This window comes from Adiantum capillus-veneris, chromosome 23 (genome assembly GCF_014529385.1).
Source record: "Adiantum capillus-veneris isolate H3 chromosome 23, ASM1452938v2, whole genome shotgun sequence".
NCBI classification, from domain to species: Eukaryota; Viridiplantae; Streptophyta; class Polypodiopsida; order Polypodiales; family Pteridaceae; genus Adiantum; species Adiantum capillus-veneris.
This window is the reverse complement of record NC_140953.1, coordinates 1905873-2050051: the sequence shown is the minus strand read 5'-3', so window position 1 is coordinate 2050051 and position 144179 is coordinate 1905873.

Below are 144179 nucleotides of genomic sequence, written 5' to 3'. Positions count from 1 at the left end.
TGTCTGTCAGACCGTTTAGTGTCGTTGTCCTATTATATAAAACCTGCCACGCCCGAGAAGTTATTTCATGTTTTTGAAGGTTGCCTATTGAGCGTCTTCTTAGCTACATGCAAAAGAGGCGTTTGTAGATGCTTGCAGAGAGGTGAGTAAGGAGTAGCAAGAAATCACTAAGTCTGAGGCTGCAAGGTTTTTCGTTTGGAAGAGGTCGCATCCTTTTAGGCGGCTAGGATGTGGGCGTTAATATATGCAGGCAGATGCAAGCGTTATTAGCATGAAGCTATGAGATTCTACCTCTGTTGTAGGCATGAGTTGGCTGCAAATAAAATAGAGGAAGCGACTGCAGAGACTAGTGTGTGTGCTTGGTGTTGACATGGCAGCAAAGTCTGTAGACTACAGCAATCCAAAAATTGCATATGTAAACATAGACTTGTCTGTAGCTCTATCGTGCTCCATAGCTCTTGTTGAGCGATACAGCTCTGTAGCAGTGAGAAGCGTGCAGTTGCGGCGCTTGCTTCTTATAATAGCTAGGCACTCAGCGTTTGCTTTTTGCGTTGCCCAAATTGCGTTATTTTAAGAACTGCTAAGCGTCTCTTAATTATAGAACTGCCAAGGCTCTGCTAGTGCCAACGAAAATTCTCTGTTAATTATAGGGGGCGCTAATTAACGTGCTGGACTGCTGACGGGTTTTTTTCACCCTTACTAGTGCACCTCTGCAAAAGCGAAGTTCATATTCATGAAAATCTTTTCCTGCACAATTTCATGCTGACTCTGTGGACTCGCTAGGCAGGAGCAATCTAATTCGGCTTTGAATTGCTTTATTTAAAATTCACGTTGGAATGCTTTATTCGACGCGTAGTAGAAATATGCTTAGCGATGGCAGCAACTGCAACGATGTACAGGCCAGTCCCAATCGCATGCCCCAACCTGCAGCAACACATACACACTACGTCTGGCAAGACCAGATAATGAGTCCCAGCGTTGCCTAATTGCAGGGGCCATAATCACTCTATTAATCTTGGCCGATTTGCACTCTTAGATGGGTTCGTTGCAGGACCGAATCAGATCCGGGTCATGAGGGCCACCCCCCTGAGAGGAGGAGGTAGAGTTCGTTCCAGGACCGAATCAGATCCGGGTCATCAGGGCCACCCCCCTGAGAGGAGGTAGCATTGCTTGCAGGAGACGGCAAGTCGATTGGACTGCTTGCATGGCAGCACAAGTTTGCAGCAGCGAGGAGAATATATAGCCAAAAGCAATGGTAGCTGTTATGGCTTGCTAATGGCGGTAGATGGTGACGAGCCGCCATTAAGGTTTCTACCGCGAACTCAGGCCTCCCTGTGGGGCCGTGTTTCTGGTTACGAATCGTACTACATTATGTGAGTGGTAAAGCTGCATGAGCCCCGTCACCCCGAGTTAATCGTCATGCACTTTCCAAGGCTAGTCCACAAAAGATTTTGTTTACTAAGCTTCGTTTATTTCACTGCTTTGGGATGCTCATATTAACTAAGAGGTCATACACTCGGATGCAACAGCTGAGTTATTCACAGTTTGGCATGAGTTTTTGCATCATTTTGATCGTTCTCTATTGCTGATTTATTCATTCAAAAGCTACACACCTTTGAACAAGCTTTGATCAATAGATTGGGCATGTAATTTGTTTCTACCTCAATCATAGCAGGGTCACACCATTTCATGCAAATCATGGCTTTGGTTCTTGATGCATGCTATTGCTCTTGTCACGATTGATTTGTCATAAATATACTTCACGTAATTTGATGATCATTTTATAATGGTATACTAACGTGATGATGGTTTTCATTAGAGTCATCAATGTAGAGATTGTTGGAGCTTTTACAGCCATTATCTACTGACTAGTCATTGTCTTGAGGTTTGGCAGATTTTGCACAAAACTAGCGTCTCTGATGCCATGGTACGTAAGGCCATGATGGTGATTACTATTTTACAATTTTTATTTGATTTGAAGAAAGCGTCTCTGATGCCATGGTACGTAAATCCATGATGATTTCTATTTTCAAAAATTTTCTGAGCGTCTCTAATACCATGGTGAATATCGTGATGCCATGGTACGTAAAGCCATGATGGGTACTGCTTCCTCAATGTTTTTATTCGTTGAAAGCGTCTCTGATGCCATGGTCTATAAATCCATGATGGTTATTCCTATTTCAAAGTTTTTCTAAGCGTCTCTAATGCCATGGTATGTAAAGCCATGATGATGATTGCTGTCAATTAAGATCTTGGGAGCCCCTTTTATATGTTTACTACATGCCGATTTTATATATATATATGTGAACATGTGATTACATTGATATTATGTTTTCTTTCTTTGTCATCTACACATGTGATTGCATCAGCATTATGTTTGTTTCTATGTCGTCTCCACAGCGGAGTCGCGAACCGTCTGTAAGGACAATGTGATGTGGTTATTTCTAACCTTCACGTTTCGATATGTTTCTTGAGCTGATATTGTTTACAGGATGAAAGTCACATCAAGCAATGTGTATAGAGGCTCAAAGGTATTCAAGCTATTCAAAGATTATGAAGGTTTTCAAAGATATTGAAGAGTTTGCATCAATTCAACCGCATATATTGTTAAAGACCCTTGAAAGGGCACATTGTAAAACAGGAGTGATGTAGCTCCTTTCAACATTGTAAATGTATATCTAATATGTTTTAATATAATGGTGGGTATATATAGAGCTGTGGGTTTTTCCCTTGAGCCCCCAAGGGTTTTTTCATCCACAGTTAGGGACCTTCATTTGAGTGGGGGTGTTGAGCGATATATAGTATCTCTATATATAGCACCCTGGTCCCCTCTATATAAACTTATCTCGTGTGATCAGTAGAAATACTTTGGGGTTTGCATATGATGGTGTTGTCTCTCTCTCCTCTCGTCTACCTACGCTCTCTTGCTCCAGTTCAACAATCTGCACATATCTCCAACTGAACATGGCGGACCTTATCTCCAGCTCTAGTGTTCTCATCAGATTATTCTTGAAAGTATGAGGCCATGATCTAGTGGAGAAAATGCAATACTTGTCTGCAAACTGGTGGAGGTAAGGGGGCTATCAGTGAAGGATCTAACAGCAAGTTCTCGTCCTTATGTCAAGCTCATCATTGGGCGCAAAAGAACAACCCAATGAAGGTGGTAGTTCCATGAGGGATTTGGGTCAGTCGGGAATGCATATGCATTGCCAACAAGGGTTGCTATCTATAACCAATTTGGAGGTGGCAAATGCGAGGGGCAAAGTGAAGAGAGTAAATGTTGGGAAGATAGAATAGATTCTAAGGTTTTCAATGGCATCCGCACAAAATTCAACGGCTTTGATTTGTTCATACCATAGTAGCAGGGGACGCCCTTTTTCGGGCTTCCCGTCCCCACTTTCCGTCCCGCCCTCTTTTTTAACTGAAAATCCATTTGAGCACCATCCCCCGTTCCCCGTCTTGGAATGCGTCCCTTGTGACTATGGTTCATACATACTGGTCACTTTGCATTTCACTATACTTGTATCCGCGATCCAAACCCAAGACACGTTTCCCGGGTCCCATACTAGGCGATTATGACCATTGATTTTCTCGCATAACTGAGCTTGAGAATTGATTGTCTCAACTCCGAGACCCCTGCTACCACACGTCAAGTCCCTACTATCATATATCAAAATAGCCCCGCATACATCCACCATCGATGGGTCTCTCTCAGCCCTAATACATGCCCATTCTGTGAGCTTATGCGCAAAAAAGGGAACTGACTCTGGTTTCCATTCGGCATCCCGACAACACTCTATCTTCATACATGCCACAAGAGCTTTAAATTTACTCAAGGTCGAAAAGTGGCTCTTGGCCCGCTAGAGATCTCATTTTTGTCTTGCCAATTCCTCAGGGTCTCAAGTCCCCTAGTATCCAAATGGAGTTTTAACCAAATCTGGTCCTTCACTATGATACAATGGTTCTTCAGATCCTTGACTTCACCTTTAGCCATGCTTCTCGAACGTATCTGGCTCCAACATAGGAAAACAAGCCTTCCCGGGCTCCAAGTTCTATCGACCAAACCCGAAAAAACCATACATTATTAAGAGCTAAACACTACTAAATATCTTGGCACACCTCAACACCCGTTATACCTGCAAAATTACCACAAAAGGGAGTGTGGGGAGATTCATTCAATGCAACTGAAAAGAACATTATCCCTCAATCATTACGAACGAATGTTCAGAAGAGTAAAGAATCTACTTTAAGTACACTTTTTGAACTTTTACCATGAAAGGCCCACCTCTATTATTTGCCATATTTTCTAGAGAGAGAGTGCGAAAAATACATTTTCTTAGAAGGCCCTCCAAATGACCTCCGAAATTTCCTAATATATAGGAATTTATTAGTAATCTAACAATGAAAATGCAAAGAGACTAAATGCAAAAACTATGTTACTAATTGATGATATAATAGAGGAATTAATTAGGTTGAGCTATGAACCATCGCCTCTGATACCACATGAAATGAACTGGCTATGGAAAAAATGCTAGTTAGTCATTCATGATGAGGTTCATCTATTAAACACAACATATATAAAAATACCTGTTCAATTTCCATTTGTAGAGCAAGATTCTTCATCTCCGTAGTGCCTTCGAGTCGATGTAGCATGTGTTTTGATGCATTTATATTAGTTTCCACATATTTTATCTCATCAACATCACAAGGAACATGTCGATGTAGTTCATGGAGGCGTTGCTGGAACAAAAGAATATCCTCCTTAATTTTCTTTGTGACAGCATTCAGGCCCTCAAACCTTAGTAAACTCTCTTTCTTTCGTTGGAGAATTGCCCTCAGCTCAGATAACCTGTTCAACTTCTGCATGGAGCTTGTCGAAACTCTATGAACAATGGCAAATAAAAAATGTAATCTACTGCCACTGTTTCAAATTGCAAAACTTTGTCCTCTTCAATATTAGAAATATTGTTGGCACCCTGTGTGTACTGCCTCTTCTTGTTGGACCCTAATAGACCAGCATGAAATTATCCACTAGCCCTCTTCCAATTTTCCACCTTCCTCTCCAATCCTCTAGGCTTACTACTGCACATGCCAAACACACTCTCCCCAAACCTTGCCCATGCAATTTTATGTCTTGGTGGGTCATTTTTAGCAGCTTGACATTTCTCAAAAGCATAGTACCTAGCAAACTTAGCTATGGTAGTAATCTCCCCACATGATGGGGGGTCCTGGTACACCTTATGAAAAAGAAGTTTGCAATCATCAATGAAAGAAGGCTGCAAATGGTGAAGGTAGACCTTTGCATTCTTCTGATACCGATATTGGAAAAAAGTAAGACATTGATCATATCGCAGATCATAATCAGATAAGTCCTTATCAACCTTTCCTTCTATACTCAAACCATACTCCTCATGTAATTCTTTTGTAGTATAGCAGAATTGATTGAGTATTGGGTACTCATCCATTCTATTTTTCCCTAAAATATGTTGAGCTTATATGTGAAGCTACTCAATATATGGCTTCTCTATATATGGCACCCAGGTCCCCTCTATATAGACATCATCTCATGTGTGTATTCTACAAACTTTGGGGTTCTATTTCTGTGATCTCTCTTTCTCTCAACATGGTATCAGAGCAGTATGTTTTTGTTTTTTGATTTTTCTCCTCATCAAAACCGATTTTGTAGAAACTACCCACAACTTTGCAGAAGGATGTTTTTTCAAATTCTGCACCAATTTTTGAGTTATTGTTCGCGGACAGCGTACATATCTGAAAAGCAACTTCCGCTTTTTGTTTTTGATTTTTCTGCTAATTGAAAACGATTTTGTAGAAACTACCCTTGAAAGAGACGGGAATCGATGTGGTCAAAAACATTGTAAAAGGAAGTTTTTTCAAATTCTGCACCAATTTTGAGTTATCGTTCGCGGACTACGTACATACCTGAAAAGCAACTTTCGCTTTTCGGTTTTGATTTTTTTGCTAATTGAAAACGATTTTGTAGAAACTATTCGCAAGAGGGAGGGACTGGAATCGATGTGGTCTACAACTTTGCAGAAGAAAGTTTTTTCAAATTCTGCATTGATTTTGAGTTATCGTTCGCAGACTGCTTACATGTCCGAAAAGCAAGTTTTGTTTTATGTTTTTTATTTTTATTCTAATTGAAAACGATTTTGCAAAAACTACCCGTTGAAGGGACCAGAATCAATATGGTCTACAACTTTGCAGAAGAAAGTTTTTTCAAATTATGCACTGATTTTGAGTTATCGTTCGCGGACTGCGTACATGTCTGAAAAGCAAGTTTTGTTTTACGTGTTTTATTTTTCTGCTAATTGAAAACAATTTTGCAGAAACTACCTACATAAGGGACCACAATCGATGTGGTCTACAACTTTGCAACAGAAAGTTTTTTTTCAAATTCTTCAACCGATTTTGAGTTATCGTTCGCGGACGGCATACATACCTGAAAAGCAAGTTTCGTTTTATGTTTTTTATTTTTCTGCTAATTGAAAACGATTTTGCAAAAACTAGCCGCTGCAGGCATCGGAATCGATGAGAAACTATTCGCTTGAGCCATCAGAATCGATGTGGTCTATAACTTTGGAGAAGAAAGTTTCTTTAAATTCTGCACCGATTTGGGTTATCGTACGAGACTGCGAATATGTTTGAAAAGAAAAATTTTACTTTTGGCTTTTGATTTTTCTCATAATTGAAAACTTCTCAATTATATTTTTTCTTCATCAATCATATAGTTGTTACTGACGTAATTTTGCTGCAGAAGCCAGTTACATATCGTTCCGATTCAGTCGAGCCGTTGATGATCGTCCAAATTCTATCGAGCTGCTGTTGGTACATGATCTTTTGTTATATGATATACTCATTCATTGATTTTCGTATAATTATTCTTTTAGAGATATAGTTTACGTGGTTTTATTGATAATTTCTCGTCGCGATACCATAGTGATTTTGATGGTACCATGATGATGTTTTGTTAGTACTTTGGTCATGGTGATTTTCGTTGATACCATGATGATATTTCATTGATATCATGGTTATTCTCAGTGATGCCATGATGATATTTCGTTGATACTATGGTAATTCTCGGTGATTCCATGATGATATTTCGTTGAATATTCTATGGTGATTTTTGTTGATACCATGATGATGTGTCGTTGATACCATGGTTATTCTCGGTGATACCATGATTTTGTTTCGTTGATACCATGGTTATTCTCGGTGATACCATGATGTTGTTTCGTTGATACCATGGCTATTCTCAGTGATGCCATGATGTTGTTTCGTTGATACCATGATATCAATGGGTCTCTCTCAGCCCTAATACATGCCCATTCTGTGAGCTTATGCGCAAAAAAGGGAACTGACTCTGGTTTCCATTCGGCATCCCAACAACACTCTATCTTCATACATGCCACAAGAGCTTTAAATTTACTCAAGGTCGAAAAGTGGCTCTTGGCCCGCTAGAGATCTCATTTTTGTCTTGCCAATTCCTCGGGGTCTCAAGTCCCCTAGTATCCAAATGGAGTTTTAACCAAATCTGGTCCTTCACTATGATACAATGGTTCTTCAGATCCTTGACTTCACCTTTAGCCATGCTTCTCGAACGTATCTGGCTCCAACATAGGAAAACAAGCCTTTCCCGGGCTCCAAGTTCTATCGACCAAACCCGAAAAAACCATACATTATTAAGAGCTAAACACTACTAAATATCTTGGCACACCTCAACACCCGTTATACCTGCAAAATTACCACAAAAGGGAGTGTGGGGAGATTCATTCAATGCAACTGAAAAGAACATTATCCCTCAATCATTACGAACGAATGTTCAGAAGAGTAAAGAATCTACTTTAAGTACACTTTTTGAACTTTTACCATGAAAGGCCCACCTCTATTATTTGCCATATTTTCTAGAGAGAGAGTGCGAAAAATACATTTTCTTAGAAGGCCCTCCAAATGACCTCCGAAATTTCCTAATATATAGGAATTTATTAGTAATCTAACAATGAAAATGCAAAGAGACTAAATGCAAAAACTATGTTACTAATTGATGATATAATAGAGGAATTAATTAGGTTGAGCTATGAACCATCGCCTCTGATACCACATGAAATGAACTGGCTATGGCAAAAATGCTAGTTAGTCATTCATGATGAGGTTCATCTATTAAACACAACAGATGTGTGTGTGTGTGTGTGTGTGTGTGTGTGAGAGAGAGAGAGAGAGAGAGAGAGAGAGAGAGAGAGAGAGAGAGAGAGAGAGATTAACAATAATGAAAGTATAAGAATGTAAATTAAATTGATCTAACTAAATGAAAAAGATGAGCAAAAAATGGGTTCAAATGGTAGGAAAATGCTTGGATAAAAAGTGTTAGATTGGTCTTCTTTTGTAGAAATAGAGAGAAAGCATCTAGTGACATAAGTGATGATGTGAGATTTAGGCTTCCAAAGTAGAGAGGGTTTCCACATTGGTGGTGTAAATATCTCACACACCCCAACATAGTCATTGTCACTTGCAATTTTTTCTTCCTTTGTATCCTCAAATTACAGTGTGGAATTGCACACATTCCCTTTCAATAATATTTTTGATAGGACATCTATTGAATGTATTCATTGTTTTTAATGTGTTTTCAGATTTCAATCGTAGATATCTAGAACAAAAAATTGCTATTTTTGAAGGGGAAACTTCTATAGAGGGTAGAATGGAATGAATGACAAGAAATACTATACGAGTAAATATATATAGATAAAGGGTAAGTCCTGCCATACTAATAAAGAAAATTGGGTGGATAGAAGGTGGGAGCAAGAGAAAGAAAATATAGTGTGATATGAAATGTTAAAAAGAAATTAGTTTTAAGAAAAGAGAAGAACTACCATGATAGGTAAGAAAGAACTTCGAAACTCATAGAGGGAGGGGAGGAGAACCATACTTTAGAAAGGATGTCACCAAACTAGAGGTAGCCACTATAATATCAATCTGCCATTGACAAGGTGACTACTCAAATGAGAGGCACACGATGACAAGCCTGTTGATTCTTTCTTTAAGGTTTGTAATCTGGCGGTTTCAAGACTCTTTCTTTTGGCATTATAGGAAAAAGGTTTCAAAACCTACTAAGGATATGATTCTCATTCATAGCATGAAAGCACGGAGTCCTCTTTTAAAATCGATAGCCGTTATTTAGCAAACCTATGGTCCATTAATGGTACAATCATGTACGAGTCCAAGAATCTTTATTACAAGATAAGCAATTAAACATTTCAAGTGCATCAAAACATGTGTAGATAGCTCTTGAAACGCCTAGTTGGGTAAAATAATGATAAGGTGGTACAACAACTAAGTTATTTAGTCAGGTCCTAAAAAAAATAAAGCGTATGGTGAAATTATTTCCAAACTATGTTTAGATTCTGTAGAGGCTATCTTTTTAGATTCTACTCATCAAGATCTTTCAAATAGTATATAGCATGATAGGGCATACCATGTGATGAACTCGAAACTAGACGCTATGAAGGAGTTAAGCTAGCTATGTCCAAGACAATAATCTTTTTGTTCTCCCCTTAAATCATGGCTGAGATACGGTCTACTACTCTCCTCACACATTAAAAGTACTTTTTCTAACAAATTACAGCGGTAAATCACAAGAATTTGATCATGAACTAGGAAAATTTTGGCACTTCTTAATGTGCAATAAAAGGATTAAAAACGTATGGCCACATATTTATGAACATTCGTAGCTGGACATGATTGACATAAAAGGGTTCGAAACCATTCGTAGCTGGACATGATTGACAACGACGACGGCCCAAGTTGAAGAAGAGACGGGTTGGGCATATAATCAGGGACTGACTCCAAGAGTATGGAGGCTGCTTGTGGGGAAACAAGCTGCAGGAAAGCAGCGGGTTTGGACGCCGTGCAGCAATAGCGGCAGAGGGACATCAGATCCTCGCCGAAGACTTCGAGGACGGCAGGCTGCAAGGCGCTTAAATGGGTGAGAATTTGAGCGAGAATGGGAGGCGAGCCTTGCAGCGAGCGCAGGGTGTCAACAAGGGTCCTGCGCAGGACATCCTGCAGATCGCCGATGCAGAGGAAGTGAGCGGCATGCAGGAGGGAGAAGGCGGTGGGGAGGTCGAGCGAGGTACTGCCGGCGATGGCGCCTGTGTAGATGAACTCCAGGACGGGAAGCAGAATAGGAGAAGGGATGAAACGAAGCTGGACGGAGCCTTGCTGCGTTTCTGCCATGCCATTGGAGAGCAAAGCGCGGAAGAAGCTGGAGCGAGTGCTGAGCAGGGATCGAAGCGTGCATGCACACACAACGCCGTCATCGCAGAAGAGCTGCAGGTCGCTGCAGTCAGGATTGTTGAGAGTCGCACGCAGCGCCACGCGCAGCTCCGCCATCAGCTTTGAACTTGCACACCTGCTCTTGCACTCCGGCTCCTCATAGCCCACTCGCAGTTGCAACGAATGTCTTCCATTCTCCAACCGTTATCGCTGATCCTTCGCTAGCTAGACCATCGCCTGCCTTTCCCATGTCCATAGTTTGAGTCAAGTAAACAAATTATGTCGTGAATGGTTAAAAAAACATATTCATTGCTACAAATGTACTCTATTTGGAGCTAGAGGAACAAAACTTTTTTTTTCCCATAAAGGGCGAGAGCAGGTTTATATTAAAGGAGCGTAATTACAAAAAGCTACCGCAAAAGGTATTGTTCGGTCAATAGTTACAAAACAAACTTGGTGTTCAAAATCCCTTTCTACGCTGTCAAATTTTTCAGAAAATCATGCAGACAGTCAACTAGCCGGATTCCATTGCTATGTAGCCTTCTTAGTCTTTCAACATCTGCTCTGCATTCGTCCAACATCCTCTGTACAGGTGTGTATAGGAGCATCGAGAAGCACCTATTGCTGTTTGTTGATGTTGGCACTGTTGTAGTAGCTCATACAGTCCGTGAGTACCTTGAAGCTGGCTTCATACACTCAACATTGATCAAGCTTTAGCTGATTCACCTGTAGGGAAAAGCACTGAAAAAGTTCTCTCAGACTTTTAGTCTGGTAAGCTATGTTAAACAACCTTGTCATTTCGGTCAGACCAAATGATCCAGAAAAATTCCGCTCTTATTCTATTCCAAACCACTGAAAATAACGACACTGAATCCCCTAACGGTAGTTGTTTCCAATTTAACGTGCATCCTAGCCCATCATTCAGAGGTGACAGAATCTCTATACTTTTAGGGCAGTTCATGAATAGATGAGGGATGCTCTCCTCAACACTGTTGTATCACATGCAGAGCCCAATTCCTAACCTTGCAGTGCTCATTCTATGACCAGTCCAAACTGCTTTGTGCATGATTAACCAAAGTAGAATGGAATGTTTAACTGGGATTTCTCTATTCCAAATTGCCTAAAATTTGAATGCCCATTGCCAGCGATCTAGTGTAGTTTTCCATTTTCTGTTGAGTGAAGTGTGAAGTGGTTCCAATAGTTTTGGGGCTAGAGTGGGGGGGTTAGGCAGAGCACTTCCACTTGACCAATAAAAAGCCTTGGAGGAGGGGTCAAGGTCGCTTGAGAGAGTCCACTCTAGCTCTTTTGGGAAGAGGGACTTCCTGCTTTCAATCAATGATATTTCCCAAGGTTGTAGGTTGTATTGACTTGTGAGCTAGGTTAGGGAGAGCCACCTGTGCTCGAACTTGTGCCATAGATTTCTCCACGTTGCGAGGCATTTGTTGTGAATGCGCTTGTCTATCCTAATCTGTATCTGATTGAGGGGGGGAATCGGAGGCATTGACCACCATATAGATTCATGGACTCTTAGGTTAAGGCAGTTCTTGGAGTCCCAATTCACTCTTAAGTGATCTCTACATCTGTTCCAAGCTCCCCACAACGATTTAAGGAGGGGGGAGCCAATGGGAGTTATCTCGATAGGTCCAAAGAAGATTGAAATCCATGGAAGAGGGAGCATCCCATTGCTTCCTTTGATTTTGAATTTGTTGATGCTCCTGAACAACAATGAGGCCCACTCCTCTTTAGGATTTTCCAAAGCTCTGAGGATGAGTTTAACTGCAAGTTTGTCCGCCCATTTACTCAAGTTGGGAATTCCAAGTTCCCCTTGTGTCTTGGGGAGGCAGCATACTTCCCAACTGACCTAAGCTAGGCCTTTCCTCATAGGATCTCCTGACCAAAGGAAGTTTCTACAAGCCCTGGTTATGTCTTTCAGTTGGGAGTCGGGGGGTCTCCAACAAGAGAGAAAAAACAAGACGTAGCATGAGATAAAGTGCTTGATGACCAGTGTATGCCGTGCAATATTGTCCTGGAAACCCTTCGAGCGGTTTAGTTTGGAGGAAAAACGCTCTAGTACCCATTGCCACCTCTGTGCCATGGATACCCTAAATCCAAAAGGGATACCTAAGAGTCTGAAGATGACCCCGTCTTGAAGGCAAGTTGGGAATTCCAAGTTCCCCTTGTGTCTTGGGGAGGCAGCATACTTCCCAACTGACCTTGGCTAGGCCTTTCCTCATAGGATCTCCTGACCAAAGGAAGTTTCTACAAGCCCTGGTTATGTCTTTCAGTTGGGAGTCGGGGGGTCTCCAACAAGAGAGAAAAAACAAGACGTAGCATGAGATAAAGTGCTTGATGACCAGTGTATGCCGTGCAATATTGTCCTGGAAACCCTTCGAGCGGTTTAGTTTGGAGGAAAAACGCTCTAGTACCCATTGCCACCTCTGTGCCATGGATACCCTAAATCCAAAAGGGATACCTAAGAGTCTGAAGATGACCCCGTCTTGAAGAATTGTGCAACCTTGCTCTGCAATCCACCTTGGGAGTGGAGAGAGGGAAGCTCTGATTCCAGTCTTGGAATGGTTGATCCGAGATCCCTATGCTACGTAGAATGTCTTCAGACAGTTCTAGAAGCATTGAAGTGATTGTTCGTCATTGTTGAGAAGGCCATTGGTGTCATCAGCGAGTTGAGATAGGCATTGTTGTCTGCCATCTCGTAACAATATTCCTTTGAGAGTCCCTTCCTGCATTTTGGCTTTGACCGGCCAATTGAGAGAGTCTGCCGAGCTGGCAAAGAGTACGGGGGCAAGGGGGCATCCTTGCCGAACCGAGTGATTGAGAGGGAATGGCTCTGAGATGCCATTGTTGAGTGCTACTCTTTCCTGAGCATTCCCCTAAAGAGTCTTTACAAACGTGATCATACCAGGTCCGAACCCCATCATGGTCAGATAGTCGAGGATGAACATCCACTCCAATCTGTCATAGGCTTTGTCGAAGTTGACTTTGACAAAGACGAAGTCCTGGCATGAGTCTTCGGCATGTTCTATTCCCTCCCACATTGCAATGATAGCTTCCATGATTCTCCTTCATTTGATGAAGCCTTCTTGCTCTGTGCACAGCCACTCTGATAGAGCGGGGGAAATTCTAAGAGCTATGGCTTTGGCAAAGATTTTGTAGGGTGAATTTAACATGGTGCGTGGTCTCCAGTTTGAAATGATTTCTTTGGGCACTTTCTTATATAGAAATTTAATGACTCCCGTATTGAGTTGAACTGGTAAGGCTCCATGTTTGACTGATTCCTCCCATACTTTAAGGAGGATAGGAGCCAGCACTTCCTTGAAGGTCTGGTAAAATTCAGCCAGGAGCCCATCTATGCCAGGAGTCTTCTTCGGCTTTAAGGAATCAATTGCCCTTTTAATTTCCCATATTGTGAGGCCTGAATCAAGCTGGACTGTTATGTGGGAGGGGATCACCTTAGTCCTGCATTGTCTGATTTGTTCACGGGCTGCATTCACCTCCTCATTCAGTAGATCCTTAGGACTTAATAGCAAAGAGAAGTGTTTCCTCACTATTTCCAGATTTTCACATTCGTCACAGGCCTTGCCCTTAGGTCCCTTTAAGAATGCGATGGCCTCTCTCATGTGTTTCTTCCTTAGATTTTGAAACATTTCTTTTGTAGGTTTATCTACTTGGCCTACCCACCATTCTCTAAAGAAGACTACAACATGTTTGAGGGTGAGGTCCTCCTTGACCCGAAGTTGTGACCTTAGAGTGGCTATCTTGTCCTGAGTGTCAGAATTAGGGCTTTTGCTATACTCCATCTCTCATAGTTCACTTCAAAGTTTGTCCTTGCGCTTCCTCCTGATTTGTTTTAATTTTTTCCTGAACATTATAAGAGTTTTTTGAGTGTTTGCTATTGCCAATGACCATGCCTTAGATGGAGTGAGTCCCTTTGAAAAAGATTGCACCCATATTGCCTTAATGCTACTCTGTACTTCTTCTAATTGAAACAATGAGGTGTCCGTGTGAAACCAATGGTTCCTAATTTTCCTACATTTATTATCCAGGGTTATCACTAGAGGATAGTGGTCCAAGATACAAAACGTGATTCTGGGTTTGGCTTTAATTCTATTGAAGCTTCTGGCTATAGAAGTGCTTATGTAGCATCTATCTACTCTAGCTTTTCTAGCATTGAGGCCTTTTGAGTAGTTCTGCCATGTGAACTCTCTAGGAGATCCAACATCCCAAAGATCAAGGTGGTCCTTCAGCTGGTTCCATTCATGCAGCCCTGCTCTAGCGATTAAATTGCCTCGGTGAAGAAAACGGTCTTCTATGGTTTCTACCATATTGAAATCCCCAAGGAGAATGGTGGGCTCTTTTCGGGTTGTAGGTTGTTGTTGGGAGAAAAGGGGGAGACCAGTTGCTTAAAACATTCTACCTTGCTCACAGACATCACCATCAACCTGTCAACCTCTTTTCGCAATTTCCAAGCACACACACACTTAGACTATGACACACACACACACACAAAGCATGGAAATGGACATAGACAAAACTGTAAGAGTGTGTAAGAGAATTGTAAGAGATAATGACTTGATTAGAGAGTACACAGGAAATTAAGCATAGCATAAGAGTGTAAAGAAGAGAATTTGCAAGAGAAAGGCCTAAATCTAGCCCCAAAATCCATGGCAGCTGTCTTGTACAGTTGGTATTTAATATACTATTTTGAGTTTAAGGTGCCAAAAATTGAGGCCCCTCTTTTTACAACCACTTTACTTTTGCAAATGAGTGAAGCTCATTAGTTCTTGCATGACCCATAAGGGGAGTTCCCACTACAACTATTTACAGAGCCATAGTGGCTTATTTAAATGATGTTCTAAGATACTTTGCAAATATAAAATGGCCAAGAGTAATTGCCATCACCTCTTCATCAACTCCCCGCATTCCACTCTACAAAATCATCATCAACTCAATTAGTAAAATAAATAGATAGCACATAATTAACCATTACGCCCAGCTATCCCAATTGCAGCTAACCACTACAACAGGAGGGTGCCCAGTCTTGTAACATCCCTCCCACCAGGGATAGCAACTGTCCGCAGTTGCTCAATAGAGAAATCAATTGAACCGTGAGTGATGGAAAGTGTGGAGAAGGTCGGGAAGTTGCGAAAAAACTTTATAGGCATCCATTTGGCATCCTCTCTAGGGTGGCCCTTGAAAGTCAAAAGGTAACGGTTATAAACCATTCCACTGCGTGAAGTGGTGGTCTCATGGTCAACTATTTTATCAGGGATGAGTTGCTCTTCTTGGTCTACAAGTGAAGGTGGGTCTTCATAAATATGGTGTGTAGGTAGGGGTCCTCAGAATGGGCATAAAAGACTAATGTGAAAGGCATTGTGAATGTGCCAATGTGCAGGTAGTTCTAAACAAAAAGAAACATCATTAATGACAGCTGAAAGTTTGAAAGGTCCATAAAAACAAGGAGCAAGCTTAACAAAGACATTAGTATCAACGGTTTTGATCCCGCGTTTTTCGATGCGAAGTAAAACATGATCACCTTCTTTGAATTGGTGTGCCTTGCGGTGCTTTTTAACATGCTTGGTGTAAAGTTCTTGTGAGTGTTTAATGGCAGAATGCACACTTGCATAAATATCATGAAAGTCAGTAGTGAAATCATCAGCGGCGGCAGGCACAACATTAGAAAGACGTGAAGCACGAGTAGGGAGTGAGTGACCATAGACAATTTCAAATGGAGACTTACCCATGGCAGTGTGAGTGGTATTGTTGTAGGCAAATTGCAAAATATGAAGGTAATCATCCCATTTCTTAGGTTGAGAAGAAACATAAGCCTTTAACAAGTCAATAATAGTGCGGTTGGTGACTTCGGTTTGATCATTAGATTCAGGATGAAATGCAAAAGTGAAGTCAAGTGTAGTGCCAAGATTTTCAAACATAGTAGTCCAAAAAGCACTACAAAATTTTGAGTCTCGATCAGAAATAATCACTTTAGGGAACCATGATGTGGGAAAACAGTCTTAAGAAACAAAAGTGCAGCTTGATGTGTTGTGAGTGTTTTCTTACACGGAACAAAATACACTTGTTTAGAGAAACAATCAATAATAGTCCATATCATGTCATGTTTGTGCGTTGTGAGTGGAAAACCAGTAACAAAATCCATTGAAATATGTTCCCAAGGTCTTTCAAGAATGGGGAGAGGGTGTAAAAGTCTCAATTTTTTACCTGTATAGGTGCTTTGATTTTTTGACAAATCAAACAACTTGAAACATACTGTTTAACATCCATTCTCATAGTAGGCCAATAGAAATCACGAGATAAATTTTGAAAAGTTGCAGCAAATCCTCTATGTCCAGCATAAGGTGGTTTGTGCAATTCTTCAATAATTAATGTACGGAAAGGTTGAGTCACACACAATTTTTGTTTGAAATAAAGGAAGTTTTTGTGTATTTGAGAAATGTGTGTACTGAATTATCAAGCATGTGCAACCATGTCGTTTTTAAATCATCATCATGTGCATAAGTGTCAGGCATAGTGTCAAATGAAGTTCTCGTAATGGTTGATAGATGATTAAGTGAGGGTCTTCTAGTCAATGCATCAGCTACAACGTTTTCTTTACCAGGTTGGTATTGAATGTTGGGCTGAAAACTTTGAATAAAAGCGGCCCACTTAATATGTCTATCATCTATTAAGGGCTGAGAAAGTAAACATTTGATACTTTGTTGATCAGTTTTACTGATCAAGTCAGTACCCATTACATAGTGTTTTCAAATTTTCAATGCATGTACCACATGCAGCAGTCAACTCTTTATCATAAGTACTGAACTTTGTTTCAGACGGTTTGAATTTACAACTTTCGAAAGCAATTGGATGGTTATCTTGCATGAGGAATGCACCGATACCTTTTCCACTAGCATCCGTGACTACCACAAAGAATGGTCTTTCAAAATCAGGCAAATGCAATACAGGTGCATTAGTCAAAGCATGTTTAAGTACATTAAATGAGCTTTCTTGCAAAGCAGTCCATTCATAAGGCGTGTTTTTCTTCAACAAGAGAGTCAAATACTGTGCTTTGTAAGCAAAATTACGAACAAATTTCCTGTAATAGCTACAAATACCAATAAAAGATCGTAGTTCATGCAAGTTTTTGGGTCTAGGCCATGATTGAATGGCTTCAATTTTCTTTGGATCAGCATGTATTCCCTTACCCGATACAATGTGTCCCAAATATTCAATTTCAGATTAGAAAAATAAACTCTTATTAGGATTCAAATACAAGTGATTTTGTGCAAGCAGATCAAATACACGTGTTAAATGTTGCCTATGCTCTTCTTCAGATTTACTGAATACCAAAATGTCATCAAAAAATACAATTACAAAATCTTGATGGTCAATGAAAATTCGATTCATCATGCGTGTGAATGTAGCTGGTGCAAACCAAATGGCATGACAAGAAATTCATAGTGTCCAGTTTGTGTTCTGAAAGCAGTTTTGTAGACACCATGTTCAAACATTATGACTTGGTGATACCGTGATTTAAGGTCAATTTTGCTAAGGATGTGTGTCCCTTTTAGTTTGTCAAGTAGATCATCCACTCTAGGAATAGGAAACCTATTCTTAATGGTGATCTTGTTTAAATCCCTGTAGTCGATACACATACGAAAGGTTCCATTTTTCTTCTTGACAAGAAGTACTGGAGCTCCGTATGGTGAACTACTAGGTCGGATTAGGCATCAGTCAAGTAAATCAATGATTTGAATTTGTGTTTCCCTGTGTGCGGTAGGATTTACACGATAAGGTGCTCTACAAGGAGGTTCACTATCCGGTATGATGTCAATTTTGTGGTCTTCTGGGTGTGATGGTGGAATTCCAGGTGGCAGATCATGCATGAAAAAATCTTTAAATTGTGAGAGAAATTCATCGTGGGTGGAGTTACGTGAAGTTTCCGTTTCAGCGGAAATTTGATTTACCAACACTAGATATGTTTTCCCCTATTTTCGTATTGCACGTTTGGCTTGAGTGTGAGAGAGGAGTGGAAATTTTTTATGTGCCAGTGTTACTTGGATGGAGAATTTTTTATTATTATGAGTGAGAGACATTGTACGTGTTTTATAATTAATCAACGGGTCAAATTCATGACGAAATGGAATTCCCAAAATCATATCAAGACCATGCAATGGTGCTACCAAAAATGTATGTGCTTGAGTGAACTCACCAATGCAAACTTCAACAGTGACTTGAGTTTTACAATTAAAACGTTGATTATTAAAAACAGTTTTGACCTTGTGAGGTGATGAGATTTCAGAGAGTGATAGTTGTTGTGCCAATCGTGTGGAAATGAAATCATGGCTACTACCATCATCTAATAGAACGGTGACATTTTCACCCTTAACAGTGCCTTGCACTTTAAACAAAGTGTGAGGAGATATAGGAGTACCTGAGGATGGGTTGTCATCGTTATCATAACAAGGATCGTATCCCTCACCGTAGTCAACTCCCACTTCATTGTTGTCGGGTATAGCATCTTCGATGAGGTTAAGAGTAGCTACGTTGGGGCAGTTGTTGTTGAAGGGTTTCTAATTTGAATTCCTGTTGACTCCATTTGAATGGCCATTGGATTGACCATTGCCCTTAGCATGACCATTTGGGCACTTATCTGCATAGTGACCATACTCAAAGCATTTAAAAGACTTCACCTTTTTGTTACCATTAGAATTTGGAGGAGGACGCTGGTTGAAAGAATTTTTGGGACCTCGTTGCTGGGTGTTGTTGTTGTTGTTGCTCGTATGAGGTTGAGCAGTTGTAGGAGAATTGTCGAATCTACGTCTTTTGAAAAAAGTATGGCTTTGGTGTTTGTTTCTATCAAAGTTAGTAGAGAAAGGAGGTCTCTTGTTGCGGTTAGTGTTAGCAGGTTGATCAGTGTGAGAGGAATGTCCACCTTTCTTCTTTTCTACGTTGAGAGCCAAATTAATAGCCTTTGACAGAGAATCTGGTTCGAACATATCTACCTCAGTACTAATTTGTAGTGTCAAGCTTGATATGTACTTTTGCTTCAATTTCCTGCGACTAACATGTTCAATGGCTTGCAATTGAATTAAACAATTCCAAAAACGGTTAGTGTAACCCTATACATCTTCATTTCTACCCTGTCGGATTAAATCCCACTAACGTCGTGCTTTAGCTTTGTATTGTGTGGGTAAAAATTGGGGTAAAATCACTTTTTTAAATGCATGACAGGTGCGTGGTCTTCTTCCATGTTGTTTGGTGGTGTTCCACCACAATGCAGCACTGCTAGTGAGATGATTTGATGCACATTTTACCATTTCACGCTCGGGAAAGTCTTCATCATGAAAATAGTCATCTAGTTGACTAACCCATGCTATAACCGTGCTAGCATCTTTAGTGCCATCAAAATCCTTGAAAGTGAAGGCTTTTCTGCTAATTTTGTTTTTCTTGGGTGTCGGTGCAGATCCGGTACGTGCAAAATGCAATAATTTATCTTCAAGTTCTTGCCTTCGCATGCATTCATATGTGAGGGACTGTTGTAGATTTTGAAGTTGTTCCACAATCGCGGGTGCCTGAGGAAGATGTGCCATGATTGCGTGCTTTTTTTTTTCTTCTCGTTTTTTTTTTTATAGATAATAATGTTTAAAAGGGCTATTTGATGATATTTACAAATGCATTATGCGGAATAAATAAAAGAGAGTAAAATAAATAGCAAAAATGAAATGTACTTAGCTTAAAAATCGCGTTGGCGTCCAGTCCAGAATGGCGATGCGCCAGAAAATTGCCGAAAAAAGTAGACGGTCGGACGGCCGGTCTGCGAGTAGGTTGAGTCCGCGACGTCCAGTCTCCCGTATCCCCAAAGCAGATAGCAGTGGCGGTCGGAAGAGAATTCCACAAATTATATTGGTAATTGACAATTCGTTGATTTTTTCTTTTAATTAATACGACGATGACATGATCCTTGGTAGGTGTGGCTCAAGCTTGTTAATCGGTTTCAAATAGGGATTGATGACGTCGAGGAAAAAAAAAATCTGCCAATGCCAGCCAATTGATGGGATAAGAGGCAAATTGATACCTTTTTAAGTTTCGTGGAGACTTAGACCTGCAGTCGGCAATTGAAAGAGGGTGACCAGAGTTGTCGAGGGCCAAGGTTACGGAGAAAAGGAGTGGGCGAGTAGGCTCTTAACAAAAGTAGGCTTTTAAGCTTCAAAAGGAAAAGGGTATTTTAAGCTTCAAGAATGTAGACGACCGAATTCAAAGGCTCAAAAAGAAGTTGAAGCTAACTTTACTTTATGCTAACTTTTATGCATGACAAAAACAAAAACACTGGTAGCTTGCAGTTTTGGAGAGTTCACAGTGCCATTGGAATTGAGGTGATGGCAATCTTGAGAGTTTGAAATTGGCCTTGAAGCAGTAGACAAAAATGATCAGCAATGTATGGCGCTCCCTTTGATGCAATTCATATTGAATTTGAAGCAAGTTGATTATGAAGCTTAGTGTGTGTGTAACTAGAGGTTCCCGCCGTGAATTGCCGACAAGGTCAATGAGCTCTATTTTTTTGTATTGATCACGCTCTGATCCATTATGAGGTTGTTGGAGAGGGTCGAACTTCACAAGCCTCGAGAATTTTCCTCAGAACTTCGAAGCCTTTGAATCGAATCTCATCGATTAATCCAATTAAGTGCTGTTGCTAATTCCAATTGAAATCTTTCGTTGCTTTTCCTATGCCAAAATTGACCTTCTCGGCCTCGTACGAATCCGCTACTTCTTATCTTCTTGGCCGATAATTTGCCAATTCCCGATAAAATTTAACCGGTGCTTGAAATTAAGAGATGCACATACCGATTCTGATGCTGATGATCGACAATTTGTTGAATAATTTGCCGCTTAAGCTTCCCAATAACGACCAAGTAGATTTGACTTGCAAATTCGATTTTTTGCAGAATCGGGTGTGTCGAATCGAGAAGTTCCCTCCTTGAAATTGAAATCTAATGCCGATTCAATCGAACCTGTTGGCTCTGATACCACTTTTGGGAGAAAAGGGGGAGACCGGTTGCTTAAAACATTCTACCTTTCTCACAGAAATCACCATCAACCTGTCAATCTCTTTTCCCAATTTCCAAGCACACACACACACACCTAGACTATGACACACACACACACACACACACACACACAAATAATGGAAATGGACATAGACAAAACTGTAAGAGTGTGTAAGAGAATTGTAAGAGATAATGACTTGATTAGAGAGTACACAGGAAATTAAGCATAGCATAAGAGTGTAGAGAAGAGAATCTGCAAGAGAAAGGCCTAAATCTAGCCCCAAACTCCACAGCACCTCTCTTGTGGAGTTGGTATTTAATATATTATTTTGAGTTTAAGGTGCCAAAAATTGAGGCGCCTCTTTTTACAACCAATTTACTTTTGCAAATGAGTGAAGCTCATTAGTTCTTGCATGACCTATAAGGGGAGTTCCCACTACAACTATTTACAGAGCCATAGTGGCTTATTGAAATGATGTTCTAAGATACTGTGCAAATATAAAATGGCCAAGAGTAATTGCCGTCACCTCTTCATCAACTCCCCGCATTCCACTCTACAAAATCATCATCAACTCAATTAGTAAAATAAATAGACAACACATAATTAACCATTACGCCCAACTATCCCAATTGCAGCTAACCACTACAACAAGAGGGTGCCCAGTCTCGTAACAGTTGTTTCCACAGTTGAGTTCTGTCTCTGACAAAGCCTCTTGCATAAACAGACAAAACCATGGATTGGAGAGGGAACTCTACAGCTAACCCCACCCAGTAGGTTCCTTTGCCATATTTAGATGGATTCACCTTCCATGTTTGGGGTATGCCGATAGCAGTACCGCCCAATCTCTTTTCATGTGGGGAGCAGTGCCAGAGGTTCTCTTTAGAGATAACAGAAAGCCTTTGGGAGAGCTCATCTCCAAGAGGTTTTATCTCTTGTAGTCCAATGATATCAACAGGAAAATCATTGATCCAGACCCTTATTTTCTTTGCTTTGAGAGGGTTTGAAAGACCCTTGATATTCCAAGAAACTACTTTCATCAAGGAGTGCATCTATCCTTGCGATTTTTTGACTGGGATCGAGGAGAGGCTTGTGACACTGACGTGTGCCCCTCTTGTTGTCCTTCTGAACTTCCATTGGGGCTGGCCCTACCTCAACGTTGACCTCTAGCTTGAGGCTACGTTTTCTTTGTTCGGGTCATTGCCTGTAGTCGCCTTGTTTTGGCTTGCTGCTACCGAATGGTCCACCTGATTCACTTGCCTTTTCAATCTTGTGTCAGCATCTTCTTCTTCCTCTGAGTCTGGTTCAATGGACTTTGCCACATCAAATTCCTCCCACTCTGGTAATGCAGTTAGAAGGGCGAATCTATTGGGACCCCTTGTTTTGCCCTTATCCATCTGAGTTTTGTGGGCCATTACTTTCTCTGGCTTGGGGGTTGCGGTGGGGAGACACTAGGCAGAGATGAATGCGAGCTGCTTTTGTTCGGGGTAGCGTTAGGAGGGGCTTGGTCTGGTTTAGGGTTTTTCTTTGGGCATCCCCTAACGAAGTTCCCCTTCGTTCCGCAGTGGAAACAAGCATTCGGTAGGTATTTGTAGCTTATGGGTTGTTAGAAACACTCTCCGTCATCTAATGCAATAAGCATAGATTGGGGGAGCTCAACTGAAATGTCCATATCAATGAGAGCCTGTGGGCTCCATGCAGAGATGTAATCCCCTCTAGATCTACCTCCTAGTACTTTGCCTAACTGCACTCCTATGACTCTGAGGTGATTGTGATAGTGAAGGGGGAGGTTTGGCAACTCCACCCAAACAGGGAAGTGATTGAGGGCATCACTCTCCACTTTATAATCCTTGTTCCATTTGAACAAGCAAAGGGGGGTCGCTCGGAACAGTCATTGCCCAATGCTTAGCACTCGGAATGCCATATTTGCAATTTTGAACACGAAGACGTATTGGTTGGTAACGCTTGTATAGTCTCAACTTCATCCTCTATTGCCCCCCACTGGTTTCAAATCCACCCGCGTAGCACGTCTGCTGGTGGGCGAGGGCCGGCGAGGATCCCTATCAGGGCCCTGTTTTCCAAATCACTCTGGGTTTTTCTAACATGAATAGCAGACAAAATAACATAGGGCTTACCGGTTCCATGCGGTTGATTGCCTCCTGCAGCAGTCTTGCCCCTTCCTCCCTGTTGAATGCCGTGGGCAAAGCCATGGGTGGCTGGAGAGGTAGGGCCCTTAGCAGGATCCGTAGGTCCACTTGCATGATGAGAGTGATCCGCAGGTCCACTTGCATGATGAGGGTGAGCTGATTGCTGAGAGAAGAAGCAGAAATCATGGCAAAGGATCCTCGCAGCTTGAAGCTTTTTTTCACTCCCAAGCAGAAGACTATGGTGATCGATGCCGTTGAGCAGTGCTACAGCTAGGGGGTTGTGAGGGGAGAATGAACTCGGGTCAAAGTCATTGAGTCCACCGCCATGCAGGAGAGGGCAGTTATTTTGCACAAGCGCTTGATGGGGGCGTGTGCCAGTAGCCCAGATATTGGGCGGTCTCGCGCCAAAGCTTTGATGTGGTGAGATGATGGGAGATGTCATCTCTTGCATGGAGCTTGAGGGGAGCCGCCACCGAGATAGAGGCTAGAGCCTGGCTAGGGTTCCATCGCTAGAATCTGATTAAAGCCTAGGAACAAAAGTTTTAAGTTGTGCTTGTTGCGTCCAGTTGTCTTTTTTTATTAGACTCGCAACGAAACAGAGAGGGTGGTATTGGTGCCTGTAGGTCAGCATGAAAGAACCAACCATATGGGTGGATCACAAGCACTCCCCACAAGCAACAGAAGATCCTAAAGCATAGATTGTGTTGTCTTCATCCTTGATATGGGGCCTTCGAAATAATGTGAATCTTCTTCCTTCGTTGATTTCTGCAATCATCATTCTGACAAATTCACTCTGGACCTGATCCTCTTCACACTCAGTCTCAACATCACATTCCCTCTGCAGGTCACATATGGAAATGTCATGACAGTGAATATTAACAAAGTAATGTCCTAGAGAAAAGTAAACAGTAGCAAATGTAAATGTCAGAACAGTTACTAGTACTAAATAGCACACAGTAGCAAATGTAACAAATAGTAAACTGTACCAAATGTTCAGAGTACCTAAAGGACCAACTAGTACCAAAGAACAATAATCTAATAAGCACTGAATAGTACCAAATAGAAACGATAACCAATATGGTAAGTAGAAAAAATAGCAAGAAATACCTAAAGTACCTGCTAAGTATATCATGCTCCTACTAGAGCACAATAGTCTAGTACACAGTAAATAGTACCAAATGTTAAGTACCAAACAATAAATAGTACCAAAAAATCAATATGATAAGTTTCAAACAATAAGACGACCAGCCAAACAATAAATAGTACGAAAAAATCAATATGAAAATTTCCAAATAATAAAACGACCAGATGCTAAGTACCCAAAGCACGACACTAAAAATCTAAAGTACCAAAAAGTACAAAAGGAGGTCTCCAAAGTTCCCAAAAATATTGAAGTACCAAAAGTAAAGTACCTCAGGTCAAATCATGGTACTTAAAAGTATCCATAAATATCGAACTTTTCAAGAAGTATCAAATGAAAGTACTCGTGGTCATACCAAGGTACTTAAAAGCACCTAATATGAACATCTCCATACACAGATATAAATATTATGTTCCAACAGAAGCACCAAACCTAAAGTACCAAATGTTCCTAAAAGAAGTACCAAAAGCTCTTACAAGATGTACCAAATGTCCATAAGAAATATTCAAGATGTACCAAAGGACACTTGTAGAACTAGCTATATACCAAAAGTACCAAAACAGTTCAAATAGTACCCAAGTTTTTTCATGACATTGTACAAGAAGTATGAAATGTAAATCAAGACAAGTAGCAAAAGTTCCTATCAAGCATATGGCACTACATACAGTTGCATACAGCTACATGCAAGAATATGGCACTACATACAAGAACAATTAGAAAAAAATACCATATGTAAAAATACCTGTTCAATTTCCATTTGTAGAGCAAGATTCTTCATCTCCGTAGTGCCTTCGAGTCGATGTAGCATGTGTTTTGATGCATTTATATCAGTTTCCACATATTTTATCTCATCAAAATCACAAGCAACTTGTCGATGTAGTTCATGGAGGCGTTGCTAGAACAAAAGAATATCCTCCTTAATTTTCTTTGTGACAGCATTCAGGCCCTCAAACCTTAGTAAACTCTCTTTCTTTTGTTGGAGAATTGCCCTCAGCTCAGATAACCTGTTCAACTTCTGCATAGAGCTTTTCGAAACTATATGAACAATGGAAAATAAAAAATGTAATCTACTGCCACTGTTTCAAATTGCAAAACTTTGTCCTCTTCAATATTAGAAATATTGTTGGCACCCTGTGTGTACTGCCTCTTCTTGTTGGACCCTAATAGACCAGCATGAAATTATCCACTAGCCCTCTTCCAATTTTCCACCTTCCTCTCCAATCCTCTAGGTTTACTACTGCACATGCCAAACACACTCTCCCAAAACCTTGCCCATGCAATTTTATGTCTTGGTGGGTCATTTTTAGCAGCTTGACATTTCTCAAAAGCATAGCACCTAGCAAACTTAGCTATGGTAGTAATGTCCCCACATGATGGGGGGTCCTGGTACACCTTATGAAAAAGAAGTTTGCAATCATCAATGAAAGAAGGCTGCAAATGGTGAAGGTAGACCTTTGCATTCTTCTAATACTGATATTGGAAAAAAGTAAGACATTGATCATCTCGCGCGCAGATCATAATCAGATAAGTCCTTATCAACCTTTCCTTCTATACTCAAACCATACTCCTCATGTAATTCTTTTGTAGTATAGCAGAATTGATTGAGTATTGGGTACTCATCCATTCTATTTTTCCCTAAAATATGTTGAGCTTATATGTGAAGTTACTCAATATATGGCTTCTCTATATATGGCACCCAGGTCCCCTCTATATAGACATCATCTCATGTGTGTATTCTACAAACTTTGGGGTTCTATTTCTGTGATCTCTCTTTCTCTCAACATGGTATCAGAGCAGTATGTTTTTGTTTTTTGATTTTTCTCCTCATCAAAACCGATTTTGCAGAAACTACCCACAACTTTGCAGAAGGATGTTTTTTCAAATTCTGCACCAATTTTTGAGTTATTGTTCGCGGACTGCGTACATATCTGAAAAGCAACTTCCGCTTTTTGTTTTTGATTTTTCTGCTAATTGAAAACGATTTTGCAGAAACTACCCTTGAAAGAGACGGGAATCGATGTGGTCGACAACTTTGTAAACGGAAGTTTTTTCAAATTCTGCACCAATTTTGAGTTATCGTTCGCGGACTGCGTACATACCTGAAAAGCAACTTTCGCTTTTCGGTTTTTAGTTTTTTGCTAATTGAAAACGATTTTGCAAAAACTACTCGCGAGAGGGAGGGACTGGAATCGATGTGGTCTACAACTTTGCAGAAGAAAGTTTTTTCAAATTCTGCAACGATTTTGAGTTATCGTTCGCAGACTGTGTACATGTCCGAAAAGCAAGTTTTGTTTTATGTTTTTTATTTTTCTTCTAATTGAAAACGATTTTGCAAAAACTACCTGCTGAAGGGACTAGAATCAATATGGTCTACAACTTTGCAGAAGAAAGTTTTTTCAAATTATGCACTGATTTTGAGTTATCGTTCGCGGACTGCGTACATGTCCGAAAAGCAAGTTTTGTTTTACGTTTTTTATTTTTCTGCTGATTGAAAACAATTTTGCAGAAACTACCCACGTGAGGGACCACAATCGATGTGGTCTACAACTTTGCAGCAAAAGTTTTTTTTCAAATTCTTCAACCGATTTTGAGTTATCGTTCACGGACGGCGTACATACCTGAAAAGAAAGTTTCGTTTTATGTTTTTTATTTTTCTGCTAATTGAAAACGATTTTGCAGAAACTAGCCACTGCAGGCATCGGAATCGATGAGAAACTATTCGCTTGAGCCATCAGAATCGATGTGGTCTATAACTTTGGAGAAGAAAGTTTCTTTAAATTCTGCACCGATTTTGGGTTATCGTCCGAGACTGCGAATATGTTTGAAAAGCAAAATTTTACTTTTTGCTTTTGATTTTTCTCATAATTGAAAACTTCTCAATTATATTTTTTCTTCATCAATCATATAGTTGTTACTGACGTAATTTTGTTGCAGAAGCCAGTTACATATCGTTCCGATTCAGTCGAGCCGTTGATGATCGTCCAAATTCTATCGAGCTGCTGTTGGTACATGATCTTTTGTTATATGATATACTCATTCATTGATTTTCGTATAATTATTCTTTTAGAGATATAGTTTACGTGGTTTTATTGATAATTTCTCGTCACGATACCATAGTGATTTTGATGGTACCATGATGATGTTTTGTTAGTACTTTGGTCATGGTGATTTTCGTTGATACCATGATGATATTTCATTGATATCATGGTTATTCTCAGTGATGCCATGATGATATTTCGTTGATACTATGGTTATTCTCGGTGATTCCATGATGATATTTCGTTGAATATTCTATGGTGATTTTTGTTGATACCATGATGATGTTTCGTTGATACCATGGTTATTCTCTGTGATACCATGATGTTGTTTCGTTGATACCATGGTTATTCTCGGTGATACCATGATGTTGTTTCGTTGATACCATGGCTATTCTCAGTGATGCCATGATGTTGTTTCGTTGATACCATGATGATTTATTCATTTTTATTGATACAATGATGATGTTTTGTTAATACTTTGATGATATCCATCGATCACTACGTTGATAAATGTTGTTTTATGTAGTATATACACATATCATTTGCATCACGTAATCACGCAACTTGTACTTTTACGTTCATACTTTATATACCATATGTTTTCGTGCATATATATGTCCTCAAAAGAGTGGCGTCGCGAACCATCTCTTATGGCATTGTGAACGTAATTATTTCAATAACGATGCTAATAATTTTCATGACTATGTTTTTTTGAGTGATGATCTATGTAGGATTGATCAAAGCATTGGTTTTATGAAGACAAACTTGGTGACAATAAAAGATTTATGAAGATATGTTTGGTGATGCCATATTGATGACAACATGAAGACATGTTAGGTGATGCAATATTAATGACAAGCTACATAGCAGATTCACGGAGACACGTTTGATTACAAGCTAATCAATAGCCTTTACACCTCTTTATTGAACCTTTGTATTCATTGTTGTATTTGATAGGATAGGAGTAATGTAACTCCTCATAAAACATTCATTGTAAAAGGAGTGATGTATCTCCTCATAAAATATTCATTGTAAAAGGAGTGATGTAGCTCCTCATAAAATATTCATTGTAAAAGGAGTGATGTAGCTCCTCGTTTATAATATAACGGTGGGTGTATATAGAGCTGTGGGTTTCTCCCTTGATCCCCCAAGGGTGGTTTTTTCATCCACAGTTAGGGACCCTTATTTGAGCGGGGGTGTTGAGCTTATATGTGAAGCTACTCAATATATGGCTTCTCTATATATGGCACCCAGGTCCCCTCTATATAGACATCATCTCATGTGTGTATTCTACACACTTTGGGGTTCTATTTATGTGCTCTCTCTTTCTCTCTCAACAAAATACAGCAAGAAAACACAGTTAGAAATGCCACTATAGTGCCAAATGATTAAAGTACTTAGCATTCAACCATCATGTAGATAATGTCTTACAATACCTTAATTAACATGCAACCAAACCAAATGGTACAATGCCAACCATGTAAATTAGCATTGCTTACCCCTCTTTCTTTATTGTGGATCTGTTCACTTGTGCAACGGAGGATTTTCCCATGCTCTCTGTCCCCTCTGATGGATCCATGTTTTCCTCTCTTTGAGGGTTGTATTACCACTGTTGTTGCGGTGCTCGTTCTTGCTAGTATGAGGCTCATTGCGGCTGCTACTAGGAGTTTTAAATGAGCACTCTTTCATCCTAGACTGCTTCTTGTTTAGAAGAATTGAGTTTGGCTCTAGGTGCACATTTGCTGGCTGGTGTCCTCATGTTGGCAGAGGGCAATGTAGGAAGGAAAGGTCACAAGGGGATCTATGGAAAAGGTGTTTGTGAATAACGTGTAGAGTGCTCTCGCATGCAGTAGGGGGAGAGAGAGAGAGAGAGAGAGAGAGAGAGAGAGAGAGAGAGAGAGAGAGAGGGAGGGAGAGAGAGTTCAAATCAGTCCCAAACGTGTGACCACGATCACATACTATACCTTGCTAAAGCATGATTGCGCTCGATCTTATAGTGTTTGAATTGTACTTTTTAAAATGTAACCTTTAAAAAGTCCAAATGCAAGCTCCCTCCTCCAAGAACCCTACAACAACCAAAGTGTCAAACAACCAAATAGGTACAATTTTCGTACCACCAAACCCTGCTTTCAGCCAGGATGCTAGCAAGATATTTTCAAAGGCATAACAAGACAACCTAGGCTATAAGGATTTAGGGTTTTAGAATGCACTAATTGTAGGATTCCGTGACCGTGGGTTAGCCTAAAAAGTACTCTAGCTGTTAGACCTAAATTCTAGTGCAATGTGAAGGCTTTTTTCCAAATGAAGTGACCTTCACTTGTACTCTAAAATCTTGTGGAAGCTTAGTACTTCTATTACAAGGACATCAAATACATTAAGGAACCGCCCACCAAAGGCTACCTTGAATGGATGATGGGATTGGACATTCTAGGTTAGATGATATATATCCAAAGTGTGGAGAAGTTGCAACCACAGAACAATCTTTTGAGAGGCTTTTGTTTTTCATATAATTTCATGGAATGTATCAGTACCAAATTATGCTCACTTGTATCATTTTGACCCATTAGGCCAACCATAAAATTTGGCTTGATGTATAAAGTACATAACCTTTTTAGTTCTTTGACACTATGAATATGTTTTGGTCGGTGATTTTTGTTTCATCACAATGCTATGGTTTAGAATGAATGCTCAGACTGGGGGTTGGGAAATGATGATATAGTCAGGTTTGTCTGCATCTAAGGGTGTTTCCAAGTATAGCAATGTGATGTCAAAAATGTAGTGTGTCAGTAAAATGCGAGGATAACTCACCTGTTTTGATTGTGTAAGGAGTATGCATCCAATAGATAGTGCACTCAATATGTTGTTTGTAGTTGGATCCAGGAAATGGTATGCTTTGCTCTCATGCAAACATCAATGATACAAGTGGGCATGAATGGTGAGGAGCTACGTCAAAAATTTTCCGTGACATTTCGTAAGAGCACTACTAACATAGTATGTGTAGAGCAGTCAGACACCTGAAGGGAACCGTAAGAGAAGCTAGCTCTATGGAGCCGATTGCCTACACCCATGGATTACCCTTGGCGGTCTCACTGAAGGGGTTATTAATAGAAACACAATATAAAGAGAAATAACGGGAGGCATCTATACTCCCATCCAGGGATAGAAACAGGATATTTGAGAAGCAAAAAAGCATGACAAGGCTGAGTGCTTCAAAAAGGTATGCCTATGTTCTATGAATGGGGGGCGCAACAAGGAAGCTTCAAAGGAAGTCGAGAGAGGGCAACTCTTTGCAAGCTATGGGTGCCAAGGGGATTAGCACCATGGATCAGCTTGAAAGTGAATTGCAAAAGGGAGATCATTGGAGGATCCTTTGCTGCATAGAACAAAAGAGCCCGGTTCGAGCTCATTTGAGGGCTCCGTTTATGTAGAAGTGGTTCGAGAAAGAGAAAGGGGGTCCGGGTTCTTGACTAGACCTTGAAGTGTCTCCTTGAATGGGTGAGTGGAGAAGAAAGAGAGCAATCAAAGAATGAATGAGGCCCCTCATTGCGATTACAAAAAGGTGGAGTGATTCTCCTCAAAATTGAGTATGCATGTAGGTATGGTCACGCTTGAAGGTTGTCGGTGCTAAAACAAGAGCTTATGGGACTCAGAAAGAGTGAGCTCCCTTATTGCTTAGGGCCAAAAGGGTCAAGTTTTTATCGTAGTTGTGTTTGCTTATTGCGAAAGACCATGAGAGAAGTGCTTACGGTGGTGTCAAATGTGGATGCTAAAGTGTATGCTTATGGGACTCATAAAGAGTGAGCTCCCTTATTGCTTAGGGCCAAAAGGGTCAAGTTTTTATCGTAGTTGTGTTTGCTTATTGCGAAAGACCATGAGAGAAGTGCTTACGGTGGTGTCAAATGTGGATGCTAAAGTGTATGCATCTAGCCTCCCTTTCCCCCGTCTCACTGCCCCGGCCAATCCATCAAAAGGACTCAACCATTTATCCAAGGTGCCCAAAGCCCTTTGTGTGATGAGGCTTTCAAAAATAGATATTTATGAGATGTAGAGAATAGGTCACTTAGTGTACCTAAGTTGTAGGTACAATAAGTGTGGAGCCTCAAAGGTCTTGGGCGGCAGACATTACACATTTGGGACCTTGACTAAGGTATAAAATCCAACTTTGTAAAAAATTTAGTAAGTTTTGGAATACACAGTATGAGCTAGCGGCCCGCACTCCTCTCCTTCTCGCGCTTCCTACTCCCTCCCCGGTTGTTGGCACATTGCAGTCGCGTTTGTTGCATTGCAACCGCAGGTAAGATCTCTATGCATTGACATAAACACACCACAGTAATTCGTAGTTTTTGGCGTCGTCGACGTGCGGCCTAATTTCATCATAACTATGAATTTACACTTTCAAATCAAAAACTAAGCATAGGTGGGTATTGGGGCATCATTGCTAAGCATTTAGATGCATTCTGGATCCAAAACGACTAGGTCAAAAAATCATTGTTGTTAATAGTTGCGATATTGGAACTTGACCTAAAGTGGGGTTTGAGACCATAAGCATGTGTGCTTAGGTCTTATAAACAGGTCCTAGAAGTTTGTTACATTTGGATGTCATTTGATGCTGTAACGGATGTGATTTGTTTGCCGATTAGCGATTAGCTTTTGGTGATTTTAGTCACTTGAGTGTAACTTGAGCTAGATGGGAGTTATTAGTTGTTTTTCGAGAGATTGAGAACCTCTTGTAGCCTCTATGCACTAGTCGAGTCAGCTTCGTTTCATGGATTGATAATTTAATAGTGGTTATCGCTAATCCTACAATAAGATAGGATGGTGAGGTTATACATGCGTCTCATATTTGGTGCCGCTGCCAGGGACGAATAGACCTAAACTAGGGAAAACACGAGCGTGTTGTGTAGTTTTCCATTAACACTAGGTTGGTAACCTAATAGGACATAAAACTGTCCTTTGCAAGGTCCAAGAAAAACTTAACAACTCCTAGAAGAGGTGTTTATTCACAAAACCCTTCATTGAGAGTATTCACAAGACCCATGTGCTTTAGGAAAAATTATAAGAATATTGAAATGTGTAATCCAATGGAAGAACTAAGCCCTCAAAGTAAGTGCTTTTTTACAAATAGAAAAAAATGGGAAGTCCATTAGTGCGTAGCTTAGTGCTCCTAAAAAAAAATTGTTCTAGTCATTCCAACAATTTTACAGGAATCTATAATAGTATAGATTTCAATTGGAAGAGTACCTATGACCTCAAAAAATCTATTAGAAGTCTCACATTTTACTTGAAATTAGCATGTTTTTAGACAGTTTCAGGTGTAAGTGCATTTACGGTTACAAATGGCTAATTGATCATTCAATTTAGTATACGAAGCACTTTATGAGCACTATGACTCTTGCTAGGTATCACTCACACAAAAAAGTCACTTATTTTCATCCTCCATTGATAATGACAAGGAGATTATGAATGAGAAGTTCTTCCCAGCTATAGAACACTGTAATACTAGTAAGTTATATTGTAGAGGAACAAATTTGCAAGCTTGAATCAAGGTCCTCCATGATAATTTTCCATGTGCACCATGAATAGGGATGACCAAAAAACATTATGCACATTAGAAATTAGAAACCATTTTATAACAATGTATTTTTTTCTAAAATATAAAGCTTATTAGAGCCATTCTAGAAGGACAAAAGATAACATGTCAAAGCACTAACTTTACAACAAGAACAAATTCTTTCAACCTAATATGCATACCACATTGGTCATCATCACCACATTTGAAAAGACTTGCATATACTACTGTTCAATGAATATAAGTTACAATGACCATAGCCTCCCACAATGATAGATAGACCTAATGAGAAAAACCATACAACCATGTGAAAGAGATCCATATGTACATTGGCCAAAAGGATAGCCATAAAACTATAAGCATTTGGACGTCTTTAAAATCACAAGTGCTATTCTAGCATAGTTATAACCATAACAAGGCAATAATGCCATCATAATCATATCATGGCACATGTTTCTATTCCATGTTTCAAGAGAAACATATTCTAAAACCCATTAGTGACACCATAAGATTCATGAGACAGGAGCTACCACATGTTCACAAGACCATAAGCCATCCACAACATCATGTCAAAAATACTTGGCAAGATGTAAAATGCTTGGCGCGATTAAAAACACCAAGAAGACCGAGAAGGATCACAAAATTTTGGTAAGATAGAGAAGACTAAGCAAACAGACTTGGTACCTAATAAAACCACTTTAGTGCGTACATAAATCATAAGACCACAAACCCTAGAAAGCATTTGGCAAAGGGCTCATGCACACCCTTCCGAGACTAAGCAAACAGACTTGGTACCTAATAAAACCACTTTAGTGCGTACATAAATCATAAGACCACAAACCCTAGAAAGCATTTGGCAAAGGGCTCATGCACACCCTTCCGTACATGAACCACATCAAGTCCCTCCAGTGGAGTATTATCAACAAGCAACACAAACCCTAACAAAGTTGGGCATGAACATTAACTTCATCAACTCGCTCCACCTAACCATCATACACAAGATCACAAACCTTGGCGTACATAAACCACAAATACTTGCTCCAAATGAACATTACACACTCATGAACTTTGAGACGATGAGAGGAGGACAAGAAAAGAAAGAGCAAGCCATCTACAATGGGAGAGCAAGCATCTATTGTCTCCATATTTTTCCTTACCAAAACATAATCTTCCAAAATTTGTTCCTACAGTTGTTACCATAAACAAGTGTAAAAACACTCCGAGTGAACCTTGGCAAGAGAGAACTGGACAACAAACCAACAAGATAAATCATGAGACCCTGGCGAGATAAATCATAAAACCTTGGTAAGAACTCATAAAACCCCTGGCGAGAAAGGAAAATCATAATTTCAAGAGGGAAACACTGGATCAGATGTAGGCTATTTTAGAACCGCTATTATAAGTGACAAAACGCAGACACAACCCATAACCTGGCAATTCACAACCCATAATCTGGAGACAAAAACCCTGGCGAGATTTCAAACCCTGGCCTGGCGAGACAACAAACCTTGGCCAGCCAAAACCCTGACAAGATTGCAAATTGTAACAAGACAAAACCCTGGCGAGACACTACCATGAAGTATAAAACCATAACCATCAAAAAACAAGAATGGACCTCACAACTTGTGCAATTGCCATAATCATAATTGGGCCCTTGCCATAACCATAAGCAACAAATAAAACCATAAACATAACCTAGCAAAAACCATAAACATAAATTGGCACAAGAACATCTCTATCCATAATTGCCACAAACACATATGCCATAAAAAGACCAAGATATAAAGATTTCCATATCCATAATTGAGCACTTTGTCACCAGCAAAAAACCAGTAAACCAGCAAAAAGAACCAGCCATCGGGTAGAATCCATCAGCCAAACCCTGCATGTCCTGCAAAAACAGAAGTAAGAGAGTATGAGAAACTAGGCCTAAGCCATGCAAGTATGACAACAGTCACTAGAACATGAAGAATGCTAAAAGACTTACATAAGATGGAGTCTCGTCGTCTAGTGACTCTCGAGTGACCATCAAAGAGAAAATCAACTACTACCCTTGCATGGTAGTCCTTGAAGCAAGGATCAGAACACATTACCTTCTTACACTTACCACATCCCCAAATAGTGCGGGACGGTTTCGAGCCCTACACTTCTTTGTGCTCAGACAAAAGCTTCTTCCATTTTGCTGAGCATACCACACAATACCTATTTGTTGTATCATGCAAACGAATGGGAAAATGGCCATTGTATGCATCTTCTATCACCGGTCGCTTACACACATACGGCCTAAAAGCATTATTTACCAGCTGCTCATGCATATGTAGCATAAACTCAAACCTGAATACATCCCTCTTGCCATAGAGGTCTTTCCAAATGATCCAACAATTTGTGAAGACGGAATCCATGAGACCCCAAAAACATGCATGCCACCACTTAAAACCATGCATTGTACTTTGCAAGCTATAACCACTCCCAAGAACCATACTATCAAATGTGTCACAGCTAGCCTTACATGCATTGTATTGCACCGCAACATCAGGACATACAACCTCCCTCCTCTTTCCATCACTCATCAAGTGCTTTACCTCACCTTATGCATTCCATAACAATTAGAAGCAAACAAAATTCTTTCTTGTCCATCCCTGTGCAAGCAAAAATACCTATTGTTGTATCATGCAAACGAATGGGAAAATGGCCATTGTATGCATCTTCTATCACCGGTCGCTTACACACATACGGCCTAAAAGCATTATTTACCAGCTGCTCATGCATATGTAGCATAAACTCAAACCTGAATACATCCCTCTTGCCATAGAGGTCTTTCCAAATGATCCAACAATTTGTGAAGACGGAATCCATGAGACCCCAAAAACATGCATGCCACCACTTAAAACCATGCATTGTACTTTGCAAGCTATAACCACTCCCAAGAACCATACTATCAAATGTGTCACAGCCAGCCTTACATGCATTGTATTGCACCGCAACATCAGGACATACAACCTCCCTCCTCTTTCCATCACTCATCAAGCGCTTTACCTCACCTTTATGCATTCCATAACAATTAGAAGCAAACAAAATTTCTTTCTTGTCCATCCATGTGCAAGCAAGGACACCTTGCTTCTTGCAATATGCAAACCGGCAAGCACCTCGTGCTTGCTTACCCAAATGTAGCATCTTTGCATGTGGGAAGTACTTTCTATTTGCTACTTAAGTACATGTACCACCTTGGACTTCATGAAGCAAGTGCTCAAGAAGCTTAACGGAGGTAAAAAACCTGTCAAAAAACACATGATGACCCTTCCTTGGAAGGGATTCTACCAAATTTGCAACTGCATGAAAAGACAATTCTGGGCATGGCAATTTATCATAGATTTGAAATGCATGATTATACCCCGTTGATGAATCACATAGGTTCCATACCTGTATGCCAAACTTATGAGGCTTCTTTGGATTGTAAACCCTACATGGGTTCAATTTGCATTTAGAGGGAATTCTGCGCTCATCAACAGTGACACACTTGCCTACATTGTAATGCTTTTGAAAAGTGTAATTCAGCCTCTCCTCCAAATCAATTAATTGCCACAACTTGTGCTCTCTACATCTACGAGGTGGCCTTTGTGCATTGTCTCGTAAGTGGAGGAACCGTTTAATTTGCTGAAATGTGGTTTGGCTCATCTTCTCACCAAAGTTAGGAAACAAGAGTGAGCCTACCACATCATCCTTTTAATAGTGTTTCTTGGAAGGCATGTAGTGAAGTGCCATGCCCAATGCTATGCCCATGAAACGCATAAAAGAGTGACGATCAATAGGAACCCACCTACGCATGGAGTCATGCAAGCTCCCACACCTTCTCCTCTCTTTTTCCGCACACGCGTTTGTTTCACTTACAATGTGATCAATGAGATCTAGTGGAAACAACATCAAAAACAAATGAAATTCACAAAACTCACGAGGTAAATGACCCAAATCGGGTCCGTGGACTCCATTGAAGGGAGGGAGAGTCCTAAATGTTCCATGGGGCTCTTGCTCAAGGCCATCACCACTATGCCATTCCGGAGGAATAACATCAACAAAGTCATTATCCGCTTCAGGAGAGTCATCAAGTACCGGCCCTTCTGCCTCCAAGGCCTCATCATCACCACCTTCAACCCCCTCACCCTCCGATGCATGCTCATCATTGCTTTCCTCGTCATCAACTACATCAAATGGGCTAGGTGAGGGACTAGCTCTACCTCCTGCATGCGGTAGTTTATGTCTACGAGGTCGGCCACCATTTCGGCCACTATATTTGCTAAATTCGGGTGATGGTCCTGAGGCATCATCACTTGTAAGCGTGCTACAGCCCTTGGGTCTACCCCGGTTTCGTGGTTTGGGTGGCCTTCCACGCTACTTTGCAATCGGTGTGGCCTCCACCGGAGTGCTTTCAAAATGAGGACTGCTAAGAGGAGTATCCTCTTCAAGATGGTAGGAATGGCTTCCCTCCCTCAATGCATCCTCAGCAAGTTTCCTCCACATTTCAACCATAGGTGCATGACTAGATTGACCAATTTCATATGTGGAAGAAACAGGGGTACTTGCATGGCTTACCTTGCTTATTTTCCGAGGAGAAGTGAGATTCAGGGAGCTTTGAACAAGGTACTCGCAGATGCCATTCCAATTTGCAGCATAGGACTTTGGATCCCCCTCAAACTGACATGCAAATTTTTGAGTTTTTGCATGGTACTTGTGTATCACCCCAAAGAAGAACACCTCAGCATGATTATCCCCAAATTCTTGTTGTGCCCAAGAAGCCCCAAGACAAGCCGCGGGTACTTGTAGCAGGGCACCTTCTTAGGCCGCGAGAAACTCAGAGGAGCGTCCAGCACGGTTGCAGCCTACCTCTGCAGGTGAGTAGCGCCTTCGATTGAGCTCCATGGGCACATAAAAATTTGATCCCTGCACCCGTTCCTCGGCCTCTATTTCTTGGATTTTTGGCTCTCCTCACGCTGCCCTACCCCAATTGCTTGAGTTGGGGCTTTCATTTGGAGTCCTTGGATCTAGGCAAGATCCTACGGGCCTCAATTCTCCCCGATATGGAGCCCCCATGCATGAATTTGAGCTTTTGGGGAGGCACGACACTCAATTGGAAGGTGGCTGTTGCATGCAACTTTCCATGCTTGGATTGGATAGTTGCTTAATTACTCAAATTAGAAGGCATGCAACAATGTTGAAAAAAATTCCAAGTTTTTTTCAAGTTTGTCCTCACCTACCCCAATTGGTCAATCTATGTTATCTAACTTGAATTTCTAGAATTAATTTGTCGAACTTCTCCAGTTAAAAGGACATAAAACTGTCCTATGACATAAAACTGTCCGGTTACCAACCTAGTGTTAACTTCCTCTAGGTTCGTTTAGAGTAAACAAACTTTCCTTTTAGAAACCGCGCAGCTTAAGATTGTCGTCTTTTGTTGTATAGAGGTAGCTTGGAGGTAAGTTGTACTTGTCGAATGCTTTTAAGATTGTAGGATTGTAGAGATAGAATAGAATTTTGAGAATGATTGATAGACAAAACAAGTCTTAAGATCAATGCTCAGGAAATCATAAAAAACAAGAAAACTAGTGTTTGTGGACACTTTTCACAATCCCTTTGCATGAGAATCTAGGAGTAGGGTAAGTAGGATCCGAGGTGGATTTCAAAACATTGCTCTCTCTGAAAGAATCAAGTGTGAGTTGTTATTGGAAGCTGCAGAATTTTCAGGTCTATGGCTAGAAATAGCACGAAAAGACTCCAAACCACTCAATCAGACTGGAGAGTAAGCTTAAGAGTTGTATGAACCAGTGGGTAAGCTCAAGGACACTTTGAGGTTAAATTTTCAAGAGTTGTCCAAAACTCAGATTATTTACTTTTTCTTGATATTGTAGGCCATCATAGGCTCAAAATAGATCATGAAAAGACTGTCGAGTGAAAAAGTTCAAAAAAGTGTCAGTTTTGGGCCTAAAGTTAATAGTCACGATTATTAACTTTCAGCTCATATTTGACTAAGGTTCATACCATTGACTCATTACATGAGTACAAACAAATTTTGTAAAGGCACAAAAGATTTGGATCACCAAACTGGTAAAAAACTGGGTAAAAACTAAAGTTTGTACTGACTTTTTGAAACTTGAGTGTAAATTGGGAAACAATTTTTCTAAACTTGTTGAAATTTGATTCATAGGCTTACATTGATGTGATAAACATGTGTACATAATCACTTGACCCAAAAGATGCAAAAAGTTGCCAGTTGTAAATAATCGCGATTATTTACATATGCTCCATTTTTCAACTTTTTTGACCAAGTTGACGTACCACTAGTTTTACCATGTTGTAATAAGTCCACAAACCAAATTTTGTAAGATTTGAATCATTGGATTAAAAATTGTGACCAAATTTGCAAAGTTAGTCTGTGGGTGGACAGAAAATTGATGAGCATTTGACCAAAAATAGTCCAAACTTGATGAAACTTCGCTAGAGACCTTAAGCTGAGGTGCTTAACAGATCTGTGTCAAGATTGGGAAAAAAACTTGCAAAAAATTAGCTAGAGTAAATAATCGTGATTATTTACATCTGCTCCAAAAGTTGACAATCTTGCATATTTGAGCATACCACAAGGTCAAGCATAGCAAGTAGACCTCACAAATCAATTTTGGTGAAATTTGGATCACAGAAGTGAGACTTAACCCAGATTCTTAAAATCAGAGTCTAGGGACATGAAACAGTTGATAATATAAACTAGGATAAATCTTGTCCAAATTAAGTTTTGACTTAACTCACAGGCTTAAAACAGGTCATAAAAAGACTGTCCATTGAAAAATTTGAAAAAATTGATCATTTTAGGATTATTTATTTTGGCTTAAAACTGATCAAGGTTGATACTAGAGACTCTATGCATGATTACAAACATCTTTTGTGAAGGCTCATAGAGTGTGGATCACAAAATAGGCCAAAAACTTGACAAAAAAATGAAATCTGTACTGATTGTTGAGGAATTGTGTCTGACTTGATGAATCTTGTTGAAATTAAGTTTTAACTTGACTCAGAGGCTCAAAATAGATTATAAAAAGACTATCTAGTGAAAAAGTTTAAAAAATTATCCATTTTAGGTCAAAAGTAAATAATCGTGATTATTTACTTTTGGCTCAAAACTGATCAAGGTTGATACCAGAGACTCTATGCATGATTACAAACATCTTTTGTGAAAGCTCATAGAGTTTGGATCACAAAATAGGCCAAACACTTGACAAAAACTGAAATCTGTACTTATTGTCGAGAAATTGTGTGTGACTTAGTAAATCTTGTTCAAATTCGGTGAAACTTGACTCATAGGCTTATATTGATGTGTTAAACAAGTGTACATGCTCAGTTGATCAAAATTATGCAAAAAATTACCAAAAGTAAATAATAGCGATTATTTACTTTTGAGGAGAAAAAAACCTTGTAGTAAATAATCGCGATTATTTACATTTGCTCCAGAATTTGAGAAATGTTGCACAACTAAATATACCACAGGATCAAGCACATCAAGTAGACTCCACAAATCAAATTTGGTGAAATTTGGGTCACAAAATTGAGACTTAAGCCAGATTCTTGGAATTAGAGTCTACGGACACTAAACAATTGATAACTTGGACAAATCTTGATCAAACTCAACCAAACTTGTCCAGAGACCACAACTAGATAATTACTTGGCAAAACAAGCCTAAAAAGTGTTGAAACTGAGAAAAGTAAATAATCAGGATTCTTTCCTTTTGAGCCCCAGAAACAAGATTTTGGACTTGTGAGCTTGTACAATGCTAGAACAACATAATACAAGGCCACTCATGAATTTTGGGTTCCATTGGATGCAATTTGGTACCTGTTAACTCAGTTTCAAGTTGCAGATTAGTCCTTTAGCTCCTTGGAAGGATAGAATTTGGCAATCTCATTTGCTGACTCACTTAGCTGAGATTGAAGAACCAGGTTGCATGCAAAGAATTGGGAGCTTGACAAGAGCTAAATTCAAGTCAAGTGGAAAAAACGGATAACAATCTAATCTGCAGGTTAGGTTATTCAAGGCCTAGATTTTCATCATTTCAAAGGCTGCAATCAATTCTGACACTTTCGAGCTAGAGTTAATAAACTCTTGTGAGTCCAAGAGAAATCAACTGCCAAAAGTAATTTGGCAAAAGCAGTCTTATCAAACCCGAGCAAAAAATTTCTTACTAATCAATACCAAAATCTTCTAGGAGACTATTTTTACAGAACCACTCGACATGGACTCATCTCAAGCTGAGAGTTCAAGTATAGTAGAGCAAGCCAGTAGTCGTGGTAACACATGTACAAGTGAAACTGAGCAGATTTTACAACTATATGGCCACAATTGAGATAAAGTCTTATATGCAGATTCAGAAGGCCATCAATATTTAATGAGCAACAAAAGCAACACAGGAGCCAAGATCTTATTGATCAAAGTAAAGCCAGATTTAGACAACTCCCAGATGTTCACAGACTTCAGTGGAGCCAAGTATTGCAAGCTTAAAGATGAAGTGCAGACAGAAGCCAGGTATTGCAAGCTTAAAGATGAAGTGCAGACAGAAGCCAGGTATTGCAAGCTTAAAGATGAAGTGCAGACAACCCACAGTTAGTGCGTATGCAATCAGGGTCATTATACATGGACTACAGTGTCAGATCTATAATTTAGAACCAAAAATGAAAGATCCAACAGATCAACCAATTGAAGCCAGTCTAATTGGAGAACCGAGCCAAAGATGGTACAAAGGTCAAGATGGAGCATTCTACAACTTGATGCTTAGTGTTTTAAAAGAAGATGCCGACAACTTGGCCAACATACAAATAGAAACTTCTCAACTAGAGCTTGACATGACAAAACCAAATGAAATACCACCAGTCATGGCATACTGCCCAGATTGTGGACGAAAAGGTGGACATGTTTTTGAATATTGTCCAAGAAACCCAAACAACAAGGACACATCAACCACCAAGGAAGGTACATAGCAAATTGGAAATGCAAATCTCGATGTAAGTGCATTTAACTTGTCACTTTTAATGCAATCAAATGATTCCGCATTACCATTAAAAGCACAATTCAAAACACTACAAGCTCAAAATCAGCATAAAGATGCACAAGCACACGAAAAGCTTAAAATTAATGATTCTTTGAACAACAAATTCTTGCATGAATTTAGTAAAGGTGTCAAAATATCATCAAAGGGTGAAAAGACATTTAGGTTTGCAAATGATTCTGCATCCATTGCCACAAGTGTGCAATCATTCACGAGTCTAAGGGACACATCTCACAGAATGATGTTAGCTTTGTATGGTGTACATAATTCATATGCACACTATCTAGACCAAAAAGGAAAATTGTACAAAAAGGATCAACCTGTGTTTGAAAGACCCATATACCAGCTCATAGAAGTGCGTCCAGTGATAGATTAGAAAGGATGGCTCATTTCAAAGGAAAGAATATATTATAGCCCATCCTCTCTCGAGCTGAAGGATATTACCCGAGTGAACCCAAAAATCTGTTCAAAGCCAAATCCTCCTCGTTAGAAATCAAGCTTCGATGTTGTGGCCAAACGGGCATATACTTTGATCACCATAGTCATCGATATAGACGAAAGTCTAGCATCTATGATGCCTTGGGTCTTGAAACCATAGAAGCTCGTATCATAGGAGACCCATGGGATAGACAATATCAGGGTAAAGATAATGCTATCTACAACTTGACTTGGGGAATAATTTGTCATGTTTTACGGAGATACATAGGAAACTATGCAGAAGGTTTACAAATGCCAAACATCAACAGTGCTACCCAACGTGTACCTTCACAATCCCAAAAGGCGAGACTTAACTAGAGCCAAGCAGTTTTGAGCTCTCATAATTAAGTAGGCTATAGTGATCACCCTAGGAAGGGGGGAGCTGCAAATTCATCAAGCTCATCTCTAGTACCAAAAAATGCTACACCAGTTATAAGCCCAAGAACTTCTAGCCAACAAACCCCTTCAAATCAAAAACCATTGGAAGACCATATGGAAGATTTCCATTGACCCAGAAACCATCAAAATCTGTAGAAAAATTCTTCTATGAAGATCATCAGGGACAAAAGTTTCAGTTGATCTCCACAATCAAAGTCAAAAGCCGAGAAATTTCCATATTGTTCAAACAGTTGCATGATACCAAGCTCACATATGCATATCAAGATGCACATGGTAACGAATATCAGCAAGATCCTGACCTTGTACAAACCCATGTGGATGGTACGACTGAAGTCAAAGACTATCTGAAGATGATGCAAACACTTAAGTTGCCAGAACAGGTGACAAAAAAATCAAGATCCACAAAAACTAAAGTCCAAAAAGGTACACAAAGGTCACCACCAAAATCTCCTCCAAAGAGGTAGATTATGCCAGAAAGTACAGTGGATCTTCTAAGATCAAAAGTTACTCAAATGCAAACACACAATGCTCAACAATTACAAGAAAAAGGTGCAGTATTACAACAAAACAAGCCAGCATCAATTGAAGCAGGTGATCAAAGCAAAGAAAATGCAGATAAAATTCAACCAAAGGACACTGCCACAACAGAAACAGTCAATAAAGAAAGAAATCCTAAGACGATAAAGTGCAACAATGTTGGTGAGAGAAGAAAAGATTTCAAAAGAAGTAAAGCTAGATTTTCAGCTAGATAAGAACCTCATGTCCTTTTGCACTTGGAAAAGATGTGGTCAACCACAACTGAAAGATGCTCCTACATTTGTGAGCATATCAAGAAACAAACGAGCAAAATGCTGGGGAATCATCTCCACTACCATTGAAGTAGGTTCACAGATCATCATAGCTCAATTCTATGTGATTATAGCAAAAGATATACCAGACGACATCATAATGAGAATGCCAATGGCCTAGAAGATCTTAGAGATACCAGATGTAAACAGGATGCAGTCTTCAGAGAGAGTCCAAAGAATGAAAACCAAGACTGGTCACCCGCGGTGTTGTGCAGCTCCGATCACATGCTAAGAAAGATACAAAAAAATGCACGTCAAGCTTATTTGAAGCTTACTCAATTAATGGTCAATGATCAATGCTTGTTAACAGACCAAGTTTAATAATTAATGTATGCCAGATGCGACTTAAAAGGGCCAAGTAATGTCTTAATGATTCTAAAAATTACTATTCTTGAAGTGAGTACAAATGGGATAATATGATCTAAAACTCATGTACTTGAAGTGCTCTACTCGCCTGTCTTTACGGCTCGTCGATTGGAGCTATAGTGAGAAAGTTATGTCAATTTGAAGTTTGGGTCGATTGCAGATTCGTACCAGGTTGGGCAACTACAGCTGAGGGAAAAAAAATGAAGTGAATGCACGGGCCTGAAGTGCTCACTTTGTGGAGCACGTCGGTCTTTTTAGATCAGCGATCGGAGTTTCAGATACCAGGTTATTGGCCGTTAAAGATGCACCATGGGACGATTTCGTACTAGTCCGGTTCGCTCGATCGGAGTGCTATTTGGGCGTTTTGAGTTACAGCTCGGGTTTTGGATGCACTAAAATAAGTGATTGAGGTAGCAGTGCTTTGGTTGAGATGTATGCCGAATGTGATGCACTTCAGAGAGCACGATAAGTGCTTGAGTGGATTTTTTAAAAATGTGGCCTCTTGCGGTACATTTTACATAGCTACGGTGTGGAACTTTTGAGCTTCTTTAGCAGAATGCGAAATGAAGGACTTTCTCCAATGGATTTGCATGTGCTTGCACCTTGCCAGCTCGGGGCTATTGGAGAAAGTGGTGCTATGTAAATCCAGGGTCGAAGTGTATGCCAAATGGGGTGTCCTTGAGGGAAACCGGAGCAGACATGCTTGGCAATGCTTTGGTCAACATGAAGTTACACATGCCAAATGTGGTGCCATTACAAAGTGGCTAGGCTACTCAATTAAGCTAATGGCCCGAAGGGCTAGCGGCCGCCCACCAAATCAAAGACCATTCAACAGATAGGTTGGCCGCCCGCCCAAGAGGAAGAACTTTGGCCGCCCATTTTAATGCAAGACACACATTGTGTGTGAAGGGGGCCCAAGAAAAACAAGGCATGGCACAACAGGCAGCAAATGCCGACGAGGGAAGAGGGTAAGGAGTTTGTGCAGGCCGCAGGGTTGCTCGGATGGCAATGGCCAGGAGACAAAAAATTATGGTCGTCCGGGCTGTTGTGGTATAGGCGCTTGTGCCTTGTCCGACCGCCCAGAGTCTAGGTGCCACTGACTTGTATACCTTATACACAACATAAGTGTATAGGGGGTTGCTCACTCTTTTGAGTCTCCCCACCCATATCTATGTGTCATGTGTCTCCTTCTCTCTCTCACTCTCTGTGTGTGGTGCTCTCCAATCTCCTTCAATTGGTATCAGAGCGACAGGTGTGGGAGCGTAGATGGACGGCTTCGCGATCAACTCGTCGGCTATAGCGGAGAGGTCACATATCTGAGCAAAGAAATAGAGGAGGCTTGTGGACAGCCATGAAGAGGCTTACGGGAGAGCTCCCAGGAGCTTCCTAGTGCTTACAGATCAGTCCACAGTTCCTCTACAGATCAGCCCACTGTGTACAGTATTTTCCCTCTTCTCGGCAAGCTTTGCAACGGGGGCTAAATCGGCGACAGGTTGGAGCTTGGAGCTTCCATAGGCATGGAATCATTGTGAGATTGATGCATTCAGCTCACGCATCGAGGTGGGAAGTGAGTTTGAGCCTTTCTATGAGCTCAAAGAAGCAAAGAAGAATGTCGTTCAGTTTTTGGCAGTTTGACAGCAGTCTACTGTTTTGCTCATAACTTGAGCTACAAAGCTTCGATTCCAAAACTTTTTAGTTCAAAACTGAGCTGGCTTCAAGCCCTATCACTTTGTAGAAGGAATAGTTTTCTGATTCGGAGTGCAGGTGGGTCTGAAATTAAAAACACAGAGACTTTTTTTCAGGACAGTTTTGGGCTCTATTGTTTTCTTTGCTGCAGACAACTTACCCGTGCACACTGCAGGAAGCACGCACATATGAGGTGTTACAAGATCGGGTTTGACTCCCAGGTACACGTTGAGTCTAGTACTCCCACAGGTGTTGCCAGTTGCAGTTGAGTGGTTCTTCTACAGTTTTGTGGCTTGCATGCATGGTCTTTGAGCGGGCAATGCTCTATGTATGCTTATGTCGTGAGCAGTAGATCTTGTGAGCAAGTGCAGAGTAGTGAGCTCGTTGTGCACACAGTTGGGGCACGACTTGAGCAGTCACACAAACACATGACAGATTCAAACATGCATGCTTTGCTAGTGACTGAGCAAAGCAAAGAGTCAGTTGTGCGAGATACTTCTATGGAGGATAGACAAGTAGAGCGGTCTTGCTCTAGTGAGTCACGACAGGAGTAAGTTGTGCAAGAGTCTATGCATAAGGAGTTCGAGCATGAGAGCTCTAGTGAGTCACAACAGATTGAGTGGTCATGTTTGCAATGGATGATTGCAGAGGAGGTTGAGATGTCAGCGATTATGCAGTCGTTCCTTTCTATACTGGACAGTGAGCATGGGGATATAGTTGTGCAGGATATGTCTTTCAACAGACACCTAGAGCAGCTGGTTTTCTCTGAGGTTGCACGACAAGTTGATACGTCTTTTGCGGACAGTCAGGAGATGCATGTGGCTAATACGCCTTGTCAGTCAGAGATGCCGATTGCCAGGGATATATATGTTGATGCATGCTCCGTAGAGCTAGCAGGGCCCGCTAGCATTGCATCAGCATTCGGTGGTCTCATGTATGAGATGTTGATCTTGAGACCGGATATCGCAGCTACAGTGGGAGCATTTGCAGTTGGGATTGCAGTCGTTTGTTGACTGATGATGGCATAGTGCACGAGGGAGATATGCAGGTATTGCGTACATACTTGCAGTACGTGTGCGGTACGTCTGGTGGTGTATGGACTGACATGGGAGAAGGATAGCCGGATGCACACGATTGCAGCCAGCCAGTGGGTATCAGTTGAGAGAGATTTTCTCTCGCCTTTTGTAGTCTTTACACTAGGTTCCCTTGCTTAAAGGCACATTCGCCTTTAAGTGGGAGGTTGTTGGGTTATAGGCGCCTGTGCCTTGCCCGATCACCCAAAGTCTGGGTGCCCACTAACTTGTATACCTTATACATAGCATAAGTGTATAGGGGGATGCTCACTCTTTTGAGTCTCTCCACCCATATCTGTGTGTCGTGTGTCTCCTTCTCTCTTTCACTCTCTGTCTCTGGTGCTCTCCGATCCACTTCAGTTGGTTGTGGATGACATGTATGGTCACCTGTGGTACTCTTTGTGAGCATTTGTCGGACACAGGTTTGCAGAGCTTATGCATGTATGTTGAGTGTAGTTTGATGCGCATTGATTGCTCATTGTATTAAGCTTGCAGGACGATGGTTATATTGTGTTGATAGCCATTGTGCGTCGAAACTCTGGCGAAATTTTCCCAGGAGTTTTATGCGCATCATTTATGCGATCTAGATAGAGATTGCGGGTTGCACTCAGTATTTGCATGCGGTGTTCTCTGCACGTGGGAGATTTGTGCGTGTGTATGCATCGATACCGGATAGTGTGGGCTTGGTGATTAGCTCACGGTTTGACAGGCGTATAGTTATCTTGGCATACTGAGAGGAGTGAATATTGTGATGTATGCTTGTGTGGCTACGAGCTAGGTAGCTGGATTCTAGTCAAATTGACTTGTGATTTTGTGTAAGGTTTTGCATGGTTATTGGTGCAATTTTGCATTAGGTTTTGAGCCATATTTGCAGACTTTTGTTGATGCGATTCGAGCCAGTTTAGGGTTGATTTGGTTGACATTTGCTACTCATTGTTGGTTGCTCTTTTGCGAGCATTATGGCTGATTTTTCATTTGACTTCCAGCGTTATGCTTTGACACAGTTTGATGGTGCAGATTTTGTTGCTTGGAAGGAGCATATGCTTGTTGCATTGGCGGATTTGGGGCAAGATAAATCCTTACGTGGTTTATCGGTGAAGCCCAAGTCTATGCATGATGATGATTGGGACGATCTTGATGAGTTAGCCATGTCTACGATTCGTTTGCATCTGATTGAGTCTGTTTTCTGGCAGGTCTCAAGGGAGACTACAACTCATGCTTTATGGAAGAGTTTACATGCTATGTACGCGACATCCATGTCTACAAGGGAGTCTAGTCCCACTTCTATGTCCATGGGAGAGATTGGTCCCACACGCAAGTCTCGACGGCATAGAGACTTGACATGTTGGCCTTGTGGACATAGAGGGCAAATTAGGCGTCGATGTTTCATGCGTTTGACACAACGGAGGTGACAGATGCGTGATGCAGATTTGTGCATGACAGATGCTAGTGGGATCAGTACGGTGGTTACTGAGTATTCTTGTGATGATGATGTCCCATTTACATCTAGCTTGTCTTCAGACGATCTTATGTCTATGGAGTGCATATCGGATTGCACGTTGTCTTCGCATTGGTTACTAGATTCAGATACTACTTTCCATGTCACGTCGCATCGTGAGTGGTTTGGCATGTTTTCTAGTGGGAGACTTGGTTGTGTGCACATGGCTGATGGTGTTGTGTATGACATTGAGGGTGCACGAGACGTATGTTTGTCCTTGCCAAGTGGTATGAGATTTACCCTGCGTCATGTGCATAATGTGCCAGATCTAAGACGAGATTTGATCTCAGTTAGACAATTACGAGATAGTGGATGTCGGGTATCGCTGCTTGAGCGATCTTTTGTGTTGCATTTGGGTTCGCTAGTGATTGCGAGAGGTGCTAGAGTTGGCACATGGTACCCATTGTACGTAGTACTTGTGCGAGATGGTCGAGTCTCAATCTTATTACAGCCATGCAGAGAGCAAGAGACCCGGAAAGTCTCTTTTGCTCATGGGTTGCAGGCTGCTTTGCATGGAGTGCAGAGTAGTGAGCTCGTTGTGCACACAGTTGGGGCATGACTTGAGCAGTCACATAGAGAGGTGACAGAGTCAGACATGCATGCTTTGCTAGTGACTGAGCAAAGCAGAGAGTCCATTGTGCGAGATACTTCTATGAAGGATAGACAGGTAGAGCGGTCTTGCTCTAGTGAGTCACGATAGGAGGAAGTTGTGCAAGAGTCTAAGCATAAGGAGTTAGAGCATGAGAGCTCTAGTGAGTCATAGCACATTGAGTGGTCATGTTTGTAGTGGATGGTTGCACAGGAGGCTGAGATGTCAACGATTATGCAGTCGTTCCTTTTTATGCTAGATAGTGAGCATGGGGATATAGTTGTGCAGGATATGTCTTCCAGCAGACACCTAGAGCAGCTGGTTTGCTCTGAGGTTGCACGAGAGGTTGATGCATCTTTTGCGGACAGCCAGGAGATGCATGTGGCTGACACGCCTTGTCAATCAGAGATGCCAGGGATATATATGTTGATGCATGCTCCGTAGAGCTAGCAGGGCCCGCTAGCATTGCATCGGCATTCGGTGGTCTCATGTATGAGATGCTGATCTTAAGACTGGATATCGCAGCTGCAGTGGGAGCATTTGCAGTTGGGGTTGTCAGTCATTTGTTTATTGATGATGGCATAGTGCACGAGGGAGACATGCAGGTATTGCGTACATACTTGCAGTACGTGTGCAGTACGTCTGGTGGTGTATGGACTTACATGGGAGTAGGATAGCCGGATGCACACGATCACAACCAGCCAGTGGGCATCGGTTGAGAGCGATTTTCTCTCGCCTTTTGTAGTCTTTAGACTAGGTTACCTTGCTTAAAGGCACATTCTCCTTTACGTGGGAGGTTGTTGGGGTATAGGCGCCTGTGCCTTGCCCGACCGCCCAGAGTCTGGGCGCCCACTGACTTGTATACCTTATAGATAGCATAAGTGTATACGGGGTGAGCCGCTTACTCTTTTGAGTCTCCCGACCCATATCTATGTGTCGTGTGTCTCCTTCTCTCTCCCACTCTCCGTCTGTGGTGCTCTCCGATCCCCTTCAGGGGCGAACCCATTCGGTCTAAGCTACAGTGAATTCCGCTCAGGTCCGTTCGTCAGCTGCCACGTCATTTGCGGCGGTTTATGCAACGACGACGTCGTTGCTGCATAAGAAATATATAGTGGGCTCAACAATAAGGAAAAAACGAGTTGCTTAGGGAAGGGAATAATAGGGTAACGAGGAAAAAGCAAGAACGAGGCCAAGGAGAAGAAAAAGAAGGGGGGAGGGCTCGGAGCAAGGACCAGAGCTCCCTCTCTCGCCCTCTCATGCTCTAAAAGCAAGCTCTCTCTCTCTCTCTCTCTCTCTATCTCTCTCTCTCTCTCTCTCTCTCTCTCTCTCTCTCTCTCTCTCTCTCTCTCTCTCTCTCTCTCTTTGAAGCTTTCTTGTGTTCTCGGATATTCTTGGGTAAGCAAAGCAAGCAAAGGAAGGGAGAAGAGGAGAACAGAACGAGGTGGAACCAGGGAAGGCAAGGAGGGGAGGGAAGGGAGAACTTCGGCAAGCAAACAAAGTGAGGGATCTCATGTTGAAGGGCAAAGAGAACCTCTCTCTCGTGCCTAAGAATCAGGGCAAAGCAGAAAGGAAGTCTCTCGCTCTCGTGCTTGAGACAAAAAATCAAGGGGCTCTCTCTCAACATAAGCAAAGGAATCAACCTAACTAAAGAAGCAAGAGGAAAGCAAAAGGCAGGCCAAGCAAGGGTTAAGGGAATCAGAGCAAGTTGAGTAAAGGAGAATTTGAGGCTTGTGAATGGTAGATAAGGTAGTGCAAAGCGCACAAAGCAGGATAATTGACAACTATTGAAACTTGATGATCGAGGCAGTGAGCTCGATTGAAGCTTGCAAAATCCATGAGGCAATTGAAGCAGTTAAAGTGGTAGAAGAGAACTTTCATCACCGACATCAGTCCGAAGGTTGATTAAGCATTTTGTTAAGTCCGGTGTCGTTAACAGCTCGATTAATCCTATATTAAATGGGAGCTTAAACTTCTAGTTAGCAGATGATCCAAGTGACGGTGTTGTTAACAGCTTGCCTTGGCTAAATATTAATCTCTACTCAAAGCGTTAATCAATTAATTGATGTTTACGGTGATTGCTAGAGTCAGTTGCATCTGTTGTTCTTGTTCTCTCTCTTTCACACCTCCCACAGCGAGAGGCCCCCGACGCCTGCCCGGCTCACCTTTTGAACACATATCCCTCGACATCTTTGGTGAACCCGATGCAAAACGAGCCAGGGTGAGAGGTAAAGATGGAGAATTTAGAGCAGATGATGAAAATGATTGCAAAGCTAAGTGCAAACGGTTTTGATGATAGTTCAATGGTTCCAGATTTTTTGAAGATGCTTCAATTGGTTCAAGGATCTCTGCTTGAAATGGAGACTGTAAAGAAGAAAAATCAAATTAATGAAGCTTTGAATGCAGCTTTAGATGCAGTATACGACGAGAGACGACTCTTTGATAGATACGATCCAGAGGGCTACCTAGAGTGCTATGAGCTGGAGACCAAGGTAAGAGGGATACCAGAAGAGTTGATGATCAAATCTTTTGAGCAGTTAGTGAGTTCAGATGTGAAGGAGAAGATTCAAGAGGTTACCAAATCCTACAACGACGACTGGGAGTATTTCAAAGAAGCTATTGTACATGTAAGTTATGAGCAGTATGAAAGCTATCAAGAACAGATTTTAAGTCTACCAAACTACACAGATATTTGAGGACAAGTACGATCAAGGTTAGAAGCTATGATTGATGAGTTTATTGTGCAGGATGCTACCTTCTTATAGGCTAATGATGAAGACATAGTCAAAGCTGTGTATGAAAAGTTGGGATTTGCAGATGCCTTGCATGAAGTAGAAGTCTTTGAGGGTGAGTCTCTACAGCCTCAAACTAGTATGGGGCAGTTAGCTAATGGTTGAGTGTGAAGTTGTTGTGTAGGGTTAGATTTAATGTGAAATGTATACATTTTTGCAATAGATAATGTCTATAATGTATTTTTTTGAATAAAATTTTCTAAAATCAACACTTTATGTTTATTAGAAGTATTTTGGTTATGTATCTTTAGTGTAGCTCTTAGAGTACTTGAGAGAGAGAGAGAGAGAGAGAGAGAGAGAGAGAGATAACAACCCTTTAAATTAAATAAGGTCTCTTTTCTTTAGGTAATAGTATTTGTTAAAAGAAGAAGGATTTCCGGAAAAAACATTGTATCCATTTGGAGTAATCGATCTAAATTTCTTAATATAAAGTGTTTCTAAGTAATCTTCTTTGTCCTTTATTGTTGTTGAATCTATAATTCTGATCGTGAAATTTTTGTTGAACGACTTGTATCTGCTAATATCAGTTATCCTCAATTTAGTAGGTTGTTGTTCATGTTGTAAAATCCTTCTTTTTACATTATTCGTTTGTCCACTATATATATTTTTATTTATTTTACATTGTAATTTATAAATAAAAATCTCACTTTTATTTTTTGGAGTTGTTGATTTTTGGGGAGATTTTTTTTCTTAAAAAAAACAATTAGACTCTTTTAAATATTTTAAAATATAGATTGTTATTTTAAAGTAAACAATGGATTTACATTTGGGTGGAGAGAGAGAGAGAGAGAGAGAGAGAGAGAGAGAGAGAGAGAGAGAGAGAGAGAGATGTGAGAATGCATTTTTTTACTATGTTGATAAATGCTTTAAAATGTTTGAATAAAATGTGAATTTTTGGAGTGATAATTCATTTAAACATAACATTGTGATCCATATGAATTACATAACATGTTATGTAATCCATATCTATAAACAATTTTATAGATATGGATATGGATTACATAACATTCCAAACATTGTTTATAGATATGGATTACATAACATTCCAAAAATTACATAACATTGTTTAAACAATGTGAATCTATAAACAATGTTATGTAAAAAAAAATTAGTTTGAAGAATATAATCATTTATAAATAGAGAAGAAATTATGATTCTATACCATTGCTTTGATTCATAGTAATGAAAAATTTGCAAGTAGTGTCGTATTGCCTTCGTGCAAATTCTATATCTAGTGATGTTGTAATGCTCTCCAAAGTGATTGGATCTTGTTTTTTTTTTACGTTGTATAGTTGCTCATACTCTTTTAGAATGATTGAAGCTAGTCTATTATCAAGAGTTTTCAAAGAGTCTAATGGAATGTTGTATCCAAAATGCAATAAGTTGATAGCATATGCGAAAATTCCATTTGTGTGTTTATCTAGTAAAGCTTGAGCTTCGTATCGCGCAAGCATTATATCCTCATTTGGTAAATCTTCTTTGAATATCTTAAGAATTCGTATTGTTAGACCTGCAAAGTAATTGTATTTGAATTAATTATATTTGAAATTATGAATAATATAAGTAAATTTTTAAAATATGAGTTGAATTATTTACCATCTGTAGGGAGTTATTTAGTAGTATGTGTTTTTTTCCATGTTTGAAACATGTTGTCGGTTGCGTCCATATATTGTTTTAGCTCATAAGATGGCCAACCATAAATGTAATTTATTGGATCACGTCTTGAGATATTTGCATATTTAAGTTGTTTGATTCTTAAGAAGAAGTTTTCTTTGTGTTGCCTTCTTTATTTTTGTTGCTCTTCTTGTTCTTTTTCTTGTAGGTCTATTGTGGCTTTTGCTTTAGCTTTGATAGAATTGAAGACCTAATATATTTTAACACAATCTATACATTTAAGGTTATAAATATTGAAGTATGTGATTAGAGATATAAGCTTACATCCATATTGTTTAGCTTTCAATCTAAAAAAAATAAAAATGAATTTATTAATAGTTTCTTTTATATCAATCTAGTAATAAATTATAGCACCTTATGTTTGATATAAAATAATTAAGCATACGTTACCTTTGTTTTAATCTTTGGAGTATACTTTTGTAAGTCAATAATCTTCATATATATAATGATTTATTACTTGTATTTTGAAATCGTCGATTGTAATTGAATTCAATATTTTTATGTTCTTTTGGTTAGTCGATCGAGACAACATGACATATAATAGTCCAGGAAAAAAACATTTTCAAACTATTAACAATGACTTACCAAACATAGTACATCCTTGGGATTTATTTCCAGTCATTGCAGATGCTAGTGTTAGTGGAAAATATGTTTTATGATACCATGTTCCATTGTATGTTTTTTTTTATATTTAGATCTTCTAATAGTGACATTTTGTTGTGTATGATTTACACATATTATAAGTTTTGTTATAATAGATGTCATATTGTTATATTTAATATCTACGACTGTTCCAAAACTTTCATTAGCTATACCTATTGCTAGATCTATGTTTTGTGTAAACATTACTAATGCCCCTATTGCTACTTTGGATAGGGTATGAAATTATGTATCATTTATCCAATGTTGTAGTTCTGGTATATGATGTGTTGTTGCAGCAATATCTATATTGAATATATTGGAATGGTTGAATATCTTTAATAAGATGAGGTCATTATAGTATATGAAATCTTTATTATGTGCCAGAAGATCCTATAGAGCATGTAGCATGCATTAACTGCCGTTGTGCACTCGTTGTTGAGTCGCTTGACCAAGTATCCACTTAAGGGAAAGTCTTTTCTTAATAGTAGTTTTCTAGTGTTAAATATTTCTAGCATAGATAAATTACAAGCTTCTAAAATTTGGAGTATAATTGTATATAATATTTTTGCTATCATCATTGAGAATTCATCAATTATAATTACATCAGAAGATCTTATTTTAATTGAATGGATATCATTTGTTCTAAATTAGAACCAAATTATTGATTTTTATTAGGTAAACAAAAAAAATAATGTGAAGTACTTGCTAATCAACTAAGTCTTGTAGCTGCTACTCTTGTGGTTGCTGTAAGGAGGACTCCTATGTTTTTGGCTATATATTTAAATGTGATATATTGAATTAGAAACGTTTTCCTAGATCCAGGTGTTCCATTTATTATATGTAACCCACCCAATTTTTTGAAAATTTTATTGTATATTAGTTCTTGCTCTTTAGTCAAAGCTATATTTTCTATGTGTTTAAGCTCTTGTAGATGTATTATTGGATCATATTGATTCTCTTCTATGGTTATAATATTGGTTTGTTTTTTATAAAATCATTTGATGTTAAATGTTCTTCTAAATTATGTATGGGATGCATTTGCAGTATTTGATTTGTAATTTGTTGTCTAGATTCATCGATTAATAGATGTAATTGAGAATAATTTCCAATTAGATTCTCTATGTCTTCTTTATTCTTTATTATTTGTCGTATTTGACATTTTAAAAAGTAAGAATTTTCTATGTTGTTAATTGAGATTAATTCTTTTTCATTGCAAAAATGTATATGTTTTAATAGAATAGTAAAAGAAAAAACCTTCCATTTGATGGACAGGGTGAAAATCGTAAATCTTACTAATTGTTTATACTCTTCTATTTCATTTCCAAATAAATCATGCTTTTTAGATATCTTCTTTGTTGTATGCTTGAGTATTTTGTTAATTCTATAGTGAAAAAAGTTGTTGGAATTAGGGTTGCAGAGAAACACACACAGCTTGGAGAAAACGAAGGAAGCTCAAGGTACACAATAGAGAGTGTATTCCTTAGTGTGCAATGGAAAGATGGATAGCCCTAGAGTGATGGGCGTATATACAATGCACGGGGGAAAAAACCTCCTAAAGAGGGAAAAAATGCCCCGGCGGTCCTAGTGTGTTCACACACATCACTACCACATGTATATGGTAACAAATCCCCCCTGGAGTGATGCGGTGAACGAGAGCTGGCACATGAGTAAAGGGAAGTGCCATGCCCTGAGGACAGGATCAGTCCACAAAGGGGAGTAAGCCCAAAGCTTTGCGAAAAGCTTCAAGCTTCTCACGAGACAATGCCTTTGTGAAAAGATCTGCAAGGTTGTCCTGTGTTGGCACATAAGCCAAGCTGATCTCTCCTGCTGAGAGCCTCTCCCTGACATAGTGGTAATGCACCTCAATGTGCTTTGTGCGAGCATGAAAAACTGGGTTCCTCGCAACTGCCAATGCGCTCTGACTGTCAGTGTAGATAGTGTTGGCAGTGTCCTGTCCAACACCCAAGTCAGCCATAAGGCGTCTGAGCCATACACACTCAACCGTAGCTGTGAAGACTACCCTGTACTCAGCCTCACAACTCGAAGTGGCCACAGTAGGTTGCTTCTTGCTCAACCATGATATACATGAACTGCCAAGCATGAAACAAAAACCACTTGTGGACACTCGCGTGTCAAAACAACCAGCCCAATCTGAGTCCGAAAAAGCATGTAAGTCTGGCGGCAATGATCCCCCCTTGGGATAAAACAAGCCAAGATGTAAAGTGCCACTAAGGTAGCGGAAAATCCTCTTGACAGCCTGCCAATGCTTAGACCCTGGGCTATGCATAAATCTGCTGACCTGCGAGACTGCAAACTGAATATCTGGCCTCGTGTTGCATACATAAATGAGGCAGCCAACAGTAGTTTGGTAAAGAGTGACATCAGCAGGATCGCCAGCATCATGTAGACTCAACTTCAAACCTGTTTCCATGGGAGTGGCAATAGGTTTGCAATCCTCAAGTCCAAACTTACATAGCAATGTCTCTATGTAACTTTTCTGACACAAGGCAATACCACCATCACACTGCTTAAACTGTATACCCAAGTAATGATGCAACAGCCCCAAATCTTTCATCTTGAAAGTAGCATTCAAATCAGCCTTAAATTCAGCAATATGTCTCTCATTTGGTCCAGTGATCAGCAAATCATCAACATAAAGAACCACAATGAGAAATACATCATCCTCACGCTTTACATACAATGTGCTTTCTGTTGGACTGTTACGAAAGCCTCGTTTAACCAAATGAGTGTCAGCTTTCTCATACCAAGCACGAGGAGATTGCTTCAACCCATACAAAGCCTTCTTACATTTGCACACTTTGTCCTCTTGTCCTTTTATGACAAAACCGCGAGGCTGCGTTACATAAACTTCCTCAAATATGTCACCATTCAAGAAAGCAGTAACAATGTCTGATTGATGTACATCCCAACCAAAATGAGCTGCCAATGCACATAGAAAACGCACAGTAGTCATACGACAAGTGGGAGCAAAAGTCTCTTCATAATCTATGCCTTTTTGTTGTGCATAACCCTTTGCAACAAGTCGAGCCTTATGGCGATCGATCTCACCATCCGGCTTGCGTTTCAACTTGTAAACCCACTTTGTACCAATGGCCTTTTTGCCAGGAGGCAAATCACATAAAGTCCATGTGTCATTCTCTATAAGTGCATCATATTCTGATTTCATGGCAGCAATCCAATTTTCTGAATTCTGTGCTTCATCAAAAGACAGAGGCTCCTCAACATCATGTAAACTAGACACAGCCAAAGCATAACAATCTGATGCATAAGATGCATGGCGAGAGCCTGAACGAGTACGACTAGATAAAGGTGCATCCAATTTACTGTCACGCAAAGTGTGCACCAGCCATTTTGGCATACCTCTAGCCTGCTCATTTTCAGCCCTTTCCTCATCAAGTACATCATGTACATCTGCATCAGTAATAGGCTGTTCTAAAACATTTTCAGAAACCCCCATAGGCTGTACATTTGCCTCATTGGAACTTACATTCGTATTTCCACCACTGAAAAGAGGCAACAAAGTGTCATAAATGTCCTGTGAGCTTACATTACGTTCTCTAGTACATGACAGCAAGGGTTGAACAGAATCTTCCACAAACACTACATCCCGTGAAACCAAAATACGTTTTGTTTGCGGATGATACAACCTGTAACCTTTGCTTTCAGCACTATAACCAACAAAAATACATTTGACAGCCTTATCATCCAATTTTCTGCGCTGCACTTGTGCACCAAAGCATATGCCAAACAGCCAAAAACACGCATGTGCTCAATAGAAGGTTTTCTATCATGCCATGCTTCATATGGAGTAATAGACTGCAAAGCTTTCGTAGGACACCTGTTAAGTACATAAGTGGCACACATGATGGCCTCAAGCCAAAAAGAATGCGGCAAAGCTTGACTTTTGACCATACATCGTGCCATTTCCGTTAGTGACCTGTTTTTCCTCTCAGCAACACCATTTTGCTGAGGTGTATAAGGCACTGTACATTGGTGTTTTATCCCACGACTAGCCAGAAATGCATTAAATTCATGAGACATATACTCCCCCCCTCGATCGGAACGGAGGGTGCCCATAGGACATTTTGAGACATTTTCAGCCATAGCCAAAAATTGTTTGAAGCACATAAAAACTTCGGACTTTGCTTTAAGCGGAAATACCCATGCATGCCTGGAGTAATCATCAATGAAAGTCACGAAGTACAGGTAATTGCCCAAGGACGGAGTTTGCATGGGCCCACAAACGTCACTATGCACAAGCTGCAACCTGCATGTGGCCCTAACTGAACCATCCTTTGGAAACTTAGAACGCTGCATTTTACCCAGAATACAGCCTTCACAAACATGTTTGATAGGTGCTTCAAGAGGCGGCAAAGAAGCAACCATATCAGATTTCTGCAAACGCAGCAAACTAGCAAAATTCAGATGACCAAAACGTGCATGCCAAAGTTTTGCATCTGAAATAGCCCTTGAATCTGCAACAGCATTTGCAAAATTTTGTCCACACTTGTCATACAAAGTGAGCTTATACAGCCCACGGCACAAAAGCCCAGATGCAACAATTTCATCACCAAAACTGAGATCATGAACTGTACATCTGTCATCCACAAATTTGACTACAAGTCCAAGTCTAGCAAGTGCGGATACAGACAATAGATTCTTCTTGATCCCAGGTACATAAAGTGCATCAACAAGTGTGAAGGAACTGCCATTAGCAGCAGTGAGCACAATCTTTCCAACTCCCTGAACTGGATAAGAGGCGTTGTTGGCACAAGTGACTGAATTCCCATGAGGGACAGACTCGAGACAGGTAAACAATTCACGATGTGAGGTAATGTGTTTTGTAGCACCACTGTCGAAATACCACACATGTGAATCTGCACCAACTGACAAGCATGCATCATGGACAGCAGGATTGTAAGTGCACTCTGCGCTAAAAGCCCATTCTGCATCAACATCAGCATCACAATCTCCTTTCACAGAAGACTCAACAATGGCTGCATTTGTAGTGGAACCAGCATTTGCAGTGGAACCACCCTCTTTCTTCTTAGCCTCTTTGGCCTTCAACTTAGGACACGACTTGATCAAGTGATCATTGGCTTTACAATAATGGCAACGCATCTTCTTTTTGCCCTTATCACCAGAATTGCCAGACGAAGTGCTGCCAGCAGATTCAGCATTAGGAACAGAATTTTTGCCACTCGCAGCAGAACCATAAGAAGTGGCTGCATTACTGTTACCACCCTTTCTTTGAGAAGCAATAAAAGCCTGTTCAACTGCACGCTGCCTAGTCCTGTTTTTTCTAGAAAGTGACTCTTGCAACAGCAATGTGCATAATGCATCAAACTTGACAACTTCAGGATTTCCTTGGGTCATCAGTCTCCAAGTACTAGCAAAAGTCTGGTAGGAATCTGGTAAGGCATCAAGAACAGTCTGCACAAGGGAACTGTCAGAAATGACTTCACCTGCAGAAATGAGTTGCTCATTGATATCCTTGACACTAGCAAGGAAAGTGTCCATATCATCTTCCTCATGCATAATCTTCGACTCTAGCTCTTTACGCAGCAAAGCAATTTTAGCCTCATTGCGGCTTGCATAAAGACCTGCTAGAATATCCCAAGCCTGTTTTGCAGATTTTGCTGAACAGATGTGAGGAATAATGGTGCGCTTCACAGACAACGCAATCAATGCATGAGCCTGCGCATCCTTAACATCCCAACGAGCTTGTTCTGCTGTAGGCAAAACAACTCTAACAGCTGCAATCCTTGCAGCAAGACCTGCAACATCCTCAACATCGCCTACATCTTCAGAACCAGGACGTACATCAATGCCCTGCACAATGTTCCAGACACCTTTTGACACAAGAACGTGTTGCATCATATAAGCCCACATAGGGTAGTTGTCCCCATCCAACCTGTCCTCAGCAGCAAACATCTTGAACACATCTGTGTTGTTGTTGTCAGCCATGGTAAATGCTGCACCTGATGTGAAAACTGCCCGAAAATAGGAGAAATGGAGCGGGAACAACTTGTGCTATATAGCACAAACCGTAGAAGACTATAAGGCACCTGTTATGCAGAAAACGGCACTGACAGAAAATCTGCACAAAATGACGAAATAACCTGTGCAGTACTGCCCGTAGTGGAAACGGAGGCCGAAATGAGCCCAAATCAAAATTCTGAGCAGACGGAGCTCTTTGATCTCTCCCAAAATATTTGTCGACCTGCGAACGCTCGCCAAAGCTCACTGAAATCGGAGAAAGTGAGCAGGCGTGTGCTGGAGCAGCTGGCGACTAAGCCCGGGAGGACGTGACCTGCTCTGATACCAATTGTTGGAATTAGGGTTGCAGAGAAACACACACAGCTTGGAGAAAACGAAGGAAGCTCAAGGTACACAATAGAGAGTGTATTCCTTAGTGTGCAATGGAAAGATGGATAGCCCTAGAGTGATGGGCGTATATACAATGCACGGGGGAAAAAACCTCCTAAAGAGGGAAAAAATGCCCCGGCGGTCCTAGTGTGTTCACACACATCACTACCACATGTATATGGTAACAAAAGTATGAATAAAATGTTAAGCTCTCCAATTCTTACGGTCTTACTGTATATAGATCAATTGGATGTAGTATAGAGGTTAAAAAAATGGATATAGTATAGAGGTTTTAAACAAAATTATATATTTTTGTCTTCTTTTAGGAGATGAACAATCTATATAAGCTACCTTTTCTGATTTTTTTATGATTGGTATCTCTAAACACATCATGGCTGCTTCGGTTGCTGATATTAGTTTTGTTAATACATAAGAAGATATTAATTTGAGTTTTGTATCATCAATATTATGTAGTCCTAATATTTTTTCTATTTAAATTGATATCTATTTTTCCTATAGGTTCTTATTTTAGTAAGTAATATGATAATCCTGCATTGGTTACTTTTTGAATATTCATATGGGCTTGCCAGAACAATAATACTCTTGCATGATAAGGGACCACATTTCTGTGTTCTAATGTTGGTCTATAATAAAGCCATCGTTGAGTTTGTTCATGAATAATTGGCTTAGGATTACTTTGAATATCGTATGGAAATACATATTTACATTTGATTTTTTTTATTTTGTAATTCTATTTTACAAGATTCTCTACAATTATGTATTTGTTTTTTGATAACTAAGTTATGCAATTTATATTAAATTGATGTTGGATCAAATTTATTTATTGTATGTAAATAAGGTATATGTCTATCTATCTCTAAAGATATTCGATCGATATCGTTTGAATCTACCCATAGCATTATATGTGCATGTGGTAAACCTCTATTTTGTATCTCATATCATATTAGATAGTGGTTGATGGTACCTAATAATCCATTAGGAATAAATATGTATTTGTTTAAAAATGTATGTAATCATTTGTGAAAAATCATCATGCACTCGGAAATCTATCCAATTGAGTTTTAAGTCTATCGTTTGGATAATTTTTTCTAAATCTTCTATTTCTACCCATCTATTAGAGGATACTAAAAAATTAATAAAAATACTAAAGATACTACTTTTGAATTTAATAAAAATTAAAATTCAATAGAATTTTAAGTTTTGTGATTCAAATACATGAATTTGTTTTGAAAAACTTAGTAAATAGTTGAAAATTTGTATTTTGTGAAGAGTTTAATCTCTCACCTGATACAAACTGTAATTATAAGAATCCCTTGTCAATGTGTTCAATTAATTGACACTTGAAATTGACTAATAAAAAAAATTAAGATATTATCGTTGTGTGTAGAGTGTACTCTCACATGAGATAATTAGTTTAAAAATATAATTACATAAAAATTAATTTTATTGTAATTTAAAGTTCGATTTTGATGTGTAGAGATTTTCTCTCACTTCAAAATGAATATAATGAAACAAAATTATATTTTTACGTTTTGTGTAGAGCTATTCACACTGCTATGCTCTCACTAGAGTAAAACTTTAGGAAAAACATGTCCAAAAATATTGATATTCTCTTATCTTTATTTGGACTACAAAATCTATCGTACTGTGTGAGAGCATGTTGAGTTTATATGTGAAGCTACTCAATATATGGCTTCTCTATATATGGCACCCAGGTCCCCTCTATATATACATCATCTCATGTGTGTATTCTACACACTTTGGGGTTCTACTTCTGTGCTCTCTCCTTCTCTCTCAACATGGTATCAGAGCAGTACGTTTTTGTTTTCAATTTTTCTCCTGATCAAAATCGATTTTGCAAAAACTACCCGCTAGCGGGATCGGAATCGATGTGGTCTACAACTTTGCAGAAGGAAGTGTTTTCAAATTCGGCACAGATTTTGAGTTATCGTTCGCGGACTGCGTACATACCTGAAAAATAGCTTCTGCGTTTTGTTTTTGATTTTTCTGCTAATTGGAAACGATTTTGCAGAAACTACTTGCTAGAGAGAGACCGGAATCGATGTGGTCTACAACTTTGCAGAAGGAAGTTTTTTCAAATTCTGCACCGATTTTGAGTTATCGTTCGCGACTGCGTACATACATGAAAAGCAACTTCCGCTTTTTGTTTTTGATTTTTCTGCTAATTGAAAACGATTTTGCAGAAACTACCCGCAAAAGAGACCGGAATCGATGTGGTCTACAACTTTGCAGAAGGAAGTGTTTTCAAATTCTGCACCGATTTTGAGTTATCGTTCGCAGACTGCATACATACTTGAAAAGCAATTTTTGTTTTTTGTTTTTGATTTTTCTGCTTATTGAAAACGATTTTGCAGAAACTACTCGTGCAAGAGACCGGAATCGATGTGGTCTACAACTTTGCAGAAGAAAGTTTTTTCAAATTCTGCACCGATTTTGAGTTATCGTTTGCAGACTGCGTACATACATAAAAAGCAATTTCCGTTTTTTGTTTTTTATTTTTCTGCTTATTGAAAACGATTTTGCTACCCGCGTGAGAGACTGGAATCGATGTGTTCTAGAACTTTGCAGAAGAAAATACCCGCTATGGGGATTGGAATCGATGTGGTTTATAACTTTGCAGAAGAAAGTTTCTCTAAATTCTGCACCGATTTTGGGTTATCGTCTCGGACTGCGAATATGTTTAAAAATCAAAATTTTACTTTTTGCTTTTGATTTTTCTCATAATTGAAAACTTCTCAATTATATTTTTCTTCATCAATCATATATTTGTTACAAACGTAACTTTGCTACAAAAGCCAGTTACACATCGTTCCGATTCAGTCGAGCCGTTGATGATCGTCCAAATTCTATCGAGCTACTGTTGGTACATGATCTTTTGTTATATGATATACTCGTTCATTGATTCTCGTATAATTATTCTTTTAGAGATATAGTTTACGTCGTTTTATTGATAATTTCTCATTGATACCATAGTGATTTTGATGGTACCATGATGATGTTTTGTTAATACTTTGGTCATGGTGATTTTCCTTGATACCATGATGATATGTCATTGATACCATGGTTATTCTCGGTGGTGCCATGATGATATTTCGTTGATACCATGGTTATTCTCGGTGATTCCATGATGATATTTCGTTGATTCCATGGTGATTTTTGTTGATACCATGATGATGTTTTGTTGATACCATGGTTATTCTCGGTGATACCATGATATTGTTTCGTTGATACCATGGTTATTCTCGGTGATGCCATGATGATGTTTCGTTGATACCATGGTTATTCTCGGTGATGCCATGATGTTGTTTCGTTGATACAATGATTATTCTCGGTGATATCATGATGCTTTTCGTTGATACCATGATCATTTATTCATTTTTATTGATATAATGATGATATTTTGTTAATACATTGATCGTATTCATTGATCACTACATTGAAAAATGTTGTTTTATGTAGTATATACAAATATCATTTGTATCACGTAATCACACATTTTGTACTTTTACGTTTATACTTTATGTACCATATGTTGTCGTGCGTATATATGTCGTCAAAAGAGTGGCATCGCGAACCATCTCTTATGACATTGTGAACGTAATTATTTCATTAACGATGCTAATAATTTTCATGACATGTTTTTTTTTTGGAGTCTATGATCTATGTAGGATTGATCAAAGAATTGATTTTATGAAGACAAACTTGGTGACAATAAAAGATTTATGAAGATATGTTTGGTGATGCCATATTGATGACAACATGAAGACATGTTTGGTGATGCGATATTGATGACAAGCTACACAGCAGATTCACGAAGACACTTTTGATTACAAGCTAATCGATAGCTTTTACACCTCTTTATTGAACCTTTGTATTCATTATTGTATTTGATAGGAGTAATGTAACTCCTCATAAAACATTCATTGTAAAAGGAGTGATGTAGCTCCTCGTAAACATTTGTATATTCAATGATTTTTATAATATAACGGTGGGTGTATATAGAGCTGTGGGTTTTTCCCTTGATCCCCCAAGGGTTTTTTCATCCACAGTTAGGGACCCTTATTTGAGCGGGGGTGTTGAGCTTATATGTGAAGCTACTCAATATATGGCTTCTCTATATATGGCACCCAGGTCCCCTCTATATATACATCATCTCATGTGTGTATTCTACACACTTTGGGGTTCTACTTCTGTGCTCTCTCCTTCTCTCTCAACAGAGCACACACATGCTCGCATTGTAGATAGATAATCTCTTAAAAATCTATGGTAAAGGGTAAGAACTTTTTGTTCGCACTTTACATAGATACGATAATTATCAAGTATTGTAAGTGATTATCGTTTTGACATTTAAATAAGTCACTTATAGCTCTTGTATGTATAGCAATTTATAATGATAATCATTTTAATACTTTGTTTAATCGTAATTATTGATTATCGTAATGTGTTAAAGCTACAAGCTTGCACTTCAGATAAATCGATGCAATTTATATGTAATCTAATGGTATTGTTTTTTATTATTGTATTTTTGTTCAATCATTGTTTTTAATTATTTTAATTTCGTTCAATCATTGTTAGTTAAATTAATTTAATGTTTTAATTGATTTTGATTATGAAAATGATCATTGACTTTGTTTTTACTAGCAAATTACTTTTGTGCATCATGGTGAAAGGACAAGAGTGGAGTTATGTGCATGAGTTGAAAGCTGGGAGAAATACATATCGACTTAAATGTAAATCCTATGGCCACGAGTTCAGTGGTAATGCAACAAAAATTAAAGAGCATTTATTTGAAGTCACCGGCACTGTTGAAAAGTGCGGGGCACCACCAAAATATATTCATGAAAAATTTTCCATGTATTCTCGCAAAGTAAAGTTGATTCTTGCAGCTAAACATAAAGGTGATGTTTCTAAAGATATTCATGCAAATATTTAACCATCTGTATGCAATGAGGCAACAGAAGAGGTGTGTACCACTCAAGTAAATGCTCAAAGTTCTCAATTGAACCCTCTTCATGGACATGCTTCTACATCAGGAGGAGTTCCTAGCACAAGCAAACCCGGCAGAGCGTCATCCAATGGACAGACAATGCCTGAAGCATTAGGTAAACAATGGTTGCTTGAGTTGCATTTAAAATGGACACAAGCATTTGTTGCGTGTAGCATATCATTCAATGCTATGCGCAATCCAATATTTCAAGATGCTTTGATGAGTACATCCAAAAAAGGATTTGTGGTTCCTTTATGTTGCAAATCAGAGAGCTTTAACGGACCTGTATCTTTTGCATTGCCACTTATTTGAAATAGTTGATGGCGTACAAAGTGATTAGGGCAAAGCTTTTTGCACTCTTTAAGGGTTAATGGTTCGCCCTGCAGCTCAGATTCATCTTCTTCAATGTTGGCAATAGTAGAAAGATCTGCTTGTCCACATCTAACTTGTTCTTCTTTAAAAATTTGCTGAGCTTTAGCGTGGTTGAGTTCTTTTTCCATATCGGCATATCAGGTGAACATGTCACTACTTTTAAATATCCATTCAATTAATTTGACATTGGACAGTATATCAAATGACAAACATAGATATTTTGTTCAATTAAACATACAATTAAATCTGACACCAAAAGTAAAACAATGATGAAATCATGAGACTGTGTTTTCATTAATCATCAGTTGGTCGTAAGCCAGATGTCATTACAATGTTGTAACTCACTCTATGGGAACCATTTAAACATAAGGAGAGATCAAAAGCATTAGGCTGGGTTTTGGGGTTTTGGCGCTTGTCGGCTTCAAGATGAGCAAGTACATTAATCAAAAAATGTCTCTTGCTTTGTTCTTGGGACTCTAGTAAGCACTTCAAAATGCGTTTACATGTATGACACATGGAATAAATATCCATAGCTTTGGTCCAGGAGGGAGGATTACTAGATATACATTCGGGGGCTGCCCATGGATAATCTCTCTCATATTGTTTTCTAGTTTCTATCTGCATATCGCGTAGAGGAGGAAAATTGGCTATCGTATTTATTTTGGTGCATGAACCCCAATCCACAATGCCGGCGTAAACACCTTTTTCGCCAAAATGCAGCATCATATTCCGAGAGTGTAGATCATTGTGGAGGTAGTTATGCGTATGTATATACTTTAGAGTTTGGAGGAGAGCATTGATGATCTTCAAAATATTCTCCTGGAATATCTCTACTATTCTTGCAGTGAGTACGTAATCATGAATGACAGGCTGGCTGCCTTCTGCAATGCATTCTTTGATCCATTGCTCCACATGGCGGCCATTCCAAAAATCGTGAAATGAGCATTGGTCACTCCACGTGGCACACCATGGCAAGAGGGTAGATAATACCTCGATGTGAAATATCCAAAATTGTTGCTTCGTCTTTGACCTGGTCCTCCATGGTTGGCCCATGTAAGTATACTTTGAACACTTTTGCAGCATACACTTGATCTTTGAAAGCAGGATGTGTGACACCCACACGCTTCACATGTGCCCATCTTCCCTCTCCCAGCTGTGGAGCTTGGATATTGAAGACGGCTGTGTCGGGTAAAAGGTGTAAAATAGGTGGTAGCTGAGAGAGGTCTAATGTAGCAACGGATGATGTTGTAGGCTCTGTTCTAAGAATGATTACTGGTTCAATAGCAGCTTCAGAAGAGGTGGCTTCCACTCTTTCACACTTTTCTGCTCTTTCTAACTTTCCTTGCTCTTGAACTCCGTGTAAAGCTGTTGCACAAGATGTATGCGCTCAGCTATGTTTGGCAAGGAAGTAGTTACAGGATTTTTCAGTTCTTGAAAGGTTTTCATGATCTGTCCAATGGTGTGTTTGACCATGTTTACTAAAGAACCTGATGTCAGGAGGGCTGTGTCAAAAATAGCTGGTGCAAACTCTGCCTGCAGCTGCTCAAACACAGACTTGGTTAGAGTCTCTGTAAGCTGATAAAAATGCTCCGGAGTGATAGGGTTTAAACAATGCCTAATCTCTGCCTCTGACGTGTAATGGAAGTGTCTCACAATCACTTTGGAGACGAACTTTCGTTGATGTTTCGCTAGCTTCATGTCTCCCATATCTGTATGACAAAATTATAAATTAAGAATCTTACGAAAAGATTGTACACCATAGGAACATAGTTATTATATAATGAGTGTTAACCCTATATATATTAAATGATGATTCAAATTTATTAAAAATATTAAATTATTGCAAATTAAAGAGAAAATCTTATGATTACAAAAAACATTGTGCGAATCGACCATGAAAATTAAATTAGAGAGATAGATAGATAGATAGATAGTTCTATTATCGTCCTGGGAGGTCAAATATGACCTATGGGACCAAATGAACATGTCACGTGGTGTGAGTGGAGTTCATAAGTGACTCTCGATGCTCAAAAATGGCTGAAATGAGCGTCGCAATAGAGAGTCCACATCGTGGTTGGGAGAGGAAGGTATGTAGGGAGAGCTCATGGCTGAATATATGGGGAAAAGAGGACCTAATGTGGTCAAAAGCTGAGCACTCAAGTAGTGTGTGGTACTCACTCTCTCGCACTTGACGAGGGCATAAGGTGCAAAGTCGATGACACTCCTCGCCAGTGCCCCAACGTCCTGTCTCGCAGCGTAGAGAAGGGGAGCTAAGACGAATGGAGGCAATGGTGCAGAGAGAGAGAGAGAGAGAGAGAGAGAGAGAGAGAGAGAGAGAGAGAGAGAGAGAGAGAGAGAGAGAGAGAGAGAGAGAGAGAGAGTGTCCATAGCAAACCACAAGTCACTACTTCCTCTAGAGTGCATAAGCGGCGAATGATGGTGGGAATGAATGGATTTCCCCAATGACAAAGATATTGTGTACTACAACAGTCAATAAGAGACCAAACGGACCACTACGAGATGATGTCCTAGTTGGAGGTAACTTCATTCTATGTAAAAAACAGAAGCAAAAAGGCTGTTTTCCACCCAAAAATGCGATTTTCAGGTGATAAAAACATTTGTATCCATTGATTTTCAACGTGCTCGTACGCTCCCGTTAGGGTCTAGAACAGTGTAGAGGGTGTAGGGATAGTGGGGAATCAGTGTTAGAGCTCCTAGTGGGCTGACAACAGAGACATAGCAGTGGAAGTATGGCTGAAATTTGATGATCTAAAGAGGAACAGGATCGGCAAGGCGAGCCGGTGTCAAGTGGTAAGTGTCTGTCCACCCAATATGGAGGTTTTTTCTCTGGAAGTGTCAGAATCCCATATGCCATGAGTATGTCTATAACTTATGTGAACTCCTTTGATGAGTGCATAGGTGTGTCCATAGCAAAGTGCAAGTCACCACCTCCTCTCGAGTGCGCAACTGCCGAATTGTGGCTTGAATGAATGGATCTCCCCAATGACAAAGATAATGTGTACTGCAACAATCACTGAGAGACCAAATGGACCACTTTGACATGATGTCATGGCTGAAGGTAACTTCATCATATGTAAAAAACACAAGAAAAAAGGCTGTGGTCCACCCAAAAACGCGATTGCGAGGTGATAAAAACGCTTCTGTCCATTGATATTCAGCGTGCTCGTACGCTCCCAGCAGGGTCCGGAACAGTGTAGAGGGTGTAGGGATGGTGGGGAATTAATGTTAGAGCCCCTTGTTTGCTAAAAATAGAGAAAGTAGCAATGGGAGTATAGCTGAAATCTGATGCTCTAAAGAGCAACAGAATCGGCAAGGCGAGCTGGTGTGGAAGGCAAGATTTAGGGTTGAAAAGCTGAGCGTTGCCTTCTTGTTGAGAAAACAATACAGTTGTCCAAAAACGCAGCTCCCTAAGTCCATGTAGATGCTCTTGTGTAAGCAAGTGATCTGATGTGTCAAGGTCAAGACTTAGTGGTAAGTGTCTGTCCACCCAAGATGGTGGTGTTTTCTCTGAGAATGTCAGAATCCTATATGCCATGAGCATGGTTATATCTCGTGTGCACTCCTTTGCTGAGTGCATAGGTGTGTCCATAGCAAACCACAAGTCACGACTTTCTTTGGAGTGTGCAACCGTCGAATGATGGTTGAAATGAATGACCCGAGGACTCTACGCCCATAGATGATCAAGCCAATGTCGAACATACTGTGTATTGCAACAGTCACTTAGAAAATGCACGAAGCACCACGAGACGGTGTCTTGGTAGAAGGTAAATTCATCCATTGTATAAGAAACTCTCAAGGTAGGAATCCAACTGATTAGGAGTGTAGAAGAACAATTGCACTACTATCTAAGCAAAAAGCTCTGGATGACTCCGAATGTAGTCATGAGATGCTTCATCTCCTGTATCTGGTAGGTAAACTCTTCTAGAGATTCCAAGCCATGAACTTTTCTAGGAAGAGATCAAAGATCCCCCCCCTATGTCCATGTAGATAATTCTATGTAAGCAAGTGATTTGACGTCTTGACGTAAAGTGGTAGGTGTCTGTCCACCCAATATGGAGGTGTTTTCTCTGGGAGCCAGAATCCCATATGCCATGAGCATGGCTATATCTTATGTCAACTCCTTTAATGAGTTCATAGGTGTGTCCATAGAAAATCACAAGTCACCACCTTCTCTGGAGTGCGCAACGGTTGAATTATGGCTGAAATGAATTGATCTCTCCAATGACAAAGATACTGTGTACTGAAACAGTTACTGAGGGCCCGAACGGCAGACCACTACGAGATGGTGTCCTAGTTGGAGTTAACTTCATCCTATGTGAAAAAGACAAGCAAAAAGGCTGTTGTCCACCCAAAAACGCGATTGCGAGGTGATAAAAATACTTCTGTCCATTGATTTTCAGTGTGCTCGTTCGCTCCTGGCAGGGTCTGGAACGGTTTAGAGGGTCTAGGGATGGTGGGGAATCAATGTCAGAATCCCTAGAGGACTGAAAACAAAGAAAGTGGTAGTGGAAGTAATCTGATGATCTAAAGAGGAACAAGATCGGCAAGGCGAGCTGGAGTGGAAGGCAAGATTTAGGGTTGAAAAGATGAGCGTTGCCTTCTTGTTGCGAAAACGATGCAGTTGTCCAAAAATGCAGCTCCGTAAGTGCATGTAAATGCTCTTGTGTAAGCAAGTGATCTGACGTGTAAGTGTCTGTCCTTCCAAGACGGTGGTGTTTTCTCTTGGAATGTCGGAGTCCCATATGCCATGAGCATGGCCATATCTCGTGTGCATTCCTTTGCTGCGTGCATAGGTGTGTCAATAGCAACCCACAAGTCACACTTCCTTTCGAGTGTGCAACCGTTGAATGATGGCTGGAATGAATGGATCTCCCAAGGACTCTACGCCCATAGATGATGAAGCTGATGTCGAACATACGTTGTACTACAACAGTCACTTAGAAAATGCACGGACCACCACAAGATGGTCTCCTAGCAGGAAGTAACTTCATTCTTTGTGTAAAAAACTCTGAAGGTAGGAATTCAAATGATCAGGAGTGTAGAAGAGTAACTACACTACCATCTAAGCCAAGCTCTGGATGACTCCGGATGCAGTCGTGGGATGCTTCATCTCCTGTAATAACTGGCGCGTAAACTCTTCAAGAGATTCCAAAGCACTAAAGTTCCACTATAGTCTCTAGATTCCCTTGTCTCTCCCTCTGTCGCCACAGCAACACCGCACCAAGTGCAGGGTGGCACCTAGCTGGGCGGTTAGCCTCAGCCCCATCTCTCTCCCCGTAACTATAAACCTAGATGTAAAAGTAACCCTATCCTGCAAATCTTCCCCTGTGGCAAGGGGCAGCCCTCTGGGGGAGCAATTTGCATCCCTCACCACTGTTTCGCAATTGCCAACAAAAGCAATGGAGCTCGGCCATCAGTGCCCCGCCATCACCGTCAGTAGCCATGGAGCCCGGCTCTGTTTCAACATGCACTCCATCCCCAGCAACAATAACTTGATAGCTCCATTTCGGTGATTTGCATATCATGCTTCAATTTAAGCTTCATCAAACTATTTTCATTTTTGTTGAGCTACAATAGACCCGTTTCCCTGCTCATTTCTTTAAGCACCATCAAACAAGTTTGATCTTGGTTCCCATAGTCGGGCCCGCCCACACAACACAGTCAAGAAGTTCTGAAGATTTAATGTCCTCCTTCAACAAACCAATGGCCAGCACACGCAAGAGATTCCTTGTGGTGGCAGTGTTACCATATACATGTTGTAGTGATGTGTGTGAACACACTAGGACCGTCGCGGCATTTTCTCCCTCTTTAGGAGGTTTTTTCCCCCGAGCATTGTATATACGCCCATCACTCTAGGGCTATCTATCTTTCCATTGCACACTAAGTAACACACTCTCTATTGTGTGCCTTGAGCTTCCTTCATCTTCTCCAAGCTGTGTGCATTTCTTTGCAACCCTAATTCCAACAATTGGTATCAAAGTAGGTTACGTCCTCCCGGGATTAGTTACCAGCTTATCCAGCACACGCCTGCTCACTTTCTCCGATTACAGTGAGGTTTGGCAAGTGTTCACAGGCTGACAAATATTTTGGGAGAACTCGAAGAGCCGAGTCTGCTCAGATTTTTGATTCGGCCTCATTTCGGCCTTCGTTTCCAGTACAGGCAGTACTACACAGGCTATTTTGTCATTTTGTGCACTTTTTTTTGTTAGTGCCGATTTTTGCACAACAGGTGTCTTACAGTCTTCTATGGTTTTTTCTATATAGCACGCGTTGTTCCTGCTCCAGTTCTCCTATTTTCGGGCAGTTTTCACATCAGGTGCAGCATTTACCATGGCTGACAACAGCACAGATGTGTTCAAGATGTGTGCTGCTGAGGACAAGTTGGATGGGGACAACTACCCTATGTGGTCTTATATAATGCAACATGTTCTTGTGCCAAAGGGCGTCTAGAACATTGTGCATGGCATTGATGTACGTCCTGGTTCTGAGAATGTAGGCGATGTTGAGGATGTTGCAGGTCTTGCTGCAAGGATTGCTGCTAATAGAGTTGTTTTGCCTACGGCAGAACAAGCTCGTTGGGATGTAAAGGATGCGTAGGCTCATGCATTGATTGTGTTGTCTATGAAGCGCACCATTGTTCCTCACATTTATTAAGCAAAAACTGCAAAACAAGCTTGGGATATATTGGCTGGTCTTTATGAAAGTCGTAATGAGGCTAAAATTGCTTTGTTGCGTAAAGAGTTGGAGTCGAAGATTATGCATGAGGAAGATGATATGGACACTTTCCTTTCTAGTGTCAAGGATATCAATGAGCACCTTATTTCTGCAGGTGAAGTCATTTCAGACAGTTTCCTTGTGCAGACTGTTCTTGATGCCTTACCAGATTCTTACCAGACTTTTGCTAGTACTTGGAGACTTATGACCCAAGGAAATCCAGAAGTTGTCAAGTTTGATGCATTATGCACATTGTTGTTGCAGGAGTCACATTCCATTAAAAATAGGACTAGACAGCGTGTAGTTGAACAGGCTTTTATTGCTTCTCAAAGAAAGGGTAGTAACAACAATGCAGCCACTTCTTATGGTTTTGCTGCGAGTAGCAAAACTTCTATTCCCAATGCTTCCACTGGCAGCACTTTGTCTGGCAATTTTGGTGATAAGGGCAAAATAATATGCATTGCCATTATTGTAAAGCTAATGATCACTTGATCAAGTCGTGTCCTAAGTTGAAGTCCAAAGAGTCTAAGAAGAAAGAGGGTGGTTCCACTGCAAACGTTAGTTCCACTACAAATGCATCCATTCTTGAGTCTTATGTGAAAGGAGATTGTGTTGCAGATGTTGATGCAGAATGGGCTTTTAGCACAGAGTGCACTTACAATCCTGCTATCCATTATGCATGCTTGTCAGTTGCTGCAGATTCACATGTGTGGTATTTCGATACTGGTGCTACAAAGCACATTACCTCACATCGTGAATTGTTCACCTCTCTCGAGTCTGTCCCTCATGGGAATTCTGTCACTTCTGCCAACAATGCCTCTTATCCAGTTCAAGGAGTTGGAAAGATTGTGCTTACTGCTGCTAATGGCAGTACCTTCACACTTTTTGATGCACTTTATGTACCTAGGATCAAGAAGAATCTCTTGTCTATATCCGCACTTTCTAGACTTGGACTTGTAGTTAAATTTGTGGATGACAGATGTACAGTTCATGATCTCAGTTTTGGTGATAAAATTATTGCATCTGGCCTTTTGTGCCGTGGGCTATATAATCTCACTTTGTATGACAAGTGTGGACAAAATTTTGCAAATGCTGTTGAAGATTCAAGGGCTATTTCAGATGCAAAGCTTTGGCATGCACGTTTTGGTCATCTGATTTTTTCCAGTTTGCTGCGTTTGCAGAAATCTGATATGGTTGCTTCTTTACCACCTCTTGAAGAACCTGTCAAACATGTTTGTGAAGGCTATATTTTAGGTAAGATGCAGAGTACTAAGTTTCCAAAGGATGGTTCAGTTTCGGGCCACGTGCAGGTTGCAGCTTGTGTATAGTGATCTTTGTGGGCCCATGCAAACTCCGTCTTTGGGCAATTACCTATACTTCGTGACTTTCATTGATGATTACTCCAGGCATGCATGGGTATTTCCTCTTAAAGCGAAGTGTGAAGTTTTTATGTGCTTCAAACAATTTCTGGCTATGGCTAAAAATGTCTTAAACTGTACTATGGGCACCCTCTGTTCCAATCGAGGGGGGGAGTATATGTCTCATGAATTTAATGCATTTTTGGCTAGTCGTGGGATAAAACACCAATGTACAACGCCTTATACACCTCAGCAAAATGGTGTTGTTGAGAGGAAAAACAGGTCACTAACGGAAATGGCACGATGTATGGTCAAAAGTCAAGCTTTGCCGCATTCTTTTTGGCTTGAGACCATCATTTGTGCCACTTATGTACTAAACAGGTGTCCTACAAAAGCTTTGCAATCTATTACTCCATATGAAGCATGGCATGATAGAAAGCCTTCTATTGAGCACCTGCGTGTTTTTGGTTGTTTGGCATATGCTTTGGTGCCACAAACACAACGCAGAAAATTGGATGATAATGCTGTCAAATGTATTTTTGTTCGTTATAGTGTTGAAAGCAAAGGTTACAGGTTATATCATCCGCAAACAAAGCGTATTCTGGTTTCACAGGATGTAGTGTTTGTGGAAGATTTTGTTCAGCCCTTGTTGTCATGTACTAGAGACAGTAATGTAAGCTCACAGGATATTTATGACACTTTATTACCTCTTTTCAGTGGTGGAAATACAAATGTAATTTCCAATGACGCAAATGTTCAGCCTATGGGAGTTTCTGAAAATGCTGCAAATCAGCCTATTACTAATGCAGATGTACATGATATACTTGATGAGGAAAGGGCTAAAAATGAGCAGGCTAGAGGTATGCCAAAATGTCTGGTGCACACTTTACGTGACAGTAAATTGGATGCACCTTTGTCTAGTTGTACTCGTTCAGGCTCTCACCATGCATCTTATGCATCAATTTGTTATGCTTTGGCTGTGACTAGCTTACATGATGTTGAGGAGCCTCTATCTTTTGATGAAGCACAGAATTCAAAAAACTGGATGGTTGCCAGGCAATCAGAATGTGATGCACTTATAGAAAATGACACATGGACTTTATGTGATTTGTCTCTTGGCAAAAAGTCCATTGGTACAAAGTGGGTTTACAAGTTGAAATGCAAGTCAGATGGTGAGATCGATCGCCACAAGGCTCGACTTGTTGCAAAGGGTTATGCAAGCAAAAAGGCATAGATTATGAAGAGACTTTTGCTCCCACTTGTCGTATGACTACTGTGCATTTCTATGTGCATTGGTAGCTCATTTTGGTTGGGATGTACATCAATCAGGCTTTCTTGAATGGTGACATACTTGAGGAAGTTTATGTAACGCAGCCTTGCGGTTTTGTCATAAAAGGACAAGAGGACAAAGTGTGCAGATGTAAGAAGGCTTTGTATGGGTTGAAGCAATCTCCTCGTGCTAGGTATGAGAAAGCTGACACTCATTTGGTTAAACGAGGCTTTCGTAACAGTCCAACAGAAAGCACATTGTATGTAAAGTGTGAGGGTGATGTACTTCTTATTGGGATTCTTTATGTTGATGATTTGCTGATCACTGGACCAAATCAGAGACATATTGCTGAATTTAAGGCTGATTTGAATGCTACTTTCAAGATGAAAGATTTGGGGCTGTTGCATTTTTACTTGGGTATACAGTTTAAGAAGTGTGATGGTGATATTGCCTTGTGTCAGAAAAGCTACATAGAGACATTGCTATGTAAGTTTGGACTTGAGGATTGCAAACCTATTGGCACTCCCATGAAAACAGGTTGAAGTTGAGTCTACATGATGCTGGAGATCCTACTGATGTCACTCTTTACCAAACTGCTGTTCGCTGCCTCATTTATGTATGCAAAACGAGGCCGGATATTCAGTTTGAAGTCTCAAAGGTCAGTAGATTTATGCATATCCCAGGGTCTAAGCATTGATAGGATGTCAAGAGGATTTCCTCTACCTTAGTGGCACTTTACATCTTGGCTTGTTTTATCCCAAGGGGGGATCATTGCCGCAAGACTTACATGATTTTACGAACTCAGATTGGGTTGGTTGTTTTGACAAGTGCATGTCCAGAAGTGGTTTTTGTTTCATGGTTGGCATTTCATGTATATCATGGTTCAGCAAGAAGCAACCTACTGTGGCCACTTCGAGTTGTGAGGCTGAGTACAGGGCAGTCTTCACAGCTACGATTGAGTGTGTATGTCTTAGATGCCTTATGGCTGATTTGGGTGTCGGACAGGAAATTGCCAACACTATCAACACTGACAGTCAGAGCGCATTGGCAGTTGCGAGGAACCCAGTTTTTCATGCTCGCACAAAGCACATTGAGGTGCATTACCACTATGTCAGGGAGAGACTCTCAGCAGGAGAGATCAGCTTGGCTTATGTGCCAACACAGGACAACCTTGCAGATCTTTTCACAAAGTCATTGTCTCCTGAGAAGCTTGAAGCTTTCCGCAAAGCTTTGGGATTACTCCCCTTTTTGGACTGATCATGTCCTCAAGGCATGGCACTTTCCTTTACTCATGTGCCAGCTCTCGATCACCACATCACTCCATGGGGGGATTTGTTACCATATACATGTGGTAGTGATGTGTGTGAACACACTATGACCGCTGGGGCATTTTTTATCTCTTCAAGAGGTTCTTTCCCCCGCCCATCACTCTAGGGCTATCTATCTTTCCATTTCACACTAAGTAACACACTCTCTATTGTGTGCCTTGAGCTTCCTTCATCTTCTCCAATCTGTGTGCCTTTCTCTGCAACCCTAATTCCAACAGGCAGCTACGCCTAAGAAGGATTCTGCCACTCGTCAAGAAGCAAGGATTATTTGTCTTGAAGCCCAAATTCAGGAACTTATTGGAGAGAATGAGTGACTCAAACAACGCTTGCTCAAGTGAGAGGAGACAAAGATAAAGAGCCAAGCCCTACTTGCAAAATCCCAAGGTGTTGAAGCGTGCCTTATTGAAACCGTCAAAGAAGTGAAGGAAGCCCATGAAGCGACACACAAGAAGATTTACACCAAGATACAAGTAGTTTTAAAAGAATGCACACTACAAGAATCCCTTGGCATTAAGGTCACGATTGGAGGACTTCACACACCATGATGCACAAGAAAGGACACTCTCGACGAGGAAATTGCCAAACTAAGTGACATTCTTCAACCTGTCAACATCAAACCTAAAATTTTTTCTTGGATCAATGACACACGCAGGCATGTGCCACTCGAGCATTCTATTCTCACCTTCAAGAACAAAGAAGAACGGAAAAAGCTACTATGACAATCCCATCTCCCAAGGGAAGAATGTTTTGGATCACCAAAGAATTAACCACAAGCCAACTCAAAGCCAAAGCAAGTGAGCTCAAGAAGGTACATGAAGCCCGCAAACAAGATAAATGGGCAATCTACTGAGGTGGTAAAGCCATCATCCAATAAATTCAAAACCCCAAATTAGATCTCTCCATAGCTGACCCTCCCTAGGTTTTTGCTTTCCCCATTTCCCTTTCTTTTTACCCTCCCGATGGACCCTCAATCCTTAACTGATATGTATCATCATCTTTTGCTTAGATAGAACCGTTGCGATGTTTTTTTGGTCCATGGTCATAATGACCTCCGTGGATGATAATTCAATCTGTCTATCTATCTCTCTCTGCAACACTAGGGTTTCTCCCTTGTTCCCCCTCTGTAGCCACAACAACGCTGCATCAAGTGCAAGGTGGAACCTAGCTGGGAGTTAGGTTCAGCCCTATCCTCCCCCATGCCAGCCATGCCATCATGAGAAAATCTACCTATGACATTGTCTGCAACTCACTGCCTGCAAAGATTCAAGCATAGTAAGACGGCATTGCCTCATTCGACAAGTGTCTGGACCACACTGCGATCGCCAACAACTGACCGGCCACCACGAGCCTATGCACTTTGGAAACTAGGGGTGGTCCATAAGTCCCATGACTAAGGCTGATGGCCACATCCAACCTCTCAAGTCTACAAAGGGAAGTTAGAGTTTGTTCTCGGGTGTTGGACAAGCCATGACTACTCGAGCCTCTTCTTGAGGCAAGCCTACTTTTGCACGGGTTGTGGCAACACCCCCAATGCTCGACAACCACACTCGCCTCAGCATGAGGTCAAGAGACTCCGCAAGGAGAATCAAGACCTGAAACAGCTCGCAAAAATCGAGGTCCATGTTGTTGCAGTGGAGAAATGCAAAGATGAAGAAATAGACAATATAGAAGCCATGCTCACTAAAACCAAAGCAGAAGTGGAGATCACTCTCACAAAGGAGGTCAAGGCTCAAGTGTAGGAAGTTGTTTCTCACAATATCGACGATCGTGTAGCATTCATGTTACACAAATGACAACGATAGGAGGACATTGCCCTCAATGTTTGCATTGGTGGTCTCCCAATTGATTGGAAAGGGGAGGGAGACATCAAATTCAAGAAGGCCCTCCCTCAAATTCAAGCAGTGCTTCCCATGGAAAAATGGGATGAAGAGGCAGTCACCACTACTACACATTAACATTGAACCAACCATGCCATCCTCAAGATCAAATCAAACTCCTACAACAATCAAGGCTTCTCAGAGACACTAAGCTTTGTCTTGTAAAATATCTTACACCCTCTCAACGCAAACAAAAGAAGAAAAAACTTCAAAAGATGCGTGAAGCACAAGCAGTAGAAAGATGGGTGATTTATCGAGAAGGTAAAGCCGTCATCCAGGAGTTTCAAACTCCCAAAATGACTTCCCTCTCACCGGACCCTTATTATGTTGTCCTTTTTGTTGGACCCTCAGTCCTTAACTGAGATGTATATATACCCCACTTAGCATACTCATTGTAAGGTTTTGCTTCTGGTCCCATAGGTCATATTTGACCTCCGTGGACAATAATTCAATCTCTCTCTCTCTCTCTCTCTCTCTCTCTCTCTCTCTCTCTCTCTCTCTCTCTCTCTCTCTCTCTCTCTCTCTCTCTCTCTCTCTCTCTCTCTCTCTCTCTCTCTCTCTCTCTCTCTCTCTCTCTCTCTCTCTCTCTCTCTCTCTCTCTCTCTCTACCCTAGCTACCTCTTTCTTGCATTTCCATTGTCCCCCCTAGGCGAAGGGCAGCCCTGTGGGGGGGTTAGCACTAAGCTTTGCCTTGCTCCAAATCAATTCACAACTGGGTGAGAGAGAGAGAGAGAGAGAGAGAGAGAGAGAGGCGTGCCTTCCTCAAGCAAATAAGAGAGCCCTTTCCCCTTCTTTGTTCTCCCTTTGCCCTACTCTTTTTTTTCCTCCACTAACTCTCCCTTGTTTTTTATGCTTCCCCCAAAAGCTACTCTATATTTAGGCTTCTAAGAAAAAGTCCCCATTTGCTTGTCACGGTGGCGTGACAACCCGCCTGGTGATGTGGTAGGCCGGGGTGTTGATCTGCACCAAATCTTGCGAGAGTGGTGCAGCAAAGATGCACGCGAGTGGTGCCACAAAGATGCACAAGGAGACCCTCAGCGTTTTCCCCTTCAGCCACATGTTTGTCTGAGCTCACCTCTGGCCACTACGAGCCCTTCTCCTTCCTTCCACACTTCCACTCACTACCTTCTTCAGCATGGTGTTTCATTTCCTTTTTCCATTCACATTAAAGCCCTTATTAAAGCCCCTTGGGTGTCCGGGCTCCCCTTCGGCACCACATTTGGTATACATATCGGGAAAAGCATTGTTAAGCACAACATTCAATAGGCATTCCCTTTGCACTCAGTGAAAATATCCCAGAGCTCCTTTTCGTAGCCGTGTTGGGAATTCCTCGCAACCATTGCATTCCAAGAGATGACATTTTGGACACGAAGCTCTTCAAAACCTTATGCGCTTCCGCACGACACCAAATATTGCATATAATTCACCCAAGGCATATCCTTGCAAACCATGGGATTGTGTATCAATTAGCATTATAAGTTCATATCAAAGCATTTCCAAGCACAGTGGATGACATAGATATTGACTAAAGTAGTGTCAAGTTCAAATATTCTCACATATAATATTAACAGTGCACCGTAGAAGATAAGGTTCCAAAACTTGGTCGAAGTAAAAAATTCTCAGATGGCACACCAAGCGAGGCGACCGACTTGGCATGGAACTAGCCCCCGTGGAAACTTAAACTGGTAATAACTTGGCAACCAAAAATCTAATCACTAATCTGAAAAGACCGACGAAATCCACAAAGTGAGCAATTCAGGCCCATGCATTCACTCCATCTCAAACCTCTCAGCTATAGTTGCCCAACCCAGTATAAATCTGCAATTGACTCAAACTTCAAACTACCATAACTTTTTCACCATAGCTCCAATCAATGAGCCGTAAAGACAGGCCAGTAGAGCACTTCAAGAACTACATTTCTAGATCATAAACTTTCATCTGTGTTCACTTCAAGAATACTCATTTTTAGCATCAGCAAGGCATCTATTGGCCCTTTTAAGCCGCATCTAGCATACATTACTCAAGGTAGCTTGTTTCCAAGCCCTGAACACTTATCAAAAAATCAAGTAAGCTTCAAATAAGCTCAACGTGCATGTTCTTGGTATCTTTCTTAGCACGAGAGCGGAGCTACACGACATCCATCCCCTCTAAACTGCACAGTCTCTAGCCTGTGCCAATTTCACTTCAATGTGCATCTACTATATGTACTTTAAGCTCTTTGCCATCATCAGACTCACATAATTGATAAAAATATGGAAATAATATAAGGCTTAAGACTCACGTAACTGATAAACATGTCAATTGCCCTGGACTATGCATATATCTGTCACCTCTTGGGTCAAAAGCTAGCTCAAAATCTCCTACATCATAGGGTAACATCAAATCCCATATAGCATCAGGTATCATTAGATACTACCATATCTCTTGTGCAACTGGCTCATCCAATTATCGATCATTAATCACAGGTAAAAACATTGATAGTGCACCTTCACTCTCATTAGTATTGGAATCCAATCATGCATATCTAAATACATCATGTCTCTGGAAAAACTCTCTTCATTAGGCTTGCCATATGCATCAGAAAAGAATTCTCTATCCTGTAGAGGCTCAAAATTAAGTAGATCATCATCCAACAATTGCATAAGGTCATCATCAACTACATCTGAACAAAATTTATCATGCATGAATCTAGATTGATTGGTATCATTAGCATCTGTATTTGAGAATCCTTACAAAGCTTCATCCAATAAGCACACAAGATCTAGGTCCACCGCTTCAGAAGGATCCTCCTTCTTGCACATCTCAAGCTGCTGTAAACTAAAATTTCCACGTATGACATGCATACTAAACACATCTTCTATAAACTGCACTTCAAGTCTTTCACCCTCATCCAAATATCTTTGCACTTTTGTAGCAAAAAGTTCAGCATGCACATTGAAAATTTCATCTACTGCCCTGTCTATATCATTGGCACAATGAAACCAATCATATTCCATACCAAGAGATTGCACTTCATTATGCACCCCCTTTGAATCAACATCATCAAGTTCTTCATCATTCTGCCATAGTGTGAGACCTGTATCACAAAATCTTGATAAAGAAGAAGTCTACACCCCCTCTAAATCATCACCAAATTTAGGATCAGTATCTGTAGGTTTGGGTCACGAAAACTTGTCAAAGAAGGAGTTTGCACCCCCTCGGAATCATTATCATCACATTCAAGATCAATTTTCCACTTTGGTAGCTCGATGCACCCCCTCTGAATCAACATTTTGCAGATTTTCAAACACATACGCTTGCTTAACCAATTCCTCAATCTCTGGTACATCAAAATTTGGCAAATCTGGTAAACCCAAATCGATGGTCCTGCTACTCTCAACATTAGCTTTACTTTGACCTCTAACATTTGTATCATCAATCAACTCTATTGTAGAATTTGTACCATTATCATCAATCAACTCTATGGTAATATTGGTACCAAAAAACAATTGCTCTAATTCTGAGTCAGTAGCAAAAGTATCAGTTGTAACTAAATCTTCATCCATGTCTACTTGGATATGGTTGCACTCATTCACCTGCACAATTTCTTCTTGAGCTTTAGCCACTTCATTGTTTTGATCCCCTAATATATTTTCCTTTTTGGTACTGCATCTTGAGGTTGTAGAGCCTCACCCTCAAAGACTTTCTACTTCATGCATGGCATCTACAAAACCCAACTTTTCATACATAGCTTTAACTATGTCTTCATCATTAGCTTGTAATAAGGTAGAAGCATGTACAATACACTCATCAATCATAGCTTCTAATTTCAATCGTACTTGTCCTTGAACATTTGTGTAGTCTGGTAGACATGGACTTTATTCTTTATGGCTTGCATAATGCTCATAACTTACTTGTACAATAGCTTCTTTGAAGTATTCCTAGTCATCATTGCAGGCTTTGGTAATCTCCTTAATTTTCTCCTTCAAATATGAACTCACTAACTTCTCAAAGGATCTGATCATTAACTCTTCTAGTATCCCTCTTAACACTAGAATGGTAACCTATCAGGACATAAAAGTGTCCTTTCAGGGTTTTGGAAAAATTTTCCAAAACCATAGCAGATCCACTCATTTTGAAAAATCCTTTCATGAGCTTATAGTTCAATAACTACTACATATGGAAAAAATGAGAAACTTGTAATTTTTCTCATCCCTCGGTCACTACAAGCCTCCAAAGTTGATGGACCAATGAATTTTGCCCAAAACAGCAATTTCTTACGGTTGATTGCATATAAATAAGAGTGGAGATTTTTGTAGGACATGAGATAAAATGCCCCGTTAACTTCAATGGGTTGGTGACCAAAACATATGGTTGCTTTTACCTCACTAACTTTTTTTTGGGCAAAAAAAATAGGTACCAAAAAGTTGCATTTTTGCCATTCTGCGGACCTATCATCAAAGTTTCTATAGTCACGCTCAATATAGATACTATATACATGTTTTCTTAGTTCCCTTTGGGCCTCTGGATTCAAAAGGAGCCATGGATCATGTCAAAAGGATAATGGATCTCTTACAATTGGAACCTTGGGGGCAATGATAAAGTGCTTAATACAGAAAACATGAAAAAACTGGGTTTAGCATTATGACCTCTAGAAACCCATAGAAACTACTCAATATCTAGACAACTTTGTAGTCTATGATTAGATATGGTCACTACCTACAAAATAGACACAATTGGCCTAATAAATAGCAATATTGAGAAAGCTATACTTGCTACTCTAAAATGTATCTTATTCTTCAGCAATCAAAAAACTCAACCATCATCATATACTATGCTATATAGCATATTAGGTCCCCCAAAACTCAAGGAAGATTAGCTTTATCTTATACATTACACTTACACAATCAAAATTGAATTTGGATATCAAGAAAGCCACCAAAAAAATCATAAAAGTGCTAATTTTGGCTAAAAAACACGATTATGCAATTCTTGTAAATTGGTCATAACTTTCAATTTTAACACTTAGCTCTCCCTACAAGCATCAAAACATGTTGAGAACTATGAAGGCCTAACCTCTAGCCATCTAAACCTCACAAACATGAAGTTTAGAGTGGTATAGTTGCCAAAAATTGAAAAAAAAAGCCAAAAACAGGACCCGTTTTTTCACACAGTTTAGGTTCAAAAATGTTGTGCAAGAGTAAGGTTAATGGTAGGATCGATACTTTAAAAAAAATGCTAAGTTTTTTTCAACTCATAAGGCAACTTTGTGGATATATAGCACCTAGAAATTCATTTTCATACTCTTCAAATAATTCAAGCAAAATGGTCACTTAACAGGACACAAAAGTGTCCTGTTACCATTCTAGTGTTAACTTGGTTTCCAACTCATAGCACTCTAGGTAGCCCTGTGGATCATAACCATCAAAGACTCACCTCTTGTCATATACCGCATCTAAAGCTACATCCAAAGCTTCATCCATTTGATTCTTCTTCTTCATGACCTCCATTTCAAGCAGAACCAATTGAAACATCTTCAACAAATTTGGAATTGTTGACTTATCATCAAAACCATTTGCACTTAACTCTTCAATCAACCTCATCATCTGCTCTAAATTCTCCATCTTTATCTCCCACCCTAGATCCGTTTCACTTCAGGTTCACCAAGTTGTCGGGGGATATGTGTTTGAAATGTGAGCCGAGAAGGAGTCGGGCCTCTGGCTGTGAGAGGTGTGAGAGAGAACAAGAAAAATAGATGCGTATGGCTTTGGCAATCATCGTAATATTCAATTAATCAATTCAAGCTCTAAGTATATTTTAAATGATAGACAAGGTGGGTTGTTAGCAGCACCATCACTTGGGTCATGTAATAGGAGTTTAAGCTCCATTTACATGATTACGTAGGCTATTAACAGCTCAAAAATCGATCAACATGATAAACAAGCTTGAGCTAATGATTATGATGAAGAAATACTCTGTGTTGGTCTTTGTCATTTCCTCTTGCTTATGATCCATGAGAGAGAGCGAGATCCTCTTGCTTGGTGTTATATTCCTCCTTCCTCTCTTGGTCGTCAAAAGTACTCCTTTCTCTCCCTTTTCCAAGAGCCTCTTCTTGCCTTCGTCATCAAATCCCTCTCAAGTACTTGCTTTGAGTCCTTCAACTCTTCGAGAGCTTTGAGAGCCTTCATTTTCTTGTCCAAACTCCTTCTCTTGTTTGCTTGTGCCTCCTCTCTCTATGAGAGGGAGAGAGTCGTGCCTTTCTTAAGCAAGCAAAAGAGCCCTTCTTCGTTCTCCCTTTGCCCTACTCTTTTCTTGCCTCCACTAACTCTCCCTTGTTTTATATGCTTCCATAAAAACCTACTCTATATTTAGTATTCTTAAAAAAATTCCCTGTTTGCTTGTCACAGCAGCATGACAACCCCACTTGGTGATGTGGCAGGTCAGGGTGTTGAGCTGCACCAAATCTTGCCAGAGTGGTGCTGATGGTCCATTTTCGAAACTGTGACCATGAGAACCACACCCTAAGGAAGGGAAGGCTTGTTACCAAAAGAAGAAAAAAAAAAACAAAAAGAAAAGCTCTTTACCATTCACCATACCCCCCCCCCTCTAAGGTTAACCACTAGCGGGGCGCCGCCAGTTTGGCCACACATCTCTCCATTATCGCCAGAAGACAAATCCCTCTCTCTCCTACTGCTCAGCTCTGCCAATATTCTCTTTGTCTCCTACTCTACTGCTGCATCACATGGCCCGATAGGCCCGCATCGGTGCCTCTGTCGCACCCTCTGGCGGGCTGCCACAAATGTTGTATATCCTCCCTATCTCTCTTGCAAATATTCTCCCTCTCTATCTCTCTCTCTCTCTCTCTACTTGTCCATACCCCCGCCCCGGTGGGCCGCTAACTCAATTCTCTTGCTCTCTCTCATTCGCTCCTTTAGGAGTGGCCCCGCGGGCCTTAGGACAAGCCACACCCTCCCTCCCTCTATATCTCTCACTCTCTCTCTCTATTCTCTACCCTCCTCCCTCCCTTATCACCTTGCTACCTCACCCCTTGCTCTCCCTCTCTCTTACTCCCATGGTGGTACCCCCCCCCCCCCCCCCCCCGAATTTTGGCAGAGGCGGCCCCGCCTTCTCCCTCTCACGCCCGCACCCTAACCCCGGCCCTCGCGGGCGCTTGGAGCCACACACACCGCACATACCACTCTCCCCCCCCCCCCCCTCTCTCTCTCTCCTCGCCCTCGTCTGCAGACACACACCCCCGCCTCTGCGCTCTCTCTCTTATCCACACACACACACACACCCGCTCTCCACACCCTCTCCCCTCTGCACACAGCACCGGCCAACCCCATATCTCTCTCTCTCTCTTTCGTTCTTAAGCCTATACAGGCGCTGTAAACAGATGACACACACTCTCTCTCTCTCTATCACACACACACACACACACACAGGACCTCGCAGGCGCACTCACACAAACACACACACACACACACACAGCACACACACCCCCGCCTTTGCGTCGCCAAACAGGAAAAAATAAATAATAATAATAAATTTATTTATTTATTTATTTATTTATTTACATAATATTACCCCCGTTCCCACACACGCTCGCACACACACACACAAATACAAATACACTCACACATCCATACATACACACACACGTATATACGCACCACACATAAAATACCAAAAACCAAAAGAGTTCTACGACTACGACGAAAACAAAAAAGAAGGAGGAATTGGCCTACCACAATTTTCATAGATGGATGGAGCTGGCGTGATGCCAATAGAGGAGGAACACTTAGATCCACAACCCACCCGAAGCACGCGCCGCCGACAACAAAAAGAACAAAGGTGCCGAAGGCATGCCTCGGCCGACCCCAAAAAGACGTACGCGCTACATCGACGCACCGGCAAACCACCATTCGTCGGCATCACGCAACCACAACACCGTTTTCAGTAAACCATAGGTTATCATCATCATTTTTTTAGTTTTCACCCAAGCCTTGTAAATTCCCAATTTGTAATTTCCCTCTCTGTAGGTGATGGTCACAAAGGCCCACCTAGAGATTTTCATTTTTAATAACCCCCAAGACAAAGCAAGGGTCAACCACACCGGGCCTACCGCCTTGTTTTGTCTCCCCAATTAGCTTACCCTAATCAAACCGGGATTACCCTAATCCAAGCAGCCAACACCTATAAAAGGGCACTAAAAGTTCACTATAGGGGGGGGGGCGGGGGCAGTTCATGAGAGGTCAGCACTTGGTAGAGTTTTAGTGGAAAGAATTGACACTATTGGAACTACGGGGAGGGGACTTGTGTGATGGTTTGTTGTGGGAATTGCACCATGTGAAGGGAGCTACGTCCACTTCTCAAATCCAATGGTCGATGCACACACACATACACGTTCTTGGTAGCAAGTTTCACAATCATCGAGTCACCTTTAGAGAACACACCAAGTAGGTTCACCATCTCTTCTCCCTATCTCTCTATCACCACGGTGTGCCACCTCGACGGAAGGAAGGTCATTGTAAATACTGCAAGAAATAATTCTCCCTCACACCCCCGAGGGTTTTCATCATTTGTCAATCTCTCTCTCTCTCTCTCTCTCTCTCTCTCTCTCTCTCTCTCTCTCTCTCTCTCTCTCTCTCTCTTTCTCTCTCTCTCTCTCTTTGTGTGTGTGTGTGTGTCTGTGGGTGTGTAAGTTTCCGGTGTTCACATCACCCTTGTCTGTGTCCTAGCAGCACAAAGTTATGCGGTGCCCCCCTTCCAAACCAATGGACTGCCAGGTCCCGATCCATCTGCCCAACCTCCCTTTAATAGGCTCCTAGCCACTTTCGGACCCCTTCCCACTAGCAGCTGGCCCTTGGCCGAGTCCGTGACCCCTTGGTTGGCCCTTGGCCTGACATTACTCCCCCCTTGGAGAAGAGTTTTCGTCCTCGAAAACAAAAGTGGGGAATTTCTTCTTAAGAACACTAATGTTTTCCCAAGTGGCACCCTCTTCAGGGCGATCTTTCCACTTGACTAAAGCTTGACTACGTACATGATGACGATTACGGAGTTCATGAAAATCTAAAATGCGTTCAGGTTCATGCGGTGGAATGGGAGGTTCAGTGAAATCAACCAATATCTGCTAGCCGATAACATTGTCGTCCCCATGCAAGCGTTTACGTAAACGACTTACATGAAATACGGGATGAACACGAGAGTGCGCAGGTAACTCAAGTTTGTAGGCCCTATCTCCAACTCGCTTGAGTATTGGAATGGTCCACAATAACGTGGAGATAATTTGGGTGTAGGCCCAGTCTTCAGACTTTCTGAGTGCTCTGGCACACGCAAAAATACATCTTCCCCTTCCGTGAAGGTAACTTGCCGACGTTTCTCATCAGCATATTTCTTATACCGATCCTGTGCCTGTCGAACATTTTGACGAGCAAGTCTCAGCATTTCCATATGATCTTGGAGGAACTCCTTGACCTGTTGGAGCTTCTCAGTTGCCAACCCCACCGTCACTGGTGATCTAGGTTGAAAACCATACATAAGCATGAATGGACTAAAACCAGTTGTAACATGCTTAGCAGTATTATATGCAAACTCAAGAATAGGAAGATAATCTTCCCAATCGGATTGCTTCTTGCTAACATATGCTCGTAGCATATCCTCTAGCACTTGGTTGACTCGTTCAGTCTGACCATCTGTTTCAGGGTGATCAGCCGTACTTAAATTAAGTTGTGTACCCAATCGTTTAAAAACAGCCCTCCAAAAATGACTGTTAAACTTGGGATCACGATCACTCACAATGTTACTTGGCAATCCGTACAACCTGTAAATATTGTCCACAAATAGCTTAGCTAATTCTAGAGTCTTAATGGTTGACTTGGTTGGAATAAACCTACAAAGTTTAGTCAACAGGTCTACGACCACCCATTCGAGTCATGTCCTCGAATAGTGGTTGGTAAACCCACAATAAAATCCATGGAGATACTTTCCCATTTACCATTGGGAATCTCTAAAGTATGTAAGAGTCCTCCTGCTTTCAGGCGCTCTACTTTATTAACTTGACATTTTTGGCAATGCAAGACATAGTCTTGAACATACACCCATGCAAACCTGGCTAGTAAAACTGTCGTCTTACGAGTGCATAAGTTTTATTAACTCCCGAGTGCCCTGCACTTGGACTATCGTGACATTCATAAAGAATTTGGCGCCAAATGTCCGCGTCCGTCTGTCATAATAATCAATATCTAATTCTCCTAAATGATTTTCTCATATTAAACTGATCATTTAATGTGGGGAAGTGCCAAGGGAGAAAAAGCTAGAATATTGGTTAAGTTAGCAGACCGGCCACAGTAGGGATCCAAAGGAGGGAAAATAGGGATCCAAAGGGGGGGCCATCTGCAAAAGAGCCATGTGAAACAACGGGCTAAAAAGACCCTAAGGTTCAGCCCATTAAGACTTCCAAAATGCTAAGGTTCCAAAATTCAAAGGTTGTGTCCAAAGGTCAACCTTAGGGAAAATTGGATGCTTAGTGTGTGTGCCCAAAAAGTCTTTCTGCATCCCTACATGGGAGGGGGCGAGCCCCAAAGCTAGGGGATGAGAGAGAAAACCACACACACACACACAGGCTCCCTTTACACAAAGGGAATGAGGGACACATGTCAGCTCCCTAGGCCAGATGCCCACAAGGTGTGCCCAATTCCTATTGGAAGACCCTTGAAGTGGACCAATGAGAATTAAGCTAGAGTAAATCTAGTTTAATTAATTTAAAAACATTTAATAAAAGAAACCAATAAGAATTAAGTGTCCTAGAAGACTATTGGGCAGTCTCCCAAGGGGTCCAATGAGCATTCAGGAGCCCCATGGCTTGCCTGATTCCTATTGGCCAGGAGGCAAAGGGGTCCAATGAGAGTTTAGTTTAATTATTTAATTACCTAAAGCTCTCACAAAAGGGGAAAGGGAGACACATGTCAGAAGGCTATCACTTATGCTGCTTAATCCCTATTGGCTTGACCTGGGGAGGTCCAATGAGGCAAAAGCCAGCCTAACTTAGCAGCTAGGGCTCGCCCAAGAGAGAGGGGGGGCTGATTTTTGCTTGGCATTGACACACACACTCTCACACTTGACCATGTGTGAAGGAAAAACACTCTATCTCCTCCCAAGCTTTAATGGAGAGCTCATCACCTACTCCAAGCTTGTGAGATAGAAGCCTACATCAACACTCTCTTGGCATGTGGATGCAAATCCAACCAAGAGCCAAGCTTCAATGCATGCTCATCTTCTCTACCAAGCTAATTACTAAGCTAAGCTATGCTAATATGAGTGATTATGTGAGGAGATGTACTTCTTTCTCGTAAGATACTTCTTTTTCCTCTCAATCTACTCTCATACCCTGCTAGCTCTCACCATCTTCGAAGGTGTGTGAGGTCTTGGGTCTGAGAACGGGGATAATTCAAGTTGTGTTTGATTAAGTGTTTTGCTTGGTGTATGAAGCTTCCATCTTCATTGCACTAGCTAGTCTTGAAGGAACACAAAGAATTGTATTGTACAATGTCTCTCTTGATGGGAGAAACCATAATACAAAGCCTTTTGGAGGGGGGACCGGCTCCATGCAAATCCGGTCCTCAACTGTTGTCAATAGTTTAATTGCTCTCTCTTTTGAAAGTATTGTCGATGCTATCTAACTAGGTGTTATGCTTTTTGTTGCTCTCTCCACCCAAGCACTCTTGTAATTCTCATTAGGAATCTATTCTAATGAAATGCCCACTATGTTCATGCTAATTTCCGCTACAAATAAGATTTTAGGCCATTAAATGTTACATTGGTATCAGAGCTCAAGGTTTCTCTTTTCTTGCTCAAGAAGGGAGGTCCTCAAGCTAGCTACAAATGGTTGGTATTATTAATTGCCTGTGAGTAAGTAGAATAGGGATTTTTCAGCCTTGCAGTGCGCCTGCCTTTGTGCAGTTAACGGGGCATCACCGTCGAGAGCTATGGTCTTAATAGTGGAGTCCTACGGGGCTTGCCTACGGCTTAACCACTATTGAGCTATTAGAAGCTTGACAGGAGCCGGTGCTGTTTTGGTGTCGAAAGACCCTCTCTTCTATTCCTTGCAATTAATGGTATTCGAGCCGCGGGTACAGTAGCTTGAGTGCTTTTTCTAAAGGGGTAAAGAGGAGTAGCAACTAGGGCTTGAAGTGCCAAAGTACACCTAAAAAGTTTACACCTAAAAATTGTTAGAATGGCTGACAATATTAAAGAGAGTGAAGTTAATGTTGATAACTTTGATTTTGCTCATGAGCAAGCTACTAATGATGCTTCAATGCTTGTTAATTATCTTGTTTCTAGGCTTCAACAAGCCATGGGCAATCCATCTCTCCAAAGTGAAGTGCAACGGCAGCTCCGTGCTCACGGGATTCTCCAAGCTCATCACCATGACGAGAGAACACCTAGGAAGCCTCCTTGTGAGACTACCAAAAGAGGTCTCTCTCCGATTCGGGAAGAAGAAGAGAATCCATATGAAGGGCTCAAGAACTTACTTCTTGATGATGCATCTCCTTCCCAAAGGAGAACTCAAGAGCCTCCACCGAAGGAACGAGAAAGAAGCGAGTCTCCCGCCACCTCGGCGGAGATGGCTCCACGAAGACGGCGGGCTAAACGCTCTCCATCACCACCAAAGCGGAGAAGACCATCACACTCTTCTCCACGCCATAATTCAAAGAGGGATGATAAAAAGCAAGAGAAGAAAAAGGCGAGAAAGAGGACACCCTCTTCTCCATCTTCTTTATCCTCTTCCTCTTATGAAAGCTATGGTGAAGACGACAAAGATCAAGACAAGAAAAAGGCGAGAAAGAGGTCACCCTCTTCTCCACCTTCTTCAAATTCTTCATCTTCTGAAGAAAGTGATGGTGCAACTTTTGAACCATCAAAAAGAAGAGGCCATAGGAAATCCTATGCCGCATGGAAGAGGTCGTCCAAGCTGAAGAAATTCAAAGAGGGAGGGAAGAGCATCTCTTTCCTTACCTATGATGGCACCTTCGGTGCTACAGACAAAGTTTTGGCCTTTATCCAGCAATTCGATGCGGCGTTTGGAGATGAGGGCTTCACGGAGTCCTCTAAGCTACGCCATGTAGCTATGCACTTTCAAAAGTCCGCCAGACAATGGTGGTCTAGCCTACGAGCCAACGGTGAAGCTCCACGAACATGGAAGGCTTTAAGAGCTTCCATTATGAAGCAGTTTTTGGCCACCGATGCCAAAGACAAAGTACTCACCGAATGGCGAAGCTTAAAGCTCTCTCCCAATGAATCCATCCACAAATATGTAGACAAGTTTTGGGACCTACAACTCAAAGCCACTGTCTTCAAAAAGTTGGATTTTGGAGAGCAAAAGCAACAATTTTATGCTGGCTTAACCGAAGAAATGGCGGAGTATGTCAACTCCCAAAGGCCACGTACCATATCGGCGGTAATACACCATACTATGGTGGCCTCGCGAATCAATTTCCAAACGGGGGGTAAAAGAAATAATAAGCCCCCGGAAAACAAAGGTACCAATGAGCCTAAGGGGAAGGACAATGTCCAAAAGTCTCCTAAGGGCAATTCCAACAAAGCTAAAGAGAAGGGAGTTTACAAAGGAAAGAATAAACTCTCTCCTGAAGAGCTTGAGCGTTATCGTAAAGATAACCGGTGTTTCAAGTGCGGCGAACAAGGGCATGCGTACCGCGCTTGTCCCCAAAAGAACAACCGCCAAGATCCTCCTAGAGCTTCTTTGGTTGAAATCCAAGAGGAGGAGATTCACCAAACTTACCACAAAGGATCTCCTCTATGCCATGCTTGGGGAAAGGTAAGAGAACATGATGCTTTTATTCTCTTTGACCCTGGTTCTACTCACAATTTCATATCTATGGAGTTAGCCACCAAGCTAGGCATACAATCCTACGAGATGGGAGATATCCTACCCGCAGACAGTGCCTTCAAGGGGCAAGAAGCTTCAGTCACTCCCTTAATCGGGAAATTGAGGCTTCATGTCCAAGGCTATGTGGACAAAGAGGATTTCTTTATCTCTCCTCTCAAGCATGAGGATGTAATCCTAGGGGCACCATGGTTTGACCGTTTGGCTGCCCATGTTAAATTTCCTGAAAGGAGAATCTCCTTTAAGTTCAGGGAAAAGGACATGTATATAGATGCTAGGGAGATGGGTAACACCATCCCCATTGTACATACACCAGCTTTCAACAAGTCAATAAAGAGCTCTATTTCCGTGTACATGATTTTTGTTAAAGATTCTCAAAATGAACCTAATGCTTTAGCAAAAGAAAATAAAAGCAACCAAAAGGAATTAGAGTTATCCAATTTTCTCAAGGGGTTTCAAGATGTCTTTATTGACGACATCCCTTGTGAGCTACCTCCTAAACGAGGTAATGACGACCATGCAATTGAACTTCTTCCAGGAAGTTCACCGCCTAATAAACCTCCTTATAGAGTTTCTCAAGCTCAACAAGAGGAGATTATGCGGCAAGTGCATGAGTTAATTGAGAAGGGCATGGTTAGGCCTAGCTCATCTCCATTTTGCTCACCTGTGCTATTAGTGCAAAAGAAAGACGGCACATATCGTATGTGTGTCGACTATAGAGCACTAAATAGGATCACTATCAAGAATAGGTTTCCCGTTCCACGGGTAGAAGACCTATTTGATAAGCTACAAGGATCGACCTACTTCAGTAGGATTGACCTAAAAAGTGGCTATCATCAAATAAGGATAGTTGATCAAGACATTGTAAAGACCGCATTTCGTACTACATTTGGTCTTTACGAATACATTGTCATGCCTTTTGGCTTGACTAATGCACCAGCCACATTTAACCGCTTGATGGAGAAGCTGTTCAGACCTCATCGAACCTTCACTGGAGTGTTCTTTGATGATATTATCATCTACTCTAATTCATTAGAGGAACATAAGCAACACCTCCAGGTAATATTTCAAGTTTTAAGAGAGAATAAACTTTATGTTAATCGAAAGAAAAGTGAATTTTTCTTGCAAGAGATTCAATATTTAGGTCACATTATCTCTCAAGATGGAATCCAAATGGATCCATCCAAGTTAGAGGTAATAAAAGGATGGCCTAAACCAAGGAATCTTCATGAACTAAGAAGCTTTATAGGTATGTGTGCATACTATAGACGCTTCATAGAAAAGTTCTCACAAATTGCGGGACCATTACATGACCTAACAAAGAAAAATGTTAGGTATACGTGGTCTGCTAAGGAGAACAATGCTTTCGAAAAGCTTAAAGAAAAGCTTATCTCTCAACCTGTGCTTACACTACCGGATCTCTCAAAACCATTTGAGGTCCAATGTGATGCTTGTGGTGATTGCCTTGGGGCTGTTTTGCTCCAAGAAGGGCACGCCATAGGCTATGAGAGTCGAAGGCTCGACCCTGTTGAGCAAGCTCTAGGCATATACGAAAAAGAACTCCTTGCAGTTCTACATGCCTTAGACTCATGGAAGCACTATTTATTGGGGACTCCTTTCATTCTGCGAACGGATCACCAAAGTCTTAAGTACTTCATGACGCAGACCAAGCTCTCCGACAAACAAATGAGGTGGGCAAATTTCCTTTCGCAATTTCATTTTCATATTGCTCACATTGCTGGCAAGCATAATCAAGTAGCCGATGCACTCTCAAGACGACCGAGAGTGAATGCGGTTTCCATAGCAACTCACAATGATCTATCTTTAATGATAGATGAGTATGCTATTGATCCCGATTTTAGAGATGTGATTTCAGCCCTTGCCTTAGGGAAGAAAGAAGAACCATTTACTTTACAAGATGGCTATCTTCTCTATGGCAATAGACTATGCGTTACTAACTCACTACGTGAGAAAGTAATGTATGAATCTCATGCTCCCCCATATGCGGGGCATAGAGGGATTCAGTCTACCCTAAAGGGAATTGAAACATATTTCTATTGGCCTACCATGAAAGTGAACATACATGAGTATGTTTCCAAATGTGTGGTATGTCAAAAGACAAAATTTGATAGAGGGAAGCAACTTGGATTGCTTCAACCCTTGCCAATCCCTAATTCACCGTGGGAGAGCATATCCATGGATTTTATCTTTGGATTGCCTAAGTCTATCCATGGGAATACGGGAATATGGACGATAGTAGACAGGTTCAGTAAACAAGCTCATTTTATACCTGTCAAAAAGACTATCAAAGCCCATCAAATGGCAACCCTCTTCATTTCACAAATTTTCAAGTACCATGGCTTGCCAATGTCCATAGTGTCGGATAGAGATCCTAGAATGACCAGTAATTTCTGGAAGGGTCTCTTTGAGAATTTAGGAACAAGGCTAAACTTCTCTTCGGCCTATCATCCACAAACTGATGGCCAAAGTGAAATAGCTAACCTAACTATTCTCGATCTACTAAAAGCCTATGTAACGGAAGTAGATCAAAGATCCCAATGGGAGAAGTACTTACCCTTAGTAGAGTATGCTTACAATAACACTGTACATACTTCTACAGGAAAAGCACCTTTCGAGGTAATTGAGGGAAGATCAAAAAGTCCCTTGCTACTTAAGGTACATGGGAAGATCTTCGCTGCAGATGAGTATAGCTGAGACCTACAAGAATCTTTCCAAAAGATTAAGGATGCTATCTCTATCTCACAGCAAAGGTAAAAGGCTGCTGCTGACAAGCACAGAAGAGCCCAAGCCTTTAAAGAAAACGATTGGGTCTTGTTAAAGTTTCCCAAGGCTCGATTAAGGCACACGACGGGCAAGAATCCTACGGGCCACCAAAAGTACTATGCTAAACTAGCAAAAAGGTACTATGGTCCCTTCCAGATTCTTAGGCCAATCAATGAGATGGCCTATCAACTTAAGTTGCCCAATCATTGGCTCATACACAATGCTTTTCATGTGAGCCTTTTAAAGCCTTACAAAGGAGAGCCACCTCAAGAACCAACTATTGAAGACCCACCGGAGATCGAGGACCACGAGGAGGTGCTGCAGCCCGAGTCCATTCTCCGACATGAAGACAAGGTATTAAGAGGCGGTAAGACTATCAGACGATATCTTATTAAGTTTAAGAATTATCCTTTTGAAGATGCTAGATGGATGCAAGGCATACAATTAAAGGATAACCTAAACCTTGTCAATGCTTACAATGCTTCCCAAGAGTAAGCAAATGTACAAAATGTTAAAAATGAACAAAAATTTTTGTCTTATAAGACTCTCTTTTTCTTTATTTGTGCACAAAAATAAAGTAGTATGCATGCTTAGATCAAGTTTGTGGAGACGACGTCTCCCAAACACCAAGTAGAGCTTGTCACTCTACTATGGAAGACTGATAGGACTAATGTGCAGACATGCTTGCGGCAGCCTCAGGCTCTCAAGCGCCAAATGGACTAGTCATCCATTATGGAATGATGTCGTAGGGTAACATAGGGATCCTCTACCCGCTAAGAAAAGGACTCATGCATATGCTTTATCTTCTCTACACCATAGTCGAGGACGACTATGATTTCAAGAGAGAGGTAATGTCATAATAATCAATATCTAATTCTCCTAAATGATTTTCTCATATTAAACTGATCATTTAATGTGGGGAAGTGCCAAGGGAGAAAAAGCTAGAATATTGGTTAAGTTAGCAGACCGGCCACAGTAGGGATCCAAAGGAGGGAAAATAGGGATCCAAAGGGGGGGCCATCTGCAAAAGAGCCATGTGAAACAACGGGCTAAAAAGACCCTAAGGTTCAGCCCATTAAGACTTCCAAAATGCTAAGGTTCCAAAATTCAAAGGTTGTGTCCAAAGGTCAACCTTAGGGAAAATTGGATGCTTAGTGTGTGTGCCCAAAAAGTCTTTCTGCATCCCTACATGGGAGGGGGCGAGCCCCAAAGCTAGGGGATGAGAGAGAAAACCACACACACACACACAGGCTCCCTTTACACAAAGGGAATGAGGGACACATGTCAGCTCCCTAGGCCAGATGCCCACAAGGTGTGCCCAATTCCTATTGGAAGACCCTTGAAGTGGACCAATGAGAATTAAGCTAGAGTAAATCTAGTTTAATTAATTTAAAAACATTTAATAAAAGAAACCAATAAGAATTAAGTGTCCTAGAAGACTATTGGGTAGTCTCCCAAGGGGTCCAATGAGCATTCAGGAGCCCCATGGCTTGCCTGATTCCTATTGGCCAGGAGGCAAAGGGGTCCAATGAGAGTTTAGTTTAATTATTTAATTACCTAAAGCTCTCACAAAAGGGGAAAGGGGGACACATGTCAGAAGGCTATCACTTATGCTGCTTAATCCCTATTGGCTTGACCTGGGGAGGTCCAATGAGGCAAAAGCCAGCCTAACTTAGCAGCTAGGGCTCGCCCAAGAGAGAGGGGGGGCTGATTTTTGCTTGGCATTGACACACACACTCTCACACTTGACCATGTGTGAAGGAAAAACACTCTAGATTCTCCTCCCAAGCTTTAATGGAGAGCTCATCACCTACTCCAAGCTTGTGAGATAGAAGCCTACATCAACACTCTCTTGGCATGTGGATGCAAATCCAACCAAGAGCCAAGCTTCAATGCATGCTCATCTTCTCTACCAAGCTAATTACTAAGCTAAGCTATGCTAATATGAGTGATTATGTGAGGAGATGTACTTCTTTCTCGTAAGATACTTCTTTTTCCTCTCAATCTACTCTCATACCCTGCTAGCTCTCACCATCTTCGAAGGTGTGTGAGGTCTTGGGTCTGAGAACGGGGATAATTCAAGTTGTGTTTGATTAAGTGTTTTGCTTGGTGTATGAAGCTTCCATCTTCATTGCACTAGCTAGTCTTGAAGGAACACAAAGAATTGTATTGTACAATGTCTCTCTTGATGGGAGAAACCATAATACAAAGCCTTTTGGAGGGGGGACCGGCTCCATGCAAATCCGGTCCTCAACTGTTGTCAATAGTTTAATTGCTCTCTCTTTTGAAAGTATTGTCGATGCTATCTAACTAGGTGTTATGCTTTTTGTTGCTCTCTCCACCCAAGCACTCTTGTAATTCTCATTAGGAATCTATTCTAATGAAATGCCCACTATGTTCATGCTAATTTCCGCTACAAATAAGATTTTAGGCCATTAAATGTTACACCGTCGGTATACACACTCTTCCCTTGTGGAGTAGGTACCCATCATCTATGGAAAAATTCTTCCATCTCTGTAGTTCATCACTCGAAAGCGGAGAACTGGGTGTGGAGGAAACAAAACCACTACCAACATTGGAGTGAGAAGGATCCCTCTTTCTAGCATAGCTCCACACCTTGGAGTATGCAGTATCATGCTCGCACTTACCTTTGAGAGATTTCAAAAACTCACTCCGCAATTCCGTGAAAAGGAGAGAGTTGATCTCTGGCATTCGGCTGAGAGCATCAGCCACTACATTCTACCGCCCTTTGCGATAACGTAGCTTGGCATCATACTCCTGAAGAATCTCAGCCCACCTGGCTTTGCGACCCTTCAAATCACTTTGTTGTGTAAACCACTTGATGCTTTCATGGTCAAACACAATCTTGAACTGTGCACCATACAAATAATGTCGCTGTGTCTTTAAAGCAGACACTATTGCATAGAGCTCTCGTTCGTAAGCAAAGTAATTTTGTTGTGCTGAATCCAGCTTCTTTCTTTCAAATGCAATTGGCCTTCCCTCCTGCAGAAGGACTGGTCCAATCACACGATTACTAGCATCCGTTTCTAAAACGAATGGCTTTAAGGGATTGACAATAGCCAAAACAGGAGCTCTGGCTAATGCATGTGTCCTTAAGTTTGTCAAATATTTGCTATTGTGCTAATCCCCACTGAAATGTCTTGCCCTTGGCTTTCAGTTGATCTGTCATGGGAATAGCAATATGGGCATATTTTCTAACGAATCGACGATAAAAACCTGCAAAACCCAAAAAAAATTGGAGCTCTTCCAAATTTTTGGGAGAGGGCCACCTCTGAATGGCATCCACCTTGGATTGATCCATGTGTAACCCTGCAGCTGAAATAACATGCCCCAAGTAGTGAATTTCCTCCTTGAGGAAATCACATTTGGATTCCTTGGCATATAACTGATTTTCGCGTAACAAATGAAACACTTGTTTCAAATGTGCTAAATGCTCTTCCTCAGAGGCACTATATACAAGAATGTCATCGAGGAAAACGATAACAAACTTTTCCAAGTATGGTCTCAAGACACTATCCATGAGTGTCATGAACATAGCTGGAGCATTGGTTAATCCAAAGGGCATCACCAAAAACTCATAATGTCCAAACCTTGTTCGGAACGCTGTTTTGGGTATATCTGCAAGCCTGATGCGTACTTGATGATACCTAGATCTTAAATCAATCTTCAAAAATATACGAGCGTGGGTGAGCTTATCAAACAGCTCATCTGCTCGTGGCAATGGGTACTTGTTCTTAACAGTAACAGCATTTAATCCACGGTAATCTACTGAGATAGTCAGCAAGCTGACGTTCCACCTCAGCAGCCTCAGAATGACTCATTCTGTAAGGCGGTTTACTCACTGGCTTACTGCCTGCAACCACGTCTATGCCATGTTGCACAGAACGTGTCGGCGGTAGTCCTGGTGGTAAATCATCTAGGAAAACATCCTTGAATTCCCTTAAAAGTTCCTTTAATTCATTAGCAACATTTGCTTGTTTTGAATTAGTAGGCATAGCTGGAAGAGGAGGGAGAGAAGAATGCGGCGTTGAGGAAGTTTCATCATTAAAAACATCATCCACATTGGAAATAAAATGGCACAGAGAGTAACACAAAAATATTTCTTCTATTGCATCATCAGAAGCGAGCTTCATAAGTTCAACTGTACAAATAAGTGGTGAGGAAGGTACATCTTTCTCCCCCAACAACAGCACGTGCACACCATTGGATTCGAACATTAGACTATTATGCTCATAGCTATGTCTAAGTGATGATCCTAAACTATGCAACCATTCACGACTCAGAACCACATCCGTCCTCTCCATATTCATGACTTGGAAATCCAAAGAGGTACGGTATCCTTGAATTTCCAGAGGTACATCTTTAACCTGAGTTTCCCATATCTCAGCATCATGGCCGTTAATCATTGCTACCTTGTAGAAATGGGAACTCGGGGTTTGGGGCGATTTGAGTCGTTTCACCAATTTATAATTGATGAAATTGTGCGACGCACCATCGTCTACTAAGATCCGCACCCTCTGCCCTTGGATAGAGCCATGCATATGCACCAACTCATGTGGTCCGAAAGTCTGCTGCCACATGGAGGCCGTGATACAGCACTCATGCACTGCCTCGGTGTGTGTTACTTCCACATTAGCAAATTGGGAAAAGGATTCAAGAGGTAAAAGCTGCACCATGTGCACTGCTTTTTCCTTCCCCTTGTCTTGAGCAACAGATTTCCCCTTGGGACAATCCTTTTTGCTATGTCCAGTTCCCAAACATTTAAAGCACAACTTTTCTTTTTTGGCTTTCTCAAACTCTTCCGTTGAGAGAGGACCTCGTGACCCCTTGGGATTTTTGGAGATCTCTGATGCAGCAGATGCAAATTTTCTTTTATGATGCACATGTTGTCGACGTGTTGAAACAAGTGTAGTGTCATGCACATGCGAACTATGCAATGCCCGATCATCAGGATCATCATGGATGTGAGCTTGCACTATTGCGTCCTCAAGCGTTTGTGGATCCTGGGTTTTAACGTACTTCTTAAGCTCGGGTTTTAACCCACAGATGAACCCACGTACCTGTTGAAAGGTGTCCATCCCTTCCAGCTTGAGGATCACATCCCGATAATGGGAAATATATTCCAATAATTTTTTATGTTGGCGTATAGAACATTCAGCCCAGGCAGTCCAATTTCTATCCTTCTCATTAGTAGGTAGAAATTCCTTCTTGAATACAGTCTCAAAAGCTACCCAAGTTTGTGGTAGGATGCCCTTCTGCTTGAGAGACATCCACCATTTGTAGGCCTTGCCGTCCAAAGTCATACTTGTCTGCAGCGCCTTGGCTGCATCTGGGGTACGTCGAAGGTCATGAATACCATCCCACTTGCTGAGAAAAATATTCACGGTGTCCTTGTTTCGCTCACGCTCTTCTCCCCGAAAAATTGGTGGCTTTGTATTTTTCAACAAATCGTCCACCTCTTTTTGGGTCAGAGAGTGCAGCGGTCGCGGAGGAGGGCCTTGCCCGGCACCCGGCCCTTGGCCTGGTGTGGAGCCATGCTCCTGATTTTACTGACCAGCAGGACCCGTGGCCTGCTGCCGCATATGCAACTTAATCAAATCGGATAATGCTGTGACATTCTGATTTAATTGTGCAAAATTCGTTTCAAGCACAGCCATGCGTGTTTGCAATGCACGGAAATCTTGCATGTCCAGCAACTCATACGCATCGTCTGTCTCCGTTGTGGCACGATTACCCTCCATGAGAGGAACCGTCCGCGTGGAATCGACAGATGAAACGTGTGCGGACTGCTCGAAATCAAATGCATGATGCCTATCTATGTCCGAATCCATGCTGTGGACGTACTGTGCGAGAAACGAGAGGAGAATAACTGCATTCCAACGAGCTCATAGCAGGTTGAGATAATTAATCGTAGAATTACACCTTTGATGGGAAATAACATTGAATTCGAAAGCGAACTTCAATCCAAAACGAAGAGTAGCTTAATTTGCAGGCGCGTCCGATGCGGCTTGCATCGTATGCAACCACCAAATCGGTTGAAACTGGGTGACCAAATTTCAGTTTGTCAAAGCTTCAAATGCCGAGCTGCAGCAATTTTCAGACTGCTGAATTTGCACGAAGCAAGAATAATGGTACTTGATTGTACCAAGAAAAACGGAGAGCCGAAGAAAGTATCAAAGAGAACGTAGTTGAGGTTTTCCGATGCTTTTCACCCCAACTGCGTGGGAGCCTCCCTTTGGCAAGGCCACTAAGTTTGTCTAGGGATTTTTTTTTAAAAAAAATTGTCAAAAATTCTCTGCAACAGAGCCGTCGACTAGCGCATGGCAAAGATGATGATGGAGCTTGCTATGCAGCAGTTCTTTGAGGGCGGGCCAAGCACGAAAAGTCCCTGCTTTTGCCTTGCGCTCCAACTGAGCCTAACCCCAGCCAATTTGGTGCAGGTCGAAACACGCCTGGTCCTCAACTTAGAGCTTCTGCACGCGCTCGGCCCGACCTTCTTCTTCCTCCTCAACTTTTTGTTGCATGCAACATGCATCCCCAAAAAAGAAAAACGTGCCTAAGTTCTATCTTTAGCTCTGATACCAATTTCAAACCAATGGACTGCCAGGTCCCGATACATCCGCCCAACCTCCCTTTAATAGGCTCCTAGCCACTTTCGGACCCCTTTCCACTGGCAGCCGTCCCTTGGCTCAGTCCATGACCCCTTGGTTGGCCCTTGGCCTGACACCCCCGTTCGCTTTACCATGACCGGCTCGAGGCGTGCCATTGGCTCCTCGCATTTTAGAGTTCGTCAGGGTCGGGTGTCGCTTTTCTCCCGTCATTTGGTGCCCTCACTGAGGAGAGCCTCTAAGAAACCTTCAGTTTACAATGCTGAAAGTGACGCACACCATCAATCATGGACGAATGGCTGAAGGAATTCTCTAACTTGAGGATGGAAGAGGAGGAGACTAAGGAGGCACTACCTGTCACGGGAACCGAATAATAGAGATCGATAGAAAAAGATAGAGAAAGAGATCTTTGTATTGATGAATCTTTGTAGAGTTTAGATACAACAGAGGAGAAAAATATATGGACGCACTCCGTTGTACGGAGCTCGAACCTCCCGACCACCCCCGAGCTTCAGTTCGCTTGCATGCAGCGTCTCACTCGCACTCGCACTCGCACTCGCACTCGCACTCTCACTCTCACTCTCACTCGCACTCGCACTCGCACTCGTAGAAGAAGAGATCGGTGAATGATCCCCAAACGCACCACCCGTCGTGCTTTTATCCTTCTTTTCCTCGAAAAGCCTACACGATTTTCGTACCGAGTATACCTGCGAGAATAATATAAGAACGTGATCGCTAAGCGATCCGTAAAGGTTAGATTTTTATCATGACACTTTGCACAGATCCTGTTTCACACATTGATTTCTGCATCGCCTACAAAATAGCCAAAAGAACATACTCGTGCAACCAATTCAACATGATAATCAAAGTAAAAAAACATAATTATATACCTTCATAATCTCAATTTTCATACTCTATCATGAAGAAACAATCCACTTCTTGGTTGATAGCAGGGAGAACTGTATGAGGTTGTATGTCTGTCTGTCCCTGTGTACACTACACTGCTGCTGCCTTCTGTTTGTTTTCATCATAACTTTTGCAAACGAACTCAGAACAGAGCAATCCAGGTACTCAAAACGACGGGAATAGGTCTGGTCTACAAGGCAACGCGGACAGAATTGTGAAAAACGTCTCTGTTTGGCTAAAAACGCAACTTTTAGGTCGCGACTCATAAAACCTCTATTTTTGGATTTCCACTACTTTTACAACTTATTTTAAGCCTACCCATGCATTTTAAGCTAAAACACATAAATATAAAACATTGATATTAATAAAAATCTCAATTTTACTCTTCATAAACAGACTATCTGTTATTCATTAATCTTTATCAAATCCATCTTTAGTGTATTATTTTTTTTAAAAAAAAAGAATATATGTTCTCTCTTAATATCTCAACTCATTCGTATAAGCTCTATTTAATAGACTATTCAACAATCTTTCAAATCGTACTAACGAAAGATATGCCCTGCTACATTCTTTTCGACTTTAAGAACTTTAAAGACTAGTCCTATTACATTCTCCCCTTATCAAAATTAACTCTGTCCTCAGAGTTGGTTTAAAGAGAGAAAAATTCTGTTTGCAAAACACTAAGATCAATCCATGATGCATCCTCTACTGGATAGTTCTGCCACTTAACCAAAACTTCCACAATGTCTCTATTTCTCAGATGTTTAAAACGCCTATCTAGTACTAAGTCTGGTTCTATAGTCAATGGTCCGTCATCTTTCAACTTAGAGTTGTCCTCTAAAACATGATGCACATTAGGAACATACTTTTTCAATAAACTCACATAGAATACATGATGCACTTTAACATGAGAAGGCAATTCCAATTTGTAACCTAATGAACCAATGCGCTTCAAAATTTTAAATGGACCAACAAATCGTGGAGACAATCTTCTATCATTTCCAAGAATCAAACGAGACTTCTCAGGAATAACCTTTAAAAAACCATATCACCAGTTTCATACTCCACAACACGATGTTTCTTGTCATAATACAGTTTATGTCTCTTTTGAGATTCTCTAATATTCCCCCTGATTTTGGCCAACTCGCTATCCATTTTCTCAAGCATCTCACATGTCAGTTCTACCTTATTCCTCGAATTAAGAAAATGAATAGGTGTAGGATAGTTATAGCCATACATTGTCTCAAACGGAGTCATCCTAATAGATGAATGATATGAACTGTTATATGCAAATTCAACCACCAAAGGCAGATATTCATTCCAATTAGATTGGTTTTCATTGACATACATTCGTAACATATCTTCTAAAATACGATTCACCCTCTCCGTTTCCGCATCGTTTTGAGGATGGAAAGCATTAGACATGCATAACTGGGTACCTATAGAGTCAAAAGTCGCTCTCCAGAAATGAGAAGTGAACTTAGAATCTCTGTTAGACACTATGCTCTTGGGCATGCCATGCAAACGAAATATCTCTTTCATAAACAAGTATGCAATGGTCAATGCAGTATAAATTATTTTTACAGGAAAGAAGTGAGCTTGTGTTGTGAGTCTATCTACCACCAGAAAGATCGAATCATACCCTCCACGAGTAGTAGGAAGTCTAATGATAAAGTCCATGGATATACACTCCCACTTCTGTAAAGGAATGTCTAAGGGTTGAAGGTCACCAGGCATCCTCTTATGCTCAATCTTAACTTGTTGACATTGAAAGCACTCACACACATAATTCTTAACATCCAATTTCATACGTGGCCAAAAGAATAAGGTTTTTTATTATTTTCATATGTCTTATTTAATCCAGGATGACCAGAAAAAAGGTGAATTATGACACTCATGCAGAATTTGACTCTTAAAAGAAGAATTTGCAGGAATACACAAGCGGTCATAACAATACAGATTTCCCTTATACAAGTGATATCTATTTTCATACATCTCACCAATATTCTCACGCAAGAATTTCAAAATAGGCATATAAAAGGAATCATTTTTAACTTCAGTATGTATCTCATCAATCAAATTGGATCGCACAACAGTAAACAAATTACACATGGGCCTACGACTCAATGCATGTGCAACTTTATTTTCTTTTTCACACAAATACTTCAAATCAAAGTCATACTCAGCCCGCAATTCAATCCATCTTCTTTGTCTGTTGTTTAACAATGGCTGCGTGAAAATATACTTCAAACTTTGATGATCAGTACGCAATTAAAATTTGACACCAAGCAAAAGATGACGCCAATGTTTCAATGCATGAACAACAGCAAGCAATTCTAGATCATGTGTTGCATAGTTCAATTCATGTCGTCTTAATTTCCTAGACTCATATGCAACCACTCTTCCTTCTTGTGTCAAAACACACCCTAGTTGTTCACCACTAGCATCACATGACACAATAAACGGTTTGCCCATCTCAGGAACTTTCAAAACACAATTTTCTGCTATTTTAGCCTTCAAGGTCTCAAAAGCAGTCTCACAGGTAGAAGTCCACACAAAACCCTTGTCTTTCTTGGTCAATTCGGTCAAAGGACTTGCTATCTTAGAGAAATCTTTAATGTGTGCTCTCTCATATTGTGCTAGACCCATAAAGCTTCTTACATCTCTTACTAACATAGTCTTAACTTTATCAAGATCAATGTGAATCCCCTCTTTAGAAATCACTCTTCCCAATTACACAATCTGATCCTTTGCAAAAGAATACTTACTTGCTTTGGCATACAATTTATGTTCACGCAAAACCTCAAATATTTTCTTTAAGTGCAATGCATGATCTTCTTCATTCGTAGAATACACAAAATATTATCCAAGAATACCAGAATGAAGTCCTCAAGATACGGGTGAAAAATATTATTCATTAAGCACATGAAAGTTGTTGGTGGATTAGTTAAACCAAAAGCAAGAACTCTAAATTCATAATGTCCATAACGTGTACGAAAAGAAATCTTTGGAATGTCCTCGGCCTTGATACGGATTTGATGGTAGCCAGAACGAAGGTCAATCTTTGAAAATATTGTGGCACCACTCAAATGACTAAGCAGTTCATCTATGTGAGGAAGAGGATATTTGTTCTTAATGGTCTTTTTTTGTTTAATCCCCTTTAGTCGATGCATAACCTATATGTACCATCCTTTTTCTTTTGGAATAACACAGGACTACCCCAAGGAGATATACTAGGTTTAATGAAACCCTTTTTCAAAAGATCGTCAAGTTGTATCTTGAGCTCTTTAAGCTCATCAATATTGAACCTGTATGGAGATCTGGAATAAGGTGTCGCTCCTGGATATAGATCTATGGCATGGTCTACCGCTCTACGTGGAGGTATACCAGGAAGATCGTCCGGAACACATCCTTAACTTCATGTAAGAGATCCTCTATAAATTCTCGATTTGTCTCTTTATGTTTATCCCCAGATTCTTCTTTAATCTCATTAGCAAACACAAGCAACGTCTCACACAAGCAAACACAAGCAACGTCTCACACTCTTATCTAAGCCACCTTATCAATTCCATTGCCAAAACTAGATTTAGAATCTCTTTCTTTCCACAAAGAGTGTGACTTATCATCATCAAATGATTAAAGATATATTTTTCTTTCTTAACAATCAATCAAAACATGATTTTCAATGATCTAATTGATACCAATGATAACATCATGCATATCAATGTTTATGTTATAGAAATCATCTTTATGATTTCGACTCTACAAAGAAAAAATAATAATTTCTACTAACTCTTTCGTGAAACTATTATTACCACTAGTTAAGTCCACAAGTCTTTTAACTTCTCGATTTAATTTCTCAATCAATTTAGACGATAAGAAGCAATGAATACTATCCAAATCAATTAAGAAATTCAAATTTTAATCTCAACTTCTACGCATAAATTCGATCTCACAGAAGCTTTCAAAGGACGTATCAAAGACATAAAACATCACAAAGAAGAGGTAGATGACTTACCTTTATCGTACGCATCGCCAAAAGTCTCCAATTGAGTCATCTTGGTACGTATTGTCTTATCGGTCACCTTGCTCGAGCATTCAAAAGTCTCATGGTCGTATTCTCGATATTGAAAGTATAATCCAAATCTATGAGTTCTTCAATCCACGCTTCTAAATCTTCGCATATCTTTCTTATTCCATCAAACTCTTTAAGCTTAGCCTTCGTTAAGAATGATTTGGTTGTCGCTTCTCCCATATCGTCATCGTTTCTTTTGGCGGTACCCCAGCGCCGCCACGATGCTTATTGTTTCCAGGTGGATTAGCATGGTTTTCACCTTCATGTTGGCCATCAAGGTCTACATAGATATCAAGATCTCGTGCTGCTTTGCCCCGCAGAACCTCAGCATGCTCCAGATTTGCAATTTTCAGATCTTCTCATAGTCGCCGAATCAGGTCTTCTTGCTCCTTCATCCTCCTCTCGAATCCTTCCATGTCCAGAATCAACCGCTTGCTCTGATACCAATTGTCACGGGAACCGAATAATAGAGATCGATAGAAAAAGATAGAGAAAGAGATCTTTGTATTGATGAATCTTTGTAGAGTTTAGATACAACAGAGGAGAAAAATATATGGACGCACTCCGTTGTACGGAGCTCGAACCTCCCGACCACCCCCGAGCTTCAGTTCGCTTGCATGCAGCGTCTCACTCGCACTCGCACTCGCACTCGCACTCGCACTCTCACTCTCACTCTCACTCGCACTCGCACTCGCACTCGTAGAAGAAGAGATCGGTGAATGATCCCCAAACGCACCACCCGTCGTGCTTTTATCCTTCTTTTCCTCGAAAAGCCTACACGATTTTCGTACCGAGTATACCTGCGAGAATAATATAAGAACGTGATCGCTAAGCGATCCGTAAAGGTTAGATTTTTATCATGACACTTTGCACAGATCCTGTTTCACACATTGATTTCTGCATCGCCTACAAAATAGCCAAAAGAACATACTCGTGCAACCAATTCAACATGATAATCAAAGTAAAAAAACATAATTATATACCTTCATAATCTCAATTTTCATACTCTATCATGAAGAAACAATCCACTTCTTGGTTGATAGCAGGGAGAACTGTATGAGGTTGTATGTCTGTCTGTCCCTGTGTACACTACACTGCTGCTGCCTTCTGTTTGTTTTCATCATAACTTTTGCAAACGAACTCAGAACAGAGCAATCCAGGTACTCAAAACGACGGGAATAGGTCTGGTCTACAAGGCAACGCGGACAGAATTGTGAAAAACGTCTCTGTTTGGCTAAAAACGCAACTTTTAGGTCGCGACTCATAAAACCTCTATTTTTGGATTTCCACTACTTTTACAACTTATTTTAAGCCTACCCATGCATTTTAAGCTAAAACACATAAATATAAAACATTGATATTAATAAAAATCTCAATTTTACTCTTCATAAACAGACTATCTGTTATTCATTAATCTTTATCAAATCCATCTTTAGTGTATTATTTTTTTTAAAAAAAAAGAATATATGTTCTCTCTTAATATCTCAACTCATTCGTATAAGCTCTATTTAATAGACTATTCAACAATCTTTCAAATCGTACTAACGAAAGATATGCCCTGCTACATTCTTTTCGACTTTAGGAACTTTAAAGACTAGTCCTATTACACTACCCGCCTTCATTGAAGTACTACTGCCAAGCTGTAGTGTCATGAGTATTCAAGAGGTAAGATCCCCATCTCGTGTTGCTGGTTCTTGTTGAGCTTATATGTGAAGCTACTCAATATATGGCTTCTCTATATATGGCACCCAGGTCCCCTCTATATATACATCATCTCATGTGTGTATTCTACACACTTTGGGGTTCTACTTCTGTGCTCTCTCCTTCTCTCTCAACATGGTATCAGAGCAGTACGTTTTTGTTTTCGATTTTTCTCCTGATCATTGTTGAGCTTATATGTGAAGCTACTCAATATATGGCTTCTCTATATATGGCACCCAGGTCCCCTCTATATATACATCATCTCATGTGTGTATTCTACACACTTTGGGGTTCTACTTCTGTGCTCTCTCCTTCTCTCTCAACATGGTATCAGAGCAGTACGTTTTTTGTTTTTGATTTTTCTCCTGATCAAAATCGATTTTGCAGAAACAACCCTCTAGAGGGATCGGTATTGATGTGGTCTACAACTTTGCAGAAGGAATTTTCTTCAAATTCTGCACCGATTTTGAGTTATCGTTCGCAGACTGCGTACATACCTGAAAAACAGCTTCCGCGTTTTGTTTTTTATTTTTCTGCTAATTGAAAACGATTTTGCAGAAACTATCCGCGAGAGACAGGAATCGATGTGGTCTACAACTTTGCAGAAGGAAGTGTTTTCAAATTCTGCACCGATTTTGAGTTATTATTCGCGGACTGCGTACATACCTGAAAAGCAACTTCCACTTTTTGTTTTTGATTTTGCTGCTAATTAGAAACGATTTTGCAGAAACTACTCGCGAAAGAGACCGGAATGGATGTGGTCTACAACTTTGCAGAAGGAAGTGTTTTCAAATTCTGCACCGATTTTGAGTTATCTTTCGCGGACTGCGTACATACCTGAAAAGCAATTTTTGCTTTTTGTTTTTGATTTTTTTGCTTATTGAAAACGATTTTGCAGAAACTACCCGGGAGAGAGACAGGAATCGATGTGTTCTACAACTTTGCAGAAGAAAGTGTTTTCAAATTCTGCACGAATTTTGAGTTATCGTTCGCGGACTGCGTACATACCTAAAAAGCAATTTCCGTTTTTTGTTTTTTATTTTTCTGCTTATTGAAAACGATTTTGCAGAAACTACCCGCGTGAGAGACCGGAATCGATGTGTTCTACAACTTTGCAGAAGAAACTACCCGCGATGGGGATTGGAATCGATGTGGTCTATAACTTTGCAGAAGAAAGTTTCTCTAAATTCTGCACCGATTTTGGGTTATCGTCTCGGACTGTGAATATGTTTGAAAATCAAAATTTTACTTTTTGCTTTTGATTTTTCTCATAATTGAAAACTTCTCAATTATATTTTTCTTCATCAATCATATATTTTACATCACTGCGAATATGTTTGAAAATCAAAATTTTACTTTTTGCTTTTGATTTTTCTCATAATTGAAAACTTCTCAATTATATTTTTCTTCATCAATCATATATTTGTTACTGACGTAACTTTGCTGCAGAAGCCAGTTACACATCGTTCTGATTCAGTCGAGCCGTCGTCCAAATTCTATCAAGCTACTGTTGGTACATGATCTTTTGTTATATGATATACTCGTTCATTGATTCTCGTATAATTATTCTTTTAGAGATATAGTTTACGTCGTTTTATTGATAATTTCTCATTGATACCATAGTGATTTTGATGGTACCATGATGATGTTTTGTTAATACTTTGGTCATGGTGATTTTCGTTGATGCCATGATGATATGTCATTGATACCATGGTTATTCTCGGTGGTGCCATGATGATATTTCGTTGATACCATGGTTATTCTCGGTGATTCCATGATGATATTTCGTTGATTCCATGGTGATTTTTGTTGATACCATGATGATGTTTTGTTGATACCATGGTTATTCTCGGTGATACCATGATGTTGTTTCGTTGATACCATGGTTATTCTCGGTGATGCCATGATGATGTTTCGTTGATACCATGGTTATTCTCGGTGATACCATGATGTTGTTTCGTTGATACAATGATTATTCTCGGTGATATCATGATGCTTTTCGTTGATACCATGATCATTTATTCATTTTTATTGATATAATGATGATATTTTGTTAATACTTTGATGGTATTCATTGATCACTACATTGATAAATGTTATTTTATGTAGTATATACACATATCATTTGTATCACGTAATCACACATTTTGTACTTTTACGTTTATACTTTATGTACCATATGTTGTCGTGCGTATATATGTCGTCAAAAGAGTGGCGTCGCGAACCATCTCTTATGGCATTGTGAACGTAATTATTTCATTAACGATGCTAATAATTTTCATGACATGTTTTTTTTTGGAGTCTATGATCTATGTAGGATTGATCAAAGAATTGATTTTATGAAGACAAACTTGGTGACAATAAAAGATTTATGAAGATATGTTTGGTGATGCCATATTGATGACAACATGAAGACATGTTTTGGTGATGCGATATTGATGACAAGCTACACAGCTGATTCACGGAGACACTTTTGATTACAAGCTAATCGATAGCTTTTACACCTCTTTATTGAACCTTTGTATTCATTATTGTATTTGATAGGATAGGAGTAATGTAACTCCTCATAAAACATTCATTGTAAAAGGAGTGATGTAGCTCCTCGTAAACATTTGTATATTCAATGATTTTTATAATATAACGGTGGGTGTATATAGAGCTGTGGGTTTTTCCCTTGATCCCCCAAGGGTTTTTTCATCCACAGTTAGGGACCCTTATTTGAGCGGGGGTGTGAGCTTATATGTGAAGCTACTCAATATATGGCTTCTCTATATATGGCACCCAGGTCCCCTCTATATATACATCATCTCGTGTGTGTATTCTACACACTTTGGGGTTCTACTTCTGTGCTCTCTCCTTCTCTCTCAACAGTTCTAACCACAAATTGAGAGCATCAAGTGGGAGGCCTATGAAGATTCATCACTGCTGTCAACCACAGCATTCTGTAAATGAGTGCCGACAAAGGAAGTGAAGAAATAACGTTGAGTTTTGCTTTTGAAAAAAACTGCGGCACTCTCACGAGAGTCAGATTTTCTATAGCACCAAGTGTTTTCCCTCTAATGCTTCGAGAGGAGTCGTCAACTACATCAACCACAAATTCTAAGTCCGAAAGCCTGAAGCATTTGGTGGACGCAAGTTGGCCTACACTCTCTCTAGGCCTGGAGAGTTCAAATGAAGTTCGAACACCCAAGCATCGTTGCCACATGCAGAATGGAAAGCCAATTGAGGTAGACTCTTCTCACCCAGTCTGTTTTGAACCTAATGTGGAGGATTGTGCGGACTACTACAAGAGGTAGAAGCATGTGGTGAAGGTGTCACCTCGTCAACACCTGAGGTACGCAACCCTAGTGGTCATGATCCTTGCCCTACACCCGACATGGATAATAACAATAGGGCATAAGAATTTCCTTTCCGTTTCATGCAACACATGCATGTAAACGTGTATATTGATAAGAAGATATTCTACCAGCAAAAGATTGTTTTCTTATTCGGAGCCGAGATGCTTGATGAAATCCTGAGATCTCCACGTCCCATCATCTTGCCCCTCTTGGACTACTACCACTCGTTTGATGTAAGTATCTTTATTCTGTTCTAGCTTTGTGATCCATTCTTTATCTTGTTTTAATCTATCCATTCAACTCTGTAAAAAGCCGCTATGAGCCGCTACTATTGTTAGTATTAAAAAAAAAAGTTTGTAATTTTCTAAGTCACTACCATGTCAAGTGTTTCTTTCCCCACGTTCAGTGGAAAGAAGGAAGAAGATCTCACCACCGACTTTTTGGATGATTTCGACATTGCTTGTGTCGTTTCCAACAAAGATGATGATGCTTTACGACTTCGAATTTTTCCTCTACTAATGAAGGTAGAGGCCAAGTCCTGGTATAATGCATTGCCCCAGGCTACCAAGAATGCATGGGATGTGTTAAGGGATGCCTTTGTAAAGAGGTTTGGTGGGGGCACAACCTCGGAGAAGCTATGGCAGCTACTGATGGAATTGAAGTGCTAGAGTATGCCACCTACGAGTCCAAATTTGTGGACTTATGGGAGAGATGGGTTGCCTCACTGGAGGAAGGTGAAGGAGCGCCTAATTTCCTAAAGAAGGACCGTTTCATTGCTAGCCTGTGGTCGCCGCTTAGAGAGAAGATAAAGGGAATGTTTCCTACAACATATGAGTTGGCAGTAGAAGTAGCCCACCTTAAAGAGAAGAAGTTGCGCATGCAAGCAAGAGTAAATGAGTCAGAGGAAACAAGCTCGATCCGACCAACCCTAGTGACTGCAACAACCAGTCATAGAGCCCAACCACAAGAGGCATCAGAGGAGCAACAAAACCTTTAAGTTGCATCACTACCCAACTAGAGAGTTTATCTGTGCATTTGGTGCAGCAAGGGCATGCACTTGTCAGAAATCTAGAACAAGGAAGAGGACAACAAAGGGAGAACCAAGAGTACCACTGCTACAATTGCGGGGAAGATGGCCATGGTATGTACTACTACCCACACCCAAGGAGGCATAATTTCAATAGAGGGGGGAGACAGAATCAGATCTCTCCGCCAAGGGCAAGACCACCACCACCCAAGCAACCAATCTCACATGTTCAAGTCCCACCACCAACCGTGCAACCACAGCTAGCCCCACCAGTTCAATTCCTACAGCCGCCGATGCAACCACCGCCACAATCACCACTTACACTCATCTTACGCCCACTGCCAATTGGTACCAGCACACCAAGTATCATGGGTCTTGCAAAAGAGGTCAAGATAAAGGTAACAAAAGAAAGATCAAGCGAGAAGTTTGTTCAAAGGACTGAATCAGTGGAACAAGAGGTTAAAGAATCAAAAGATGCTACCCCAGTGGGGGAGGTAAGTCAAGAAAATTGTGTTACAAATGTGAGTACATCTTTAACCCTGGATGAAATAGGCACCAAAGCAATCAATCGACAGCATTGGGCAGTAAAGGTTAGAAGGTGTAGTGTGTTTTTCAGGCCTCATCAGAGTAAGAGGAATGCAAAGAGCATGGAAGACACAAGAGAAGAGGAAGACCAGCTTGCTAGCAAGGCTTTGCAGAAGATGGACAATATATCAAGCAAAGGGGAGGGATTTGAAAACGAAAGCCTGTGCACCAACATGGACCAAGGATAGTGTAGCAAGCTAAAGGAATTTTGCATCAAGGAAGTTTCACTAGAGAACCATAACAAAGAGGGAAATATGACTGAAGGTTTGGAGTTGGATATTGCTCCAAGGGCTTGGCAGTCGAGCAAGACTTTATTGTGTAGTGTCATAGACTTAAAGATGGGTAATGCCTCTAGTCTACTGAAAGGTGTTATAAACTTGGAGATGGGTAATGCCTCCAGTTTATGTAAGGATGTTCAGATTAAGTTTGATGATCAATATGTTGCCAACCTTTTAAGAATGTTCCAAACTCCTCCACAACACAGCATTGTGTTTGCATGGGATGCATGAGACCTATGGCTATGGTTAGCTGCTATAACATATAGAGGTAAGATCATCATGGAGATAAGAGTTAAGGAGAAATGGATAGACAAAAGGCTGATAAGGTGCAAGAATGAAGGCCTCATTCCCAATTTGGTGCAAATTTTTAAAAACAGTGTATCCTCTCTATGGAGAGAGATAAGTGGGTTACGTTGGTATTTAAGCCGCAAGGTAGGTGGCTTACTACTATCAGCATCAGAAAAGACAGCTGACATGTTTGAGCACACCCAAAAGAAACATGATACATGATATGCTTGCAGGTTTTTTCAATCGTAGCAGTAAGCAAGATTCTGAAGACAACTGTAGCACGCCACACCAACAAGGCGGCCATATATGGTGGATTCTTGGCACACTCTTGGGAATCATAATTTTCAATTCTCTCTTTGCAGCAGCCAAGATGCTCATTTCCCCTCTCGCTCTACTGGTGGTTACAAATTTGTTCCTATTTGGCATGCAAATTTTATTATTCGGACACTGCAAATAATGATCCTATTTTTCACTTGGGATCCAGGAGGACACTGGCACAAAGTCCTAGAAGCCATGGGCTTCCCGTTTAATCAATCGACACTATTCCAAGGAACAGGCTATCACCCAGATGTGTTGCAGATTCATGAATATCCTAGAACTCTCACCAATGGCCAAATGGAATGGCTAGTTCAGAAGGCAACTCGATATCGGCTCCTACAACTCAGCAGAAGAAGAATCAGAGTCACAGCTAGAGCATGAATAACTCTAGCCAGATGGGAGGGCTAATGATGGTCGATTTTCAAAACCGTGACCGTGAGAACCACACCCTAAGGAAGGGTAGGCTTGTTACCAAAAGAAGAAAAAAAAACAAAAACAAAAAGAAATGCTCTTTACCATTCACCATACCCCCCCCCCTCTAAGGTTAACCACTAGAGGGGCGCCGCCAGTTTGGCCACACATCTCTCCATTATCGCCAGAAGACGAACCCCTCTCTCTCCTACTGCCCGACTCCGCCAATATTCTCTCTCTCTCCTACTCTGCCAATGCATCAACCGTCCCGATAGGCGCATTGGTGCCTCTGTCACACCCTACGGTGGGCCCCCACAGATGTTGTATATCCTCCCTCTCTCTCTTCCAAATATTCTCCCTCTCTCTCTCTGCTTGTCCACACCCCAGCCCCGGCGGACCGCTATACCCCCCCCCCCCCCCTCTCGTCCACACTGCTTTCGGCTTTACTATTCCCCCCCTGTTTTCTTCCTTGTGGACCACTGGCCTAATATTCCCCCCCCCCCCAACCTAGCTCTAGCTCTAGCTCTCTCTCATTCTCTCCTTTAGGAGCGGCCCCGCGGGCCTTAGGGCAAGCCACACTCTCCCTCCCTCTATCTCTCTCACTCTCTCTCTCTCTCTCTCTCTCTCTCTCTCTCTCTCTCTCTCTCTCTCTCTCTCTCTCTCTCTCTCTCTCTATTCTCTACCCTCCTCCCTCCCTTATCACCTCTCCACCTCGCCCCTTGCTCTCCCTCTCTCTTACTTCCATGGTGGGACCCCCCCCCCCTATTCTCTTAACTCACCCCCTCCCTCCCTCTTTGTCTCCCGTTGACTATGCCCCATCCTCCCCCCCCCCCCTTCGAATTTCGGCAGCAGGCAGCCCCACCTTCTCCCTCTCACGCACGCACCCTAGCCCCGGCCCTCGCGGGCTCTTGGAGCCACACACACCACCCCCCCTCTCTCTCTCCACCCCCTCTCCCTCTCTCCTGGTGCTCGTCTGCAGACACACACCCCCGCCTCTGCGCTCTCTCTCTTATCCACACACACACACACACACACACACCTGCTCTCCACACTCTCTCCCTCACCACCTCACCCTGTCTCCCTGTCCCTCTCACGCTCTGCAACACAAAACCGGCCGACCCCATATCTCTCTCTCTGTTTCGTTCTTAAGCCTGTACATGCACCGTAAGCAGATGACACACACTCTCTCTCTATCAGACACACACACACAGAGGCCCTCGCGGACGCTCTCACACAAACACACACACACACACACACACACACACACACACACACACACACACACACACCACACAGACCCCGACCTCTGCGTCGCCAAACAGAAAAAAAAACAACAAAAATAAAATATATATATTTATATATATACATAATATTAAACCCTCACACACCCATACATACACAACACGCATATACGCACCACACATAAAATACAAAAAATCAAAAGAACTCTACGACTACAACGACAACGAAAAAGAAGGACGAAGCACGCGCCGCCAAAAACAGAAAGAACAAAGGCACCGAAGGCATGCCCCTGCTGACCCCAAAAAGACGTACGCGCTAAACCGACGCACCGGAAAACCATCATTCACCGGCATCACGCAACCACGACACCATTTTCAGTAAACCGTAGGTTATCATCATCATTTTTTTAGTTTTCACTCAAGCCTTAATGTAAATTCCCAATTTGTAATTTGCCTCTCTCTAGGTGATGGTAACAAAGGCCCACCTAGAGATTTTCATTTTAAATAACTCCCAAGACAAAGCAAGGGTCAACCACACTGGGCCTACCACCTTTCTTTGTCTCCCCAGTTAGCTTACCCTAATCAAACCGGGATTACCGTAATCCAAGCAGCCAACACCTATAAAAGGGCACTAAGAGGTCACTATCGGGGGGGGGGGGGCAGTTCGTGAGAGGTCAGCACTTGGTAGAGTTTTAGTGGGAAGAACTGACACTATTGGCACTACGGGAGGGGACTTGTGTGATGGTTTGTTGTGGGAATTTCACCATGTGAAGGGAGCTACGTCTACCTCTCGACTCCAATGGTCAATGCACACACACATACACGTTCTTGGTAGCAAGTTTCACAATCATCGAGTCGTCTTTAGAGAACGCACCAAGTAGGTTCACTGTCTCTTGTCCCTATCTCTCTATCACCACGGTGTGCCACCTCGACGGAAGGAAGGTCATTGTAAATATTGTAAGAAATAATTCTCCCTCACACCCCCGAGGGTTTCATCATTTGTCAATCTGTGTCTGTGTGTGTGTGTGTGTGTGTGTGTGTGTGTGTGTGTGTGTGTGTGTGTGTGTGTGTGTGTGTGTGTGTGTGTGTGTGTGTGTGTGTGTGTGTGTAAGTTTGCGGTGTTCACATCACCATGGTCTGCGTCCTAGCCGCTCAAATCTAGGTGGTGCCCCCCGTTCGCTTTACCGTGACCGGCTCGAGGCGTGCCATCGGCTCCTGGCGTTTTAGAGGCCGTCAAGGACCGGGTGTTGCTTTGCTCTCGTCATGGCCAAAAAGATGTGCGAGGAGACTCAACGTGTTCCCCTTCAACCGCACGCTCGTTTGAGCTCATCTCTAGGCACTACGAGCCCTTCTCCTTCCTTCCACACTGTCTCTCGCTGCCTTCTTTGCCATGGCCTTTGATTTCCCTTTTTCATTCACATTAAAGGGCAGCCACTCCCCTTGGGCACCACATTGGGCACCACATTTGGTATACATATCGGGCAAAACATTGTTAAGAACAACGTGCAATACGCATTCCCTTCACACTCGATGAAAATAGCCCAGAGCTCCTTTCCGCAGCCGTATTGGGCATTCCTCGCAATCATTGCATCTCAGGAGACGATATTCCGGACATGAAGCTCTTCAAAACCTTATGTGCTTTCGTACAACACCACGTTTGGCATATAATTCACCCAAGGTATATCCTTGCAAACAATTGCATTGCGTATCAATTAGCATTATAAGTTCAGATCAAAGCATTGCCAAGCACAGTGATGACAGAGATATAGACTAAACTAGTGCCAAGTTTAAATCCTCTCGCATATATAATTATCAGTGCACCGTAGAAGAAGATAACATTCTGAAACTTGATCGAAGTCAAAAATTCCATGTCTCCATGCAATAAAGGTTGCCCATAAAATGGTGTGCCTGCCACACTGCCCCTTTGAGAGCACTTGCCAACACAAGTGGGCTAAGAGTTTTTTCTTTATTTCTTGATCTCTCTAGATATGTTTGCATATCTTGACCAAGCCCTATGTATCTACTTGTCTGATATCCATGTTTCTTTGTGCATTGAATGTAAGCATTGATGACATCAGTGACACATGCATCATACAAAGAAATTTTTTTGCTACCCCCTTCTCCAGCAAGCCAAGATGCATGAATGGTCTCTGACAAATTGGTACTAGGAATTTGAGCTTTTTCCCAAGGACTCATAAATATCTGCAATCCACCAACAAAAAACTTTGAATCAGTGAAACAAAAAAATAGAGAAGGTTGTGGTGAGGCTCATGATTGAATCATACTTCATTGTGTAAGCTACCCCAGTGAGATATCCTTGTCTCCCACCACTTGAACCATTTCTCTAGTGAGTTGATATTCTCACTTGCAACATTATCTTCCCACCATCTTCTAATTGATTTTTCTTAATTCATTGCCAAACCCATTGTCCTTGAATTGCGCCAAGTCTCACACATGTCTTTGTGGACTCTAAAATTTTCTTTGGCTATATATCTCTTAGTATGTTTTTGTAAACTTTGCTTCCAATGGAAGAGACATGAACTTTCCCTTCCAATCATGACATTATTTGGTCCTTCATTGAAAACTGTATGCATGGCAGGCCAATTTGCTCCAGCCTCATCATCCATAAAGCCTACAAAGTTTGTTGATGGATAACCTTCTTGAGCCAACACATTATTAAGAGATCTCCAAAACAAGACTTGTGTGTCTGTATCCTCCTCTTTGGTGTCACAAACCGCTTTATTCATCAATCCCTTCAAACTAAAAAAAAATGAATCTTAGCCACAACAAATTTGCAAATGTGCAATAACAAAATGCTACAACAGACAAAAAGACTACCTTGGATCATAGATAGAGCAGACATAGTTTCCCATCCATCTATTCTGTGTGTGTGATCAAAATGTACCCAACTAGCACTCAAATCTCCATTTCCTCCTCGATGCATGCGATTGACAAGGTCTATACCATACCTTGGACTTTTTGTTGAAGATGTAGCACTTATCATTTGGCCCACCTTATCCAAGGAAACGACTTCCATGAAAGTAAGAAAAGTGACATTTTTTCTTCAAAAGCATAATGTGGTCAAACCCATCCCCAACAATCAAGTCTTGTTGTCTTTTCTCATTAGCTACCATTATCTTAAATCTGTCAAAAACAAGTCAAAAATTAAAATAACCTTATAGTACTAAAAAATCTAAAAGTTAAATGTTTTACCTTTGATTCTGAACTAGTGGAATCATTTCTTCCAATATATTTGAAAGCTCTGACTCCCCCATTTTTAGTTCATCTGAACCAACAATAGCGTCAACCAATAATTGCTTGGCAAAAATCATCTGAGCTCTTCTTGGTCCGTTGCTTCTATCCACCTTCAAGACACTTGCAACCATCTTCCGTATTCTCTCTATTGTGGCTCTTGACATACCTTCTTCAACTTCATGCCAGTGATGACCTACGTGAATCACTATTCTTGTAAGCTTCAGATCTAAGGGGAAAATGTAGTACACTTTGCAAGAACAAGGACTCTCACAGAAAACAACTTTTTTGCAGTAATGACGTGATATGCAAGTTGTCGTCTTCACATAGAAGCCCTTTATTGAGTTGCTTGTCTAGGAGACCATGAAAGAAGGATACATTGAACTTGATGTTGTTCAAATAATACGGACAAAGAGCTCTATGACAAACTAATGACCCCAAGAAATAACTAAGCCTAATTGTACAATTTATGGACATGTTAGTTTTATGTGGCCTAGTCCAAAGATGACCATCAAATTTTTGCTCCATCCTTTTACAACCTTCTTCAACGGGGGGTAGCTGATCAAAGGCATTGTCACCATCATAAACCAGTGGAAGCTTAGTCATCTGTTCGATTTTCTTGCTATTGTTTACCAGGTGTTGTAGTCTTAAACATGTTTTGCTACTTCAAATCAAAGGGATGATGGAGTTTTTTGTCAAATCATGCAAAGTATTGCTTTTAGACATGTAAATTTGTAGTTTGGAGGAAGAAGACAGTACTGTAGATAATATCTGTTGAGCAAGAGTTTGTTGTGTCAAAGCTCTACTTTCCTAGTGTGTGTCTCTTTTCCAAGTGTCCAAGAGATATTTACTCTATCCATCTCCATAGCAAGACAAAGGGAGCAGTTGGTTGCCCAATGAAAATTTCTTGCAAAAATACAAAACATAATGCTAAAAGAGAATGCAATATTTTCGCACTTAGAGAGCACAAATCAGTGACTGCCACATCATAAATGCAACAGCTTCAATCATAATATAATATTTTCTCACTGTTGTTTTATAATTAATGCCGACAGCTACAATTATAATATAATATCCTCTCATAGTTGTTTTATAATTAATATCGACGGGTACAATCATAATTAGATATTCTTTCTTCATTCATAACCTAAAGGAAAAACTTTATTTGTACGAGCTCATAATCATTACACATACAGATCACTAAAAGAAATATAATTATTTTCAAGAATATGAATGTAAAAACTTAGAGATTTTACTTAAGTTTGTAGGTATTACTAAAAAAATTCTATAAATTTGAAGGTGGATTACACAAAACCTAAGTTTCTCAACCACCTAAGGTTCTGGCAAAATTTCTTGGCTCTGTAAACCATGGTGGGAGCTCAACAGGTAGACCCTCCTCTGCCTTCCTTTCCTTCTCCATCTCTTCCTCCACGCCTCCACTCCACTCACAGAGCACTGTCCGTCTGCGCGCGCCGCATGGACAGACAGCGTTCTCAGTGAGTGGAGTGGAGGCGTGGAGGAAGAGATGGAGAAGGAGAGGAAGGCTTTGTTCTAATCTTTTTGCTTAATGGAACAGCATTTCTTTCTGCTTATTCCACCATTCAATGCTAGGGGTCAAGCCCTCTAATTTTGGACGGAGGACTAAACGTCTCTGCAGGCTTTTGACTGAACGTACCTGACTCATGGCCTTTTCTCTGAGGACCACCATGATGACGACACCACTTCCATATTGAGGTTCAATGTATTGCGGGTGCGGGCTGCAGTCTTTGCTAGTTTTTTCCACCAAAAGGTCCCCTACTCAGTTAAAGAAAGAGAAACCCTTACTCGTGTCGGTAGGCTTGCATGAAGGAGAAACCCTTGCTCATGTCAGTAGGCTAGCATGACCTTTGATCAGGTCTAGGAGCGTGAGCTTAATCAAGGGTGAAACTGCAACATTGTTGTGCATGAGGCGTCTAAATTTCCGCAACTATGAGTTTAGGTGGAATCAGAGAAAAGGTCATGCAAATCTGTGTGTGCTGATACTTACAGATTCATGGTACGATCTATATACAGGCTTGTATTAATTGATCCGTTACACAGGAAACTTGACTGCTTATCATTGAAGTCCCCCTTAATGATGTCAAATTGATTGCTTATCCAATGATGTCCAATTGACTACTTATCATTGAAGTCCCCCCTAATGACATCAAATTGATTGCTCGGGTCATGCGTAGAAGTCAAATTGTCTGCTTATCATTGACTGCTTATGATGTCAAGTTGAACTTGGGTAGAGCGGCTCAGGAAACTAATTGTGTGTGTGTGTGTGGACAGCAAGTTTTTTAGTAGAGAGGGAGAATGAAGGCACTGTTTGGCATCGCTAGTGTTTGGCATCACTAGAGAGAGGTTTGAGCACTAAAAGAGAACGAGACATGAAACCATGGGTGTGTGTGTGTGTGTGTGTAGGAGTTCTAAATATATATATATACCTATATATACGCAAACGAACACTACAGTTCACAGACCACTAATTCTAGGTTAGTACAATGGAATTTGTACAATAACTTATTTGCAGTTGAAAATAAATTTTGTACAAGGCAGTAAAGATATCAAAGTAAATCATGGGATGCAGTCGTCCCCAATTTTAGAGTAATGTTGCTTCAAGGTAAGCGAACATCCACAGTCATCAATATCATAGAACTAAATGCTTTAATCAAAGAAGGTAGCCCTCACCTGCACCCATAGCCACAAGAAAACAATTGGGCATCCCAGTTGTTATCCATGTCACTTTTAAAAAAACACACAGTTCTTAACTAGTATCTTGTTTTTAATAAAAAAAGATTCTTGGATTGCTGCCAATCCAATAAGGAAAGTGAAATTCCCATAGTGTAGTTGTTTAATTTTCGGATTAAAACTTTTTAGTTTTTTCTTTGCATAACCTTAGTAGGTTTTATAGGCAGATTATCAAAGCCTAACATGAACTACTTTCAAAATCAGACATGAGCGAACTACATACTATATGCCATCATGGGCCAGCTTTCTGTTACGGACAACCCCCCTTTTTCAAATTTAGAAGTATAGAAAAAATCTGACTTTCAGACTGGTTCTTAATCCAAAAAACTTTCCATATATATATATATATATATTAAATTTTTTTTTAAAAAAAAAACTTTTGAGATAACCCATTATCTAATTTTCAGATCACAGCCATTTCTAATTATAATCAAAACCTGCCTCTGTCATTATGCAACGACTGACAAACTTTTGTCCAAGCGGGTAATAAAAATAGATATCATACCATAGTATTTTAGAAAGCTCCTTCACTAGAGCAAGTTAAGTCATCTTCCGAGATAGTATCGAAGTAGACAAATCAAGCAAAGAACATCTATATACTTTCCGCGGTATAAATTGCAAACTCGTAGGCCAAGAAAAGTTCGAATATATAAGAGAGAGAATATCCGAAGCGAGTCATATGCATAAATTTTATCTTATTTGTATAACTCACGGTCAACACAGTCACAGCCAGAAGAAATAAGCTGAATCAGTGATTCTCAAACAGACCCTTCACTAAATTACCCATCTTGTGTTGTACAATGGTACAAACAAGCGAGAGAGACCAATTTCCACGGAATTAGGGTATGTGAAGTCATTTAATGCATTCTGAGCATCATCCAATTTGGCAACATCACAGACCAACCTTTTCATTTCAGTCAGAGTCACTATAGACTATTGACAATATTAGGTATATGTACTAAAGACCGAGTCAGCATGGGGTCAGTAAATGTACCCTGCGTAAACCGAACCAATAGTTTTACCACTAACCAAGGAATCCGACAATCTCTGCTTACAGTTTTTGGGAATTATAAATTATTATTTTTGAATCATCAGCCAGATTCAAATCCCTGCAGTATCAGATACATACTTACCTTCTTCCACAAAATACGCATCCTCAGCCAGTCAGAACCACCGTTTCTTTTTTAGACATAATGCCTTCCACAACACAATACAGCTATACAAGAGAACTGGCATTTCTAATCCAACAGGGTCAGCTTAATCACATCCCAAAAATACCCAAAATATAGAACCAGAAATTTGTTCCCACAATCCATTTATACGGAAACCTTCAACTTTAGTCAAAGAGACTCAAATCTTCCAGCAGTCCAGAGGTAAACATATATCACAAATCAGATAAAACAGTTCCAGAACAGGGTTTTTTTTAATTTAAACCAAGTCAACTTACCTTCAGTCTGTATAGCAAGCTGGAGAGAGTAAAATTTTCATATTCTTGCTGGTAGGTGCCCATAAACCCAAGTACAGATCAAAGCGAGAAGGAAAATGTCAACCTTGAAATAACCTTTTTTAGGGTTTCTTATCGTTGGGGAACCACTACTATTCCTAAACAAATTGCATTTAGCCTCAAATTACAACTAGTAAGGAACAACACCGGCAAAAACTATGTCAGCAGACACTTTCTAGTTTTATAAGCTTTAAATCAAAAAAACCATTTATTGATATGCATAACTCCAATAACCTCAGCATCTTAAATCACACCTGGCTGCCCTAAAGTCACCAGCTCGAGTCAAAATCTTTTATTCTCTAAAACTGGTAGCAATATGCCCTAGTCAAGTTACCCAAAAAGTCATCCAGTAACCAGTCGAATCACTTCCTCAAGCAATAGATCCAATTGAACAAGCCATTAGTTTTACCAATGTTAATCCGTTATCGACAATCATTTATTCGAAGCAACATTTCCCGTTAAGCAAAAAGGCAGAATCAGATTCACTCCCCTCTTTTTGAAAAAAAATTTAGAAACCAACAGAAAAAACACCTGTAAATTCGAAGCAGAAGCCTCCATGATAGCTTTCTCATTTTTTTTCGGCATGATGAAGTCACATAGCAACGCAGACTTGAATGCAAAACAGAGGTCACAAATCACGGCGCTAAGTGAGCATAGGCACTCACCTTATGGGTTTTTTATAGGCGAGATACTATCAAGCTTCAGCAGGGTCATGAGATCTGCACGCTTCCCCCCATCGAGGCAGGCCTTCAAGACCATCCACTCCAGGATTATACTCAGCGCGAGATCCGGGAACGTGAAGCCATAATAGAGCTCAAAGATGTATCAGCCCAAGAAAGCTACAACATTCCTTACTAGCGGCAGAACGACAACGTGCTATGGACACAATAGAGTACTGTAGTGAATACGAAATCTACTACAGGTGGAAGCTTTAATAGGTAAATTTTTTTTCTTTTTCCTTTTATGTACAAGGAAGTCCCCACCTTCAAAAAATAAAAACACTACAAGATACCAAAACACATTATGTGTTTAATTGAAAGGGGCCGTAGATAGCAAGACTTTTTTTTACGCGGTCGTAATACCGATACTCTACTAATTTACTAACACTAACCTAGTATGAAAATTCCTATCACCTTCACTTCTCTCCTCTCTCTTTTCTTCATCTATCCCCACCATACACGGTCTTCATACAAGCCAGTGCTCTCGACCTAGGGTGGGTACTAGCCGACAGTAACCCATAAACCTACATCTCATCAGATTCTATGGTAAGTGATCCTTCCCCTAGGTTAGATTTAGAGACGGATGCCAAAGCCTACTAGATGAGGCATCCGAAGTAAAGTTCTTTTCCTTTTTTTTTTAAAACACAACCATTGGGTTCTGTCACCAATATGTCTATAAAAGACGAGCATCTTTTAATCAAACCAGCGCATAGCAATTGTCAAGAGTATCTATTTGAGAGTTAAAATCAAACATCTAAAATTGTCATCAGGTGTATTCTACATATTTAATTATCTGCTATGGTTCATAATGGGGATCAGGTTTTAGCTTTATCTATCGCACATCTTCAGCAGTCAAGTGAGTCTACTAAGAGAGCCACACTCCTCCGTTATGAACGGCTTTTATTTTCGCACTTAGGCACATCTGTGTCTCAGACGAAGTGGTGGACATATCAGAACCGAGTGACAAGGGTGACTCTTTGGGGCCGAGAGCATTTTATGAATAACATTCGTCTTGCGATGGAACTGAAGCAATGGGCATAGGGCCACGATACGATTATGTAGAATATTCAATGAAGCGAGGTTTTTCAGAACGATTATATCTGCTAGCGCAGTTTATTCCATCGCAAAAGATTTTTTTGTATCGCAGCTATGGTCAGCCACTCACAAAGTATTTCAACATCACTCCATGAACCTTGGAGTATGGGGTAATCTTATCTACTCGAATCCTACCTTTGTCAGAACGTCCAAACACCTGGTTTTATTGTTACAGCTATTTGTGTGATCATGTAATGGATGGTCTACTAGACATGTAAAGGTGAAGAGCAAAGAGGGGGGTTTTTTTTGTAAAAAACCAAGTTTTTTAAACTAAATAAAGTGGTGAACCTTGAGTAACGACTCATGTATTTGTGTGTGTGTGTGTGTGTGTGTGCGTGCGTGTGTGTGTGTGTGTACCCGCCCTTTCCCAGGCACCAAATTCTATGAGGTAGTAGACCCATAGAATAAGGGCCTACTACCTCAAGAAGTATTAGATCCATCTTATTCTGGTTCAATAAGATTAATCAAATTCTGTAGGTCAAACTTAAGACCGTTCGAGTTATGCTTTTTCAATGAGTTACTGATACATGCAACAAGGTCTTTTTTAGAGAACCCGTTATTAATAAATTTGTTAATAAGGGTAGTGTTTCCTTCAAATGCTATAAAGCTGTCAAAGGAGGCATATACAATAAGAAAAAGCATACCTAGACAGGTATGAAGTGAGTTTTTGAAAGGTCTATTACTTTTTCTTTTTGTAAATTCAGAGGATAAGAGTTTGAGATTTTCTCTTTTCCAGAAGAAACTCATATAAAAATTACCCACAAATGGGGAGGTAAGCGTAAACTCAATATTCAGGAAGTGAGTCTTGGAAATGACCCTATTGTCCTGCCATAAAACTCTATCGGAGTACGTTGGTTCGATGTTAAGACAAGTCGGATAAATATCTTTAAGTGTATCCTTGAACACTGGATTGTTAAGGCTACATAAGTCATCCATAAACCTAAAGGAGTGCCGAAAGTGTGTAAGTAACAACGTATTAGCTGGGTTACTCATCATTTTAAAGATCCCTTGGTATTCGAAGTGACATAGATAAAGATTACACATAATCGGAGAGCATGAAAATCCCATCGGGATACCTAAAATTTGTTTGTAGCAGGTAGCACCTACTTGGATGCAGCAGTTATTAAGGAGCCAAGAGATATATTTATTCAAATCATCCTCTTTAAATACGAAAGGAGTGGATTTATTCGATTTTTTTACCCAACCCTTATGCATTTTTTTTGAGATACACTACAAGAGGCTATTCATATTAGCGACGCTCCAAAAAAAAAATTCCCGGCGTCGCTATGAGCGTAAATTTGCGACGCTCATAGCGACGCCGGCTAAGCTAAAAAAAATAACAAAGAGCGCCCAAAAACTCAGATCTCAGATCTGGGTTTTTCGGCGCCCTCAAGCAAGGAGCAGGTAACGCTCTCCCTCTCCCTCTCTCTCTCTCTCTCTCTCTTCTCCACACACACACACACACACACACACACACACACACCAGGAGAGGAAGGAGAGGCAGGTATGCTCCTTCCCTCTCCTCACTCTCATGTTCCCTTCCCCTCTTTCTCTCTCCCTCTCTCTCTCTCTCTCACACACACACACACACATAGTGTTTTTGAGAGAGAGAGAGAGAGAGAGAGAGAGAGAGAGAGAGAGAGAAAGAGTACAAACATAAACAAAAACGCACACACACATACATAAACAAAGAATGCACACACACATTGAGAGAGGAAAAGAGAGAGAGAGCATGCATAAACAAAAAACGCACACATTGAGAGAGGAAAAGAGAGAGAGAGAACATGCATAAACAAAAAACGCACACATTGAGAGAGGAAAAGAGAGAGGAAACATGCATAAACAAAAAAATGCACACACATTGAGAGAGAAAGAGAGAGAAACTAATTTAACGTCGTAGGAAACTAATTAAAATTGAAAGACCTAAAGATCTAGCCGACGAGGAGTTGAACTCAAGACCTATTATTCAAGAGGGAAATGGCATAACCAATCTATCATACTTGGCCTGGGTGATAGAAAGGTTATACCATTTATCTCTTTTTATTGGCACACACATCCACACACGCGCACACACACAAGAAGAAGAGAGTTATAACGTCATAGGAAACTATCCTAAAAGACGTTAAAGATTAGGTTAGATGTAGACTTACGTTAAATTAGATTTAGGTTTATTTAAGTTAAATTAGATTAGATTTAGGTTTATTTTTAGTTAGATTTATGTTTATTTACGCTAGATTTAGATTTACGTTATATTAGATTAGATTTAGGTCTCCATAGACTGCGATGCTTGCATGAAGCGGGTGAAGAAAGCCCTCAATGGAATATAGGGTATTGCTGCCTTCACTCATGGTGGGCTCCGTCGATCCAAAAGTACTGGTGAAATGTCTTCAGAAGATAGGCAAGAAGGTGGATCTTCAGGGCGGCAAGAGTCACTACATCCCCGACAATGACCATCTAGACAACCTCTAGTCATTCAACAGCAACTTCAAAGTTAGTAACAAGAGCAAGAACGGTCCAAAGGGCCAATTGCTGTCGTCAGATGTGGATGGAGATGAGGCAGCGTCACCGCCAGAAGTTAACTCTCACATCTTTAGTGATGAGAATGCCAACTCTCGCCGAGTTATGTGAAAAATTATGTGTTAAATCAGTTTTAAGGTTCTTATAATCCCTGTTAGTTTAGTTCTTTGTTTTTAATATAACATAATTTACGTTAGATTTAGATTTATGTTATATTAGATTAAACTTAGGTTTATTTAGGTTTACCCACACACACACACACACACACAAGAAGAAGAGAGTTTTAACGTCGTAGGAAACTATCCCAAAAGACGTTAAAGATTAGGTTAGATGTAGACTTACGTTAAATTAGATTTAGGTTTATTTTTAGTTAGATTTACGTTTATTTAGATTTACGCTTATTTACGTTAGATCGAGTCCACGCAAGAATTAATTACGGTTTAGGGTTTAGAGTTAGACGAACAGTGAAAAGATCTACTGTGAAAAGATGTTAAGATGCTGTGAAGTGCTACAGCTAGAGAAGAGGCAAAGGGGTTTTGTCCACTACATGCAGTATCATGTAGACGTGGGTCTGTAGATTTCTTGTACCCACAAATATAGGTATTGACCAATAAAGACGAGATTATAACCCGGTGGTTCTGATCTCCGTGCACCTCTAGACCGAGGTGTGCGGGGATTGGACATGACTAGAGAATGTGAGGTAGAGAGAGAGAGAGAGAGAGAGAGAGAGAGAGAGAGAGAGAGAGAAGACGAAGAATGCCAATAGAATATTAAATTTGTTGTCCACGTTATAAGATTTTTATCCTCATTATGAGTAGTGACGAGGATGTGGGACCGTCCAACCGAAACACCTATCTCTCAACGAGGGTCTTATGTCCTTGTAATCAATGCAAGCATGCTGTGCGATGGACAAGACGTGTTTCTTTGCAGCACGTTCGTGAATTTGGCGAGTTCGATCCATCTATTATAGATCGAGTTGTTGCCAATTATAACTCGTCGGACTCTGACGCTGGCCAACAAGCAGCAATCTTGCAACCCAATAGACGTGTTCGCAGGCGCTTTGGTCAAGTAGCATATGTGAGGCCACAAGATGTAGCCTCTGACAGCTCGGGGGATGATCATGTAGAGCACATTCCCAATGAGGCAATGTTTGAGCCCGAGATTGATGAAATGATCAAGACGATCATGGATTCAGAAAGGCTTATCTATGATGATATGAAAAGTGAAGCCGATACGCCATTGTATAATGGAGCGCGTATGTCTAGATTGAAAGCACTCCTGGTTCTTCTCAACATGCAGGCAAAGTTTGGATGGAGTGACACTAGCGTCACAGTGCTTTTCAGGTGATCTATTACAATTAGTTTACTTTGATAAAACTCTAAATGTATAATGATCTGATAGATTTTTACACGACTGTATCGTATTTTTATGTTGTGTAGATTGCTTAAAGAGCACATACTACTAGCTGACAATGTGATGCCAGATTCCTGAGATGAAGCAAGAAAGATTTTGCGAAACTTGGGGATGGATTACAATTCTATCCACGCTTGTCCTAATGACTGCATTCTTTTCAGAGGGGAATACATAGACATGGAGAAGTGTCCAAAATGTGATTCCGAAAGATATCGAGTAGATCTCCACGGGACAAAAATTCCACAAAAGGTTTTGCGACATTTTCCTCTGCTTCCTTGCATCAAGCATTTCTTCTAATGTAAGTCCATGGCCGCCCTAGCATCATGGAATAAGGAGAATAAATCTTCGGATGGTGTGCTACGAATTCCTGCAGATTGCGCAGCCTGGAAACATATAGATGGAACATGGTCGGATTTTTCCAGGGAAGCTCCAAATTTGCGCTTAGGTCTGGCTATGGATGGCGTAAATCCATTTGGTCAAAGATCAACATCTTACAGTGTATGGCCCATTGTCATCGTCAACTACAAGATTCCCCCGTGGTTGACTACGAAGAAGGGGCACCTATGGCTAAGCTTGAATGTGCCAGGGCGATATAAAGTGGAGAATATGGATGTGTATCTTCGTCCACTATTGGAAGATCTACAACAATTGTGGATTGGCATAGAGGTGGTGGATATGAGCCGACATACAAGACGACGGAATGCTTTGATCAGAGGCATTCTGATGTGGACCATGCATGACTACCCCGGGCTAATAGAATGCTCAGGTGAGCTATTGACACTCCTCACTCAGACACTGTAAATCTTGTTTTTTCCCATAGTTGATCTATTATCATGTGGATACATGCAGGGCTTCAAACAAGCGGATACAGAGCATGTGTCACATGTGGACCTAGACTGAATGCACAAAGTAATATTTCATCCTACAAAGTCTACATCAAACTGGTGGTACGTCATAGAGGTAGCCCCTCGTAGTGCAAGGACGTATGAAGGCTACCATGTGCCAATCACAACGGCATCAATGGAGGAGATCAGAGAAGATGCTCAATCAGAAGCCACTGCGGTGGTGCCAGACGAGCATCAAGATGCTACTACTCTATATGGGGTGCATGCAGAGGAGCTACAAAATGAAACAGAGGATATGTGTTTAAACGGAGAGCTCTATATAGATATAGGAAGTTATGCTGAGTTATGCGAGGATGAGAGAGAGATCTCTTAAAGCCACAAATATTGTATTTGAACAATTTTGCTCCGTGTTGTAAAAGCTCTGACTCTCTAAGTACCTTCCATGGTGTATAACGCTCTTTTCTACTCGCGCTCACATCTTTTGATTGAAAATTTTGAGTTTTCGACTTGCCTCTTCTATCACTCAATTCATTGCGTCATTGTATTTATATGCGTCATTAAGTCATTGTATTTAATGGTCTTTGCGTCATTGTCTACTCTATTCATTCAATATTAAGTTTAAATATTCGTGTGTTTAATGCAGGTATGGATGATGAGGAGTTTCTTTCTTCTTTGTCACGCAGCAGAGACAGTGGTACGTGGAGCGTCATCGCTCTGGCGCATCATCGCGCGTTCCTACTCCATCCGCATCTCCCTCTCTTTCGGAGCATTCGGCGCGCTCCGAAGCTTCGGCGTCGACGAGACGATCTTCACACTCGTCTAGACACCGGCGCTCTAGTGGTGGCGGTGGCGGTTGTTGTGGGGATTCCGCCACCGATGCCTCCACACCGGCTCGTGTTCGACGAGGCTCTTTACCCTCCCCTTATTTTCCCGCCCCCACACCAGCCACAGTATCGCCATCTACGCCAGGTTTTGCGCGGCTGACTATTCCTAGCAGCTACACACCTCTACCTACTCCGCCAGGAGCCACCCCACTCGACACTCCTCGCTTCGGGGCCCAGACGCCGGTGGAGACACCTGACGTCCGTACCCCCATCGACACGCCGCTAGAGATCCCTGCCGGGACACCCAGGTTCACGCGTCACCGGCCAGAGGGCTTGCCTTACTCCGTCGACTTCAGCGGCGGCATCATCATGGATGATGACGGCAAGAAGGTGATCTCGCGCATGCGTGGTCTTTGCTCTCAGTTGTTTAGACACTACATACTAAACAAATGGAGTGAAGTACCAAGTGATTTAAAAAACAGAGTCATCAGCATACTTCATGATGAGTTTCCCATTCCAACACGGGATCAGCGCTTCAATGAAGACCTAATGAAGATTCTAATGCGCGAATACTGCAAACACAAGCGTTCAGAAGTGCAAAAAGCAATCAAGCATGGGTGGAACAGGCCAGATTGGCTGGCCAAAGAAGATTGGAAGAATGCGAAGAAAGCAGCGCGCGAGAATCCCGACAAGTGGAAGCAACAAAAGGATGCAGCCAAAGCGCGAGTAGAGGCAGGGAGCTCGCACCACTTGGGGAGTGGTGGATGGGCATCATTTGAGGCCGATTTTGTAAGTGTTTTCGCATTGCTCTTTATGTTCGATAGTTTAGGGTTTATGAGTTTTTTAATTCTAACATAATGAAATCTTTGTATGTTTTGACAGTGGTCGATGACAGGATGTGATCCCACACCGTACGAGTGCGAGTACGCAGGCAGGAAGAGGAAGGGCTTCAACGCCCTGATGGACATTCTCAGTTCTCGCGGCGGCATGGTTAGTATTAGGGTTTACTCTTTTCTCTTTATTGTATTGTTTTATAAATGTCGTTATATGTTTATACTTACTGAAAGCTGTCTTATTGTCTTTTTTTGCAGAATCCGGCAGATACGCCGCTTGGACGCGATGAGACGTCTGACTAGACGACGTCAGTTTAGCCGTAGCTAGATAGCATTAGTTTAGGGTTTCTCATAGCTTATGTATCATGAGACGGATTTTATACGTCTTTTTGAACCATGTATATTATTACATTTGTCACCGCAGTTCATTTTGCCAATCAATTCTTTATGCCTATGATGTTGTACAATTGTCATTATTACATTTGCCAATCAATTCATTTTGCCTATGATGTGTACAATTGTCAATTTTACGCTTGTCAATTTTGCAAACAATGCGTCTTTTGGGTGACTATTTTGGGTCTATTATCTACCCTTGCACTTTTTTTTAAAAAGCGAATCAAGTACAATATGGTTGATGGGTGGCAGGGCATTCAATGCCCTGTCACCAAAAAAAATTTCTCTCGGGCATCGCTATTTATGGCTCTGTAGCGTCGCTATGAGCGTCGCTATAGACTTCTTTGTAAATGTCGCTATGATCGTCGCTATGAGCGTCTCTATATAGCGGTGCTTATAGCGACGCATATAGCGACGCTCTCGTAGCGACGCTATTAGCGACAGTTTTAGCGACGCCGGGGGTTATAAAAACCCAGTGTATTTCCGTTGCTAACAGTGTCACAAGAGCACACAACCTCTTGTAGTGATACATGTAAATCCGATTTCTTTCCTGTGAGAAAAAGCTAACTTTATAAGAGTAGATAGAGTATTAAACAGACCTTCAGGTCCTCTTTGAGGAATATTCTAATAACATTGTGTTATGTCTGTCGTAAAGATAGAGAAAATGTTTTCTAGGAGGTTAATAGAAACCTCACCAGCGCTTTTTATGATCCAAAAAGGGCAGCAATCTATATTTCTGAATCTTTTGAGATCATTGCGTTTGATGGAGCAAATAGCCTCAATTTCTTCCAAAATAAAATTTAAGCAGTAAGTGATATCATTCATAATCCGGGAAAAAAGGGTATTGGAAGCGTCTGAAATCCATCTAAATTTATGCATATGATTTTTATACGTTCGGAAGAGAACAGGAATTTTCATACAATCAGGACCATAACTTAGTCCAGAAAGTTCAATATTTAAAAGTGTCGCAGTTTCCAGCGGAGATGTGTCCATTTTTAAAAATTCAAGATCGTTGAGCCTAGAATATGCGGACTCAAATGCTAACCTTTTACAAATAAAGGAAGCAGTATTAGAGGCTTTATCAAGTCCAATAATGAACCATTTCTCCTTAATATCTGAAATGGAAGTCTTAAATTTAGGGGTAAGCCAGGTAGTATCAGAGCTAAGCCATTCTTGCGGCATAAGTCTAATCTTATTCCAAAAAATATTTTTTAGTGTTGAGGTAAGTAGAATGTTAGCTTCTTCCTCCAGTTGGAGTTTTAAGGCCAAGTCGGCCAGGCATTCAAGAAGAGCCACTAAGGCCAGCTGAGGATTTAGTGGAAAAAGAGGAATATGATTCAAGCCTTTTTTCAAGAGGTTCCTTATATGAATATCAGATATGATTCCCACCTTTGTAGTACACACATGTGAGCCAAAATTAGCAAAGGTATTACAAAACTTCGGAAAAAGATGACAAGAGCAGATAGGAACTTTCTCAATACGTAGGAAATCATTTGAATAAAAAAGATTCTTGATAGGTGGCAAGTATTTCCAACCGAACATCACTTCATTTAGTAAAAGAGTTGATCCAAAAACATGTCCAAAACATTCTGAAAAGATAGCTTGGGGAGTAAAGAAATCCAAAATCTTGCTAGTAAACAAGCAATGTGAAAATACTCTATTACAAGCTTCTTCCTTCGATGGTAGGTAAAGTCTGCCACAAGCGTTCCTCTGTACCTGCATATTACATATCCAAGAGATTTCTAATTGGTAGGTTTCTTCCCCGGCCTCTAACATAACTTCTACCTCTCTCTCTCCCAAAAACAGCATCACTCGAGGAGGGAGTCAAAAAAGATGTGTAAGAAGCAGCCGGAGAGATGAGAGTGTTAGGGCGTTTGGAGACTTTAGTTTAATCATCATCCATATTAGGTTTGATTTGCCCCACAATTATACTCTTTATTCCTTTGTAACTGCCATATGTGGTAAGACGAGTGCCACACTCATCTGACCCAAGCTCCTGGAGGGTGTCACACATAATTGATCTGTATTGAATAAAAGCAATATGAGCAAGGACTAGCTCCCTAGCTTGACCACCAAGCCATGAGCAAAAGAGGGAGAGATGGAATTCTTCCGCTTTGTCAAAAAATCGGTAGATTGTTGAGTGCAAACCAAATTGCATGGTCAAACCAAATGATGCTTGACTCGCAAGAAGCTTTAGGGTCTAAAAATTTGCATGCACACTTAAGGTAAGGCCTGAATACATTCCATACTGTTTCAGTATAGTAATCTGCATTGCTTTTACTAAAGGTCATCACACCTTTGGTTCTTGCATATAACCAAGTATTTGAACCGCATTTTTTATCATCCAGGAAATTCATATTGAACCGAGCTTTAATCAGATCACCTTTATCCAAAAGCTGAATTCCTTTGAGGACTTTAAGTTTGCATTCCTCAATAATGGCCGGCGCCAAGTTGGCAACGAATACCCAAGTTTCCATAGAAATAGGTGAAAGAAACCCTTTATTTGGGAACAGCCACAGTTTGTGCTCTACCCCCAAGGATTCTACCTCAATCTGTCATGAAGGTAAAAAAGGAAAGGCCCTTGATACTTTCGGCACCATATCCAACAGGGAAGCTTCACTAAGTGTGCAAAGGTCCTTCTGAAACTCTTTTAGTGCTTCCAAAGTAGCGGCATCCCTACAAAATAGGTTGTTAGGAGGAGGGACTATAGGAGTGGAGGGAGCCGTAATAAAGATGGGACTAAGCCCGCAAAATTTTCTGAGGAGATTGGATAGTTCAGATCCTTTAGACGAGAAGGAATCTAAGTCTTGCATATGGGATTTGGAAATACTAGCCAAATTAGAAGAAAACCCCAACAATCGGTTGAGTCCATCCGATTTATTCTTAACAAGGAGAGCAAGAACCTTCATCCATTGGTCAAAAGAAATAAGCTGGACAAGAGACAGACTAAACTCCTTCGAGGCATCACAAATTAAGGCTGAAGCCTCACAATCTTGTATACACTTCAACACAAGTAATGAAGCAACGGAAAGGGGACGTTCCATAGGAAGAGAGATCCCTTGGGATAGGGAAACAATCTGCATAGATTATCAAGAACATTAGTTAGATTACATCATTTGTAAGAGTTGAGCGGTCCAAAAAATCTAATACAGATTTTTACTTCTTATTGAATTTTACGGACCTGTGCAGATAAGGCCGAATTCTATGAGAGATATAAGGAAAGAAGATTTCAATTTCTCTAGCAAGTCGTAGTTTTTCCGAATTTAAAGCTCTTTTTTTTGGGTCAGAACAGACCGATATTCTTGCAGTGAGCTTTCCAGTAACCTGGTAGACAGACGTAGTAAACTAGTGAAATGATAAAAAAACAGGGGAAAATTTCTTGAAAATTGAGAATATAGAGTGGAATGGTTGTGCTAGCAACCTTTCACCAGTCAGGTCAATGAGGACCACGGTGACTGTGTGATACCACCCCAGCCTATTAGCGTATAATAAATTATACAATAACAGGCGTTTTAAAGCTAGAACTAGGGTCTGAGAGAGAAAAACCTACATGTCAGTCTCTCTTCTGTGTTTATTGTGTGTGTAGCAGTTCTAAATATATATATATATATACCTATATATATGCAAACGAACACTACAGTTCCCAGACCACTAATTCTAGGTTAGTACAATGGAATTTGTACAATAACTTATTTGCAGTTGAAAATAAATTTTGTACAAGGCAGTTAAGATATCAAAGTAAATCATGGGATGCAGTCGTCCCCAATTTTGGAGTAATGTTGCTTCAAGGTAAGCGAACATCCACAGTCATCAATATCATAGAACTGAATGCTTTAATCAAAGAAGTATCCCTCACCTGCACCCATAGCCACAAGAAAACAATTCATTAGCACGTGACTGTACGCAGGTGATGCTGGGCATCCCAGTTGTTATCCATGTCACTTTTAAAAAAACACATAATTCTTAACTAGTATCTTGTTTTTAATGAAAAAAGATTCTTGGATTCCTGCCAATCCAATAAGGACAGTGAAATCCCCATAGTGTAGCTGTTTAATTTTCGGATTAAAACTTTTTAATTTTTTCTTTGCATAACCTTAGTAGGTTTTATAGGCAGATTATCAAAGCGTAACATGAACTACATTCAAAATCAGACATGAGCGAACTACATACTATATGCCATCATGGGCCAGCTTTCTATTACGGACAACCCCCCTTTTTCAAATTTATAAGTATAGAAAAAATCTAACTTTCGGACTGGTTCTTAATCCAAAAAACTTTCCATATATATGTATATATATATATATATATATATATTTTTTTTTAAAAAAAAAAAAACTTTTGAGATAACCCATTATCTAATTTTCAGATCATAGCCATTTCTAATTATAATCAAAACCTGCCTCTGTCATTATGCAACGACTGACAAACTTTTGTCCAAGCGGGTAATAAAAATAGATATCATACCATAGTATTTTAGAAATCTCCTTCACTAGAGCAAATTAAGTCATCTTCCGAGATAGTATCAAAGTAGACAAATCAAGCCAAGAACATCTATATACTTTCTGTAGTATATATTGCAAACTCGTAGGCCAAGAAAAGTTCGAATATATAAGAGAGAGAATATCCGAAGCGAGTCATATGCATAAAGTTTATCTTATTTGTATAACTCACGATCAACATAGTCACAGACAGAAGAAATAAGCTGAATCAGTGATTCTCAAACAGACCCTTCACTAAATTACCCATCATGTGTTGTACAATGGTACAAACAAGCGAGAGAGACCAATTTCCACAGAATTAGGGTATGTGAAGTCATTTAATGCATTCTGAGCATCATCCAATTTGGCAACATCACAGACCAACCTTTTCATTTCAGTCAGAGTCACTATAGACTATTGACAATATTAGGTATATGTACTAAAGATCGAGTCAACATGGGGTCAGTAAATGTACCCTACGTAAACCGAACCAATAGTTTTACCACTAACCAAGGAATCCAACAATCTCTGCTTACAGTTTTTGGGCACTATAAATTATTACTTTTGAATCATCAGCCAGATTCAAATCCCTACAGTATCAGATACATACTTACCTTCTTCCACAAAATACGCATCCTCAGCCAGGTCAGAACAACTATTTCCTTTTTAGACATAATGCCTTCCACAACACAATACATCTATACAAGAGAACTGGCATTTCTAATCCAACAGGGTCAGCTTAATCACATCCCAAAAATACCCAGAATATAGAACCAGAAAGTTGTTCCCACAATCCGTTTATACGGAAACCTTCAACTTTAGTCAAAGAGACTCAAATCTTCCAGCACTCCAAAGGTAAACATATATCACAAATCAGATAAAACAATTCCAGAACAGGTTTCTTTTAATTTAAACCAAGTCAGCTTACCTTCAGTCTGTATAGCAGGCTGGAGAGAGTAAAATTTTCATATTCTTGCTGGTAGGTGCCCATAAAACCAAGTACAGATCAAAGCGAGAAGGAAAATGTCAACCTTGAAATAACCTTTTTTAGGGTTTCTTACCAGAGGTGAACCACTACTATTCCTAAACAAATTGCATTTAGCCTCAAATTACAACCAGTAAGGAACAACACCGGCAAAAACTATGTCAGCAGACACTTTCCAGTTTTATAAGCTTTAAATAAAAAAACCATTTATTGATATGCGTAACTCCAATAACGTCAGCATCTTAAATCAAAATTTGATGCCTTAAAGTCACCAGCTCGAGTCAAAATCTTTTATTCTCTAAAACTGGTAACAATATGCCCCAGTCAAGTTACCCAAAAAGTCATCCAGTAACCAGTCGAATCACTTTCTCAAGCAATAGATCCAATTGAACAATCCATTCGTTTTACCAATGTTAATCCGTTATCGACAATCATCTTATCGAAGCAGCATTTCGCGTTAAGCAAAAAAGGCAGAATCACATTCACTCCCCTCTTTTTTAAAAAAAATTAGAAACCAGCAGAAAAAACACCTGTAAATTCGAAGCAGCAGCCTCCATGATAGCTTTCTCATTTTTCTTCGGCATGATGAAGTCACACAGCAACTCAGACTTGAATGCAAAACAGAGGTCACAAATCACGGCGCTAAGTGAGCATAGGCACTCACCTTATGGGTTTTTTATAGGCGAGATACTATCAAGCTTCAGCAGGGTCATGAGATCTGCACGCTTCCCCCCATCGAGGCAGGCCTTCAAAACCATCCACTCCGGGATTATACTCAGCGCGAGATCCGGGAACGTGAAGCCATAATAGAGCTCAAAGATGTATCAGCCCAAGAAAGCTACAACATTCCTTACAAGCGGCAGAACGACAGCATGCTATGGACACAATAGAGTACTGTAGTGAATACGAAATCTACTACAGGTGGAAGCTTTAATAGGTAATTTTTTTTTCTATTTCCTTTTATGTACAAGGAAGTCCCCACCTTCAAAAAATAAAAACACTACAAGATACCAAAACACATTATGTGTTTAATTGAAAGTGGCCGTAGATAGCAAGACTTTTTTTTCCGCGGTCGTAATACCGATACTCTACTAATTTACTAACACTAACCTAGTATGAAAATTCCTATCACCTTCACTTCTCTCCTCTCTCTTTTCTTCATCTATCCCCACCATACACGGTCTTCATACGAGCCAGTGCTCTCGACCGATAGTAACCCATAAACCTACATCTCATCAGATTCTATGGTAAGTGATCCTTCCCCTAGGTTAGATTTAGAGACAGATGCCAAAGCCTACTAGATGAGGCATCCGAAGTAAAGTTCTTTTCCTTTTTTTTAAAAAACACAACCATTGGGTTCTGTCACCAATATGTCTATAAAAGACGAGCATCTTTTAATCAAACCAGCGCATAGCAATTGTCAAGAGTATCTATTTGAGAGTTAAAATCAAACATCTAAAATTGTCATCAGGTGTATTCTACATATTTAATTATCTGCTATGGCTCATAATGGGGATCAGGTTTTAGCTTTATCTATCGCACATCTTCAGCAATCAAGTGAGTCTACTAAGAGAGCCACACTCCTCCGTTATGAACGGCTTTTATTTCCGCACTTAGGCACATCTATGTCTCAGACGAAGTGGTGGACATATTAGAACCGAGTGACAAGGGTGACTCTTTGGGGCCGAGAGCATTTTATGAATAACATTCGTCTTGCGATGGAACTGAAGCAATGGGCATAGGGCCACGATACAATTATGTAGAATATTCAATGAAGCGAGGTTTTTTAGAACGGTTATATGCGCTAGCGCAATTTATTCCATCGCAAAAGATTTTTTTGTATTGCAGCTATGGTCAGCCACTCATTTCAACATCACTCCACGAACCTTGGAGTATGGAGTAATCTTATCTACTCGAATCCTACCTTTGTCAGAACGTCCAAACACCTGTTTTTGCTGTGACAGCTATTTGTGTGATCATGTAATGGATGGTCTACTAGACATGTAAAGGTGAAGAGCAAGGAGGGGGGTTTTTTTTGTAAAAAACCAAGTTTTTTTAACTTAATAATGTGGTGAACCTTGAGTAACGACTCATGTATTTGTGTGTGTGTGTGTGTGTGTGTGTGTGTGTGTGTGTGTGTAATAAAGTGCAGAAGTAAGGAAGGTGAGAAAAATCTGAGAATCATGAGTAGTGAGCTCCATAGTTCTGTAATCGAAGCAAGCAATAGGTTTTTTACAAAAAAACCCGACAGAACATCCCTGGCTAAGTGAGGGGCAGAGATGCGCCCTCACCTGTTTATATAGGGGAAGGAGGAGGGACCACCAGTTGGGAGCCATAAGTAAGCGAGGCCACCTTCATGGAGAGTGTGTGGGCACATAGTAGCTCTGTTCGGCACGCCAATACCCATGAGTGGGAGAATCCTCACTGAGGTTGCCTTCATGGTGTGATGAAGAGGGATACTCAAAATGCAATCACACTCAACCATGATAGAGGTAGACTCATTAAATAGCTCCTAGGTTTATTACACGGGCTATGTCCCATGATGTTAGAATGCATTAGTGGCTTTTAAGTGTGAACCCAAGTTATAAAGCTACCCTGGTTAGAGAGTAGTGTGTAATGCCAAAAAAACCCAACTGGTCCCAAAAGAAGGGCAAGGTTAATGTGTGTGTGTGTGTGTGTGTGTGTGTGGGGGGGGGGGGGGGGGGGGTTAAACAAAATAAGAGTAATATAATATCACTATGTGTGTGTGTACCCGCCCTTACCCAAGCACCATACACAACGGGTTGGTAGTAGGCCCATTGTGTATGGTCCTACTACCTAATTAGAGAGATGACAATCTCATGGTTAAAGTGTAACCCCGACCAAAAATGTTGGGTGAGAGCCTGTGTAATAGTGTTGTAGAGATGATTCCTATTGAACCCTTTAAGGCAATATTTTTTTATCAGTAGATTAACTTCCTCCCAAGCAAAAAAAGAATCAGAGGAAGAATAGAAAATTAAGTGTAGCAGGCTGATACATGAGCTAATAACAACCTTGTGAGGCCTGTTGCTATTCTTTTATATGAAGTCTACAAGTGGTAATTTCAGAAAATCCCTTTTCCACACAAACCTAAGGTCATAGCCACCAACAGAAGGGGTATGAAGGGAGATAGAAAGGTTAAGGAACTGAACCGATGTGCAAAAAGCCCCATTGGGTGTGATGAACTCTTGTAAAGATGTGGGTTCAATAGTAAGGCAGTGAGGATAAATCTGACAAATTTCTTTGAGGAAGTATCTATTGTTGATACTAAGTAGGTCATCCTTATATCTAAAGGTATGCTTGAACTGTGAAAGATTACTTTTGCACGATTCCAAGTTTGTGAGAAACCAATTGTATTCAAAGAAAGCAAGGTAAATATTACACATAAATGGAGAACAAGAGAATCCCATGGGAATGCCTATGCACTGGTTGAAGCACAGACCATCGGAGACTATAGTACAGTTACAAAGCAGCCATGAAATGAAAAAGCAGAGCTTAGCTTCGTTGAAGTGTAAGGAGTGTAAAGAATAAGCTTTTTTTATCCACCTAGGTTTTGAGAGAGAGAGAGAGAGAGAGATATGTAAAAGAGTTTCTTTTTTTTGGCATTGGTGAAGGCCATTTTAATCACTTTGGCAAGAATGGTCTTAAGACCAAGATCCCCATCAAGGGGAATGTTTTCATAGCATTGTGTAATGTCTGCAAAAAATGTATGGAAGATTTTTTGAGGAAGATAAAGCGAGACTTCTGTAGAATTTTTTGTAAGCCAAAATGGATTATACTAAATATGTAAGAAGTCTTGACCGATTTTCTGTTTAGTGGCACAAATAAGCTCAAATTTGGCTGCTAATAAAGATAAAGCGAGACTTCTGTAGAATTTTTTGTAAGCCAAAATGGATTATACTGAATATGTAAGAAGTCTTGGCCGATTTTCTATTTAGTGGCACAAATAAGCTCAAATTTGGCTAGTACAAGGTCAAGGCATAGCGTAATATCCCTGGTGATATCTGTGAAGATACTATTGGAAGCATCAGATATCCATCTGAACTTATGCTTATGAACTTAAAGGTGGGAATATAATACAGGTAACTTAGTGTTCTGTATAGGGTAGCCAAGATTCCCTAAGTGTTTTGCAATATTATCCATAATTGTTTGTAGTGAAGAGTTAATACTACAAAATTCCTTTCTAGATGCTCGATCATGGGCGGTCTTCCAAGCAAGGTATTTGCATATAATAGTAGGACAGTTGGAACTTTTGTCAAGTCCGACAACAAACCATTTATCAGATTTTTTTTGAAAATTAAGAGCTAGCTGAGATGTAAGCCATGATTCCTCAGATGATAGCCAATTATTAGGTAGTTGTGATATTTTTTTGAAGGAAGCATTCCTTCACAACTTCCCTTAAGTCCGATAGGACTGTCATCTCCAGTTGGAGAGTACTGACAAGGTCAGTGAGGCAACTTAGTATAGCTGATAGAGCAAGGTAGGGGTTTTTGGGAAAGTTAGGTATATGATTGATCCCTTTGGCCAAGATTCTATGTATTTTGATGTTTTGAATAATGCTAAGATCACAGGTACAGACATATCTACCATATGCCTCAAAATCTTTACAAAAAGTGGTAAATTGAAACCATGTACAATGGGGAATAGTATTATCTTGAAGAAAGTCATTACTGTAAACTAAATTCTTTACAGGATGTTGATACTTCCATCCTATGAGTATATTGTCGAGTAGTTTGTGATTGCCAAAAAACAAGTCAAAGCACTCACAATTTATTTATTTTGGTTGTATCCAATCGAGGAGTACATTGTGAAAGAGACAGTGTATGTAGATGAATCCTTTGTTTGAATCCACTTTGACGAGCATTCTTCTTCCACAAGGGCTTGTAGTAACCTGCAGTAGCACCAAGGATTACATATCAAGAAAATTCTTGATGGGGGGAATCATGCCTCTTCCCCTTGTGTAGCTACGATATTTACCTCAGTTAGAGGAACTGAAGGAGTTGGGGTGGTAAGAGAATTGGGTCTTTTAACACTAGGTTGGTAATGGGACACTTTTATGTCTTGGGACACTTTTATGTCTTGTTAAGTGACCATTTTCCTTGAATTATGTCAAGAGTTTCAAAATGGATTTTGAGGTGCTATCTATCTAGAAAGTTGTCTCATGAGTTGAAAAAAACTCGACATTTTTTTGGAATATGAATTTCATCTTCAACATTGTCCTTGCACAACATTTCACAACCTAAACTGTGTGAAAAAACGGGTCCTGTTTTTGGCTTTTTTCAACTTCTTGCAACTATACCACTCTAGAATTCATGTTTGTGAGGTCTATAATGCTAGAGAACTATATTTAGTAGTCCTCAACATGTCCTGGTGCTTCTAGGGAGAAATAAATATTAAAGTTGTAAGTTATGACCAAATTACAAAAATTGTCAAATCCTGTTTTTTTGCCAATTTTAGCTCTTCTATTATTTTTTTGGTTTATTTCATGATATCCAAATGCATTTTTTATTTTCTATATCACATATTGTAACATAAAGCTAACATTCCTTGAGTTTTGAAGCACCTAATACCCTATTTTGGATAGTACACAACGATGGTTGATTTATTCAAGTATAGAAGAAAACGAAACATTCTAGTATATGAAGTATAGCTTCTTCAATATTGTTAGTTTCTTGTGACAGCTACATGCATTTTGTAGGTAGTAACCATATCTAGTCATAAGGATCAAATTTGGCTAGATATTGAATAGTTTCTATGGGATTCTACAACTCATAATGTTGAACCCAGTTTTTTCATGTTTGCTGTATTTAACACTTCATCTTTGTCCCCAAGATTCCCCTTGGTAAGAGATGTATTACTCTTTTGACATGCTCCATGGCACCTTATGAACATAAAGGACAATAGGGAACTAAGAAAACATGCATATATTATTTGTATTGAGCGTGGCTATAGAAACTTTGATGCTAGGTTTGCAGAATGGTAAAAATTCAACTTTTTTGTACCTATTTATTTTGGCAAAACAAAAAATAGTGAGTGAGAAGCAATCATATGTTCTGAACACCAACCCATTGAAGTTAACTAGGGAATTTATCTCAAGTCCTACAAAAATCCCTAATCTTACTTTTATGCAACAAAACGTAAGAAATGACCGTTTTGATGAAAATTCATTGGTCCATCAACTTTGGAGGCTTGGTGTGACCAAAAGATGAGAAATTTTACAAGTTTCTTATTTTTTCCATGTTTAGTAGGCCTTGAACTATAACCTCATGAAAGGATTTTACAAAATGAGTGGATCTACTATGGTTTTGGAGGTTTTTTTCAAAACCCTAAAAGGACACTTTTATGTCC